The sequence below is a fragment of the Sceloporus occidentalis genome, unplaced genomic scaffold, assembly GCF_023333645.1.
Source record: "Sceloporus occidentalis isolate IW3139 unplaced genomic scaffold, rSceOcc1.0.p SCAF_1, whole genome shotgun sequence".
Taxonomy (NCBI): Eukaryota; Metazoa; Chordata; class Lepidosauria; order Squamata; family Phrynosomatidae; genus Sceloporus; species Sceloporus occidentalis.
In genome coordinates, this window is record NW_028316981.1 from 279930730 (window position 1) to 280074908 (window position 144179).

The window sequence follows — 144179 nt, forward strand, 5'->3', positions numbered from 1 at the left end:
GCCAGGGCGCCTAGTGCGCCCTTAGCGCGGACCAGGAAGGAGCTCCATTTCGGAGCTCCTTCCTGGTTTGCGGCACTGCTTTGCGTCGCTGGGCGCAGCCTTCAGACGGCTGCACCCAGCGAAGCAAGGGAGAAAGGGGCCAAGCAGCCCCTTTCTCTTCCCCGCCGCCACGGGGTGTCCTTGGGGCTTGAAGCCCCAAGGACACCCCTTTTCAGGCTGCGGGGAAGCGGCGTTTTGCCGCTTCCCCGCAGCCTGAAAAGCGGCAGATTGGGGCCTCAGCGGCTGTCGTTCTGGCAGCTGGGCCCCGATACACCGGGGAAAGGGGCGGGTACAGCCAATGTGGAGTTTACAATTTTTAGTTGTATCTGCTGGACCAATGCTTCTTAAGCTATTTCAGATGTGGGGAACCAGTACCATATTTGTTTCTATTGTGTACAATTGATTCTTTCTTTCCTGTACTTTCTTCATGGATTGGCACTAGTCCATGGACCACCACTTTGAATATCGTTCTGCTGGACAGTGGCGTGTTGCATTCAGCCATGATAATGTACAATAGTTTTCATATACCAAGTCTGCATATTGACAAGCACATGCACAGAAATTAAACTGAACTGCTGAGTAGCCAGGCTTCATGGTCCATTGGTAATGGAAGGCATATAGCAGTGATGTGAGGTACTGTGATCAAACTCTTCCCAGACTCATCAGAGCCATAGTACTGGAATGTAATAATATCAGGAAAATGACTAGGTGATCCAGGTGACTCCTAATTGCTGTTTGGGTACCGAGTTCACATGATGTAGTATTGTTTGCATTTCCTTAGAAATGTATATCTAGACAACTAACAGTCCTGTAAAGTACAGTGCATATGGCAAATTTTAAATCTAGTGTGCTAGAAAATTCAAATAGTGTGCTAAATCTGCTAACGTGAATTTCTGGAAGTTTAATTGCATAGTTCTGAAATGCTATAATTACTGTTGTAGCATGTATTGTAGCATGTACTATCTTTTTTCAGGATTTGCACAGAGACCTGGATACAGCCTGGAAGTTCTAGCTAGTTGCTGTGGTCTCCCTCATTTAGGGTTGCCATAATTCTCTACTATAAACCGGGACAAAATGTAGGACAAAATTTAGACCAAAATTTAGGACAATTACAGGATAAAATTTAGACCAAAATGTAGGACATTGAAAGTCCTCAATTTTTCTTAAATGTCCTACATTTGGGGCTAAATTTTATCCTACAATTGTCCTAAAGTTTGGTCTAAATTTTGTCCTACATTTTGTCCCGATTTATAGTAGAGAATTATGGGAACCCTATCCTCATTGGTCTTAGCTTTGCATGAAGAAAAGACTAGAAACTAAAAAGAATTGTAGGTGGAGGAGAAATCGGATATAGCTGATATAACAGTGGTGTTACCCAAAATGTTGGGGTCCCAGGAGGCACTCACAATTGTATTCAATGTGGGAATTAATTTAGCTCAATAGAAAACTGCAAGAGGTCTCAGATAGCTCTTAAAAGCTAAAATTCTAGCCCATGTAAACAGTTCCGAACCCAAGAACTCCAGAAGTAGGTTCCAAATTAGTTTAGTTTCATTTATGACAGCAAGGTTAAATAAAGTTTCAGTCAAAGGCACTCTCACATACATGAACTAATGATGTAAAAGTGGTATCTGATCTCAGTTTCAGCGGGTTTTAGCAGACTGAGGCAAGGAGCTCCAGTTGGGGGTGGGGGTGTAGTGGATGATGTCAAGATGTCACAGTAGCTTGATCTGATCTTAGAAAGCAAAAAGAAATCAGTTTACTATTTGGACTGCTGGTGTGCTGTGTTTCAGGAAATTTTACTGGTGTCATGTGGTTAATTCTACAGTTACTGTTTTCTTAAGACATAAATAGTTGTCAGGAGTAGCTTTCCAAGATGATGGTGGAGAGAAGAGGCAAGATTTGCAATCTTCTCTGGTGAAGGTTTATTTTATTTTGTTGTTGTTCCTGTCATTTCCAGCTTATAGTGACCCTGAGGTGAACCTATCATGGCAAGATTTGGTCAGATGGGGTTGCCTTAGCCTTCCTCTGAGGCTGAAAGATTGTAACTTGACCCAGGTCACCCAGTGGGTTTCCATGGATGAGCAGGAAATCGAACCCTGGTCTCCAGAGTCTTAGTCCAGGGTTCAAACCATTACACCATGCTGCTGTATTTTAAGTGCTTTTGACTCTGCTCTGAACTGCATTGACTTGTGAAGACTATCCCTTTAGACGTTGAGCGTATAAGAATCTGAAGATGCCATTTAATTTTCCTCAAGAATACTAAGCCTGAAAAACTTTAGCTCCAACTTTTTTATTTGTTTAATTTATATTCCACTTTACTGTCATGGTTGGCACAAGACATGTGAAAATCTATCTTGATATACGTAGTTGATGTTTCTCTGTATTTTTGTCCTGTCGTCATGTTGTTTTTTTGCATATGGAAATTCAAACATGTTCTTTAAACACGTTTTTCCCAATACATGCATTTATTGACACATTTGACCTAACTTGTACATTTTCCCCAATGACAATGTTGTTGCATGCCTTCAAGTTTTTCCATCTTATTGTGACCGTAAACCGAGCCTATTGAAGGGATTTCTTGGCAAGATTTGTTCAGATGAGGGGTTGCCTTTGCCTTCCTCTGAGGTGAGTGACTTGCCCGCTGAGTGCCTTTTTAACTGTTCATATTTTAAAGTAAGCTTGTTTTATGTCCACCTGTGTCTAAAACATGCCATGATGTTTTGTGTATATGCCTTGCAGATTTTAAAATGAGATGCATTTCTTCTTGCAATCACTGTCAAACCCAACAAAAATTATTTCTTATCCTTACAAAGGACTCACGACCACTTATGATAAAGTAGAAGCAAAACAAGAAACAGAAGCCTAATTTTTTGAAATCTCATTTTTAAAAAAACACAATAGTAAAAAAAATTGGTTCATGCAAGTCCCTCCCGTAGCAACCTGGTCAAATGTAATAGGCTTGTTTTGAGTAAAAACATCTGGCTGCTGATGGAAAAATGGAGAGAGCCAGCCTAGTTTCCCTACATAGAGCGCTCCAGATCCTGGATTAGTCCTCATTCCTCACTCAACACAGTAATCTATACAAGAAGAGCTAAAGTAGAGAAATTGCATGCATTGAGTTGTTAATGAACAGTAAAACTTACATGTATGTGAGAATGAGAGTGAAATGAGAGTAGCCCAAAGAATGTTGGGCTTAGAGGAAGGACAAGGTAATAATTTTTCTTACTTAGAAGTAGACTGGTAGTGAAAGCAGGCAGCACCCTCATCATCACTGCCCTCCAGCATCTTCTAGCTTGACCTGCCTAATGGTAGGGCTGGCCCTGACAAGTGAGTAAGAAGGAGTGTACTCAAATTGTTTGTGTGAAGGAAGATATACATGATGAGCCAACAAGAACTGTACTATTCTTTGAAGCCCTGTTAAACTGGGTGGATGTTTCAAGGACAACACATCTGGCTAAATTGTTATGTGTGACATGGGGCCTGTGCTTATAGCTGTTGGGTGAGTACTGGTAACCTCTGGGACCATCCCTTGCTTCTCAAGGTCCTGCTGTTGACTCTGTTGGCCCTAGAAACAAGGTGGTGTTAGGACCCAGCAGCAAGAACAAGGTGGCAGCAGCAATTTGATGTTTCAACTTTCCGTCATTCTATTTAAAGGCTTTCCTGAGTCAGGAGAGCTGAGCTGCTGTTGATGACAGTTTGCTTCAGGCAACCCTGGAGACTATTGAGTAGAGGGGAGACAACACAGCAAGAGGACAAAATGGACACTGATTGCAACTCCGAGTATGAGGATGGATCACCTGATGTCTCTGTAGAAGAAGAGGAGGAAGATGAGGCCCCAGAAGAGCGGCTCACTAGCAGGTATTCTGTCTTCCAAAGGGAGCAAACTCTGGCACCTGCTGGCTTTCACAAAGCTTTGGAAAACTAAGCTGGGGGACGTGGCTTTGTGCAAATCCAGTGTGTGGCATCAAAGCAAATGAAAGCTGTATGAATGCAGGGGAGTTTTCTGATGAAAATGCAGCTGGTTGTGATTCTGAAAAGTGGCTGGTCTGTGTTCTGAAGGCATTTTCTATTTAAAGACCTTGCACTGTGCCAGTTGGATTGGCATCTCCTCCTGCTCCTCTCTTCCTAGCTGGCTTGTCGTCATTACATATCAATCTCAGTTACTCTAGGGGCATGGGAGGGGGAGAAGTGGAGTAAAGTCACAGAATCCGAAAAGCAGGCATTTCATGTCTTCTTTTAGAAAATAATAGATGGAGAAATTCAATCTCAGAGTTTGCTTTTAGGCAATAAGAAGGGGCATGTTGAAGACTTGAATTTAGAGACTATAAACCCGTTCACTTACATATATGTTTTGACTCCATACTCCTGCTGAATGGAGTAGATCTCAAGATAAGACAACCTCTGTATCTGTGGAAGGACAAAATTTTGCAATGGGGAAAATGGCAGGGTCTCTCTCTCTAAGAATTTGGACTAAAAAATATTCCAACCACAAATCAACTCTGTAATGCTTATAATACAAGATGAGGGAGAGGACTTCACCCTGTTGATTCCCTGTTGGATTTGTCTGCAAACTTATAAGTTTCAACTTAATTTAAGAATCAACAGGGCGAAGTCTTCTCCTCCATCTCATAAGCATTACAGAGTACATTTGTGGTGGTGTTAGTTGGTGTTAGTGTTAAATTAACACTGAAATCAGTGTGGCTTGATTTGCTGAAAGTGGAGGCTAGTAGTATAGAACCAATGAGTTTGAAAGTATCTTGAGGGTCATCTTAGTCCAAACCTTTGCTCAACTGGAAGGCAGGACACATCTACATCACTCCTAGCAGATGGCCACCCAGCCTCTCAAATATTTCTGTTTTAGCTCATAATTTTCTCCTGCAGATATAGAGACTATCCTCTGATGTGTAGTTGTTGTTGTGTGCCTTCAAGTTATTTTCAACTTAGGGTGACTCTGTCGTGGTTTTCTTGGCAAGATTTGTTCAGGGAACATTTGTCATTGCCTTCTTCTAAGTCTGAGACAGTGGGACTTACACAAGGTGAGCCAGTGGGTTTCCATGGCTGAGGGATTTGAATACTGGTCTCTGGAGTTTTAGTCCAACACTCAAACTACTACAGGACAAAACTGCAAAACTGGGTTGTTGTTTTTGTTTTAATTTTGTTCTTAGTTATGCTTGCCCTACTGCCTCCTTTCTGCATGTTACTCATTGTATGTGTGAGCTCATTTAGCAGTAAACTGAAATGCCACAGGAATCTTTGTAAAGATTGCAGAGTGTTTTCTGGTTTTCACTATTATTATTTATTATTAACCTTTATTTATAAAGCGCTGTAAATTTACACAGCGCTGTACATACAATCTTTTTAATTGGACGGTTCCCTGCCCTCAGGCTTACAATCTAAAAAGACACTATACGGTGTGTGTATAACTCATGATTTCTGCAGAAGTCTACACAATTCATGATTCTTGCATCACATTGTGAATTATAATATTTACTCCTTCACAGCCTTTTAACTGATGGAAAGCTAAAAGCCATGGTAATTTGGACAATACAGTCAGCCCTTCCCTTACGTGGGGGGATCTGTTGTGGATCCCCCCATGTAAGGGAAAAAACATGTATGCTCAAGTCCCATTAGAAGTAATGGGGTTCATGCCTATGGCATGGCGTGAGGCATGCACACACCCCATTACTTCTTCTGGGGCGCATCAGCATTTTTTCTGGCGTGGCTTCCAGCGTATACTGGAATGCACTGTATAAGATTGTAAGAGCCTGCTGGGTTAGACCAAGGGCTTATGTAGTGTGGCATCCTGTTTTCCTCAGTGGCCAATCAGATACTTATGAAAAGCCCACAAAAAGGACTTCCCATTGGCCCTACCATTTTGAAAGTGAGACAATTATCTCAGGTGGTAGATGCTAAGGGGAAGCTTTGGTGGCAGGCCCCTTATGAATCCCTTAGCTATTTTCCCACTGGTAGAAGATGGAGTGGTGTATGCCTTGTCGCTTTCCAGCACCTCTTAAAGTAAGTTAGACATAACTCATGCTGTATGGGGCATCCATATTTTCATATTTTTATATCTGGAGCCAGATATGTTCTTAAGAGATCACAATGAGTTTTGGAACACCAGGGAAGGACACATAGTCCCAAACACATGTGAAGGACCCTGGTAATACCAGAATAAAAGCTAAACAAGTTTGCTGATCTCTCCATCCTCCTCACATAGAAACAAAGGCAAAGGCCAGTAACCTTGGACACAAGCCACTTCCTACCTCCCCGCCTCCATGTTCCCAGCCAACTTCCTTATCCATCTATTTTGGGGTTGTCCTAAACCCAATAGATGTTCTGTTACTCTGAAGTTAAAACCATCAGTCATTCCAGAATCCCACTGTCAATCTTCTAGGAAGATCATCAGGTCATTGTTAAATTGCAAGATAGCATCTAGCACTCTTCGAGCCTAGGATCAGAGATATAAATATCAGTCCCAAATCTAGTATCCTCACACACAGCTGGCATACAGTTTGTGCTCACGGTCTGTCCCTGACTATGCATGTACTGAGAGTCTCTTCTCACTGTGTCATCCTCATACACCACTTGAGTCACATCCTGCTTTCCATGGTTTCCTCTTCAGGACAGATAACTATTACCTCTCTACAACTCTAAGCTCTCACTATCCAATTTTCATAGCTCTGTATGGTGTTGCTGTTTGAATTACTATTGTTTGTCGGATTGCACTTCTGCATATTTTCCAAAGGGGGGGGGGATCTTTATTGACCAAATTTGGAGGCTTCCAGCAGTCAGTACTAGTATAAATAAGTGGAAATGATCCTCAAAGTTACCTCCTTGACCTATGCAATCCCCTAACATTCAAAGCAGACTCCGACACAATAGGTGGACACACACTTGGTGGAGATCCCAACAACCTGTATCTGCAGCTTGCCTCTAATTTTGGAAGTATCACTTATTTTTCATGCTTCGTAGCCACTGTTAAAGGAGCTCACACATGTAGTGGTTTTGAGTCTTGGGCAAGGATTTTGGGAGATGGTGTGAATTTCTGTTCAGCTATGGAACCCACTCTACATAATAAAACATATGATGAAAACCTTATGACAGGATCTTTCTAAATCAGAGTTGAAATGAAGACACATTACAATAACAGCGAAGCTACTGTAACATATCTATCCTCCAGGAATTAATCCTACATTTTAAAACTAAGTTGTTGGTATTCTTGTGTTAGCATAGCTGAAGTCTGAGGAATTTTGAATACCTCAGTATTAAGACCTCATAATCAGTTCTAGCTGGGATGGAAATGTAAGCTGCTCTACAATCAGGCAACTGATCAACATTAGTATTGCCTACATTGAGGTAGCCAATAGGTTTCCAATATCTCAGGGTGCCACCTGAAGTCACAGTGAATTGCTGAGGTTCTTGGGTTTCTGGACAGGAAGACAAATCTCAGTGTGACTATCAATAGGAAAAAAGGATGTTTTATTTTTGTTTGTGAAAAGAGATGGGCAACTGTGGAGGGCACAGGGCCATTTCCCACCATGCCCCTCCAGTGGGCCACATTGTCGTGCTTCAGTAAACTAGAAGTAACACTACGTCACTTCCATCCACCATTTTGACTTGTTTGGAGGCTATTCTGCCCCCCACACACACACACACACCAGATTTTGGGAAGGAGTGGAGGGAAAATGAGATTTTGGGTCAGTTTGATTGGTTTCAGGCAAAAGTAGATCACAGAATAAGCGGTATTATTTTAAAAAATGGATCTGGGGGCTTTGGAGGCTTCAGAAGCTATCCTTTGGGGTCCCAAGGGCCATATGTGGCCAATGGGCCACACTCTGCCCAACCTTGTTCTAAAGCCTTGGCACTCATTTCTGGCCATTCCTGGCTAGTGCTAGGGCTTTCGGGCTCAGTGTAAAAGTATTTGTTAATGTCTTGCATTTGTGCATTGTTAATGTATGAAAAGCCAAGAATAATAAGGGAGGGGAGAGGAAATATGGTGGATGTATGCACTTGAGTCCACTATACCATTTGGTGCAACATAGAGAGAAAAGTGCCACTGCTATGACTCATGTGCCTCTTTATACAAGCCCTGGCAATAGTAGCATAGGGCTTGGGGGAAAATATCAGAAATGTCAGTGTGCCTTGTAGAAGCCAGAGCCACAATGGAGGGCCTGAAAAAACCACCTCAGGTGTCTTGCTGTAGGTAAAGCTCTGTGGAACACGAGCCCTAGTAGGAATGGTGGCAACTTGTGTAGCTTCTATGCTCAATCTGTTGCCCGACTGGCCATTGAAAAATTGCTTCTTTCTCCCATGGTTTTGGATTGCCATGTTTCCTGATCAGGCAGGCCAAATTCTGGCCCCTTTGCCCTGAACAGCTGACTCAGAAGCATTTCTGGCCCCCATCTCAACCATCACACAAACCCTTCTTCTATGCCATCACAAAAACTCACCCTGTGATAACTCAAGGACTCGAGAAAGGAGTACAATTTCACATGCTGGTATTTCAGGATAGGAGCACTACAGACATGGTATTTGCCCTCAGACAACTGCAAGAGAAATGTAGAGAGCAGAACAAAGGACTCTATGTAACATTTGTCGACCTCACCAAAGCCTTCGACACTGTAAGTAGAAAAGGTCTGTGGCAGATCCTGGAATGACTAGGATGCCCCCCCAAAATTCCTCCAAATGATCATCCTGCTACATGAAGGCCAGCAAGGTCAAGTCAAATATGGTGATGCTCTCTCGGAGCCCTTTCTAATAACTAATGGTGTAAAACAAGGTTGTGTTCTTGCTCCAACTTTATTTACAATCTTCTTCAGCATGATGCTCCAAAGGGCTATGGCAGATCTCAAAGAAGAAGACAGCATTTATATACGCTACCGTACTGATGGTAGCCTGTTTAACTTAAGCTGCCTGAGGGCCCGCACTAAGACTCTAAACTATCTAGTCCGTGAGCTGCTTTTTGCTGATGATACTGCCCTTGTTGCCCATACAGAAGCAGCTCTGCAGCGCCTCACATCTTGTTTTGCAATAGCTACAGAACTCTTTGGGCTGGAAGTCAGTCTGAAGAAAACGGAAATTCTCTACCAGCCGGCACCACAGGAAGAACACTACCATCCCCACATCACCGTAGGCACATCTGTGCTTAAGTCCGTCCAGCAGTTCACCTACCTGGGAAGCATCATCTCCTCGGATGCCAAGATTGATAAAGAGATCGATCACAGACTGGCAAAGGCATATAGCGCATTCGGAAGGCTTCACAAAAGAGTCTGGAGTAACAAACACTTGAGGCGAAGCACAAAAATCAGTGTGTATAGAGCCATTGTACTGTCTGTTCTCCTCTATGGGTCTGAAACATGGGTCACCTATCGCCAACACCTATGACTCCTCGAACGCTTTCATCAGCGCTGTTTACGCACAATTCTAAATATACACTGGACTGACTATGTGAAAAATGTTGCTGTCCTCGAGCAAGCAGGGATTACCAGCATTGAGGCCATGCTATTGAGGACGCAGCTGCACTGGGCAGGACACGTTTCTAGGATGAAGGACCATCGCCTCCCCAAAATAGTATTCTACGGTGAACTCGCCACGGGTCAGCGTAAGAGGGGCGCCCCAAAGAAGAGATACAAGGACTCCCTGAAACAACATCTCAGGCTTGGCCAGATAGATCACCAACAATGGTCCTCCCTGGCCTCGCATCGGGAGGCATGGAGACGCACTATCCATGATGCTGCAGCCTTCTTCGAAAGCTCACGCCGAATGAGCCTCAAAGAGAAACGACAACACAGAAAGAACCGCAACCTGGAAACATCACCCAAGGAGACTTTCTGCTGTGCTTTCTGTAACCGGACCTGTTTATCCCGAATTGGCGGCCTTTTTAGTCACCAATGCGCTTGTACAAAGCGCGGGATGAGTCCTTCCTGAATCTTCGTTCACGAAGCAAAGCCAGAGAGAGAGAGAGAGAGAGAGAGAGAGAGAGATTTCAGGATTAAAAACCAAGGGACAACTCCTTAACGTCATAACTGGAGAATATCTTACCTTATTCTACTAGAATGGTAGTATTGGCAGGGAGCCCAAGGGTTCTCTAGTCTGATCCCCAGAAAATGCAGCTAAAAGATCCCAAACAGCTGGTCATCAAATCTTTGTTTAAAAATATTCAGCAACCTTTGTTTAAAAATATTCACCACTACCTTTTGAGGCAGTCTGCTCTACTCTACTTCTACATCAGAAGTTATTCCTAATGCTTAGTCAGAATATCCTTTCTTTTGATCCAAATATGTTGGTTCAGATCCTGTCCTCTGGAGCAGCAGAAAAAAAGTTAACTGCATCTTCTACATGACAGCCCTTCAGAGATTTGGAGATGGCAATCGTATCATCTCACAGTCTTCTGTGAGCTAAACCTGCCCAGCACTTTCAACAACTCCACACAGGCTTGGTTTTCACCATTTACTCTCTTGGTCACCCATATCTGGATATGTTCCAGCTTGCTTATTTCCTTCTTACAATGTAGTCCCCAGAACAGGACACAGTATTTCAGGTATCCAAAACAAAATAGAATGGTACAATTCCTTCCCTTTATTTGAATATTCTACTTATATTGATGCAGCCTGGAACGGTATTAAAAGTTCGTTTGTTTGTTTGCTTGCTTGTTTGTTTTGGCCATTGCACCATGCACCAGCAGCTTGCTGTCTGTTAAGACTTGTAGATCTTTTTTATAGCTCCTGCTTTCAAAAGCCAGGTGCCACCCTTAGAATATCTAAGTTAAGCATTGTACAACTTTAGATGAAGGCAGTACAGTGGGCCCTTGATATCCTCTGGGGTTTGGATCCAGAACCCCCTCATGAATATCAAAATCTGTGGATGCTTAAGTCCCATTAAATACAATGGCATAATAAAATGGTGTCCCTCATATAAAATAGTAAAAGGCTTGCTTTTGGGAATTTATATATATTTTTTAATATTTTCAAGCTGTGGACACTTGAATCTGGGATAAAAAATCCATGGCTACAGAGGGCTAACTATATTGGGGCCCAACATCTTCACAAACATGTTTGGTGAAGTCATGAGGAAGGGTCTTCTTGGTGGCTGTTCCCAGGCTATAGAAGTTCTCATGTTGGCTGATGATTGTTCCCTTTTTTGTTCTTCTGTCAGTAGCAAAATAACTTTTCATTTAAATAGGCTTTTGGCCATTTACTGGCTACTACATACGCGTGTATTCATGAAGGCACTCTACTTTTATACTCATGTATTACATTTTAAATGCTTGAATTGTGTTTAACTTAGTGTAGGTATACCTCAATTAACAAAGCAGATATGTTCCTGGGCTTTACTTCTTTAAAATAAACTTTGGTACCAGAGACAGAAATAATATGGAAAGGATAGAGAGAGGTTCGTGAAAAAAAGAAGAGCAGTTCAACACGTTATCAGCAAATGTTTATTCAAAACTAACTTTATGTACAAGTGAAATAAAACAAGCAGGTCAGGCAAGCCTTAGATAAATAAAAAAATATATTAATAATAATAATAAAATTGAATCTCCTGTATGAGACCACTTGAAAGCTCCTTCCAAAGTAAAGAAGTAAGAAAATATGTGTGAATGAAAGGAAGAGAGGAAATGTGAGAAAAGGGAGTTAGTGTTGAAAGAGTAAAGATGGATGGGTAGAAAATGAGATGGAAACGGTTGATGTTAAGGCTTTATTTAACTTTTGTCATGCAGAAATATGTAATAAGAATGTATATAATGTCACATAATATTTTAAAACTTAATAAAGATATGAAAGAACAACAGTAAAGAGACTATGGTGCTTTACAGACTGCCCAAAAAGGGCGGTCTGCCGGTGCCGTCATTTGCTGCGCGGAGGAGCCCCAGCGGCCAAATCACGCGACTCCTCCGCACAACAAAAAAGAAGCTTGCAGTGTCATAATGGCGCCGAGACGTGCGAACGCTAAGCGTCCGCTATGTCAAAATGGCGGCGCCCATGTAGAATGCCATTTTTGGATGCCCCTTTCTAACCCAGGTACGTGCTGTGCACGTACTTTCCGCCCGTGCGGAACGGGCCTATGGCACTGATTATTTCTAATAAAGTGCTTCGTGTCACTCCCACTCTCCTATGCAGGATCTCAGCTACTATTTGCAAATACAAATAGCAGCTGAGATCCTGCATAGGAGAGTTTTTAAAAAGTCCTTCTTCCAAAATGCATCTCATGATGATTTTTTTTTCTTCAACAGTCTCCACTTCTCCTGTGATTTCCATTTTGGTGGCAAAACTTACAGATCTATGTTTTTTCAACATGCAAGGGTAGCTGGTGAGGAAAGCTAATCTGCTTTCCCCATGCTCTTCATACATGCTCAGTAAGGGATTTTGGAGGCAGCTGTTTATCTTGCCTATTGTACATGAGCACGCGCAGTGACAGTAGGGTCACCAAGAGTAGAATCAGGTTTCTCAGGTCAAGTTTTATTGCATTGTTTACTGCAAACACACTGTTGCAACCCAACACCGAAAGTCTGTCTTTTTCAAGCCCTTCTTCACCATCTTCCCAGTGCCAATACAGTCAACCCTTCATATTTGTGGCTTTGACTTTTATGGATTTCATTATTCATGGATTTGATTGGTCTCTCTAGGAAACTCTAAGTCCTCCAGCACAACTTTGCCAGAAGCTGATCATAGAGTCACATTTAAAATTATAGAATTTTAGATGTATTCTATTTTAATCTACTTTATAACCTGCTTTGGATCCTTCATGGAAGAAAGGCCAGAAACAAAATTTTCCTCTAGTTTTTCCTGTCTAAATGCAGGACATTAATCGTTATTGGCATTCATTTTGTTAATAGTGGACCAGTTCTCCAATTTGGTAAGGTCATCTTGAATCCTAATTCTGTTTTGTGAGGTATTTCCTGCTCTTTAGATTTTGGTGTCATCTTAAAATTTGATGTATGTCCCTTCTTTCTTGGCATCCAGCTTATTTATAAAGATGTTGAACAACGTAGGAATGGTCTATTACCCAAAATGACGTGCATTAGCACTTTCTCAATTTGGTGTGTGCTGAATTTAGTTCAAGGGGTGATGGTGGTGACGTTTTGGTTCTCTATGAGGAAAAAAGTAGTCTAAATTCACCATCATATACAGGGTGAAGATAATTTGTTGTTGTCTTCAAATCAGTTCACACTTATGGCAATCTTATCATAGGTTTTCTTGGTAAGATTTATTCAGAGGAGATTTTCTACTGCTTTCCACACTAAGGCTGAGTGTGACTTGTCTAACTGGGTAGTGGGTTTCCAAAGCTGAGCAGGGAGTCAAACAATCCTGGTTGGGGATGCTAGGAATTATATTTCAACATATTTTGGAGAACTACCTAAGGAAGAGAGCAGCATTCTCCCCACTAATGTTAAACTGTTTCAGGCCTTTGATTGTCAAGTCATATTTTTGCTTTAGCATGTGAGGATATATGGCTTTCAATTTCTTACACACATTTTAATTAGTAAAATGGGTTCTCTGTGTGTGTGTGTGTGAGTGTGTATCTTACACAGACCAATGGAGATGTGATTAATGGAAATGACTAATGTGATTTGATAAATGTGTTGAATGTGTCTCTGGGAACTCACCCAAGTTTTGCCTATGCTTCTTTCTTATAACTTTTCACAAAATGTGGCCAGAAATTCATCTTCAGGATGAGATCAGATTGGATTATGGATGTGAGAGTGCAACACAGCCCTTTCTGCCATTAGAGACAGCCACCTCAGGCAGCAGATTTTGGATGTGTCATTAAAAGGCAGCAAATTATCATATATTGTTGTGATTGTTATTTACTAACAGCAAGTGGAAAGGGTGCTTGTGAGATTTGTTGCCACAGGTGCCAAAAATGTGGTGCTAGGGGACAGGGGAGGAGGCAACATTTGCTCCTTTGTTTCTGCCAGCAAAATGTCTTGGGCCAGCTCTGGAGAGCAAAAGACTCAAGTTGTCTTGCTGTTTGCTTCATACTGCTTAAAGTGTACTTATGACTCAGTACAACCCAGAGGTTGAAGCAGGCACTACAGTCAACCCTATGCATCTGCAGGGTTCCATTCCTGATCTCCCCATGGATGCCAAAAAACCATGGGACCTCAAGTCCCATTGGATTTAATGGCTGTGTGGCCATGCGCACATGCCACTATTTGGGAAATTGGGACAGTCATTCATGGAGACTCCAATCCACAGATGGCAAGTCCACAGTTGGGGTGGACAAACTATACATTAGGGATGTAAAGAATGCTCACAAATTTTCAAGTCATGTTGAGAAAATGGCAAACCTCCATGAAATTTATTTATTTTGTATTTTGGGAAGTTTTTGAGGAAAAAAATCAGGTAAACAAACCTATGTGTGTGTAGAAGAGTATTACACATGGTGTGTGTGTGTGTGTGTGTGTAAATTGATTTTTTGCAGAAAAATGTTCTGAAAAAAAATCACAGAAAAATTAGCAAAACCTTTTCGTAGAACCATTTATTCTCACATGTGAGAATGAAATATTGTGTATATTCATGTACAAGTCTAGAATGTTTAGTCAAAAAAGTGACCCAAAAACCTTCAGTTGACCTATCCTCTGGTAAATGATAATTCAGTACTTTAACTCTTATCGAAAGAAGAACCATTCCCTTCTCTGATTAGAGTGGCAAAAGGTGAGAGCTTAGTCCATCCCAGGCATACCTAAAAGATGCACCAACTCCCTTCTACCAGCAACCTCTGCCTCTTTGCTAGCTTTTTTGAATGCCTGGGTGGGAAAATGGCAGCGGTGGCAGCTCTTTGTGCTTCCCCTCAAAGGAATGCTGAAAGGAACTGAGATTTGAAGGATCTGAACAAGGCATTTGTGTATGTCCAGCATTTACTACTAAACCAATGGTTTTCTGAGAGAGCATTTGACAAGATGAATCATAGGTCTGTCAGCACGCTCTGGCTCTATGATCTCGTATTCCAACTTGATGTTCAGTCACAGACCTGAGTGCAATCCTGATTTAGAAGGAAATTGCTCTACTGTTTTGTTGGAACTTGCTTCTGTCTTGACTGTCTGCCAGAGCTAAGACTGGCTGCCCAGCCTCATATCATCCTACAATGGGAAATTTGGTTCATTCAAAATAAAACTCAGAAGACATGCTAGTGAAGCATGAGACACTGATAGATTGCAGTAAGCCTGGACAATCTGTTTTCCACTGTACAATAGGTTAAAGAAGTGTGAATGTTTGTTGCTGCTACTGTATCTGGTCAATATTTCTTCTAATTGAGCCAGAGTTCTTATACTCTGTACTGTTTTGTGGGCGTAGAATAGAGGCAGTGTTTGAAAAGGATGTTTATGCATATAATCCAGCATAATAATTATTCCAAAACAAAAATAATGACCACACATGGCTGACATAATTTTAAAGTCAGTGATGAAGACATGAAAATAGAGATTTTCTATACTTTGGCTCAGTCATAAATTAAAATGGAGACTACAGTCAAGAAATCAGAAGACTAGGACTTGAAAAGGCAGCTATGAGTAAACAGGACAAGATCCTTAAGTTCAAAAAATAGATAATTTAAATTCTCAAGTCAGAATCATGCACACCATTTCTACACACTGCTGTGAAAGCTGGATAGTGAAGAAAGCTAGCAGGAAAAAAATAAACTCATTTGAAATGTGATGCTGGCACAGAATTCTACAAAAACCTTGGACTGCCAATAAAGACAAATTACTGAACCATAGATCATAGAATCTGTCAATGCAGGGATATACAAGTAAAGCACTCCTGAAATCAGCCCATCTAGTTCCTCCAAAGATAAGAGGATCTTTTTTGTATTTTATGTGTACTTTTTCCAGCATGCTTGTAATGGGCTTTTAGTCTTTTAATAATGAGATAATAATACTAATAAATACTAATAATACTAATAAATTTGTTAGAAAAGTAAAAAAGAATTGTTCTCTCTCTCTCTCTCTCTCTCTCTCTGTGTGTGTGTGTGTGTGTGTGTGTGTGTGTGTGTGTGTGTGTGTGAAAATAACATCCCAAACACTGGGAAACATGTTAGGAAATAAATTATGGGGTCAATTGTTCCAGATCTTACATCAGGTGTGAGAATCATGTGATCCTTTAGATATTTTTGGACTGCACCTCCCAACAGTGTTAGCCAATATAGCCAATGGGAGTGCTGATTGTTGCAGTTCAATGTTTTTTGGAGGGTTTCACAATTCCCACTTCTCTCTTCAGTACATCTAGACTGGCATTTTGTCTCACTTCAGCACATGGCATCCTTAAGCATATGCTGAAGCCCCAGTGCTTAACGAGGATCAGTACTGATGCCAGGCATCCTGGAACGGTTTTTAAGATGTGTGGACTCACCACTTTGGGCAGGTCATTGTTAATATGGACTAATTGCAGATACATTTTTACAAAACAATTAAGACATTATACACTACTTTAATAATTACAAGTACTACAGCAAACAAGTTGAGATTTCTACAAACTGAGATTCAGCATTTCTGAAAAAGAAAACACTTGCAGTTCCAGTTGTCCTAGGTGCTCTAGGAGAAATTCCAAAATGACTGACAAATATCTGAATCAAAACAGGGGCCATGATTCTGCATTAGATACGTAACCATGGTGTTGTAGCTACCATCCATCTCCAAATCCAACCCACCCAAACCCACCTTAATATCCAACTAGCTGCACCAAAGGATGGAATTCTTTGGTACTGGTGAGTAGGGCACTGAAGGATGATGTATCCAGCCTCCTCCTACCAGCAAGCTACAATGCAAGAAGCAGAAGCAGGGTGTCTTGTCACAACTCTTCAGCACACCACAGGTGTACCACAGCCATCCTGTCACAACTCCTCAGCATATCACAGCTCACTAGCAGGAAAAGGCTAGGCAGATCCTTCATCCTTCAGTGCCCCAATTACCAGTGCTGCAGAACTCTGTCCCTCAGTGCAACTGCCTGGAAGGTTTTGGAGTCATTATCATGGCAATGGTATCAAGAATGTAAATATGTACAGGATAAACTTATAAGGGCACAAGTCTAATTTAAAGCATCATAACTGACTACAGATACCAACTAAGATCATATTAGCACAATTACAAAAAGTGACACTGCTTAGAATGTGCCACAATGTCCAATGATACCTCACTGATTCTAAGATTCTTGGATAGAATCTGAATTATTGACCAACTTCAGTTGGTAACACCTGGTGGACTGTACAGCTGGTATAATAATAAATTACAAAATTAAGTAAATAATATTTAACTAGTGTGCTATAGTGGTTTGAGTGCTGGACTATGATTCTAGAGACCTGGGTTTGATTCCCTGCCTGGCCATTAAACTGACTAGGTGACCTTGGGCAAGTCATATGCTTTCAGCCTCAGGGGAAGGAAATGCCAAACCTCTTCTGAACAAATCTTGCCAAGAAAACCCCATGATAGGGCCTTAGAGTTGCCATAAGTGAGAACTGACTGAAAACCACATATGCAGCAAGATGAGGTGGCAAAAGCTAACTGATAAATCTGGAGTCATGGTTCATATTTCTATGAAAATCTGTGTGTGTGGATGTTGTTTTAAAAAGGCAAGTTTCAAGTTGGGTATAATTATAAGACACGTCTGAAATAATGTTTTCATATTCACACCGCCCTCATGGTGTGACCACATCTGAAATACTTTATATACTTTGGATCACTGCACTTGAAAAGGATATTTTCAAGATGAAAAAGATAATTAAAAAAATGGCCAGAGACCTGGATCAGCTAAACTGTGATAGCAGATTGTATGAGTTGGTTTAATGTAGGGAAAGTAGCATCTAATATCCTGTCTGATTTTGGAAGCTAAGCAGAGTCAGCCCCAGTTAGTACTTAGATGGGAAACCACCAATGCAGGGGTAGGCAACCTTTTTGAGCCGGGGGCCGGGTTGCTGTCCCTCAGGCGACTGGGGGGGCCGAAGCCGGGGGTGGAGCCCCAGAGGCCCCCTGCCACCCTCGGAGCCATCCTGGAGGGCCCCAGAGACGGCAGCGGGCCTCCTAGAGGCCCGCTGCCTCCGTGGCCGCCCATCGCAGCTTTTCGCCGCTCTGGGCATCACCATTTTGGGCAAAAAATGGCGGTGAAGTCTCGCGCGACCTCGGGGAAGGTTGCGCGAGACTTCGCCACCATTTTGCCACCCAAAATGGCGGCGCCCAGAGCGGCGAAAAGCTGTGATGGGTGGCAGCGGCGGCGGCAACAGCAGCCAGGGCCGGTCGGCAGGCCTCCGCGGGCCGCATCCGGCCCGCGGGCCGGAGGTTGCCGACCCCTGCTCCAATGGATACCAGGTGCTGTGGACTATATTTCAGAGAATGGAACTGGCAAAACCACCTCTGAGTACTCCTTGCCTAAGAAAACCGTATGAAATTCATGGAATTGCCATAAGTTGACAAGTAACTTGAAGGCATATACTTACAATGTAGGGAAAAAAAGTATGTCAAAGTAGACATGATAGAGATGTATAAAATTATACATAACTCATAATCCTAAAACCCAAGGTTCTACTGAAACATTGGTAGAAGATTCAGGACAGAAAAAAGTAAATACACAGAGTACAATTAAATTGTGTCCAATGCTCAAGCCACTACACCACACTGGCTCTGAATTGTACTTGATCAGTGTTGCCATTGCCTAGTCTTAGGGAAGAATCAAGTCCCTCTTTCCCCCCACCCGACTAATTACTATCCTATTATATTTATATTTTTTCTAGTCATTTGAGGAATGCCTGATTCATTGGTTCCGTCCATTTAAATCTGCACAAAAGCCCTGACTTAAGGATGCTATGCAGGTCATTTAAATGGGCACTCCCAATTCACCTACTTGGCAAAGACAGGAGCACCTGTCATGGTCAATTAATGGTTGACATTAAGTCAACCATTCAGTCCATAAGCTTCAGTGTTTGGACATACTAGGGATGCACTGCAACACTCAAAATACTCAAGCCTGCATAACCACTAGCTGTGCTGTCTGGGGATTCTGAGACTTATAGTAAAAAACCCAAAACCCAACACTCCCTTTTCTAAGCGTTGCACTGATGAAGGTAAGGGCTTACCAAAAGGTACTTTACTGAGGGCCTCCTCCAGTTTGTAGCTGGTCTTGGTCATCACTTATTTCCAGAGAAGACAAATCCCCCTCTGAATTGTAAATTTGTTTTCTCCTCCTAAGCAGCACAAGTTTTTCTCCTCCAACACACCCACACATAGTCCCTAAATAAATTGATGCACTGTGATTAAAAAGTTGTTGGCTGAGGAGGCATCTTGAGATAGCAGCATGACGTAGCCGACTTCCTGTGTTGCATGAAGGGTCTAAGTTCACCTTCTGTTGAAAGAAATATAATGAATGGGAGTACGCTGAAGAAAATGGTGAACGGCAGGCACATGGAGGGCCACTGTAGATTCCAGATAAATATAAGATAAAAAGAGAATGAAGTAGGTCAGGGTGGATGGAACAGTAGTCAGAAGGAAAGACAGCATGAGACTTTTGTGTAAGCCAATTAAATGAAGTAGAAACTTAATGAAGCACAAGATTTCAAGCAAAGAATAGAAGCTGAGCTCTAACCAGTGACAGATTATGGAATGTGGTTCATCACAACTGTTTTGAGACTATCATTAATTGTGCTGTTTAGCTATATCCCTAATAGGCATTAAAGGAAGGAATGTGTATGTTGAAACTGAAGTTCAACATTTATATGAAGTGAAATAAGGTAATTATGAGCAAAAATGGCTATATTTGGACCTTTATGTGATTATACAACATTTAAAGAAAAATATCAGGCATCAATAGCATCATGGTCACAGTGCAAGATGCAAAGGAAATCTATAGCTAATCTAGCTGAAGATGCCTGCTGCAGAGGATTTACCTGTGACTTGAAGTGTGAGAAATTGTATAGACATAGGAAAGTGCATATATACCCAGAAACAATATACACTACTGACAGAGAGTGGTGGCCAGCTGGGTCCTTTCATAATACATGCTACAGTGCCAATGAGCATTGGATAGGTTGTTGCATCTGCCTCTGCATTCACATGAGGTTTCAAAAAGTGAGTCGCTTTTCCTCGAATGCAGAATTCTGAACTTTTGAGAGTGGTCAGCTTATAGTTTATTTTTAAAAAATTCTACATGATCAAGAAAACCTCCTTGAAAATGTCTTTATAGTCTCTATACTACTGCTAATAATGAATAAATAGGTCTGCTGTAAGTGGTAACAAACAATACTTCATGCCACTTGAAGTCCAGCCCTCTCCCTCCCCGGCGTTCCGGCAGGTATGGTAACTAAAACAAAATAGTAAGTCTGTATCCCTTGTCTCAAGATAGGAGACAAAATGTGGAGACGTTCTTCCGTCAAATTATTCTGTGAGAAGTAAGTCCACCTGGGAAATTCAGGCATGAGGAAAGAAACAGCAAGTAGAGTTATACAATCCCTCCATATCTGTGGGTGATAGAAATAATAGAACTTATCAGTTCAGCTCTTTTCTAACAACACCAGCAATGCTGCTCCTCTTTAAGGTCCCTTTCAAGGTACAGTGTTCTGATCCCACTTTAATTGATATGGCTCAATCCTATGGAATCCTAGGATTTGTAGTTTGGTGAAGCACTAGAGCTCTCTGATTGATAACTTTAAATACCTCATGAATTCCAGAAATCCATAGGATAGAGTCATGGTAACTAAAGTGGTTCCAAAGTGCAGTGTGAGATACAAACACACGATACACACTTATTTTTCATTTCATATGTGAAACTACTGACAAACAACAGTCTGTGTCAATAATTTCTCAACTCAAGTTCACCCTTTTAAATATTGTATATATTTTACAAAATAATAAATCAGCCTTCCACAGTTCTGCCACTCTTCAGATGTATTGGGTAACCATCATCCCAGCAAATACTGCTGAGCTGGTTGTGGATTTTGAAATTTGTAGTACAGCACATCGGGAGGCAGTGACAGATTGGGGAAGGTGGTAAAATGTAGAAAACAGATTCGTTTGGGCCTAAGAAGTATCTGTGAAGAATTCATGACTGGATAAATTCAAATTGACCAAGAAGAAATAAGTCCAGCACTCAAACCACTGCATCATGCTGGATCTTTCTGCCACCTTATCCTGCAGCATATGTAGATAAGGACTGGGGAATTTGCTTACAGTGGGTTGATTTGTAATGCTTTTCTATTTGTTAGCGGTTTGGACTCAGTGGCCCCAAAGGCACCTTTCAACTCTAAAATTCTATGATTCTATGAATTTTGTCCCCTGTCATTACACAAGCACACATGCTCAGCTCCTTGAGTTGGAGGGCAAAAAGGATTTTTTTCCCTGACGTCAAATTCTCCTGTAATCCTAGTACAATAATACTGATACCCATGGTATTTTAGTATGAACCTAGACATTAATGGAAATATGTATTCCCATATTGTCTCCCAGATATATGCAACTCAGAAATCAGACTTGCAAATTAAGCCCATGTTTACTCTTCAGTGACCAATTACAAAACAAAACCTGCTACTTTCAAGGTATGCAGGCGAGGAATATTTCTGCTCTGCAGCAAACAAATATCCTTCACCATGGAGTGAGGGAGAAAGTGCTCTGAAATGTAATGATAAATACATTGTCCAATTTGACTCTTAATATGACCACGTGATATATATTGCATCCACTGAACTTTTTATTTTTTAATTAAAAACATTTATAATATTGGGAAGCAATCTGCAGTGCTATATAAATAAAACATAATAATAATAATAGTAATAATAATAATAATAGTATATTTCAATCTATGATTTTAAAAAATAAGATTATAGCTTCTTAATATTTGTTTTTTTAGCAGTTTAAAAAAGCTTAACCAGAATGAAGAAATGAAATCAAAATCTGATGCTATGGACACCAATCAAAGTGAAGCTAGTGGACTGACGTGGGAGACCAGTTCAAGTAGATGCTCCACATCCCAAGCCTCAGAAACCAGTGCTACATCTGGGGTTTATAGTATAGAAAACTCATATGTGGATTCCTCTCCAGGGAAAGCTAAATGTCTGATGGATGAGGGAAAGACTGCTCAGAAAAGAACAAGCAACTCACCTGAACAGGTACCATTGTCTCCAAATGAGACAATAGGACCAGATGGTAAAGGATATGACTTTCCTGCGGGATCAGTGCATATAAAAGCTCAGGAAAGAGAATTAGATCCTGCTGATCCCCAGTCATGGCCTTTGCAAGTACAACCTTCAAAGATTAAAGACTATTTGGTACAAATCACACAGGAAGTGGTAACTTCAGTGCCAGAAGAAAAAGAAAATGCTTTGATGAAAAAGGGAGAGCTGCCCCTTAAAGGAACGGTTAGAGCCAGGATTCAGCAGATCACTGCAGTGCTGGAAGAAAGAAATAAAAAGATTTTCCGGAGAATAAACCAAAAAGATGTGCCCCCACCTTCTGAAGTAATCAGGAAACCCAGAGAACCCCCCAAAATATTCTCTAGGCAAGGCATCTCTGTATCTTTAAGGCACATTGAGCGAGATGCCCCAGATAAGAAGAACAAGAAGGAAATTCTTTCTTATAATCTCAGGCAAGTGCAGACCAATATTTCAAAGTCTGGTGCATCTGTTCCATACAACAGAGATGAAAAGCGAGCACAAAAGTATTTTCTGTCGGAAACCATAAATAACTCTAACCAAAAGCTACCACCACTACGCTCATCTGACCAAGCAAAAAAGCTGGATACCAAAATACATTCACCTGTAAGGCAAACTACAATCCCGGAACAGGCGAGCTTTTCTCTGTCAGACTGTAGTGAAAAAACAGGGCAAAGAGACAAGCCAACTCTGCTTCCTGGTACTGTAACAATCACTACAGAGAAGTTATCCAACCATTTTGTTGAAACAGAGGAACAGAAAATGCAGGATCATTCATCACCGACCACAAAGGGGACTGGAATAGCAGAAGAATCAAAGACTCTGCCAACGCAGGAGGCAACTCAGTTTCATTCCCCTATTGCTGCTGAGCCCCTTTCTTATCCTGCAAATGACATAAATAATCATTCTGATTCAACTGTAACTGTACTATCTGAACCAGCAACTCCCGGTATGCTGTATCCAGATAGTACTGGGGACATGCAGCCTATACATGAAAAATCAATTTCACCTGATGCTAGAAACCAAGATGTTGAGTCCACTATTCCTACACAAATGGAAGTGAAAAATGCAGCCTTGTTGCATCCCACTGAAGAAACAGGGAAGCAAGGGATTCCTCATTACTCACCTGAAGCTTCAGAGTCTGTGACTGAACTGGCAGAATCACTACTTTCTATTAGTGATACCAAAAAGGAAGAGCTGGAGGTGGGTTATTCAAAAAAGGAAGAGACCCAGGAGCAACTGGCCATGCTTTTCCAAGCAGATTCAAAGCCTCTGCACTCATTGCATCTCGTGAAAGAAGCTGATGCTGGTGACTCTGAAACTGTACCTGATTTAACTATACTGAGTGGAACAGAAAAACAGGAGCAATCCAGGACTGATTTGTATAAAATGGCAGAAGAATACTCTGATCTTCCACAGCCCTTATATTTTACAGGTCAAGAAGCTGAGCAAAAAGAAGAGCATCTGCGATCAGATTTGGCAGAACAAGTTGCTCAGGCACAGATATCTGTGATCACATCAGTGGAACCGGAGCAGCCAAACATGTCACAGCCAAGAGGCAATGCAGAGAATGAGACTGCACTGCTGGAGGCTTCAGAATCATTTCTCCCAACTCATGATGCAGAGAAAGAAGAAACTTACCAACTCTCTGCAGCAGTAGCACGATCAGAGAATGAGCATCCTGTTATCTCTGAACATATAAAGGCACCACAGGGATTAGAACCCTTAGGGCTCTCACATATTGGAGGTAAGGAAGTAAGTCTGGGCTCCATGGTGGAAGCATTCAACTCATCTGAACAGCTGCCATCTGTTTCATCTCATCTCACTGAGACTTCAGAAAAACAGGAAGCCCAGCCATCCCCACTAATAATTGCAAGGCCACTACTGGAGCAGCCAGACTCAGGTCTACCATGCCCAGAAAAGCAAAGGGAGGAGCAAAACAACCTGTCCTTTGTTCTTGAGACAGTTACTGTGATGCCAGAAGCCTCTCCTCTACCCACTCTGGCTGTTCAAAATGCTGAAGTTGCAGAATCAGAAATCCAGTCTTTGTCTCCCACAGACATTCCCTCAGAAGATATAGTGCATCTTTCAAGAGAATCAGATCTTGTCAAAGACGGGAAAGCAACCCAGCTCATTTCACCTTTGTCTACAGAATCTTGGAATGAAGCATCTGCTCCATCTCAAGGAGAAGAAACGTTAGAAGAACATCTCCATCCATGTATAAATGAAAAACTATCTCTGGCAGATAAACGTGAAATCCATCCCACCATAAGTGAAGGTGAGCAAGAAGGAAAGATTTCTTTGCCTGCAACTATGCAATCTGATCTGGATCATTTGGTAAAATCTGAATCAAGAAAGCAGAGTATGGAACAGAATTCCTCTTTGGTAGAAAAAATTCCACTGCCTCCTGCTGATCAACTGGATAACAAAGACTTTCATCCTGACAAACCCATCACCAGTCTGTTGCATCCAGATTCAGTGCCGTCTGTTCCTGTTTTGGAAAAACAAGAAAAACAACAAGCCAAAGCTGAGCAAACTTTTCAGCAGCTATCAGATACAGTTCTATCAGAACAATCAGGTATATTGCAGTCAGTAGATGAAACAAAAATAAAGGGGACCCCAATTCATTTGCCTGAAACAGTTCAAGATTCATCACAGTCAGCTTATTTAATGGAAACACAAGAAGATCAGTGTGTTTCAACAGACAGACCAGCCCTAGATTCTGGATATTTAAGTATACCATACAATATGGCTGAAGCAGAGAAATATGACACAACAGAAACAGAAACAAAACATACTGTAAAACAAGCTATTCAGGCTGTAACAGCAGATTTAGAAGCAGACTACCAAGAAACAGAGTTAAAAGGAGAATTAGAAGAAAAGGTTCCTGCACTTGGATCAGGAAAACATTTAGATGTATCCTCTCCAATTCCAAGCACAGAGGAAGACCTTCAGTCACACAGGCCTGTGCTTCCAGAACTGAAAGAAGAACAGCCTGTTTCATTAAAAAGAGAAAAAGAAGACACCAAACTTCATTCACTCAAAACTCCGGCATCAAAACTGGAACAGCCTATTGCTGGTCCAGAAACCCTCAGAAATGAAAACTATTCATGTGATATTTTGAACAAAGTACCTAACACATCTCCAATAATTTCACCATTGGTTCCTGATAAAATAAAAGATCAGGAAATTCTCACAAACCCCACAGTAAGTTTAGCACCGACCACAGAGCAGCCGAACTTTATTTCACCACTTCTTGAGGACAGAGCCAAGATAGAAGAAAATGAGTTCCATCAGTTTCCTGAGACTTCACAAATGGTGCCAAAGGAAACACGGCCTTTGAGAACTGCCCTGCATGGTGAAGCCAGGGAAGAGCTACTGAATTCCTTCCCAACCACAGAGACTGAGCTAGAGATACAAAGTTCTATTCTAGAAGATATGATTTCCGAAAAGGTAAATGAAATAACTCCTCCTTCCTCAGTGTTGACAGAAGGACAGGTTTCTAGCAATGTTGAGTTATTGTATACTCTTGCTGAAGGAGAGGAAGATCATCCTCCTTCACTCCTGGAGGAGTCAAAGCATATAGTTGTTGGAGAGCTAGATATGAAAGATGTTCAACCTCATTTGTTTGTTACTGGGCAATCAGAAATGACCAACCAAGAAAACAAGCCACAGCACACTGTGACATCAGAGCTAGAAGATGTGTTCTTAAGTTCCAATGAGGAGGTCAGGAAACAAGACACTCCTTTATCTTTACCTTCTGCGGAACCATCAGCACCCATACATCTGGAATTATTGTACCACAAGGGAGAAAACCAGGAAAGGATAACATTAGAGGTTGAACATTCAAAGGAGCACAATGCTCCTTTGAGATTATCTATTCTGCAACAGGAATCAGAGCATCTACATTTACTCCAATCAGCAAATGAACCACATATGCATGGAATTCAGCCTTACTCTTCTACAGTTAGTCAAGATTCATCCACAGTAACTGATATGACAGGAACGCTGGAACATCAGGGCCATCCATCTAAAACCACAGAAGGTGATTCTGAAGTTCCTGCGTTCTGCTCACTTGGGATAGAAAATCAGAACTCAAACCAGATACCACCTTTTATCACCAAAAAGGAGGAGCATGAAATGAGTTCACAAATATCAGCACTCTCAATGTCACCTGCATCTGCTGAAGATAAACAGCAAGGAACCCAGATGTATCCTTCTGAGGTAGCAAATGGGATCCCAGAAGAGCCCCTGTCTCTTGCTGCATTTCTCCTTTCTGAGGCAAATGAAATACATTCCTCTTTCCCTCAGACTTCAAAAAAAGAGACACTAGAAACTCAATCTTCTTTTGAGGAAGCTGGTTTATTAACTGAAGAAGTAGGAAGTGCTACGAGAGAACCTGAACATTCAACAATACATTTTAAATCAGAGTTCCTTTCTGGAAAACTTCAAGAAGATATTACTAACAGAAGCTGCATTCAAGAGAGAACAGAAGACATCTCTGATATTCCTGCACTTCCTAATTCCATTCCAAATGAGCTTTCTAGTGCTGTGATACCAGAAACCATGGATGACACTCACATATACAAGCAACGTTCAACAGTAAATTCAGTCCCAGAACTGCCAACAGACTCAGCTGCCAACAAGGCTATAGGGATTAGTGCAGGAGACCTTTCAAAAACAGAAGGACAAAAATGTTTGTTTAATTCAGAGGGAATTTTGAGAGAGTCTAAAAATGATTCAGAGGGAACTTTGGAAGATCCTGACTTACAAAAAGAAAGGGAATTAAAAGATCCTAGGAAAGTGAGAGAAGAATCTATACTTGTTCCTGAACCTGATCAAAGAAAAGATACTTCTGATATTTCTGAAAGCAATGAGGTAGTGAATATTTATGCTTCTCTGCTCAGTCCTTTGAATGATAAAAAGGAAGATACTCATGTGTTAAAGAGTTTAGAATACTTGGAAACAGTTTCATCTCTGAAAACAAGACCATTGAGTGATTCTGCAGATGTGGCAGTTGACCATGAACCTTCAGTGTGTAAGCGAAGTGGAAAAAGCTTAAAAGCAGACAAGCTTGAAAACAGGGGAAATGAATCAAAGGAACTTGTTGAAGAAAAAGGTGTCAAAGAAAATGCAGAAGACAAGGAAGAAATTTCCATTCTTCCAAAAATCAAGGGTATTCTAAAAAATATTGGTAAAGAATACATTGAAAATTATGCCTTGATTGATGATACATCCTTCACCCAGACAGGAAAAGAGAAGTCTGTTAAGGAAGTGCAGAGGCAATTTGATGTTACAAAGAAAAATTTGGAGGAAGAGACATGTCTGGCTGCAAGCTCAGAAAATATATTAGACTTCTCTTTATTACAAAGGAACTTGGATGAAGCATCTCATGCAATAGGAAAGAAAGAAAACATCATGGCCACCCAGGAAGGCACCTTTAAATTATCAAATGAAAACAAAGTAATTGGTGTTATTAAGGAAACTGACAAGGACACAGAGGGTGAACTGAATCAAGTGGGGGCTCATTCAGAAAAAGATATATTATCTCAGTCCTCATTAATTCCCTTGCCTGACACTGCAGTCAGCCCTACTCTATCATTTTTATATTGTGACCTCCATAAAGAAGTAGTGGAGGCATCTAAAGAAGACAGCCATGAATGTTCAACTAGTGAAGAAAGTGGGAGCACTGATGTTCCTCTTCCTGCCAGACATCATGCTCCAGATGATGGGACTGGAATATTTTTGGAAAAGGACATTCCTGAAGACTACACTCCAAATAATTTGGAAGAATCCCAGAAGGAACATGTTCTGAAAGATCAGCCTGTTGATGAATTAGCTGTAAACCAAACAAACATCTCAGGAACAGTATGTGAAATAAATAAAGAGCATAATGAGTTTGTTCACATTCTAACTGAATCATATGGACAGACAGAAATTTTAGCACCAAGAGAAATGGTGGAGAATCTGGGTGACAAATTAACAGAAGGGCCAGTTGAGGTTGTGAGTGATATAAAAGTTGGGATTTGTCAGCCAACACATGCAATCCCCTTTGGAGGTAGACTGTATGGATCAGGTGCAAGCAATGATGATGACAGTCAAAGAGAAGAATCTATACCTGAAGAAAGAGGCCAGGTGTTACCAGAAGAAACAAGTGATGAGGAGTCTAGTCCAATACTTGATTATGCAGCGACTGTTTATCAAAATGAAACACCTGTGCAACAGGATCCAAAAGATATTTGTTTTGCTGTTGGCCAAAATCAGCAACCTGAAAAAACAATGCACAAAATGGATAGTGGTGACATCAAAAAATCTTCTGAAATAAGCCATCAGTCTCTTGAAGCATCCTGCCATGTTAACACTCACTGGCAAACTGAGGAGCAACAACCAGAAGACAAGTTAATACCATCCCTTGAACCTGTGTCACAAAACACAATTGCTTTAGAGCATGAACATGTTTCATACTGGGACACTGAGCAGCAAACATTTGGAGAAAATATCAACCATGATCTAGATGAGCTTGACACAGAAATAGCAGACCAACTAACACCAGAAGCAAAAACTGAGAAACCATTTGGGGAAATTGATTTTTCTCTTTTGTCACATGATTTTGACACCCACCCTTTATACTCAATAAAAGAGGAAGAGTACAGTGACATTGAGGAAGATCTAGCTGAACTCATGGACTATGAAATGGTTACCCAAGATGACGTTTTTCAGGCAGAAACATCCTCAGAAATGACTGGTGAAGAGCTGCTGTTTGATGACAGGAAAACTTCAGACCGCATTAGTAATACATATGAATTTGTGAATGAAGAGGAAGTAAGCACATATGCTGAAGAAGATAATTTTGAGTTGATGGATCCTGATAAGCTACTAAGAAATATTCCAAAGGATGAGATCCTACAGAAAGAAATAGATGAGGCACAGTTTGATACCTATTGCCATCAATGTAAATGTCCCATCTCGGCTGATGACAAACTTTCCGGGGAGCATAAACAGCATGAGGTGACAGACTTGGATACAGCTGTAACTGTACTGAAGGTAAGCAATTAACATTCTGGACTTATTGCCTTAAGTTATCATTGACACTGATTAAGGAAGTATCAATGAAATATATAGCATACATCACAGGGTCAAGAGAGCAGATAATTGTTAGTGACTTAACAAAGGTAGATTATGTTGTGTGTTTTGAGAAAGACCAATTCTTCCTAAAATGCATCAGGTGCAATGGTAACTGGAATGTCTTCAGAATTTTTTTTCTGCACCTTGGGGTTCACTTCTCTTTTTCTGGCTGTAAAAAAAGTACCCATTGGGAAACACCTCTGACCAGTACTAATGATCTGATCAAAAGTATAGTCTACCTTTGACTATAAGAATCTATAGAGCCAGTAACAGATCTATGTTGTATCTGTTCTGGCTCTCAGTTTGTAATTTTGAAGCCAATTTATTTATTTATTGTAAACAAATCTTTGTGTCCTTCCTGGTAACCTAATTTTCTTTGACCTATCAGTACACATAATTAAATGCACCACCATAAAGACAGTGAAGAAACCTGGAGTAAATCTTTCTAATAGATAGTGCAAGTGTATTCCACAAGTTCATTTAGGATATGTGTTCCATATTGTATCTAGATCCAGAGCTCAGAAAAATTACTTTTCAGACTATAACTTGTAGAATTCCCCCACCCAGGATGGCAAGTGTTGTGAGACAAATAATTTTTCCAAGTTCTGTCCAAGGAAAACACCAATGCTTTGAAATACGCTCAAAAATAGATTGAGAGAGAATTATGATTTTTAAGTGCATAAGGTATGCACTCTTCCTGCTCTTCTTTCATTTTTATTTATTTATTATTTATGATACTATATGCCACCCAAAAACTGGGCCAGCCAATAAAAATTAAAAGTAAATTAATACGAAAACCACTATAAAACCACACCAAAAATAACATAAGACCATCAAGGTGGTGGAAGGCTCCTGTGCCACCAATGTTGGCTGTGCCTTCAGGTGACAAAGTTATGCCCATATGCATTTAATTCTGGAAGGAATATTTACTCTCCCTCTATCTTTCTATAGATACACACACATACTTCTGAATGTAATGCCGACACAACTTAGTAAGGCATATCAATATTAAGGCAATGGAAGGAGGATGAGAGCATAGTGCCATGGTAGAGAACCTGTGGCTGTGCAGTTGTTGAACTGTGACTCACATCAGCCTTAGAAAGTATGGGTAACTTATTTTGTTGATTAATACTTTATTTTATGTATGAAACCCAAGGTGGCTTACAAACATGCAGCATCTAAAAGCCCATGGAATAGTGGCTTACCTAATGCCATTAAGGCTGAGATGAAGTTTGAACTGATGGCTCCTCACTTGAGGATCCTATCCAAAGTCTTTAAAAGTTACTTTTTATTTGGACAGCAGCTCCTCAAATCCCTCCACCAGCATGGCCAGGGGCTTTACTGGCTGAAAGATTTTTAAAGTTGTATTTCAAAAAAAGTTACTTTTCCAAGCTCTGCATTTTTCCAAATTCTGCTCCTATTTCTGCACTGCACCAGATTTCTACCATGCCCTTCCATGGTTTGTTTTTCCAGGGAACTTGCCCTATTATACCATTCAAGGGTAAAATTAACTGATAACCATTGCAAAACTTTCATTGATTTTTAATTGTGGTTGATCCCTACTCAGCATATTGAGATTCCATACTATAACAGTGAATGCTAAGCAGTTACTAAGAATACCAAAAATCACATGCTGTCCCTAGACTGGTTTCTTGAAAGTCAAAGGACTTGAGCATACAGTATCCCCTGTCATCACTCCTTGGCTCTGTGACTTGAAGACGGAGCCAAAAATGAAATCTAGCTCTGAGCTGCATCCATGAGCCTTTTTCCACCAGGAAAAGATTGCTTTTGTCCTTCTGCCTCATATGTCTGGTTTCTGCTAGTCGCATATTATTTCTTCATAGTATTTCTGAAGGAGGTACTTGGAAAACAGGGTGCTCACCACTTCAGTATTCCTCAGAACTGCAATGTGCTAAGTTTGATAAGTTCTTAATAGGGACTATTTTTAAAAATTGAACATTGCTCCATCGAAACACCCACTCACCTTCAAAGCACAGAATGTGCTGAGTATGTACATGCATTTATATACATACTCAGTGCAAATGTCACAAACTGTATTTTATAATTTATAAAAGTCACACATGCTAATTTCCAGCCTTGCTTTACCCTTCCTAGTAGTTATGCAGTGGAATCTGATTAATATTAAAGCCATTTATGAAACACAAACTGCTTTTGAACAGATGGCCCAACATTCCAAAGGAAGGTCAAGGAGGGCTTGCAGTTCTTGACTGTTGTCCTCCATTTGTTGAAGAAACAAGCACCCATAAGAGAGAAACAGCTTCTGAAGCTAAGGAAAAGAGGGACAAATAAAATATGAGGGTGTTAATTGAATTTAATAAACTATTTTGTTCAACATACTGCCTGAAATTGAAATATTTTTAAGCAACAGCAGGATCTCCCAAACCACTTCCTCTCCCCCCTGCCCCACAGCCTCTACAAACTCATTGCTGAAGGACAGGGCATCCTCCAAAATGGTCTTCAATGTGGCTATGAATAGAATAAAAAAATTATCTGCTCCCAGGTAGGTATGCATGCAGACAGTTGTGTACTGGTAAAAGTTGTGATACATGTTGATATCAGTGCCCTTTGCCAGACTCCAAGGAGTTGTTGGGAAACGTGAAAGATAGTACTGAAATTTTTGAGCACAGCAATCATGTCATATGCTGTGGCTTCATCTCTAGATTGGTTTCTTGAAAATCAAAGAACTTGAGCATATCAGTTTACTGAGGCAGAGCTGAACAACACCCCCATACACCCCACCCACAGGTTCTAGCAGGGAAAAGATACAAGCATAAATCTTCTTCATGAAAAATATATAAATAGCGTTATTTACAAATATACACATATGTCCAAGAACAGAGGTTTATTTGAAGGGTTCTCTTCTGCACCTCAAGAGTCATGGCAATGCATTGTGGGACTAGCCTTTTCTGATGTGGCATGCCTAGTTATGGAAATTCAACTGGTGCCAATATTAATGTCTCTCTGGTACCAAGTGAAAACATAGTTGTTCACTAAAACATTTGAACCTGATTTGTTTTACGATCCACCGAATTAATCAGGTGGACTTTATTGTGAACTCTCCTGTGATCTACAGATAGAGGGCAGGATAGAAATATTTAAATAAATAAATACTAGTGCCTAATCAAACACATAGTTTAATGAAGGGGAACAAGAGAAGAGAGAAAGTATGGCTGCAGGTTACAAGTGATGCAGGAAGAGAGTAGATGTGGAAAAGCAAACAAACAGGAAATCTGTAAACATGCAAACTAGCAATTAATGTGTATAGGCATGAAAAGGTTTCTAACTAAAAGAAGTGTCAATATGCAGATAGATATGTAGAACCAAACCTATAAATATGTATGTGTAGTGTGTGTGTGTGTGTGTGTGTGTGTGTGTGTGTGTGTTTACACTGATATAGAGCAGGGGTGGGAATAATGTAGTCCAAGTCCACAGGCCACATGTGACCTACAGGATGTGGCCCCCTGAGCTCCTCTTAATTTTTTTTAAAAAAGGAATCATACCTCTGGAAGCCTCTGAAGGTGTGGGGAGAATAAAGTTTTTCAGTTAAAAAGACCACCTAGCAGCTTTTTGAAAATATCCCCTGAACATTTAGAACTGGACATTTGTCCTGTTGGGGCCTGGGGACTGGAAAATGAATTGGGTGCAAATCCTGGGCTTTCCAGCCTGCCTAACTTTTATATATATATGCATGCATAACCATCTGTGGTTGCTGATGGACACATAGCCTCTTCCCCTCTCTGCTGTTATGGTGAAGATTAGTTATGAGCTCACAGAAAAGAGAAAAGTATTAGGAGATGGCAAGGAATGCCACTACAAAAAAAAGCTAGAGGTCCTTCAGTGTTGCAAGCAATGCCTCCGCTCTGGCACTGCATATAGATGTGATTTGAAGGCAGGCATATGTCACAACACCTGTGACAAACATATCAGTGGATTAATTCTATCTAATTACACGGGTTTGTTTTTGTTCTGTGCCTTCAAGTCATTTTCAACATATGGCAACCCTAAGGTGAATCTATCACAGAGTTTTCTTGCCAAGATTTGTTCAGAGGGGTTTGCCGTTGCCTGCCTCTGAAATTGAGAAAATATGACTTGCCTGAAATCACCTGGTTTACATGATCTAGCAGGGATTTGAACCCTGGTCTCCAGAGTTGTCGTCCAACACTCAAACCATGATGCCATGCTAGCTTTAATTGTACATGACCAAAACTTTAATTGTACTACCCTTTTGACGCAGTATAAGTGATTGAATTGAAAAGCAATAGGAAAAAAAGGAAGACTACATTATACGATAGATTGACTCAGTCAAAGAAGGCATGGACCTAAGTGAACAGAGCTGTTGATAACAGGGTCTCCTGAAGGTCTCTCATTCCTAGGGTCACCACAATATGAAGCCAACTTGATAGAATGTAGTAACAACAACAACAACACACTTTTTGAGGGTATTACTTTATCATATAATAAATAAAAATATGTAGTTTCTCCTTGTCTCAGGATCTGAGCCCCCTCAAACTCAACCCAAAAGCCAGGGTTGAGGAATTCTGTAGTGCTGGTGAATTTGGGGGGGGGGGGGGGGGGCGACACTTGCTGGCAGCCTTGCTACCAGAAAGTTGTGGTATGATGAGCAGAAACAGGGACCACTGCAGGATCCTGCTGCAACTCCTTATTTCAATCCCATGCATCTGAGGAAATAGACTCAAGTCTACAAAAGCTCATGCTACCAGCTTCTTTCTCTTGATCAGTCTCAAAGATGCTAAATGATCCCTTTGCATACTGATTTTCTAGAGTAACACAACCATGTCTTTTTTCTTATTTCTGTAATTCTTATTTCACTGTGGCTCATGGGTAAGAATGAGCGGCATGCATCATCCTTCAGCACCCCACTTACCAATGCTGCAGAGCTCCTTTAAGTACAGGTGCCAGGCTTATAATGTGGGTTTTAGGGGCATTAGTGGTCATAGCAATAGTGCTGCAACTATAAATGTTAATTTATAACAGGGGTAGGCAACCTTTTTGAGCCGGGGGCCGGGTTGCTGTCCCTCAGGCGACTGGGGGGCCGAAGCCGGGGGTGGAGCTTCAACCCTCCGGAGAGGGGCCGTGTGCCGGGGGTGGAGCTTCCACCCTCCAGGGAGGGGCCGCGTGCCCGGGGTGGAGCTTCCACCCTCCAGGGCGGGGCCGCGTGCCAGGGGTTGAGCTTCCACCCTCCAGGGGCGGGGCCACTTGCCGGGGGCGGAGCTTCCACCCTCCGGTGGCCAGGCCTCCCCATATTTGCTGGCCCCTGACAGGGCCCCAGGCCCCGTCAGAGACCGGCAAAAAAGCTGGTGGGGGCCGCCAGCGCTGGAGGGCCCCCTGGAGGGCCCCAGTGACGGCATCGAGCCTCCCAGAGGCCCCCTGCCGCCATCGGAGCCCTCATGGAGGGCCCCAGCGATGGCAGCGGGCCCCCCAGAGGCCCCCTGCCGCCCGCGGAGCCCTCCTGGAGGGCCCCAGACTCGGCAGCGGGCCCCCCAGAGGTCCCCTGCCGCCCTCGGAGCCCTCCTGGAGTGCCCCAGAGATGGCAGCGGGCCCCCCAGAGGCCCCCTGCTGCCCTCGGAGCCCTCCTGGAGGGCCCCAGAGACGGCAGCGGGCCTCCCAGAGGCCCCCTGCCGCCCTCGGAGCCCTCCTGGAGGGCCCCAGAGACAGCAAAGGGCCCTCCAGAGGCCCCCTGCCGCCCTCGGAGCCCTCCTGAAGGGCCCCAGAGACGGCAAAGGGCCCCCCAGAGGCCCCCTGCCGCCCTCGGAGCCCTCCTGGAGGGCCCCAGAGACGGCAAAGGGCCCCCCAGAGGCCCCCTGCCGGCCTCGGAGCCCTCCTGGAGGGCCCCAGAGACGGCAGCGGGCCTCCTAGAGGCCCGCCGCCGCTGCTGCCGCGGCCGCCCATCACGGCTTTTCGCCGCTCTGGGCGCCACCATTTTGGGCGGCAAAATGGCGGCGCCCATAGCCCCAGAGGCCGCTATGGGCGCCACGATTTTTTCACCCAAAATGGCGGCGAAGTCTCGCGCGACCTCGGGGGAGGTCGCGTGAGACTTTGCCGCCATTTTGCCACCCAAAATGGCGGCGTCCAGAGCAGCGAAAAGCCGTGACAGGTGGCCGCGGCGGCGGCAACAGAAGCCAGGGGCCAGGCGGCAGGCCTCTGCAGGCCACATCCGGCCTGCGGGCCGGAGGTTGCCGACCCCTGATTTATAAGTTACGAAGCCAATACATTTTTTAAAAAGTCTAGATTTTATTCCCCTATCAAAAACAAGCAAACAAAAAACAAACCCATAAATTAAAAACCTGTTAGTAGATTGATCTGTTACTTACACCAGCTTTGTTCTCACAACAAACACATTAGCGAAGCAAATGGAAACATGCCGTTTAAAAATGCTTAGTATTACACCCCTCTGCAATTGCGTGAGTATGCTGCTTTTGTAATCCAGAGTCCTTACCACACTGTCTTTCAGTGCCTTTGCCATTGCTGTTTTTACCCTATTCCTTTCAGGTTTTAATTTTTATTTTTGTTGTAATTATGCATTCACAGCAAAAAATAAAAAATAATCCTCTCCCCAAAGGCACAGAGTAAAAACAATCTCAGCCTGTTTGGAAATAGCAAATGGGAGGGGAAAACAGAAGAGAATCACCCCTCTGTTCTATATGACTGCTGTCAATCACTACTGCCACTGAAGGGACCTATGGCACCAAGGATCTAGTTGAATAGGAGCAATATTAGGAACCTATTGATGAGTTTTCCTCATCAATGAAAAGGTGCATTACAGAAAGGAATGAAATACAAAACAGCAATGAATAGACACAATGTCATGTGATAAGTACTGGCCAAATATGCTAATATCTTGGTTTAATTCTGCTTTACTAACTTGTGTGATAATTTCCCAAATCTATAAAAAAAATTCAGTTCCATAAAGAAATGGAAAATGTAGAAAAAGTCCACAGTACCTCTCATTATTTGTAATGCTTTATGGGCCTCATTACTGATCTTAGTTTCCTCAAAACCAGGGGTAGGCAACCTACGGCCCATGGGATGGATCCGGCCCGGCGAGGCCTTGGGACCGGCCCCAGCCTGGTCCCGCCACCAATTGCCGCCGGGGCCTTTGGCCTCTCGCGTGAGGGCGCGGGGCCTTTGGCCTATCAGGAGGAGGCAGGCAGGGGGGCAAGGGGGGCAAGCGGCAGGCAAGGGGGAGCAAGCGGGGGCAAGTGGGGGCAAGTGGGGGCAAGCGGCGGGCAAGGGGGAGCAAGCGGGGGCAAGCGGCAGGCAAGGGGGAGCAAGCAAGGGCAAGGGGGGCAATTGTCTATAGAAGCCTCAGAAACATGCATTTATATTAACATTTTTTAAAAAATCAGCAAAATTTTTCGCGTGTCCTCCATTTTTTTAAAAAGTGTCCTCCATTTGAAAATTTTGTCCTACATTTGTCCCGGTTTATTTATTTGTATACATTTTTTAAATTTTTTAATTATTTATTTTTTGGCTTCGGCCCCCCCAGTTGTCTGAGGGACAGCAACCCGGCCCCCGGGTCAAAAAGGTTGCCTACCCCTGCTCAAAACTATTTGTACCATATTAATGAATCTGCTTTGTATTCTATTAAATACTTCTCCAAGTATTTAGGCAGTGCCTGCTGATCTGGAAGTAACCTCTCCTGAACTCAAAGGGACCTATCTCTGAGTAGACAGTTTCATATATTGTAAAATCCTATTAAATACAGTCTATCCAACAGCAATTTCCAAAAATGGGAATTTCAGGATCTCTAGTGATGGGATGTTACTGGTACAATAGGCCTGATCCTTAAAATTGAAGCAATGGGGCACCGTACCATTCGTTTGCATTTTGAGAGATTTTTTTCGTAGCTAATCCTGTTACAAATATAAAACATTTTGTTCTTTCTCATCACACTATTTTGATGGCTGTGAAAACTTTTATTTCAGGGTCAATTGGACAGTTACCTAGATGTTTTACAAGAGAGGTCTTTGAAGATTGAGGGGTTTGTCAGTGAGATAGAGGCTTTGTTCAATTCTCTTGAGGTAAGTGTTGTGTGGCCCCTATATGCCTTCAGCTCTTTCAAGAATTTGCCTTTTGAAGATCCACGCTATTGTAGCAATTGGGATGGAAAGCTTTTTGCACAAGAGATAACTTTGGATTGTGGGTATGCACAGCTGGTTACAGTGCTATGTAATGGGTCAATGTTGTCTTGCATCAGTTACTGAAGGGAGAATTAAACTCATAAAAAACTATTCAAGATTTGAAGTGATCCTCCTTTTTAGCATGCTTTTATACAATATCTGTAACAGTATTCTCAGTTACCTTTTAAGGAGGCTTTTAAAGAGAACTAAGAGGCTGTCTCCCAGGAAAAGTGCAAGTCAATTAATGACTGACAAGAAAATCATCTTTAACATACTGTGTAAGTCTGTTTTACATAAGTTTATAATGCAGCATTGTCCTTCAGAGAGTGCATCATTTTTCCAGTTTGAGAATCTTAAAATTGATAGGACCTGGCTATTTTGAACATATGAAGCTGCCTTACACAGAGTCAACTACTGCTTCACCAACTCAGTCCTTCTCTAGTGTATGTATACATGGAATATTGTTTTTCCCCCTTCTCCTAGGAAAACTGTAAGGAAAAGGAGAAGCTTTTAGAAGAGCAAAATGAAAGCATTGTCAAGATGGTGATAGGGCACCATGACAGAAAGGCACAGAGCTTTGAAGGAAGAAAGAACACAAAAATGGAATATCTCTATGAACAGATGGTTAATTTTCAAGAATATGTTGATACAGCAAAGGAGAGACTGGAGGCAATTATCAAGGAAGTGGAAGACATGGAAGATTTTGTCTTCCTAAGGGTAGGTCCAAAACTGCATTATTGCTGAAATGTCTCATAATTTTCATTAAGCTGGAGATTGGAGCCTCCAATACAGGAAGGTGGAAGGTGCAAACAATTTTGCAAGTCTAGCTGGCAATAAACCTATAAAGTAAAGATCCAAAGTTTGAGTCATTACTTTATTAGAACTGTTGAAAGGAAAGAACAGAATAATGGATCTCAGGCTGAGTTCATGTGGACAGAGAAAAGATGAGCAAGTGAGCAGGTGCTGGGGGGAGGGAATGCATGGGTCTGACCATTGCAGCTAGAATTTGAAATTTAGCAGTTTAGACCATAATACTCTGTACATAAATCTATTTAAAAAAAAATTAAAACAGTAAAATAGCTAAAGCAGGATGAAAACTATAAATACAACAAAAGTGAAAAACAACTTAAAATACATTTTAACAATTAAAAACCATGTACATGTAAAATTCAAATAAATTAAACCCTGACATCTTTAATAAAAAGCATTTCTTAGCTTAGTGGGCAAAAACACCCCAATGTTGGTGCCAATGAGACCTTCAAGGGAAGGATGTTCCATACTTTACATATGAATCTGCATGTATGAAGTTATTGCCTCTTCAGCAAATCTTGCAAATTTAACCCTTTCTGGGGAGACTACAGCTCCCAAAATCAACCAGCCAACATAAAAATGGCCATACTGGCTGGAGATACTGAATACCACAGTCTAAATAAGTTTCACAAGCTTTATCTTTGGAAGTCACATGGTTGGCACAGAAGTTCAAGGCTGTAATCCTGTACACACATATCTAGGAATAAAAGGCTACATCCAGACAAATGCTTCCAAGTAGTACAAGTCAAAGGGCACAGGGCAGCTATTCTGTCTTTTCCTTCAGAAGATTTTTTTTCCTGCAAAGGAAAAAAAATGGAAGAAATGCTTTGTGCAAAATTCCATGGTTGACGCAAAGCGACTGAATACCCTTTCTGGTTTTGGGGGGCCATTTTTAAATGAATACTGCAAACACAATGATAATTTAAACCCAATTTAATAAAAAGAAAACAGAAAATAACTACACAAATTATATACTAAATTGAACATTCATGTCCCAATGTCCTAAAGTTCTATGCATCTTAAGATATGCTGGAACAGGGCTGGAATGTATTATATTTTATTTATATCCTGTCTTTCTCCCAGTAATGGGACTCAAGAAGGCTTACAGATTGAGAAGGCCTTCTCACTTGTTCCCACAAAAACAAGCCTGAGAAAATAGTGGGACAGAGAGAAAGGCCCCTCCTTTAGAGATGATATTATCTTATCTCAGAGCTCTAACAGGCTCATATAGGGAAAAGCAACCCTGCAAACTAGCCTAGAGCCAAGCCATGTAGGGGTTTATAGGTCATCACCAGCACTTTGAATTGTGCCCGGAAATGGACTGGCAGCCAGTAGAGCTGTTACAACTAAGTTATCAAATCAGGTAAGTTTTGTATAATGTTGTGAGGCCTCTCTGAGTCTCAACTTTGGGGAAAGTGCAGGATACAAATAAATAAATAAACAAATAAATAAATATAGGTAAAGGTAGCCTTTTATGGTTACCAAGTCAGGAAAGTGTTGTCAGGTGAGCTTTGCATAAGTAAGCTAAAACATCTTTGTAGTGACCAAATCAGAGTCTTGCTTATGTAAACAAAAACATTTTAACCTTCTAGAAACTACATGGTAGCTTTCCCAAAATGGATCCAGGAATGATTTCTTCTTTCACTAGCAACCACTTTTCTTACGCTTTCTATTTTGATGGCCAAATTTATAGATCTATGATATTATTATTATTTTAATTTTAGGAAGTAGCTGGTGAGCCAGGTTGATTAGCTTGACTCTCTGTTTTGCTGTTTATGCAGACTCAGTAAGGGATTCTGGTGGCAGCTGTAGGCAAGCACATACAGCTACAGGAGGATCAGCTGAGGCAGAATCCCACTTTCCTCCAGCTAAAGCTTTATTTCATTGTTTGCTGCAGATATGCTGCTGCAACCTGACACCAAACATCTCTCTTTTTTGGTCCTCCTCCCAATACCATGCCACTTTTTTCCAGCTGGACAAAAGACAATGATAAGAGGTGGACTTAGCTGGCATAATTTTTATATATATATAAAAGGAGGGTTCCCCCCCCCCCCCCATATATTCTTTTAGTTGAAATAGGCCATATCGCCTCCATATTTTTGTTTCGTATTAATTATTACTTGAGTTTTTAAAAGCAGTTTGCTTGATGACAATAGAGGCTTAATCTGCAGTCTTTAGCACCCTTTGGTAGGAGTAAACCGAGTAAACTGAGGCTTAATCCTGAGTAAACATACAACAGTTCGCATCCTGACAGTTAGTTGCAGTTAGAATAGACACATTCAATCAGTTGCTGAATGGTGAATCAACATGTAGATAATGGATCTAATCTAATCAAGACCAAAATAGGATTTAGACCATGCAGTGTCACCACTAGTCCAGGACCACCAGGCATCACTTCAAAACCCTGCAGAACAGAGGGCCCCAAATATTGTTCCTATGCTGGTTTATTAATGTTTATGGAAAGATAGAGCTTCCTGCAGAGCTAAGCAGCAACTGCAGCAAGTATCTTCATTTTTCCAGGAGTCTTTGAAGCCCTACCTAGGTCCAAAGAGAGTCTGCAAAAATTAACAGTGGCCCTGCTGACTGGAGAATCCTAACTAGTGGCTATTAGATTTATAATCTGAAACAGTAACATTTCAAAGATCTGCAAGTGAATGTACTAGGCAAATTAATACTTGTGCTTTATGGCATACCTAAATTCTGTTATATTTTTTAAAATGAATATGAGATAGGCTGTGTCATTGTTTACAAAGGGGGAGCATAACAGAGTGAAAGAGAGGCGTGTATAGAGAGATAACAAAGACAGGGAGGACACTGAGCAGAGTAGAGGTGGTTGGTGGTGGCTTCTGTATTAGTGCGGAAATTAATCCAAACTTCAAAGGTGCTATCCGAGGTGCTGAACCTTCTCCCTAAAACATTTCCAGTAGCTTGAACAGCTCATTTAAAGATCAGACCCAAACTTGGAGCAAATTCATTGGATCAATGAAATGGAAACCACTGGGTGCCAATGGATTTAAGAACAGGAGAACTAGAGACACATCTTGCCTAAGGCCCCTTGAACATTGGCACTGGATGGTCTGGTTGTCATTGTGTATACATGTAATTTTTCAGTAAAACTTTAAGGAGCACGATGGGAAATGCAGTCAGGTTGTGGCATTTGTAGGTGGGATTTCAAGTGCTTGAAGGTGCCTGGGAAATTTCAGCTGCTCCTGATAATGTGCAAAGGACACTAGAAGAGTTTGGAGGGGAGAATGCCAAAAGTTTTATTTTTCACAGACAGGAAAATTCCACTTTGGGAGTCCACAACTGCCATACTGGCTAGGGATAATGGGAGTAATAGTCCAAAAATCAATCTTCACAAGGCTCTGTTGTTGTTGTTTTTGTTTTACACATGGTACTATTCTGAAGAAGACAAGGGAGGGGTAAATTCAATTTGTGTAAGTGATTTTTCTGTGAAATTTGGAAAGTTTTGTCTGCTGCTACTGGTACAGTAATTTGGCCTGGGTGGGGATAGTCAGGTAATAAAATATTATAGATGTGATGTCTGGCATGTTTTGTAATATGAATTAATCCATTCCTTCCCTCCCTTTCCCTCCCTCAGTCATCAGAAGAAATAAACAAAAGGTATAGAAAAGCCTTGGTGCGCTGTGGTGTGTATTAGGATCAGCATGTTTGAATGCTATAATATTTTCAAGCTCCATTGGAAGCATGCTGCTACAATAAACACCTTATTTCAGAAATGCATAGATATTAAGGAGGTAATGGTGTGCTTGATAATGTTGCTGCAAATTGTTTGGAATATTTTGCATGCATTTTGTTATTCGCAATTTAAATACTAATACATATGGCATTATTAAATTTTCCCTCTCTCTTGCAAGGGGATCTATATAGCTCTTCTTCAATAGGTGTTTATCATGGCTGCACAAAACGATTTAAAAATTGCAGTTGTATTCTGTAATATGCCACTGTTTTGCGAGAGTTCATGTTTTACTGATTTAATTTCCCTATTAGCTGAAATGTTAATGAGCAGCAGTGTGTTAGGCAGAAATATATTTAGTCTTTGGTATGTAAGTGAAGGCTTTAGCCCCAATGAAATTTGAGTTTGTCCTGTTATTTTCACCTCCTCCACCAGAAAGATTATATTGAAGCTGAATGTCACCTGGGATTCATTTTAGAAGGACTCTTCCTAAGGACAAAATTAATACCAACCCAGGCACCACTTTATCTAGCTCTAGGAAGGATCACCAGCAAGAATATAAACAATAGCTTTTCCAGAGAGTTGAAAGTGATTCTGAATAACATAGCATAGTCCATGATGTGTATACTAACTATATTGCTACTGTTTAGCAAACCTTTTTAAACACTGCAAAGACCAGATATAGCAGAGAAACTGGAGAGAAGGAATGCCTACACCAGAAGCAGGAAAATGTTGATGCTCTATGTTTGGAATTCCATCTCCCAGAAGCCTAAGACACCATAGCCAATGGAGAAGGAGTATGAGAGCTGTAGTACAAAACATCTGGAAGGCCAAATATTCCCCAGATTTGTGTGCACCACCATAGGCGGTAATACTTTTATTATATCATTTTCAAAGCCCTTTCAACATGTATCCCAAAGTATAGAGGCCATTTTTTTGAGCGGAGTGAGTGGTGCCATGTCTGTTAGCTAATCTGTTAGCATTGTGCTTGTGACACAGTCCATGCATCAAATTCCATATAATGTCTGCAAAAGATGTTACATATAGACTTTGTACAGACCTTGGAATGTTACCTTTTTGAAGGAATTAGTTACTTGTTACAGTTGGCTCTCCTTATCCACAGAGTTTTTATACCTGATTCAAGCATCCACGGCTTGAAAATATCCAAAAAAGTATAAATTCCAAGTATTAAATCTTGATTTTCCCATTTGATGTAAGGGGCACCATTTTATTATGCCATTATATTTAATGGGACTTGAGCATCCACGGATTTTGCTATTCATGGGGGTTTCTGGAACCAAACCCCAGCGGATAACAAGGGCCCACTGTACTATACACCCAGTCATTGTTTATTACTGTTACTATGTCCCAGAAAAGTAACATGTGGAGTTACTCATTGCTAACTAATTACAGTTACTGGTATTATTTTGCCAATGAAATATATAGGAAATAAAGGAAACTGCTTTCTGGCTTACATAATGAATAGCAACAATAAGGTACGCACATTAGGGACAGATGTAATGTGTAATGTGGAAAATATGAATGAATTCTAGGTTGCATAACCCTTTTTTCTTTAAAAAAAATACCAGTGCATGTGGAATATGCAGAGTTTGGGAAAGCTTGTTTGCTGGAGGATTATGGAAGCTGTAGTCCCCAAAAGTCACTTTCCCAACCTTTGGATCTGTGATATGACGCACATCTTTGTATGCCATGAAAAGGACCTCAAAGTGATATGTTTGGCCCCGGAAACTAAACAGAAATCAGACTTGCTTAAACATCTGTGAATTTAGAAAAAAATGGGGCTACCTACAAATAAGCAAAACCAGGAGAAGTTACCTATTTGGACTACAGTCCCCGTGGTCAGCATGGGCAAGTTTTCTTTGAATTGTAGTCCAAAAAACGTAAATTTGTGTAGATAGTGGTTTCAACATATATGTGGTCTACCCCAGGATGAAGACATAGATAAGTCTATGAATTTCAAAAGGACCCCCCCCCCATCCCCATCACCTCATATTCAAAGAAAAACTGGGCATATCTTCTGGCCTTCAAAAAGATGTGGAGTGTTGAGTGTCAGTGGGAAGCCCCTTTCACACTACACAGTTATAGCACTATGATTCTATTTTAATTGCAGTGGCAACATCCTATGACATCCTGAGGATTTTAGTTTGAGGTTTGTAGTGAGGCACTAGGGCTTTTGTTAGAGAATTCTAACTAACCTACTTAATCTGCAAATCCCAGGATTCCCTAGGATGGAAAGATTTATTTATTTATTTATTTATTTATTTATTTATTTAATATGCCACTTTTCTCATCAAGTGGCACACAAGGCATCTCACAGAAGGAAATCAGTTAAAATCAAGCAATGCAATTTTAGAAATAATTAAGACAATTAAAACAGTCACAATTCAAACAATTAAAAGAAGGAATTAAAAGATTCCAGATTAACAGAAGGAAATCAATTAAATTCTACCAATGCAATTTTATAAACAATTAAAACAGTCACAATGCAAACATTATTTAAAAACATAAAAAGTTTTTAAGAAATAAAACACCCACCCCAATTTTTTAAATTAAAAAAGCCTCCCCTGGCTCAATTACATATCAAAAGCTTGCTTAATAAGATCTCTCTCTCTCTCTCTCTCTCTCTCTCTCTCTCTCTCTCTCTCATTTCTTCACCAAACAGGCCTGTGATTGTGGTGGGACAAAGAGAAAGCCTTCTCTTGAAGATCTTAGCATTCTTACAGGTTCATATGAGGAAATATGGTTTTGCAGATAGACTGGGCCTAAGCCATATAGGGATTTAACATGGCAGCTACAGTTAAATCATAGCACTATAAATGTGCAATGTGAAAGGGCACCAGGAGAGGGGCCACAAAAATCAGAAATCTGGTAGTACCATATTCAGCAATTTTGGGGGCAGCTCAGTATTTATCCGTGCCAACCATTCCCTTCTGCTGGGCCATGGTGCTAGCCATAGTTTGAAAATTTTGAGAGAAGGAGCTGAAAAAGTAACCAGGGAGCTCTGAAGAATCAATGCATCAATACAGCTTCCAGCAGCACACAGTTTTAAAAGGTATTTTATTTTCTGGGTAGAGCTCTTACTTCCACACTCCTTCACTTAACCTGAGACATGGGAGGAAGGAGTTAGGCCTCTGAGATCCAGGAACAGAGAGTCTGTGAACATCTAGAAGGCAATTCCATAATCACAAAAAGTCAACATGGGTTCAGGGATGTAGCCAAGGGGGGGGGGGTTCTTGGGGTCCGGACCCCCCCCTTCCATTAGAAAAATTAATGGTGTGTGCTGCTGTGCCGCTGCACCCAAGCCCCATTATAATGGTGGCACTTAGTCTGGACTCCCCACCCCCCCACCCTTTACTAAAATCCTAGCTACGTCCCTGATGGGTTTCAGAGAAACAAGTCATGCCAGACAAATCTAATCTCTCTCTCTCTTTTTTTTAATAAACTACCTGCTTTGTAGATGAAAGGAATGCTGTGGATATAGTATATCTTGATTTCAGTAAGGCCTTTGACAAGATTCCCCATGACATTCTTGTAAACAAGCTTGTAGAATGTGGGCTAGACAACGTAACTGTTACATGGGGTTGACTGGCTGAACCCAAAGGGTGCTTTTCATCTTGTAGAGAAGTGACCAGTGGGGTCCCACAGGGCTCTGTCCTGGGGCCAGTGCTATTCAACATCTTTATCAATGACTTGGAGGACAGAATTGGGTGTACACTTATCACATTTGCAGATGACACCAAATTAGGAGGAGTAGCAAATACCCCAGAGGACAGGATCAAAATTCAAAATGACCTGAATAGACTAGAAAACTGGGCCAAAGCCAACAAAATGAATTTCAACACAGAGAAATGTAAGGTACTGCACTGGGGGGGGGGGGGGGGTGATGAACTGCACAGATATAGGATGGGGACACCTGGCTGAAAGAAACTACATGTGAAAGGGATCTAGGAGTCCAAGTAGACCACAAGCTGAACATGAGTCAACAGTGTGATGCGGCATCTAAAAAGGCCAATACAATTTTACGTTGCATCAATAAAAGTATAGTGTCTAGATCAAGGGAAGTAATAGTGCCACTCTATTCTGCTTTGGTCAGGCCCCACCTGGAATATTGTGTCCAGTTTTGGGCACCATAATTTAAAAAGGATGTTGAGAAACTGGAGCATGTCCAAAGGAGGGTGACTAAAATGAAGGGTCTAGAAACCATGCCCTATGAGGAAAGACTCAGGGAGCTGGGGATGTTTAGCCTGGAGAAGAGAAGGTTAAGAGGCAATTGATAGCCTTGTTTAAATCTTTGAAGGGATGTCATATTGAGGAGGGAGCAAGCTTGTTTTCTGCTGCTCCAGAGAACATAACCTGGAACAATGGATGTAAGCTACAGGAAAAGAGATTCCACCTCAACATTAGGAGGAACTTCCTGACAGTAAGGGCTGTTCGACAGTGGAACAAACTCCCTCAGAGTGAAGTGGAATCTCCTTCCTTAGAGGTTTTTAAACAGAGGCTGGACGGCCATCTGTTGGGGATGCTTTGATTGAGAGTTCCTGCATGGCCGGGGGTTGGACTGGATGGTCCTTGTGGTCTCTTCCAACTCTATGATTCTATGATTCTAACCCTAGTCAAGTAGTATCATAGTGTTATAACTGTGGAGTGCAAAGGGATCCAGGGCAGAGAGGAAGGTTCTGAGCTTACCCACCTGAGTGTCTTGTAGTTTACAGAGCCATTCCCAATGGATTATGCTGTACTGTGAGTCCCATCATTTTCAGACATACAAGTTGTGGCTGGGATGCCATGGATTACAAATCCTATCATCCATGGCTGGGGAGGATGACAGAGTTGGGAAGGCTGCCTAGTGGTTTCTTGGAAGAAAGTGTGACTGGCAGGAACTTGGAGCAGAGGTGTTTCTGTTGAGGTGGATATACTACAACATTTTGCTGAAAGTCCCACTTGTGTGGGTTGTTGTTTTTTTTAAATGAAGTCTATGATCATCCCATTTAAATAATAGTTCATCTGCTTATATATAAATATATTCTAAAAATGATGCATCATTCTTTTACATAAATGTCTCTTTTACATCCTTGGATACTTGTTCTGTCTCAGAGTTTAAAATGTATTATTTTCTCTCTCTGTAATGAGTTCTGCAAACAAGAGCTAATTACTTCTAATCCATTTTGCTTTCATTTTTCCATCATCTCTTTTTGGGGTTGTTAACGCCTCATCACCAGCTGTTTTACATTATATCTTTGGAATCAATCAGCTTCCTCAACTATAGTTCATTTTCTATCACATGTAAAAATACTTCAGAGGATATTGTTCATCCATTTGAATTCTTGTTTTTTACTTTAAACATAAGCCCCAAATGTCCTTTTGCTTCACAACTGGGCAGATATGTCTAATACCCTTTCCATCTGGGGTTTCCAGATATTACTCTAGAGATTTTGTCTTTCTTTTAAATCGGGTTGGGAACTTTTGACCTCCAGTTGTTGTTGGACTTCAATTGCCAGAAGCTCTAGTCAATGTGACTAAAGTAAAGGGACTGGGGAACTGTAGTCCAAAACATCTTGAGGGACAAGGTTTCACCACCATGTCTAAAACTGTATGGCTTAAAGTCTCAGAGCCAGCCCTTCTGTGAAGTGTTACCACATTCTTGAGAAGAATGATTGAACGACTGACAAATAATCTGACAATTTCTTCAAGGGATTAGCTAAAAGGGGAGAGCATAAAATTATTTCAGATATCCTTTGATGATATTCAGAAGGCTCTCATGTAACACCTTATTGATGGTTTGCAAAACCAAACAGTTGGCTGACATCCTATTTGGGAATTTATGATGGTGTACACCAATTAATAATGGGATGTGGTGCTTAGCTTATGCATGCATGCATGTGTATTGGATTCTCATCGCCCATAAGAGGTGGAGGTAAAGTCTCTTCAGAGTCAGAGATTTAAAAAAAAGTACAAGTTAAATCCCAGAGTAACTCCCACCAGTGGCATCCCTAGCGTTGGTGTCACCCAGTGCAGTAACTCATGGTGTCACCCCACCCATTGACCTCCCCCCATTTCACCCCATACAGAATCCTTAGGAATGCTTTTTGCACAAATGATACTCATAAATCCTAATTCCCGTATGCCACATACTAATAGCTGTGATATAAACAACTAGCAAAATTAAAATTATGCCTTCAAATTACAATATCATACATACAGCCTAAATGTATTTACATATACATAGTGAAGATTTGGTTAAAATGTGATGTTTTTAAAGAAAAGTTTAAAAGAATATTTTTTTTAAAAAAATTCAAAAAAATTAACATTTTGAAATTTGAAGTTTTAATTTTGAAAAATTCTGGGACCTCACCTTTCTCCTCCCACTGAGCTTCACCCCACTCCCACCATCTCTTAAAGCATTTTAAAGAGAAGCAGGTGAATGTCACAACCCATTTCTGCCAAAAGGTAGGTGTTTGAGAATCAGCGGTGTCACACACACCCCTTAGGGTGTCACCTGATGTGGATTGCACACACACACACACACACACACACCAGTGATACCACTGACTCCCACTAGGTTGCTGAGTCATGTGGGGTGAATTAGTGTATGGTGGCCTCTAGACAGATTTGGGTGGGTCCCCTCTTCTATCCAAGAATAGGAGATGGGGCCAGAGAGCCTATTACATATGCTTTTGTTCCTTTCCTTCTGTGCCACAAGCTGATGGACATCACCATTTATTCTTTCTTCCCAGGCAAGTAATAATAACAAAAATGTTATTTCTGACGAGCTTGTTATACAAGTTAGTAAGTCTGTTTTTCAGATCGTGACTTCACAATTTTTTCAGGCCTAATATAGGATACAACAGATTGTTTTGCAAGACCGATTGTTTTGCAGGACTGACCTTGACAAGAAGATACTACTAGAATGCTTTCAAATAGCTGTATATGTTTTGCTTCCCATAGATTGCTTTCTGCTGTGGAGAATATTCTGACTTTGGAAAAGGTACCAGAAGCATTTTCACAATTTGAACATTATGCAACTGGTACAGCAAATGGTGACCAGACCTTAAAACACATGCCTGGTAAGAACAGTTTGGTGCTGGGCTTGAAAATGTATCAGAACCTAAAAAAGAAATGTGCTTGGGAAAGAAAATTGGTGTTGTTAGCTGGTGCATAGAATTAGTAATCAGCTCAGTTTGAAGTGATGCCTGATTGTGCCAAAGTGTTTGAATTATGGGGGAGAAAGCAGCAACTAATGCTTCTTGTTCATACTGAAAAGGGAATTCACCTGTAGGTTGGGAGTGGGCATTATGTTAAGTAATCAATAAAGAGTATCTTCTTATGTTAACAAGGACTGCTGCCACACTGCAGAAATAAAAGGTTGACTCCACTTTAACTGTCATGACTCAGTTCTACAAAACTCTGGGCTCTGTAGTTTTGTGAGAAAGTTGGCCTTCACTGTTGGAGAGCTCTGGTTTTCCACCAAACTGTAAATCCCAGAATTCCATAGTATTGAGCCATGGAAGTTAAAGTGGTGTTAAACTGCTTTATTTGTGCAGTGTGGCAGCTGCCTCAATCAAGGATGTCACAGGCCTGAATTTGCCAGACATGAGCAGAGATGTTCATAAAGGATGACTTGGAGGTCCCTCATGCATACGATCATCATGAGTGAAATTCAACTTGATGGCAATTAACAACAGCAACAACGTATTACCATATTTTCCAGCGTACAAGACGACTTTTTGGCCATCTAAACTTGGGTCAAAAGTCGGGAGCCATCTTGTAAGTTGGGTGTGCGCTCTGTGGCCGCCGGCTTCTCAGGCCTCCGGAGGCCTAGGGAGCCTGCAGCCCCATGCCAGCTTCTAAGGGGCCTTCGGAGGCCCTTTAGAAGCTGGCGCGCGCGCTCTGGGCCACTGGCTTCTCAGGCCTCTGGAGGCCTGGGAAGCCTGCAGCCCCATGCTGGCTTCTAAGGGGCCTTCGGAAGCCCCTTAGAAGCTGTCACGCGCTCTCTGGGCTGCCGGCTTCTCAGGCCTCCGAAGGCCTGGGAAGCCTGGAGCCCCGCACCGGCTTCTAAGGGGCCTTCGGAGGCCCCTTTAAGCCGGTGCACACTCTCTGGGCCACCGGCTTCTCAGGCCTCCGGAGGCCTGGGAAGGTGGCGGCCCCTTCGGAGGCCCTTAGAAGCCGGTGCGCGCTCTCTGGGCTGCCGGCTTCTCAGGCCTCCGGAGGCCTGGGAAGCCTGCAGCCCTGTGCCAGCTTCTAAGGGGCCTTTGGAGGCCCTTTAGAAGCTGGTGCGCGCTCTCTGGGCCGCCGGCTTCTCAGGCCTCCGGAGGCCTGGGAAGGTGGCAGCCCCGTGCCGGCTTCTAAGGGGCCTTCGGAGGCCCCTTAGAAGCCGGCGCGCACGTGCACGGCCAGCTGCCGGCTTCCAAGAAATAGGGGTAGCCTTGTACAGTGAGTATATCCTAAACTCTATTTTTTTATATTAAAAATTGGGGGTTGTCTTATACGCCCGGTCGTCTTATATGCTGGAAAATATGGTAGTAACATATTAGTAGCATGCCTCTAATTAACGAGTTGCTTGTAGGAGTCATTTAGGGAAAACTTGGGCCATTTTTGTATTCCTTAGATGTACTTTTAAAATACACCACAACCACAATGATAATGTAAATAAAAAGCAAAGCATGAGCAACATGCTATTTTTTTTAATAATGAATAACAAATGACACCAGTTTGGTAGTTCAAAAAAGCAAAGCACAACAAGGGACAACTTAGTTTAAACATAACCTTCCAAGTTCTGTTTGTAACCTTCTGTAGAACAAGAGGGAGTGGATATGTGCAACAGTATAGTTGCCTGGTGTGCTTTATTTATCAGTTGAAATTTATATCCAGCCTCATCCCAGTGACAGAGACAGGTAGCAATGCAGTTGCAATGTAAATACAAAGTGCCCCATTATATTCAATCTTGCAAAAGTGAAGCAATTAATTAGAGACTAGAAAGACATGTAAGTACCCAGAAAAATGTAAATAACAGAGGCTATCTATGTTCTTCCAACCATTCTGGATCACCTTGCACTGTTCGTAGCACTTTCAATGGGAATAATTCTATTTACTGACTATTGCTAATTACTTCAACTAGTCTGTGACCATCATCTATATCAAGTGTATGGCTGACAGGCTGCATGCAGCCCAAGGAGTTCTTTTGCAGTTCTTGGGCCCACCAGATCTCCCCTCCAAAAAACTGAGCTGAGAAATATTTCTCACCTTTAAAACATCATCACTTATATTTGTCATGGCAAAAAAGGCATAATTTGGAAGATAGAGATACCTATGGGACCTGTGTTAGAATCATAGAAGCATAGAGTTGGAAGAGACCACAAGGGCCATCCAGTCCAACCCCCTGCCATGCAGGAAATCTAAATCAAAGAATCCCTGACAGATGGCCATCCAGCCTCTGTTTAAAAACCTCTAAGGAAGGAGATTCTACTACACTCCAAGGGAGTTTGTTCCACTGTCGAACAGCCCTTACTGTCAGGAAGTTCCTCCTAATGTTGAGATGGAATCTCTTTTCCTGTAGCTTGCATCCATTGCTCCGGGTCCTAGTCTCTGGAGCAGCAGAAAACAAGATAGCTCCCTCCTCAATATGACATCACTTCAAGTATTTAAACAGGGCTATCATATCACCTCTTAACCTTCTCTTCTCCAGGCTAAACATGTAAGTATTATGTTGTTGTTGTTTTGCTCCACCATTACAAGCATCAAACAGTCTTTGTAGGCTTTAAAAATTCTATAACATCTGTTAGCTCCATGCCGCAGTCACCTGCAACTCTTGTGGGATGTTTCTCTTCTTGCCTACAGAAGTGGAGAACTTCACATGCACCAAGTGCAAGTTGGTAGCACTCTTGGAGGAGAAAGTGCAGCAGCTGGAGTCCAGAGTAGCTACACTTCAGCATATTAGGGAACAAGAGGATTTCCTGGACTCAATAGAACTATCCATCTTGGATGAGTACCACGCAGAGGAAGATGCTAGGGTGGAAGAGGTCACTTGCCAAACAGAGGAGGCAGACAGCTGGAGGAATGTCACAAAGAGAAGTAAGCCAAGAAGGAATTGTTCGGGGAGCTTGCAGCTAGAGAATCGATTCGAAGCTCTTTCCCTTATCAAGGAGGATGAAGAAGAGCAGCATGGACAGACTTCTGGGACAGAGCAGAGGAGCCTGAGAGTCCCACCCGAGGGAACAGTCGCTGCTAAGCCTCGGAGGAGGCGTGTGGTCGTAGTGGGGGACTCCTTGCTGAGGGGTACAGAAGCAGTGATTTGTAGGCCTGACAAGATGTCTCGAGAGGTGTGTTGTCTTCCAGGTGCAAAGATCCGTGATGTGACAGAGAGGCTGACAAGACTGGTCAAGCCTACTGACCAATACCCCTTCCTTTTGGTCCACGTGGGAACTAATGATACTGCAAGACACAGCATTCAGAACATCAAAAGGGATTACGAGGCGCTTGGTAGGAAGCTGAAAGGAATGGATGTACAGGTTGTCATCTCGTCTCTTCTGCCAGTTGAAGGGAATGGTCCAGGAAGGGAGAGGAAAATAGCAGATGTGAACAACTGGCTTCGCAGATGGTGCCGCCGAGAAGGATTTGGATTCTTCGATCATGGGCTGCGGTTCCATGAGGAGGGACTTCTTGCAACAGACGGGTTGCATCTCACGCCAGTTGGAAGAAATGTTTTTGCCAACAGTCTCAAGAACTTGATCAGGAGAGCTTTAAACTGAGTTCCGAGGGGAAGGGAGACGATATTAAGGAAGGCGAAAGGGATGGCGAAAATACTCAAACTGACATAGAGGAAACAAGGCAAACAGTGCAAGGACCCAGCAGTGGGAGGCAAAAAAACTTGCACAGGCAGCAAGTAAAAGGGAACCATGGTCTGCGATGTCTCTACACTAATGCACAGAGCATGGGAAATAAGCAAGATGAACTCGAACTCCTAGTACAACAAAGCAAATATGATATAATAGGCATCACTGAAACCTGGTGGGATGAGTCTCATGATTGGAATGTGGAAATAGAGGGGTATAACCTTATTAAGAGAAATAGGCCAAACAGGAAAGGAGGAGGAATAGCACTATATGTGAGAGATATTTACACCAGTGAGGAGATCCTGAACATCAATCATGGAAGCCAGGTGGAGAGCATCTGGATAAAAATCAAAGGGGAGGGAAACAACAAGGGTGTTACGGTGGGAGTCTACTACAGACCCCCAAGTCAGACTGAGGAATTGGATGATATCTTTCTAGAACAGATGACCACACAGTCAGAAAAGAGAGATGTAGTAGTGATGGACGACTTCAACTATCCTGATATTTGCTGGAAGTCAAACTCAGCAAAATCCTCAAGGTCTAGCAAATTCCTCACTTGCCTGGAAGACAATTTCATGGTCCAAAAGGTGGAAGAGGCAACAAGGGGGTCAGCTATTTTAGATCTGATCCTAACCAACAAGGATGACTTGGTTAATGGGGTGCAAGTGGTGGGATCCTTAGGTGGAAGCGACCATGTTCTCCTGGAGTTTGTTATACAATGGAGAGGAGAAGCCAGGCAGAGTCAGACATGCATCCTAGACTTTAGGAGAGCGGATTTCAGTAAACTTAGAGAAGTACTGAGGGCGATTCCATGGTCAGAAATACTAAAAGATAAAGGAGTTCAGGACGGATGGGACTTTCTCAAAAGGGAGATACTGAAGGCACAATTTCAAACAGTTCCAGTGAGCAAGAAAAACGGGAGGTGTCTCAAGAAACCAGGATGGATGACTAAGGAACTTTCAACCGAGCTAAGTTTGAAACGGAACATGTATAAGAAATGGAAAAAGGGGGAAATCACGAAAAAGGAATTCAAAGAAATAGCAGGCATGTGTAGGGGTAAAGTCAGAAAAGCTAAAGCGCAGAATGAACTCAGGCTTGCTAGAGAGGTTAAGAACAATAAAAAGGGCTTTTTTGGATATGTCCGCAGCAAGAGGAAGAAGAAGGAAACGGTAGGGCCACTGCGTGGAGAAGATGGCAAAATGCTAACAGGAGATAGAGAAAAGGCAGAATTACTCAACACCTTCTTTGCCTCAGTCTTCTCAGAAAAGGCAAAGGGTGCTCAACCTGAGGATAATGGAGCAGAGGACAGAATAGGGGAATTTCAGCACAGAATAAGTAAAGAGATAGTAGAGGAACACCTTGTTAATCTAAATGAATTTAAGTCTCCAGGACCAGATGAACTCCATCCAAGGGTATTAAAAGAACTGGCAAAAGTAATATCGGAGCCATTGGCAATCATATTTGAAAACTCCTGGAGAACAGGAGAGATCCCAGCAGACTGGAGGAGGGCAAACGTTGTCCCCATCTTCAAAAAGGGGAAAAAAGAGGATCCCAACAATTATCGTCCAGTTAGTCTGACATCAGTTCTAGGAAAGATTCTGGAGCAGATCATTAAACAGAGAGTCTGTGAACATCTAGAAGGCAATGCCATAATCACAAAAAGTCAACATGGGTTTCAGAGAAACAAGTCATGCCAGACAAATCTAATCTCTTTCTTTGACAAAATTACCAGCTTGGTAGATGAAGGGAATGCTGTGGATATAGTATATCTTGATTTCAGTAAGGCCTTTGACAAGGTTTCCCATGACATTCTTGCAAACAAGCTTGTAAAATGTGGGCTAGACAAAGGAACTGTTAAATGGATCTGTAATTGGTTGACCGGCCGAACCCAAAGGGTGCTCAACAATGGCTCCTTTTCATCCTGGAGAGAAGTGACCAGTGGGGTCCCACAGGGCTCTGTCCTGGGCCCAGTGCTATTCAACATCTTTATCAATGACCTGGATGACAGAATTGGGAGCATACTTATCAAATTTGCAGATGACACCAAATTAGGGGGAATAGCTAATACCCCAGAGGACAGGATCAAGATTCAAAATGACCTGAATAGACTAGAAAGCTGGGCCAAAGCTAACAAAATGAAATTCAACACAGAGAAATGTAAGGTATTGCACTTAGGGCGGAAAAATAAAATGCACAGATATAGGATGGGTGACACCTGGCTGAATGAAACTACGTGTGAAAGGGATCTAGGAGTCCAAGTAGACCACAAGTTGAACATGAGTGAACAGTGTGATGCGGCAGCTAAAAAGGCCAATGCTATTTTAGGCTGCATCAATAGAAGTATAGTGTCTAGATCAAGAGAAGTAATAGTGCCACTGTATTCTGCTTTGGTCAGGCCCCACCTAGAATATTGTGTCCAGTTCTGGGCGCCACAATTCAAAAAGGACATTGAAAAACTGGAGCGTGTCCAAAGGAGGGCGACAAAAATGGTGAAGGGTCTGGAGACCATGCCCTATGAGGAACGACTTAGGGAGCTGGGGATGTTTAGCCTGGAGAAAAGAAGGTTAAGAGGTGATATGATAGCCCTGTTTAAATATTTGAAAGGATGTCATATTGAGGAGGGAGCAAGCTTGTTTTCTGCTGCTCCAGAGAACAGGACCCGGAACAATGGATGCAAGCTACAGGAAAAGAGATTCCACCTGAACATTAGGAGGAACTTCCTGACAGTAAGGGCTGTTCGGCAGTGGAATGCACTTCCTCGGAAGGTGATAGAGTCTCCTTCCTTGGAGGTCTTTAAACAGAGGCTGGATGGCCATCTGTCAGGGATGCTTTGATTTGGATTTCCTGCATGGCAGGGGGTTGGACTGGATGGCCCTAGTGGTCTCTTCCAACTCTACGATTCTATGATTCTATAAGAAATGGAACAGGGATTCTACTAGATCTGACAGCATGACTGTAAAGTTGCAAGAGACACCAAAAATTATGGAATGGGGTATTAGTAGAATTTGATCTTTGCCAGCCAAAAGATCTTCTTTGTAGATGCCAGTCCCAGCTGTTCGCAAAACATCAGGAATAAACTCTTCTAGAACACAGCCTTATAGCCCGAAAAACCCACAAAAACTATGGATGCAGGCCATGAAAGTCTTTGACTTTACATTTGATCTTCCTGTCACTTTGCTGTCACTTTACTCTTACAGGAATGAATGTCTTAAGTTCTGTCCTCATCCTGTCTGAGTAGTTTGTATTATTTATATAATGATCATCTTCTAAGCTTTTTGTATGTCGTATTTTGATTTTATGCATGATTACATTTAGTGAGTGTGGAATCAATTGTCCTATGCTTGTAGGGAGCCCTGCTGTCACAGTGATTAAATGTTGGTGCTGCAGCCATTCACAGCCACAAGGTTGTGAATTCGATCCCAAGGGCTGCAAGGTCCACTCAGCCTTGCATCCTTCCGTAGGTCACTAAATTAGTACCCAGCTTGTTGAGGGCAACTAGCTTACACATTGTAAACCACTTAGGAAATGCTTAGTTCACTGATAAACAGTATAGAAATGTACTTGTTATTGCTATTGCTATTTATTTATCAGTTGAAATTTATATCCAGCCTCATCCCAACGACAGAGACAGGTAGCAATGCAGAAAATTTCATCTGAGAGTGGGAAGAATTCTTATTGGAAGCTCAATGCCTAGCAATTCCAAGAGGGGACTTTTGCTGGAAATACTGTGGACCTGACTGTTTTTTTCCCTCTCTGCTATTAAGTCTTTAAAGTTACAATGGGAGATCAAATCAAAAATTCCTTGTTTGTCATCTTGTGGTGCTTCCATTCCATTATCGTTTGAGAACAAACAGGGTTTTATACTTCCTGAAACAATTACTGTGTTTCCATTCTCAGTAAAGAAATAGTCTAATTTGTGTTTGATGAAGGGGAGGAAGAATATTTTGAATGACAGGCAGCTCTTTTCCTTAACCACAAGAAATGTGCCAGTGTCAGCATTTGCTTTCTTTGTGCCACAGGAATTCACAATTGCTTCAGAAATTAAATGAAAAGAGGTGGGGTGAGAAAGAGAGATTTTCTAAGTGGATCATAATACATCAAATAGAAATTCAGCCAAGGAGGATCTGAAAAGGGGAAGATTTTGTTGTTGCTTTACCAAATAATTTAACCCTGAGATGTGCTGTTTTGTTGTTCATCCTTTCAAATAATTCACTTCTCATTAGTCCTCATTGTTGACATGCCTAACTATTGATCACATACTGATGCTTTCACATCCCATAAAGCTTTTGTGTGGAGCTCATTCCTCAGCAGTGAGGAATGGAGTCTACAAATCATACCTACGCACCCCCACTGCGGAGCAAGAATTTTCAGTACTCTCGCTGGGGCCTAAGCTGTACAGCACAAATAAGGCAGTTTGACACCACTTTAACAGCCATGACTTGATGCTATGAAATTCTGGGATTTATAGTTTTGTGAAATATTTAGCCTTCCCTCTCAGAGAAGTAACTCTGGTGCCGCAACAAACTACAAATCCAAAGATTCCATAGGATGGAGCCATGGCAGTTAAAATGAAATGTCAAACTGCATTATTTAAGGAATGAAGATTAGTCCTGCATTACAGTTCCTAGGATCCTTTGGGTCTATGCAAGTGCTTGCTTTCAGCACAAGTAGGCCAGGAACAGAAGGAGATATGAGCATGCATGCAAATCCCACTGCTGAATCCCAGTGTACCTACATGTTTAGTTGCTGTGGAGATTTAGTGTGAAGCTCTTTAAAAACGTTGACAGAATGCACCTACAAAGCTCTCAGGATCTTTTTCTGTCTCATCAGGGTCCCTGATCTTGGGAACTATTTAAATTCAACGGAAGTTTCTTTTAATGCCAATTTATTTTCAGATTTCTGGGCTAAATGGTCAGAGATCTCCAGGGCAACAAGATGGGCTGTGATGTTGACGATGAGGCTTGCATGGGCTCCCACATACTTTCCCCCACCCCATTTTGCCCTATTCATGTTGCAGGTGAAGATGTATGTTGGATTTAAGACTGATGGAGGGCAAACTGATGTTTGAAGTGTACATATGGTATGAAAGTCAAACTACATGTTTCACTTAACCATTTTAAAAACTATTCTTAAACTGGTCATTTTGATTCTGAATGGGAGAAGAGGGGAAATGAGCCATGCGTCCAGGAGCCAGAACACATTCATTGTTTGGACTGGAGCTACACACCTGTTTTGTTATGAAAATTATTTCAGAATGGAATGATTTGGAGATAGATACAAGCAATCTCCCAGGTAGCTTCACTCACAGTACTTTGCCCAGAGGATCCTTCAGCACCAGGTATTTGGAGCCTGTTTATTTATGGCCAGTGAGGCTCTCTGGAGCAACAGTGACAGTGGCTTTTCTGGAGTAGACTGGGTTATAGCAGAATTTGATCTTCCTGGCACTTTGTCATCACTTTAATATTCCAGGAATGGACATCTTCAATTCTGTCCTCATCCTGAATAGTTTGTATAATTTATGTAATTATTGCCTTCTGAGCTTTTTATATATCATATCTGGACTCTATGCATGATTACATTTAATGGGTATGGAATCAATTGTCCTATGTATGTAAGTGCATAGCCATATTGTGTGTTGTTTGTCTTTTTGGTGACATCAACTGTAAGTCATTTTTGAAGTGTCTATAAATTGCTTTGATTATTGTGCAGTCACATATTTAGGTATACTTTATAATCAATACATATATTTACAGCATATTCCTTGATCTGAAAGTTTCAGTGTTTAGTCTGTCAGAAGGGTGAGTGCTGGGATTTTATTCATGTATTGTTGTTTGTAGTTATGCTTATGATGTGAGTCTTTGACTGTGAAAACACTTTCAGAAAGCAGAGTTTGCAAATTTGATTAGAACAGTGGCCAGTTTGTGTACTGTTCACTACTGGCCATGGAATCAGTGAAATATTAGATGATGGCTTCAAGGATAACTTGCATGCCAGTACAAGCTATGCTCGAGAGTAACAACGTATGAATAATGGTTTGTCTTTTCTTCCAGTCCCACAGACACCAAAATTACAGCCTCAAGATCCAAACTCAGCTACAAGCACATCGATCACAGTGTACTGGACTGTGAATGAAGACGATGTCATTGATTTCTTTCAAGTTTATTGTATGGAGGAATATCCAGGCAGCAAAGAACAAAGCGGTGTGTGAATGATTTGGCCTCTGAGCCAGAGGCAGGGTGATTGAGAGTGCAGGAACAGATGGCAAAGAGTGCCACATGGGTTGCACATTCATAAAATGTTTTTAAATGAAATATAGGAAAATCATACGAAATGAAAGGCAGTGTATTTTCTGATAATAAGACATAACTATATTAAATACGGCAATTATGTAGCAATTCAGATGGGAGGATTTTTTCTTTCATACAAAAAATCCACATAACATTCTGTAATCGATTCCTGTTTGTACTCCAGTTCCTGTAATGATTGGCACAACATTTAATGGCAGCTAGTAATTTCTGCATCAGTGTGGGTGGTGAAACTAGCCTGTAGTCCAAATTTTAAAGGAGCTATTCAGTGCGAGCAGAAAGGGTTCATCTCCATAAACAAGGATTTTTGGAAGTATGGTCTAAAACCCAGAGCAGACCTTCTGTCCCACTGATATTGGGGCCACTAACCACTACTTACATAAATAAATATTTTATTATTTTAGTCAAATGTCTCAGAGTGCATCATGCCCTGCTCATTGTCTTAATCATCCTCCTTAGTTGCCAGAAAGGATTTCAACTTGCAATCTATCTGTGCCTGCATTTCTCATAGGTGCTTTTTAATTACATTTTTCTAGAAACTAACATGACTATGTCACAATCTGGTTTCAAAGAGGACAAAGAAAGTCCTTAGTGTGAAATCCTGTAGAGTCATCTGTAGCCAGTGTAGATAGCACTGAGCTAGAGGGACGCATAGCAGAGCTTGGGAATCTTTCTTTTTAAACTACATCTTCTAGAATCCCACAGCCAAAATGGCCACTGGGTGAAGGAATCTGGAAATTAGAAGCCATAAAATGTATCTTTTCAAAGCTCTGTTCAGTGATCCATGTCAGTATAAGACAGTTCCATATTTCTCTATCTTCACAGTTGTAAGATCTGTTCATTTCCTCTAAATGGCTTGCTGAAAATGAGAAAATGTGTGCAGCCTATAGGGAGGACATTATCATATTAGTGACAGGGTCTGCCCACATAATAAAACCCATCTTCTACTGTTTGACTTCTAAACTTAGTTCCAGCAAATTTGCCTCAGCACAGTAAATGAGATTAGGTGGGGATTGGATAAATGGCAATGTGACCACTTCTTTCATGCTTTCTGAATTATGTACTGGCTGACATAGGCAGCTTCCTAGGGGACAAAGTCCACTCCCATATCCACCACCTCCTTCATATACATTCAAATATTTGGGTCCTGTTGTAAAGATTCCCATTTCCTTTAGTACACAGGCATCTGGAAAACATGTTATGAAAAAAGATTTAACTGGTGTAATAATGACAGAGCTTGGAAATGTTGCTCTTTGGACTACAACTTCCATAATCCTTCAACCAGGCTGGCCACTACTGGGGAATTCTAGGAGTTATAGCCCCCCAAAGTAACTTTTCTAAGCTCTAAATACTTTTCCATGCTCTAGCTCTCCTTACTTCTCCAACTCCCTCCCCCCCAACACTAATTGTGTTTAAATATTTTATATTTTTCAGCTAAGTATTTTAAAACTTTTTTTGGAAAGCTTGTAGAAAGAAATTAGACTGTTGATTTGACCTTTTCTGGCTTGCTGTTTATTGGTTAGAGATGGCACATTATTCAACTGGTTTCCATGATTATTATTGTAAAAGTTGTTATTTTGTTTATCTTTGATTTATATTCTTCCCAAGAGTGCTCAGGGTAACACACAGCAGAAATGCAAAATTTGTCATTCATCCATAATTAAATGACAATAGAACTGAAGTAAAATGTAAAGAAAAAATTGTTTTGAAGCATTTCTCATTATGTCTTTCATGTGTGCCTTGTTTTTGCTTATTCTAGGTTTGGTTGAAGAATATCGTGTTACTGTAAAGGAGAGCAACTGCATTTTGGAAGACTTGGAACCTGGTCACAGCTACAGTGTGTGGGTTATGGCTGTGAACTACACAGGATGTAGCTTTCCTAGTCATAAATCCACTTTTAGAACTGGTAAGCAGCTTGGACTTATGGAAGCATTCCCTCCTCCTCCGCTTTTTACACTGTGGGTGGATGTGCAAAAGAGATGTAATAAAAGGAACGGAGGCAATTAATTCCATTAGCTTATGCATTATGGTTGCATTCATGTTGTCCAAGAACTGGATAGCATTATGAATTGCTTGTAGAGTTGTTTCACATATGCTTGTACATCTAAGGCATTGGGATGTGGAACTTCACTGACAGGTTTTTCCTTTTCTGTAAGAATGGGTGATTTCAAAGTTCTGTATGTCTTTTTCATCTGCCTGTTGCATATGCTCATTTGTATGTGGAAGCCATAATTTCAGCACCTTTCACACCATCTCAAATTATGCACTGCACACACATAGGCCTTTTACAGACTGGCCTGAAATGCTGACATGGGGACAGAGTTGAGGCATAGTGTCTTCACAACGCATGCCTGATTCCACCTCCCAGGGCATCCTAATGCTGCACACCATTCCACATGGTATACAACATCATGGCGCGCCTCCAGCACTGCGTCCAGATGACGCAGCACCAAAGGAGTGCCATATAAAACTGTGCCTCCGCATATATGGTGCCCTCAAAAGGCCAGATTGGGGCTGCAGTATGAGGTTGCTGTGGCCCTGATCTGGCATGAAAAGGCTGGCTGCAGACTACCCCTTCGGGGGGATATGTAAGCTTGTGGTAACAGTATGTGCCCTTGAGCATTTCTGCATATATTGTATGTAGATGGTCTGCATAGTTCCAATATGAGTAAAAACAAAGAGAGGATTTTTACATCTCACTGAGGGGCTTTACAGAAAGTCACAGTCATCAATAATGTGAATAGTCTGTACTTCCTTAGGGGTTCATAGAATTATAGAGTTGGAAGAGACCACAAGGGTTATACAAGTGGTCATGTGGAAGTGTGTACTTTAATGGTCAGGGCTTACCACTGTGAGCCTGCTACTCCCCAACAATTTATTGCTAAGTAGCATTGCCAGTGTTGTAGCGGTTTGAGCATTGTACTACAACTCCGGAGACCAGGGTTCAAATCCCAGCTCAGCTGCAGAATCCCACTGGGTGACCCTGGGCAAGTCACATACTCTCTACCTCAGAGGAAAGCAAGGTTAAACCCCCTCTGAACAAATCTTGCTAAGAATACTCTGTGAAGAGTTCGCCTTAAAGTTGCCACGAGTCAGGAATGACTGGAAGGCACACAACATCAAATTGCAGTTTGTGCAATGATTGTGTATATGTCATCAAGTCCAGTCATCAAATGATATTGCATATATGAACATGAATGTATGAATAGTGCAGTGATTCCAATGCACATTACAGCTGAACAAATGGCAAAGTCATCTGCTGGTCCATTCCACAATTGGTTTGACTTTTACATTTTCATGCTAACCCTGTTAGGCAAGTAGAATATTGAATGAGCTGGTTTTGATGGATTGGAATAAAACACTGGAACAGTGGAGACATATAGCGTCAGTAATAGTGTCAGTGGAGTGGTGAATCTACTCCTGCTTTAGTCCAAACTTTAGAGCTGTCCAAAGTGTAAGAATGGAACATAACAGAAAACAATACAAAGGAATAAAAACAAACAACCTGAGCCCTTTTAAAAAAAGAAACACATCTCAAGTGCATCACAGTAATATTCAAAGTAGATATGAAGAGACACAAACTCTTCTGCAAACACATTTGTTGCACCTGTATGGATTTGCAATTCAGTTCAAATTTATTAACACACCATAAACCTTCCAGAAACAAATATTTGACTCCCTGCAACAAAGGAAGGAAGAATCCAAGACAGTGCACTAACAATACTTCTATTTTTCATTATTAAAAATTAAACAAGGACAAAGGTAAAACCAGTTACCCTTCCCAATTCTGCTTGTGAATCTTTGTAGCTTGGAATACAAATGCCACAGCTAATTCGGTTATATAAGATTATGTCTCCATGTCTTGTCTGGCCATCTGCCATTCTAAAGACCTTCTTTAAGGAAGGGAGCAATGTAAGGACAAATAAGTTTGGTTCTTTTCGGAGCCTAGAAAAGTTACTTTTTGTACTACAGCGGCTAGATTCCCTCAGTCAACATGGTTACTAGAGGCCATAATATGCTACTTGGTATGGCTGGGGGCCTGACTGGCTGGGGGATTATGGGAGTTGTTGTCCAAAAAGCATTTTTTCCAAAGTTTTCTTTTATCCCTACAATAATTACATGAATGCTGGTGAACCTGAAGCCTACAGGCCCATCTGGTCCACTAGAGATTGACAAGTTGACAGATTTTTTAAAAAAAGAGATTCACCTGCTTCTGTTTTGATTGAGAGTTCCTGCATGGCAGGGGTTGGACTGGAAGGCCCTTGAGTCTCTTCCAACTCTGTGATTCTATGTTTTGGTCATGCCCACTTTGTCCCATTTTACCCACCTCATCCTCTCCCATCCTCTCCCAAAATCATTGACTCATAGGATTGTGATCCTATCATGAGATTTTCTTGTTCCGAGGGAGGTTGCTCTTGTCTTCCTCTGAGACTGAGATAGTGTGACTTGCTCAAGGACTCTGGGAGACCAGGATTCAAATTCCCACTCAGCCTTGAAAACCCACTGGGTGACCCTGGCAAATCGCACTCAGTCAACCTCAGGGGAAGGCAAAGGCAAACCTCCTCTGAAAAAATCTTGGCAAGAAAGCCCAGTGATAGGTTTGCCTTAGGGTCACCATAACAGTAAGAAATGACTTGAAGGGACACAAGAAAAAAAAACAAGGGAAAAGAAGAAAAAACATTGGTTTCTAACTAAAAGGCTATTGATAAGGATGTCTGGATGCCCTGTACAATTGTTGTAATGGCCCATGCCAGTGCACACTAAAAGGTCTGGAAGCAGCATTATCTCAGGCTAGTGCTGCACAGTCATTATCTTGTTATTATCACATAGATATTTTCATTCATTCCAGCATGTACATACTAAAGACATTAGCATTTTCTTTTATCATTTTCTTCGTGGTGTAGCTAATGTGCCATTGTATTTGCAGCTCCCCCAACACCAGTCTTAAAGGCAGAGGAATGCACTGTCTGTTGGGATACAGCCATCATTCGATGGAGAAGCAGCAATCCAGAAGCAACTGATTCTTTCACTCTGGAGTATTGTAGGCAGTATTCCCCTGAAGGAGAAGGTCTCAGGTCAGTTCCCTATGTGTTGGTACACAGATCAGCTGGAATGAAAGCTAAAATGAGTTTTCCTGAGTTGGAATTATTTCGAGGAAAGATTATTCTGTTTGTCTTGATCTTCCTAAGGAAGAAATCAGCTTTGCCATAGTGATTAACATTTGTGCCAGATGTTAATCTCTGAGACTATACTTGGTGGGGGGAGGGCAGAAATATCTTTAATTTGTTCTAGTAAATACACATGCACACCCTAAGTTGAGGTGAAACCCCCAAGCCTTACTTGCATGCCTTCCAAACCATCCAGAGCTGGATTAAATGTATGGGGCCTTAGACTAATCATTCCACATCAATGTCCTATGAACTCAGTCTTCTCTCTAGCTTCATTTGTACACAACATTGGCAAGCTTAAATGCAGCAGTTCTGCTCTCTGCTGCCTGTCCTGGTGTATATTCCAAGTGTGCACCTAGACCAGAGATGCCTAAGTTCAGACCATTGAACAATATTTTCATCCCGATGTAATTTTCAGAACTGGTGTTATGATACACTGCACTCAAGCTGTTTGGTGAAAATGCAGGGCATAAATGTAATAAATGCACCTCAGTTTTATGATAGACAGATACCTATTTATTTATGCATTTTTGTAATTTATAAGCAGCTTTTACATCAATTATTTTCAGCACCTCCTCCCCCTCCTTCTTCTTGTTAGGTGCCCCCCAGTTGAAGGGGGGGGAACAGTCAGAGGAAGTTTGTTGTTACATTCCTCTTAGGCTAAGTGTCTAAATCACCCAGTGGATTTCCATGGCTGAGTGTATATTTGAATCCTGCTCTCCCAGAGTCCTAGACCAACAGTCAAATTACTATACTACACTGGTTTTCAGTGGAACCAATGTTGTTGCTGTTTTATGGATTTTAGATGTTGTTGTGCTTTGCTGTATGGGCAACACTGCTATCCCTGGATATGTTTTATTAGTAAAACAGTAACCGGAATATATAGATCAGGGAATGGTTATATAAAAAGAAAAGTAATCAACAAAGACCCACTAGATAGTATGTGTCAGTGGATTTCTATTCTCAGATGGAAGGCCATTCCACAAGATAAAAGCTAACATACTTGAAGATACATTCAAGCATATCTCTAGACCATATGGAACCATGTGGCATGCCTCTTCAGACATACTCAGCTATTGGAGAGGTTGACAAGGGAGAAACTGTGCCTTTAGGTATCCTAGGAGCCAAGGTCTCCTCCAGCACAGGATGCAGTTGCCTAACTTGTGATGAAGAAGGCTCTACTACAGGGGTGGGAAACATATTGCCTAGATGATGCTAAATTGCAAGTCCCAGCAGCCATAGTAAGGATAGCCATTGGTGATGGATGCTGAGAGATGCAGATGAACAAAATAGAATAACAGAATCACAGAGTTGGAAGAGACCGCAAGGGCCATCAAGTTCAATCCCCTGCCATGCAGGAATACATAATCAAAGTACCCCTGACAGGTGGCCACCCAGCCTCTGTTTAAAGACGTGCAAAGAAGGAGACTCTGCCACATTTCAAGGCAGCATATTTCACTATCGAACAGCTGTCAGAAAGTTCTTCCTAATATTTATGTGGAACCTCTTTTACTGTATCTTGCATCCATTGCTCCGGGTCCTGTTCTATGGAGCAGCAGAAAACAAGTTTGCTCCATCATTGGTATGACATCTCTTCAAATATTTAAACAGGGCTATCACATCACCTCTTAACCTTCTCTTCTCTAGGCTAAACACGTTCAGCTCCCTCAGTAACTCCTCATAGGGCATGGTTTCCAGAACTTTCACCATTTTGGTCGCCCTCCTCTGGTTGCACTACAACTTAACATCCGTTTTGAATTGTGATGTCCAGAACTGGATGTTGTATTCCAGGTGAACCCCGATCAAAGCAGAATAGATAGTACTATTACTTCCCTTGATCTAGACATTATATGTCTGTTGATGCAGCCTAGAATCCCATTGGCTTTTTAAACTTCTGCATCACACTCTTGAATCATGTTCAATTTGTGGTCTACTAGGACTCCTAAATCTGTTTCACGTGTACTGTTGTTAATTCAGGTGTCACCCAGTTTATATCTGTGCATTTCATTTTTTGTATCTAAACATAATAGTATCATACCTTTCTCCCTGCTGAAATTCATTTTGTTAGTTTTGGCCCAGCTTTCTATTCTATTAAGATTGTTTTGAATTTTGATCCTCTTCTCTGGGTATCAGCTACTCCTCCTAGTTTGGTGTCATCTGCAGATTTGATAAGCATGCCCTCTATTCTTCATCCAAATAACTGATAAATATATTGAATAGCCTGGTCCCAGGTCAGAACCCTTTGGCACGTGACTGGTCACTTTTCTTTAGGAAGAAGATGAGCCGTTTGTGAGCACAATTTGGATTTGGCCAATCAAGCAATTATAAATCCACCTAACAGTCACATTGTCTAGCCCACATTTTAATAGCTTGTTTGCCAGAATATCATGGGGGACCTTGTTCAGGGCCTTACTGAAATCAATATATGCTACATCCACAGCATTCCCTTTATCTACCAAGTTGGTAATTGTATCAACAAATAAGATAAGATTAGTCTGGCTTGACTTGTTTTGGGGAAACTCATGTTGACTTTTTGTGATTATGGCATTCCTTTCTTAATTCTTACAGACTCTTTGTTTAATGATTTGTTCTAGAATCTCTCCTAGTATAGATGGCAGGCTAACCAGATGATAATTCTTTGGGTCTGCTTTTTTCCCCTTTTTGAGGATGGGGACAACATTTGCCCTCATCCTGTATGCTGGGATATCTCCTGTTCTCCAGGAATTCTCAAAGATATTAACAGTGGCTCTGAGATTACTTTTGCCAGTTCTTTTAACACCCTTGGATGTACAGGTGGATGTTTATATCTGTGGGGGATCCATTCCGGATCCCTCTGCCCATTGATACAAAAAAAAAAAAAAAATGGGACCTCAAGTCCTGTTGTCCCTAGTGGCAGCACGCAGCCATGTGCACACACTGCCATTGGGAACAATGGGCTGGCCATCTGTAAATGATCAAATCTGTGGATAGCAAGCCTGTGGATCACAAGGTCCCACTGTAGTCCATCTGGCCTTGGAGACTTGAATTTATTTAGATTAACCAGATATCCCTGTACTAATCTGGAGGAGCACAAGATACCCACTCCTGACTGAGATATGTGTCAGCTAATATGCCAGCTGCACTCCTTCCTGGAGCTGGGAGACCTTGAAACAGTAATACATGCACTGGTAACTTCTCGGCTTGACTTCTGTGACACGCTCTACATGGGGCTACACTTGTGCCAAGTTTGGAAACTTCAAGTGGTACAAAATATGGTAGCCAGGTTGGTGGCGGGTACATCCAGAATTGCCCACAATACACCCATTTTGAAATCTCTCCACTGGCTGCCTATTAGTTTCTGGGCAAGGTACAAGGTGTTGGTTATAACCTTTAAAGCTCTACATGGCTTGGGTCCAGATTACTTGCGGGAGCACCTTCTTCCACCTAATCCACCTTGCACACTTCAGTCCTCTGGGAAGAACCTGCTACAGCTTAAGAAGACTAGATTGTCTGTGGTGACCCAGAGGACCTTCTTATCTGCTGCTCCCAGGCTCTGGAATGACCTGCCGGATGAGATCCGTCATATTACCACATTGGAAGCCTTTAAAAAGGCTATTAAGATGGATCTCTTCCAGCAGGCCTTTCCAGATCAGACTTGCTAGACTAGCCCCCCTCCCCTTAACTGATATCGTCGGCCCCATCCCGTTCCATCCCCCAGATAAAGACACTTTTTCGCCCAAATCTACCCACAATTTTAGTGAATTCACATTGGAATGTTTTACTCTTTCTTGTTGTTTAATCTCTTTTTAAGGGTTTTTTATGCTTGGGGGTGGATGGAATATGGGATTGTTCTTTTTAACTGTAATTTTTTAACTGTACGGTGTTTTATTCTTTTACTGTTGTAATCCACTTTGATTCCTCTGTGAAAAAGCAGATTATTATTATTAATATTATAATTAGCACCACTGTTTTGGGGGAAGGATGGTGATGCTCTTCCCTGTATAGGTTTCCTAGGAGGAAAAGTGGACAAGGCGGGTAGTTTCTATTTTGCAAAAAACTACTCTGGTATTTTGTGGAGCCAGCAAGGTGGAGTGGTTTGAGTGTTGAACTCTGGAGGCAAGGATTCGAATCCCCACTCAGCCATGGAAACCCACTGGGTAACATTAGACAGGTCACACTCAGCCTCAGAGGAAAGCAAAGGTGTTCCTCTTTGAGCAAATCTTGCCAAGAAACCCTCGTAATAGGTTCATGTTATGTGTGGGGTGGGTGGGTAGGTGGGTGGGTGCCTTCAAGTCATCTGCTGACTTATGGTAACCCCATGACTTATGGTTTTCTTAAGTGTTAGGGTTTGATAAACCCCTCTCTCTCTCTCTCGCTGCTCTTCCTTTGGCTGGGTTGCCCCCCTCTTCTACTCTTTACTTTCTCTCCCCACCTTCCCCTTTCTGAGTTTTGGCACGATGACAGTGCACCTGCAGAGTCAAGGCCAAGCTGACCCAGACAGGGAGGGAGATAAATCAGTCTTCGGTGATAAGACATAGAGTTTCATCCTCATTAAATGTTAAGAACACACTTTTTTTAATTTGGGTTATTGAAAGTTCAGGAGGAGGGTGCCCGAAGTTTAAGCACTGTCTTCTGTATAAAAGGCTGCTCTATACTTTGTCCGGGGACACAGTTTGGTAGAAATGATTCCCCTGTGTTCATTTGCATGCAAAATAAAAAGCCATCTTGGATCATGGACTTAGTTTGTTTGTTTCTCCTGATTGGTACCTTTACATAAGCAAGGCATACTCAAAGGTGGTTTTGCCAATTTCTTCCTGCAATATATAGCCTACAGTACTTGGCATTAATTGGCAGTCTCCCAAACCAAGTACTAACCAGGGCTGACCCTATTTAGCTTCTAAGATCAGATGAGATCTGGTGCCTTTAGGGCATTGATGGTGAACCTTTTATAGGCTGAGTGCCCGAACTGCAACCCAGACCCCATTTATTTATTGCAAAGTGCCACGTCCCTCTGGCTTTCTAGTAAGAGACTCTGGCAAACTCTGTGCTAGGGTGACAGCATGTGTGCCCACAGAGAGGGCTCTGAGTGACACCTATGGCACGCGTGCCATAGGTTTGCCATCACTGTTTTAGGGTATTAGGCCCTAGGGTTGCCTTAAAGTCACCATAAATCAGAAACAATTTGAAAGATATGACAAAAACAACTCTGTAGTTTGCTCAGCTTTATGGTTTATTTGGACCTGAGTACAACTTGCTTCTCCTGTTTCTCTAATGTATTTTTGGTTTCTTTGTGTTTTCTTTTGTTGGCAAATGCATGTTGTTAAAGGGACAAAGGGTAATGCATATTGGCATCCCTCCCAGCCTTTCTACCACTCTTGGAAGAGGAAAAATGTGGTAGCTAAAAGACTGAGCTAATTCATTAGCTGCAGGCCAGGAGAGAACAATGCTGTGGTTCAAAAGCCCTTTTCTGAAACTACACTGATGGCTGTATATTTAATCTTGCAAACACTTCAGTTTTTAAAAGCATTTTTGCAATTGGTTTGTAAGATGAAAAAGTTCTACTTCTGCTTCTATGGAGAACTGCCATGCAAAGACACTAATGGCAGGCTTCCCCAATTGTATGCCTCAGATGTATTCAGATGTATTGGACTACATCTCCCATTATGCTCAGCTATATGGGGATGATGGTTGTTGCAGACTGATATGCTTTGGGGGCACCTGTTTGGGGAAGGCTGAAACAATATTTTCCCTGACAGATGAATTGCTAATGTGACTAATTTATTTCAGGCAAGCTGCTGAGTGACTCATGCAGTTGGTTCCCCATGTGTTTGCAGAATCTGCAAAAACGAAAATAAATGATGCCTGCCTTTTGATCCTATGAATCCACCTTAAAAGAAAGAGAGAGTCTTTCATCTTTTTTTTACTGATATAAGGAAAAGGTGCATGCATGATTCTAATCCCCCAGTCCTAGACCTTATTCAGTGCTACGTTTCTGTCTCCCTCCTTTCAGCTCCACATCTTTTAAAATTCATTTCTATTGGAGAAAGGTAATACTGAACAGGGAAGGAGCTCTTAGCTGAGCTGTGGCTGGAAATAAGAGCTGTTTTTGTATTCAATTGTGGGAAAAGGCTCTCTAGTACTAAGTAGAAAAAACAGATTGGAGAACCTGGGAAATGTGTGCATATTTTTATGACATTCTTGGCTTCTAGAAAACCAACTATAAATGACTAGTGTAAACATAATAACAATGCTTTAAAGCATTTGCAAATTTAGATATTTTTTTTAAGAAAGTGGAAAAACTGCAAATAAAAAACACTTTTTTAAAAACCTGAGAGAACATCTCTCTATGAATCTCTAGGTCCTCCAGGGCAATTCTGTGGCCAAGATCTGCTATAGGCTGACCATGAAATTGCGTTGGAGGACCTATAAATGCCTAGAGAAGTGTTCTCTCTAGGAATCTCTAGGTCCTCCAGCATGACTTCTGGCAGAGGTTGACTCTTAATGGAGCCACCCTGGAGAACCTAGAGATTCATAGAGAAAGCATATTAATAAAATCAGTGAATAACAAATCCACAAAAATCAAAGCCGCAAACGTGGAGAATCAACTATAGATTCCTCATTCTTGCATCATATTTCTAGGGGACATTCAGCCTCACACAAATGGTTAATAACCTCCAAATTGAGTCCTGACTGTGGGATATGCTATCACAAACCTCACAGAAATGGTTCCTAACTTCCAAACTGAAGTTCTAACAGACTGCAGAACTTCAAAACTGCAGGCTGGATGCATTTTCCTTCTTTTCATCCAAACTTGAGTGGGTAGCTCCATCTCTAAACAATATGTTTAGCAAGTTTTTTTTTTTAGTTCTACTGGCTAAATCAGTTTGGCACTCCATGTATTACTACAATCAATGCCTTCCTCGAAGAGGACCAGTCCTCCCTTCAGCCACCATCTGGAAGGGGAGAGAGAGGCAGGCGAGCTCCAACTGCCTTCCTCAAGGAAGACCAGCCCTCCCTTCAGCCACCATCTTGAAGAGGAGAGAGGCAGGCGAGCTCCAACAGGCCTGCCTGGAAGAAGCAGAGGCCTCCCTCCGGTCCATCTGCCTTGGTCCAGGCCTCAGAGGGAGAGAAGAATGCTGGACCTGATCCCCTCCCCCCTCACCATTCCCTTCTCCTTTTGTGTCGTGTCTTTTAGATTGTAAGCCTGCGAGCAGGGAACTGTCTGGTTAAAATAATAATAATAATAATAATAATAATAATAATAATAATAATAAATGTAAGCCGCCCTGAGAGCCATTAGGGCTGAAGAGCGGGATATAAATACCTAAATAATAAATAAATAAATAAATAAATAAATAAATAAATAATGAGAGAAGAGTCTTTAAAAGCCATTTCATCCAAATCCCATCTTAGTATGTTAGAGAGGAGAAGAGAGGGTTATTGATAAATTATAATCAAAGGCAAGAATTCCTGTGTCACTGAAAAACTTAAATTAAGAGAATGTGTCTGAGACATTCCTGTTTAGGAGGAGAGAACCGTTTTTTAAAACATCATGTCCCTTTTGTTGCTTTCATTCATATGCGCTCTGCATTCTATCAAAAGCACTTGTAACAAGCAAGAGTGTAAAATCTAAAGGAAACGTATTGAAACACAGCCAGGATCTGCCACGTTTTTCTAGTACAATGGAGCTGTTCTGTTTCCAGCAGTATTGGAAGCGTGTCACTGTATTTTATAGAGTCCACTATGTAGATCATCCATAACACTCAGCATATTTTTTTAAAGATTGATTTTCCTCCTCTTTCTTCTAAGATGGGAATGACATGGTTCAACAGTTTGTGATAGTTTAAGAAATATTACACACCCAAGCAGATCAGAGGGAGAGAGGAATGAATCAACCATTTGTGCTCTTTGCCATGATCAATATTTTAGCACCACATGATCGAAACTCTTTTCTTACTGTTGTTATAGCTACCCTAGCTAAAAAGCCCAGCAAATGTGAAGACTAGAGGAATGAGAAGAGGGGGAGGTGTTAGGTTATTTTTCCATCCGCATCCTCCTTATGTAGACTATTTCTGCTCCCTAACATTCTGGCAATTAAGGATGTTGCCATGCCATTAACAGAGTGAAAGAGAAATCATGCCTTTTAATTTTAAGGAGACAGTCTTATCTGTCCATTGTGCAAAAAACAATGGGGCCTCCCCGAAGTTACCTTTTCACAGTTATGGTACTATAATCCTACTTTAATTGCCATAGATTAATCCTATAGAATGATGGGGTTTGTAGTTTGGTGAGTCACTAGGGGTCACTGGCAGAGAATTTTAAATGCCCTATCCCAAACTGCAAATCCCAGGCTCCATAGGATGTTGCCATACAATATAGTATGACAAGAGTACTGCCATATCACACTAGCTACAGATTCTGAATGCTGTTCAAGAGCAGCCCCATGGAGACCATATAATGTACCGTAACTGGGAACTTTGGTCAGACCCATACTTTCCACCAAAACGTACAGATGGAATATCAGCCAAACCTGAGCTTCATGGCTCAGTTTGCCATCTGGTCATCAGGAGCAATCCAGGATTGGGTGCTAGTTTTACTTTGTTTTTATGATGACCAGTATTGTTTCTATACCTTGCTACTGTTTTTATCCTGGGTTTATTATATTCCATTTAATTATCATTGCTTATTATTATTTTGCATTTTATGTTTTCATTTACCTGTCCATGGCCTAGAAAACTTTGGTTACTGGGTAGTCTCAAAGTGTAAGAAATACAAACAATGATAGTACTGTAACAACAGCAGCAGCAGGATGGGATGGGATGTTTTGGGGTCTTTTCCTGTTCCTCTATGACTACAAACTATAGAGGCTTGGGTTGTCAACACTCAGGACACTGGATGAGGTCTTTGGGAATTGTTATGCTTCCCTGGGTATCTGGGAGGAAAGACTTTGGAGAGTTTACTCTACCAGCTTCTATACACCAACCTTAATTTAAACATACTTCTTTGTACCTTAGTTTGGAGTGGCTTCATTTCACTTATAGTACTAGAAGCCATCAGAATGATTTATTTGTTGTTATTGTTTGCTGCCAAGTCAGTTTTGACTTATGGTGACCCTCTGAATGAGAGACCCCCAAGAGATCTTGTCATCAACAACCCTGCTCAGGTCTTGCACATTCAGAGTTGAGGTTTCCCTGCTTGAATCTATCCATGGCGAGGTCTTCCTCTTATACTATTGCCTTCCACTTTGCCAAGCGTTATTCTCTTTTTCAGTCAGCCATGTTGTCTCATCATATATCCAAAGTATGTAATTTTGGCTTCCATCAAGAGTTTGATTTGCTCTTGGACTCATTTATAGACAGAATGAATTATAGATATTCTAATCAATCAATTTAATTGATTAATTATAGGTAACTAGGTAGCCACTAATTAGATATGTAGTTTTGTATTGTGCTCTCCTGAGATCTTTATTCACTATGTGACTATATGGGCTTTCCCCCCATCATTGAGTATTTTTTTATTTTTTTAAATAAATCTTTATTAAATTATTATAACATATATACAATGTTGCATATGTCCCATTCCCTACTCCCCCCCCCCCACATGGCTTGAAAGAGTTTAGGATCAATATACTGTTTACAATTAATACCTAACATTCAATATGTGGGATTTAATTACATTATTGACTTCATTGTACTCCGTATTGCCTTTAACTTTCTCCAGCAGGATTTCCCAACCCAAATTCCAAGCTTCTACTTTCCTTTCTCCAATATATTTTAATCTTCTATCTCTAATAATATCAAATAACAGGTTATCTGCCAAATACTTATCAACCTTGGTGAAGTTCCAATTTTTACTTTCTTTCCATCCTGATCCTATCACAGCCTGTGTTGTTTTTAATATATTTTTATTGCTTTCTCTTCATTGTTCTTCAGTCCCTTATTCTTCAAATTTAAACTTAGACAATTCTCTTTGCTCAAATGAACATCCTTGCCTATAATGTTATTACTCTCTCTTATCACTTCACCCCAAAACTTCTGAACACACGGACAGTCCCCCCACATATGCATGTAAAAACCCTTGGACCCACCGCAGTGCCATCATTTAGCTGATAGATTTTTATTGAAAAGTGCTAATTGAGAAGAGGTCCTGTACCATCGCCCTATTAATTTCATCTGTTGCTCTTTTATTCTAGTGTGCTTGTTTCTCTTAACCTCATGTACCCACAATTGTATATCTCCATCATTGAGTAAATGACAATCAGTCATCACATATCTGTGATGCCCTTGCTAACGAGTATAGGTAGATTTCCTCCACTGCTACATCCCATCCAAAAGAAAGGAAGGTTTTCAGTGACATAGTATATAAGTTACTTCTACTGTGTAGGAGCTACTTCCCTAAAGTTATTATTCCTATAAAGCACTTATACCCCACCTGTTCCCTTTAGGAGAAATAAGGCATCCAGGGTGGTTATAATGATCTGTCCATGTAGAATTGAATGCAGACAGTTTTGCTGTAAGTTGCTTTGATGTGAAAGAGTAGGCAGCATTGTGCTGTTTCTGTTCATAATGAGTACCAATGTGTTTTCCAGCCCTCACTGCATGTGCTGGCACTGCCTTTGAGATCTGGAGGAACCAGAATTTGTTATGGGAAAATATTGTGTATGTGTGAATGATGTGTGGGAGGGCACTGATATCAGAGAACTAGACCCTAGACACACATACTGCTCTAGTCCTTATTAAGGCTGCAGTGAGTATTTCTGCAGTTTGGATAGGTGCCTCAGAATTTGTATTTGTTCTGTGCCATCATGCTGACTCCAACTTAGGAGGAGTCTGTCATAGGGGTTTCCTTGGCAAGATTTATTTAGAGGAGGTTTGCCATAAACTTCCTCTTAGGGGCAGTACAGATGGGTGGGAAAACGCTGCCCCTTTTTGCTGCGTAGCGTTGCCACGGCAACCAAACGATGAGGCACCACTGTGCAGCAAAAAAGGAACTACCTAGAGCAGCTCCTTTTTGCAACGTTGTAAGAGCTGCATCTCAGCCCTTACGACACCACTTCCTGGAAGAGACGAGTGGGTGCTAAGACGCCCACACATCATCAACATGCCCCCCTTGTGGGCGGTGCCATGCAATAGTGGCACCACCCACACATAGGAGGGCTCAGGAATGTGTGGTTGGTATGCACTCTCGAGCCCTACTATCACCGCCAGGACACCGCCTCCTGGCGGTGTGTACTGAGCCAATGGCTAAGAAAGTGTGACTTGCCCAAGTTCACCCAATGGGTTTCCATGAGCTGAGTGAGTGTCTCCCAGAGTCCAACTCTCAAACTGCTACATCACACTGGCTCTCAACAGATAAATAAATGATAACGCTAAATTTGCCAAAACGTTTGAATTATTTCAGTCTTGTTTGCTACTAATTTGTTTCCCTGGTTGCTGCTATTGTCATCATTGCCATTTTTCTGCCCTTGCTGTCCTTGGCCCCATTTGCCTGCTCTGCTGTTTACTACAATTGGCTGCAGTGATTTTATTTACGGACTTCTGTAATATCCTTATGGCAGACATAGTGTTATGATGACTTTGAGAAAAGACTTGGGTCACCTCAAACAGAATAAATGGCAGTTGGGGGAGGGAGATTAGGATGAAGACAGTGAGGATCAGGAAGAATAAACAAAATAATACAGACAGCATGACTATGGGAATATGAATGCATTCAAAATCAGTGAATTGCAAAGGGGGAGATGGGCAGTTTTCCAACCCTGGCCAAACTCTTGTGCATCTTAGATAAAGTCTGAGGCAGAAGAGAGTGAATCCTATTTTCTTTCTTGGCCAAACCCTCCTCTAGTTCTCTCTCCCAACATGGTCATCTTTCCCTTCCAAGTGGGGTGTCAAGAGAAGCATTGGGAGTACTTTGAAGAAAGTTGAGGAAGGAAGATTTCCCCTTTTTCCTCTCCTTCTCCTGGAAGAGGTGATTAGCAGCTCTTGAAAAACAAAGAATGTTGGCTGGTGAGAAATAAAGTTCTTCATTAAAGTTCTTCATTATGAACAGAGGTTGTAGCAGCAGGGTTGAGCATCCTGAACCCTTTGTGGCCTGGTGAAATTATTCAGGTTCTCTTGAGTTTCCCTTATTTTCAAGAGAGGGAAGAAAAGAACTCTTATAAATTTTAGATTAAAAGCTAGAGAGCCTGATGAGTATCTTCCATTTCTAAAACAAAGGCATGGTACAGATGGCCACTAAGTGCCGTCCTGGCGGCGATACTAGGGTTAGGGACCATGCACCAACCGCACGGTCCCTAACCCTAGCATAGGACTGCGCCGGCCTCATGGCGGCCTCCCGTCCACATGGGGACCGTCATGACACTGGCAGCGCCATGCAGCGACTGTACATCATGTACAGGAAATGGCATCATAATGGTGCCACTTCCTGGTTGCGGCACCACAAAGAAGGAGCTGCTCTAGACAGCTCCTTTTGGGCACATGCATTGTTCCCGCAGCAACCAAATGGCCGCAGAAACAATGCTGAGGAGAAAGGGGCCAGGCAGATCCCCTGCGAAAACGGAGGACTGACTGTATTTCTCTTTACAACCCTCCTCTGTAGTTTTGTTTTCTTTTGTTTGTTTGTTTGTTTGTTTGTTGAAAGATGTGTTCTGAAGTCTGAGATGGAATGTCCAGGAAGATTGAAATGTGGTGAGAACAGGGCTCATGTGATAAACTCCTTGGTCTCCTATGGTCCCATCTAGAATGATGCCCTTGGTAGTTTGTAGTCCATCCTTTTGTGTCATGTTGGTATAGGGATTTCACATCCATAGTGGCTAAGATGATGTTCCCTTGGAGGTTGTGGACAGACGATAATTTCTACAAGTCACTAGTGTCCTTCACATAGCTGGGAGTGTTGTGACATATAGTTTAAGGATATTGTCCATACATCCAGAAGTACGAACAGTGAGTGTTCCAATGCAGTTTTGCTTAGTTTTTCTGGTGTATCCTGGGCTTTGAGAGTTTTTCAAAAGTTAGCATGAAAACTTCTCTGAAATGTGTGCACATTTGTATTAATACATGCATTCTATGCAATTTTCCCTGATTTATTTTGCCTACTATATTCATATATTGATATACCAGGAACATTAAAAAACATACATTTTTGTTACAGATAAGCACAAATGTCCTTGAAATTCATGTATCTTATCTGCACTTTTTGACTGGAGACCTCCAGTCAAACCCTTGGGGAAATACAAACTTAAGTCAGGTTCAATAACTCTTGTTCAATTTGTGCCTTTCTTCAAAAGTACAAAATTCACCAAGTTTGCATTAGATTGTGAATCAAACAAATTTCTCCCTCTAGTTTTTTGTCAGTGATGTGAGGTCACATTGTATATTGACATGCTGCTAGTGCCTCTCTTAAGCTGGGTTACATCTGATTATGCAGTTATTGTACTGATGCTAGGATAAGAGTGATTGAAACTATAAAGAAGTTCAGCTCAGTTCAGATTATAGGAGAATCTGAGAGTCTTTGAAATCCACTCTGGCTAAAAATGCTTGGCTTTGAAGCTAGAATATGTTTCAACCTTTTTCATTTCTTTTCTTGAATGACAAGAGGACATAATAAAAGACATATTATGAATAAATGAGACATCTATTTATGTAGCAGACAATCCTCCAAAGCTCTGTGATGCAGAACTATGTTGACATTAACTTGTGATTGTTCAGCACAAGGAATGCAAAAGAAGTAAGAGATTTTGAACAAGGTGTAATTCTTTTTTTTAAAAAAAATGGAAAAGCATAACAGGTCCTCATTCTCCAGTTTCTAGTGCTACCTGGTGGAACACTGCTGAAAGAACAGCTTCTAAGGCTTGAGCAAGGCAATGTTATTTTTAAGTGTACTGAGGTGACATGAATGAACTTTGGTTAGGCTTGTTGTGGACACACATTTCTTTTTTTCTTGATATTTCCCTGAGATCAAGTGGGTTTATAGGCTTTTGAAGCATTACAAAACAGAGCTCAAAGCAAAAGTTTGCATACATCATGGGAAGCCATCCCTATTTCAAACTGCCAGCAACTATATGGAATAATCATTTTATCATCAATCTCTTCATGATGTTTGATGAAATTAGTGCCAGTCTCTCATAATGCAAGGTCATAATGGCTGAAGGGAAAGATTAAGTAGACCACAGTCCACTCCACTGCAGTGCCTGTGGTTCCATGTACATTGGATGATCAAAGTTCCAGATCATTGACAGCTTAACTAGTATGGATGTAAATGCAAAGTCTCCCTCCATACAGGAAAGAGCTGCACAGATTGTATGACATTGGTGTGGGACTAGTTGGTGCACCCATGCTCCTCCACTGGTGCAGTACATCAGTCCCACTTCCTATAATGGTACAGAGATAAACAAGGAATTTGTGTATCATATATGGTGGTCTTGCATAGGGTTCTCATAGCATCTTTGAGGCTGTGTGGACTGTACCTGTCAACTGTACACAACAGTGTACAAGAGCTTAAGAGCAAAATCCAAACCCTTTTGAGCTACAATATAAGTAGTGAAGGTCATGCCTGTACAATACTGTATTTGCAAGACTGGAGAGAGATGCAGCTGGAGAAAGATGCGATAAACAAGGAATGTGTGTATCACACATGGTAGTCTTCCACAGAGATCTCATTGCTCCCTTTGAGATTAACTGAATGAAAAATGCCGTAGCATAAGATTTCATAAACTTGGTCTACTGCCTCAGATGCATGGAGACCAGTGGTAAGGGCTTGTAAGGGCAAAAGTGTTGTGAATCACTTCCGTCATAACATAACAAATCATACCCCTAATTAATCTCCAGGACCACTGTTGATATTTAATATGACTCAGAAACAGCTTATCTATTAGGACATTTCTTTCATCTTGTCAGCAGCAAATGAGAAATAGCAAGGACTGGGAAATGATATCCTCTACAGTGATGACTAGTGGTTTCCATGTGAGTGGAGCACTGAATCTGCTGCAGGTTTTCTATCAAACGTTAAAGCAGTGATACAAGATTCTGAATCTTATCCTCAAAATAGTTTCCATACCTTGGACAGCTGCTTTAAACTTAAGAGTAAAAGTCACCACTCTACTCCCATGGGCAATTAGCTGCCACTGTAACCAGTTCATTTAGGACTGATTTTTAAGGATTAGCACTTGGTGTTTTCTGAAATGATGATGCACTGAAGCAGGTTGGCATGGGGAGTAGTTAAGCAAGGTCTCATCTTGGGAGGATTGTTGAGAGTCTCCATATTTCATATCACCACTTCCTTGCAGAATGCCTGTCCTTGTGGAAATAATCCCTTACTTGGTGTAGATTACTTTAAAGAATTACACTCTGGGTGGTTACATCTGTTGTACATGGAAATGTTCTACAGCAATGTTTCTTAGGCCTTCTGATGGGAGGACTGGCGGCTATCTCCTCCCTGCCCCAACATGCCAGGGATTGGCACCATATTCATAACCATTGGCTACAACTGTGGTTTTCTATTTGTTTGTTTTGTTTTTCCTTTCCTAAAAACTCAATATCAGCCCAGGGACTATCATTCTGAGTAACACCAGTACAGATTTTTTTCCCATCTTGTGTTTTGTTTTTTGCTATGTTGGATGACAAGTCTCTAAAATAAAAGCTTCTTCTTTAATACTATGAAGCCCTTTATCTGTTCCTCTGTAAGAAGAAAAGCAGCATGAGAAACAGGGTGATTATTTCAATGGAATGATGATCCATATATCATTGCCTTTTCAGATCTCTAGCTGGCATTAAACGACCTGAAATGAAAGTTCACCTAGAATCCAATGTAAATTATTTTTTCTACGTGAGAGCAGTTAATGTCTTTGGAACGAGCGAGCAGAGTGAAGCTTCTCTCATCTCAACAAAAGGTACATAAATGCTCTCTAAACAGCGTGAGCATTGGAGGGGGGAGGTATACACAAATGGAATATGTTTCCTGTATTTGACCTCATCAATGTACAGTGTATTTGGGCATTTGCAGAAGACCCAACTATGATATGACCAACAGATGCATACATTTTTTCTAATTTAATAAACATAAGAAATAATAGACTGCATTGAACATGGTATTTGTTACCATGTCTTCACAATGTAGTATGCAGAGATCAGAAGCGACAGCACCTTGAAGACAGATGTGTGGACTGTACACAACATTGAACAACTGGTCACATTTATGGCACAGTAAAGCAACTATGCAGAAAAGTCTGCCACCCTGAAAAATTCAAGGGAAAAATTACACAAATCAAATCAAATATTAATACAGGTTGAATATCCTTCATCCATAATTCTGTAATCTGAAGTACTGCAAAATCCAAAACCTTTAGAGCTACAATGTAAGTAGTATAGTATTGACCTGTACTGTATTTACAAGGCTAGAGAGAGGCATGACTGGAGAAAGATGCAAGGATTAATGAAATGGTTCGAATCCATACCTCCTACCATTTCACAGAACCTTAGGGCTGAAATAGATGGCCCTGCAGGGGTAGCATCAAGCCACCCCTGAGGAAGCCAGATTGGGGCCATAACAGCCACATGATGCAGCCCCAATCTGGCTTTTTGCTGGCCAAAATGAATTGGCAAAATGTTGCTCCTTTTTGAGCCCACAAAAAGCTGGCTTTGCTGCCGCTGCTGAGACTTTCCAGAGCTTCTACAGTGTGTGGCATATAAATACTATGCTGCTGGAGCACCACAGAGCTGCCCACCATGTGGCTGGGCAGGAGATTTCATAGGGGCTTCCTGTTGGTTTGGGGACATTCATCGTCTAAATGACATGCCTCCAAGCCGCCAGGAAGGTGCTGCAAAAGGGCAGTCTGTTTTGCCCAATATCTCTCTCCAGCTTCATTATGTCTCTCATATATGTGTGTGTGTGTGCGCACGCGTGCGTGCGCACACACACATAAATTTCCAAATTATGCACATTGTATTGTGTATAATGCACATTGCTGTGGATTTTCATACATTCACATTGATGGTCAATTGTCTTCACTTCCCTGTGCATATTTGCATCTGTTCACATCTGTTCACCCTCCTGCTGATGAAAATGTTTAGTCATCTGAATGCATTCATAGTAGCCGAATGGCCACACATGTGACTGTGCATTTTTGTGGATTTCCATGGATAGTCCAGCAAAAACCATGAAGGCTTTTTCTAGAGTTTAAGGAGTTTTTTGGCCCCTCACAAAAAGGCCAAACTCCTGCAAATTACATGTAGCCGAATTGCTTCTATTCAACTGAGATGAGTAGTATAATGTAGCCCCTAGATGCTGTTGGACTGCAGTTCCTATCTCACAACTGGCTATGCTGGGTAGGACTCATGGGAGTTGCAGTCTATCAACATCAGAAATAACAACAATATTTGCATATCCTCATGGATTGAGGTGGGGAACAACAACAAATCAACAATGATCAGCACCAGTAAAAAACACATTAATTAAAACATGCAACAGTTTAAAAAGACAAATAAGACACACACATTTTAAACAGTCCACATTTAAAATTTGACATCTAAATTCACAACTTAAAAATTTCTGGATAAACCTGCCAGAACAGATTGATCTTCAATGCTGTTTTAAAGTCAGAGAGCATATTTAGCTGTCTGAATTTAAAGCTTTCCAAATTCAGGAAGGCTACATTTTGTCCACAACTGTCTAGAGAAAAAGGAAACTTTACAAAGGCCCAGGACAGATCACCAAGAAATGGCAGCCTGCTGGTATTTCCGGGTTCTTTCTGCGGCACCATGCAGATGCTGTGTGGTGCTTACATCACAATGGTGGCACCCATGTACACTGGACTCTGCCACTGTAACGGCGCCAGTACGTACTAGGGTTAGGGACCGTGCAGTTGCTGCATGGTCCCTAACCCTAGTATTGGCCCTGGTATGGTACTTATTGGCGGTATGTACCGGGCCAAAGAAAGCCATTGGATAAGTCTCATAAGGAGCAAGAGTACAGTAGCCTAAAAGCCTCTCTCCCCTTACTCTTCTTGTGCCATGTGTCCAGACAGGAGTGTTCCCTTGCCTACAAATATTTGAAATGGAATATTGTTAAATGCAAACAATGCTGTTCTGCTTATCTCGGAAGGAAATGTGAGTGCTTTCAAGTCAATTGTAAAGTGCATTGTTTCAGTGACTGGGATTTTAAGATTTGTATGATTCACGACAAGTGAACATTGCAATCATCCCTGAAGTGGTGTTTATTTTTTTTTCCCCTGTGAATCACAATAGGAACTAGATTTCACATAATGAAAGGAACAGCAGACCCTACATTGCAAGTATCTCCAAATGGAACCATGATATGCCTTCCTGAGGACAAAAAAGGCTCTAGGTAAGGATTGCTCATATTTACACTCCTGATTATCAAACATTATTCTTGACAGGATGTGAGGAGCAATACATCTTGATTATAAAATGGTAATTACAGGTTTTGATATAAGGAGGACAGAGATTGGGGGAACGTGGGTTTTCTTTTCTTTTTAGTTCAAAGTACTTTGTTAATTTTTCCTGTACAGTTTTGAGATTATTCTTCTTTCATGTCATCTCTGCTTATCAAAATAAGGCCAAAAGGCTCCCTGTTTGTTTGTTTTTTGTTGTTGTTGTTGTTGCTTAATTGGTTGGGTTTAAAGGGAAACACACACCTATAAATGAGTTTGGGTTCATTTAGGGCAAGTGACATGATTTGCATCTTTCTGGATCCTGTTACATTTGATTCCACTCACACATCTGTATAAACATGCTTTAAAGCTTGAGGCTTTAATATCACTCTGAAGAAGCAGATTTATATCTATGAAAGCTCATGCTAAAACAAAAACCAGTTAGTCTTAAAGGGAGGGTCTAAATACCCTAAAATAATAATAACAATTATTATTATTATTATTATTATTATTAATTTCTATCCCATCTGTTCAATAAGATTGAAGGAACTTACATCAATAAAAAACCATATAAAACAATAAAATAATCCCAATATCCCCATCCTCCTTAAAACATGTCCACAATACAACAAAAACTATAACAATAATAATAATAATTAATAATAATAATTTATTTCTATTCCGCTTTTTCACAGGGAATCAAAGTGGATCACAACAGTAAAATGACACAGCATACAATTAAAATTGCAATTAAAGACAGATCCAAAAAACCCAGCCCTCCCCGCAATTGTAAAAGCATAAGTCCAAGCCATAAAATAGGATTAAACAGCAGAAAGTATAAAACTTGCCAATACAAGTATAATAAAAAAGAAAAGAAAAAACTTGTGGGTGAATTGTGCAGGAGAGGTTATGCTATAGGAGAGAGGGGACAGAGATGGTGATATCAGTACCAATGTCAATATCAATGTTAGGAGCAGTAGAAATAACAGCAGCAGTAATAGTAGTAGCAGGGAGAGGCAGGTCAAGGAGGATGATCTGGGAAAGCCTGCCAGAAGAGATCCCTCTCGATTGCCTTTTTGAAGGCTTCCAAGGTGGTAAGATGATGGATCTCGTCTGGCAGGTCATTCCAGAGCCTGGGAGCAGCAGAGGAAAAGGTCCTCTGGGTCACCACAGACAACCTAGTCTTCTTAGGTTGTAGCAGATTCTTCCCAGAAGACCGCAGTGTGCGGGGTGGATTATATGGAAGGAGGTGGTCCCGCATGTAGCCTGGACCCAAGCCATGTAGGGCTTTAAAGGTTAAAACCAACACATTTTATCTTGCCCAGAAACTGATCGGAAGCCAGTGGAGAGATTTTAAAACAGGTGTAATATGGGCAGTTCTAGGTGCAATAAAATACAGTTAAAATCATTAAAACAGTAGCAGCAAGAACAGGACATCATAGGGCAATCATTAGGACAGTCCATATCAGTGAAGGCAACTGGGTCAATCATTCAGGGAAGGCCTATCAGAAAATATCTGTCTAAAGAGATAAAACCTATCTATTCTTGGAATCTAAACAGGGTCAGTTCTGGTTTCTACCTGGATGGGAGATTACCAACAAATACCAGGTGCTGTAGACTATATTTTAGAGGAAACAACTGGCAAAAGCATCTCTAAGTATTTCTTGCCTGAGAACAGCCTATGACATTGTTAGGGATCCCCTTAACAGGCAACCTGATGGCACATACACACATAGTCTTAAAGGTGTTGCCACATTCCTTTTTTTTTTACCTCCCCCTCACTTCCTCCTTTTTATGCTGCAAGAGACACAGGAAATTACTACACATGGCTTTTAAACCATGGAGATTACCGCACTGCGTTCTGAGAACGTTCTCATCATGTGATGAGAACGGAACACATTTGAGTATACCGCACGTATGTGTTCCAATCGGGTTCTCAGAACGTTTAAATGTGTTCCACATGTGTTCCAGGAGGGTACAGATTGAATGTGTTCCCAGCGAACTGAAACGTGATGAAAACGTTCCAACAGAGGTGTGTGCGGTATTCTTATCCGTTCTCAAATCCGTTCTCTCATTCCTCCGTCTCCTGATTGGCTGAAAGAATGACAGGCAGGGAGACAGGGAGGCAGGTAGGCGAGCGACTGCAGTGAGGGAAGGTGTGTGTGTGTGTGTGTGTGAGAGAGAGAGAGAGAGAGAGAGAGAGAGAGGGGGGGGAAGAAGGAGGGAGGGAAGGAAGGAAAAAGGGAGGAAAGGTGGGACAAGGAAGAGAAGAGGAAAGCAGGGAAAGAGAGAGAAAGAGAGAGGGAAAGAAGAGACCAGAGCAGAGAGCAAGAGGGGGAGGGTCTGGCTGCTTCTGCGGGGGGCCTCTAGTGTCATGTCCAGTGGGGCTCCTGTGCTTCACAATGCAGGAGGCAGGGATGCCCAGGACCTTCTCCTCCTTCCCTCCAGGAGGGAACCCACAAAAGCTCCTCTGTTTGGAGCACCACACAAAAGCAAGCAAACAACTCCCAGAATTCCATAACAAAGAGCCAGACAAGAGTTAAAGCGGGGAGGGAAGCTCACAACCTGAAGGCACACATTACATGCACACACACAGGAGCAAAAGGGTGTCAAGGTGCCAAAAAGGGGAAATGGGATGACAGCAGAGGACTCTTCTTTTCTAACCGGTTTAAAGAGCTGCAATGGCTGCCGGGGCTCTGCCCTTGGTCCAGTCCCCTCCCTTTCCCTCCGCTTGAAGGGACCTCTGTGGAGCTCCCTTAAAACCCAGGCTGCCAAGGAGGGGACTCTGCCCTTGGCCCATCAAGTTACATAGGTTTTATCCTATTTTCTTCAAACATATGCCAGCATATGAAGCCCCAACGTTTTATAGGGACTTGCCTTCCTCCCCTCCCAAGAGAATCCTCGGACTCCCTTCGGAGGGAAGACAAGCTGGGGGGGGGGGGGCGGCCAGAGTCCCTAGGCTTACTGAAATCCCCCACCTCCCTTCCCCTTTGGGTCTGCATCTGGGAGAGATTTTAAACTCCGTTTTTGGATTGATTTCTATGGGGAAAGAGGGGAGAGAGAGAGATGGCAGGACATCCCCATAGCCAAGCAACCTCTGCCTCCCCAGATGAAGACCCATAGGGCTCTCTGCTCCTTTAAAACTCCGTTTTTGGATTGATTCCTATGGGGAAAGAGGGGAGAGAGAGAGATGGCAGGACATCCCCATAGCCAAGCAACCTCTGCCTCCCCAGATGAAGACCCATAGGGCTCTCTGCTCCTTTAAAACTCCGTTTTTGGATTGATTCCTATGGAGAAAGAGGGGAGAGAGAGAGATGGCAGGACATCCCCATAGCCAAGCAACCTCTGCCTCCCCAGATGAAGACCCATAGGGCTCTCTGCTCCTTTAAAACTCCGTTTTTGGATTGATTCCTATGGGGAAAGAGGGGGGAGAGAGAGAGAGATGGCAGGACATCCCCATAGCCAAGCAACCTCTGCCTCCCCAGATGAAGACCCATAGGGCTCGCTGCTCCTTTTAAACTCCGTTTTTGGATTGATTCCTATGGGGAAGGGAGGTGAGGGATTTCAGTAAGCCGAGAGACTCAGGAGAGGCGAGCTCCATGGCCCAAGCCTCCCTTTTTCCTCTTTCCTGGGAGCAGCGCCTCTCCCGAGCCGTCCAACCACTGAGTGGCGACGTCATCAGAACACAGCCCACAAAACGTAATACAGCAAACCATTCTGAGAACAGTTTCAAGAAAAAGGAAGTGCTGTGCGGTAAAATGCGTTCCAATCACGTTCTGATCCCGTTCCAGTTTACTCAATGCGGTAATATCCGTTCCAGGAACGTTCTCATCACGTTACGTGCAGAACGTTCTGAGAACGATATGCAGTAATCTCCCATGATTAGACCTGGAAAAAAGCAACTTTGATGATCTCTATGACACATCACCTCTGACCTGTAGCTGCTGTGTTCTCCAAGTGCAATTAGGGCATCCCTTTTCATTGATGAGGGAAACCCATTAATGAGCTCACAATCATGCTAGTCCCCACATGTGAAATGTTACTGTGGGAACAGTTGTGGTAATGGCAGTTACATGGTGTCAGTGTCCCCTCCTCTTCTCCCTGTCCCCCTTCCCCTCGCTTTCCCAAACAGCCTAATTGCCTTAATTTTTTCCCCTATTTCTTTATCTTTTCAAAAAATTGAAATCACAGTAGCAGAGCTCTGGATTTACATGAAAAAGTGAAAATAAAAATAAAAAATTTAAAAATGTAAGGCATGCTGGGTAGGGCTTAGGGCAGATAGTCAGGGTTAAGGGAGAGTCAGGAAAAGAGCTTGGTGGTGACAGTGTGCAATCGTGAAGATGTGTGGTGATTTGGTGAATACAAACAGGTATAATTCCATTTCCATTGATAAGCATGATTGTGGTAAGAATGAGCCTTGTTCAGTAACACAGCTACTTCTTTGAAAAGACTCTAAATGTAAAGGAATGCCAACATCTTTTGAAAGGGATGAAATCTCTAACTTATATCATCAGGTTTTTTTTGTACCTGTGCTTTATGGTTTTCTTTGACTTTGACCAATATACTGAAATTCTACCCTTGCTTCTCTCATCTCTGTGTGCAGCATCTCACCTGTATTAGGCGAGCTTTTGCCTGCTCAAGGATGGCATTACTGGGAAATAACTGTGAGCGCTTGTGCAGCTTTCAAGGTGGGAATCTGTTATTCTTCTCTACCACAAGACAACATCCTGGGACAGAACAATACTTCCTGGTGCTTGCATCGTTCTAGCATAGAAAGGTAAGAAAAGGAAGCCCATTCTATTATATATACATAGGAGAGAGTCTAGTTTTCTTTCTGCTCCTTATTCCATTTTCTTTTGCAATTTGTTTTCACCTTGTAGACCACTAGATTGTGATTGTCATTTAGGAGGAAGAAAGATATTCATGGGCAGTGGTTATACAAGACAGAGTTCTCCAGATACACTGGAAACATCATTTGGTTTGTGGGGGAACTATTTTTCCTACAAAGCAATTGACATGGGGCCACTCAAGTTTAGCATCACAGTTAAGGATAATAATAAATAGTGACACCTTGGAGGACAGGTTAGACATTAAGAGAAATGGCAAACAGCTGGTGTTAACAAGGTACATATAACTCCAGAAGCACCAAAATAAAAAACAAAGGGAATTGCAGGTATATGAATATAACAAATATATATATATATACACACACACACACACACACACACACACACACACATGCATACATATATATATACATATACATACATACATACATACATACATACAGAGATATAGCTGGAACAAGAAGCCAGTGTACAAGTAACGGGGATAACTCAAGACCAGAATAACAAGGATGTCAACAAAAGGCAATAGTGACGACAAACAACAATAATCAAAAGAAGATTAGGCAATTTAGATATCATCATCGTCGTCGTCATCATCTATATCCTGTTCTTTTCTCAGAACTGGGACCCAAAGCAGCTCACAACATTAAAAGAATAATACAGTTTAAAACATAGAAAAGTGATAAATTAAAACAATATTAAATGGTTACAATATTTAAAAAGATTATTTATTAAAAGAATAAAAATACAGTTAAAAAGATAAAAATTTTAAAAAACACAACATGATGCAACACCCTAAGCCGGTCCTTTAAGAAATTCTGTTTTAAAAAGTCTGCCTTCATAAGAAAATCTTAGCCTGCCAGTGGAAGGCCAACAAGGAGGGGGCCATTCTGGTCTCCAGAGTCTAGGGTCAGCCATGGAAAAGGCCCTCTCTCATGTCCCAACCAACCATGCTTGTGTTGGTGGTGGGATGGAGAGAAGAGTCTCTCCAGAGGATCTCAGGGCCTGGGCTGGCTCATAGAGGGTATGCCTGGGCTTGAGCCGTATAGGGCTTTATAGGTCATAACCAGCATTTTGAATTTTGCCCAGAAACAAGCTGGCAGCCAGTGGAGCTGTTTCAATGAGGGCATTATGTGGTCTCTGTAACCTGCCCCTGTTAACAATCTGGCTGCAACTCTTTGAACCAGCTGAAGTTTCCAAACACTCTTCAAAGGGAGCCCCAAGTAGAGTGTGTCACAGCAGTCCAAATGGGATGTAACCAAGGCATGTACCACTGGTGTTTCAAGGAACAGGTGTAGCTGGCGCACAAGTTTTAAATGTGCAAAAACACTCCTGGTCATTGCAGAGACCTGGGCTTCCAGGTTCAGAGCTGAGTACAGGAGTACCCCCAAACTGCAAACCTGTGTTTTCAGAGGGAGTGCAAATCCAATAACACAGGCTGTATTCACTGATCTGCCTTCCATCTGACCAGGAGCACCTCTGTCTTCTTAATTTTCAATTTGTTTGCCCTCATCCAGTCCATTACTGATGACAGACACTGGTTTAGGACCAGGACAGCCTCCTTGGATTGAAGAGGAAAGGGATAATAGAGTAGGATGTTATCCGCATATTGATGACATCTCACCCCAAAATTCCAGGTGACCTCTCCCTGTGGTTTCATGCATATGTTAAATAGCATAGGGAACAACACAGAACCCCGAGGGACCCCACAGGCCAATGCCAGGGGGTCGAGTAGGAGTCCCCCAGCACCACCTTCTGGATTTGCCCCTCCAGGAAGGAATGGAGACATTGTAAAACAGTACCTCCAAGTCCCTTCCCAGATAGGCAGCCGAAAAGGATGCCATTGTGAGAGATCCAGCAAAACTAACAGGGACATGTTCCCCCCGTCCAGTTCCCTGCATATGTCATCCACCATAGCCAGGCCTGAAACCAGATTGAAATGGATCTTGATAATCTGTTTCATCCAGAAACCCCTGGAGTTGGGAAGCCACCACACGTTCCAGTACCTTGCCCAAAAATGGTAGATTGGGCACCGGTAGATAATTATTCATTATTGAGGGATTCAGAGATGGCTTTTTTAGCAAAGGCCTCACAACTGTCTCCTTTCAGCAAGATGGAACTCTGCCTTGTTGTAAGGCATTGACTACCACCTTCACCCACTCAGCCAGTTCCTCCTCTGACCTGTTTAATCAGCCAAAAAGGACAAAGGTTTAAGACACATGTGGTGGCTTTCACTTCTCCAAGGATCCTGTCCACATCATCAGGCTGCACAAATTGAAAATTATCCATTAACACTGGATAGACAGATGCCAAGATTGCATCCCCATGCACTGTATCAACTACAACATCTAAGCCGGAACAGATCTGAGCAACTTTATCTGCAAAGTGCCATGCAACTTCTTTGCAGTGGGCCACCAAGTGGTCTGCAATTTCTACTTGAGGGGGAATGACCACTCAGAACAGCTCTGCTGGGGAAATCTGTGCAGATGCAGTGGTGGCAACAAAAATAAATTTTTATTGCCCACACTGCCACAGATTAGGTCTTCAATGTAGGCCCATGTTCGGTCAGATTCACTTTAAGTCTTCTGCCAACATTGCTCTAGTCTCCATCTCACTCACTTCATAACCATCAACTCCCTGCTAAACCAGGATGCTGGTTTGGTTCAACTCAGTAAGAGGGGTGCTCAAGAGCAATTGTTTCCACTGCCCTGGCCATTTGCCTATTTCAAGGGTTGGCTAGAGCTTCAACAGAATCACCTGCAGAGGTGACAGGAAACTCCCCAAGAGTCCTCAGGAATCCATCTGAATCTATCAACTTCCAGGGGCTGACCATCCTAATCTGCCCCCCACCCCTGCAGAGGATCCGAGTCCCAGTGAGTCTAAACCTGACCAGATTATGATCTGTCCATAAATGGGTAATGACAAACCACATTCATAAAACAGATTTCCCGATAACATCCATTTCAATTTCAAGGTCTTCTTCAGATTACAATGAGTATATACAAAAAACAGTCTAAGAACAAGGTTGTATCCCTAAGATATGAAAAACGCCCTTATTTATTCCTCAAAAGCAAATATTTCACAAGCAGAGCTATTACAGATTGACAATATTGTCACTGAATGGTGAGAAAATGTGTGTATGTATGTGCCTTCAAGTCGCCTGTCAACCCCATGAATGTCATAAGGCTTTCTTAGGCAAGAAATATTCAGAAGTGATTTTGCCAGTTCCTTCCTCTGAAATATAGCCTACAGCAACTTGGATGGGGGACTGCCAATGGTATTCATTGGCAGTCCCCCCATCCAAGCATTTACCAGGGCTGACCCTGCTTAGCTTCCAAGATTGGATGGGATCTGGTGCCTTTAGGGTATTTAAGCTAGAGAGAAGAGAGGAAAGTGACAAAGAGCAAACAATATGACTCATATGCACAAATAATAATACAAAAAGGAACAATACTGACCACTGACAGTAAATAAACTCTAGTTGCATATAGCCCAGCATTCAGTCAACCTACTAGCTCATCTCATAGAGAGAGCATACAAACAAGGATATATAGTCTTTACTTTAAATACCATATAGTAATCTCAAAGAAACAAGCCACAGCGGAATAGATAGCATAGATCTCTAATTCTCCACAGCCATGATAGATTTGATCTACACAAAAAAGCTAAGGTTACCAGGCAATATAAGGAACAGGACTATTCTCCTTTTAATGGTTGTACACAAGACGAAATTGTAGCAGATGTTGCATGCACAGCAACAAATACCTGCTGAGATTTCCTCTTCTATACAGCCATTAATGGACAGGAGACCTTGTTGTTGCTAACTGCGCTCAAGTCAACTTTGACTCATAGTGACCCTGTAGATGAGACATCTCCAAGACCCCTTCTCCTCAACCTGTCTGCTCAGCTGAGGGGGTGTTCTCACTAGGGGTGATAGCAGAGAAAGGGAAGGGCCATGCAGGGCCATCCAGTCTGCCAGGGGCTGCCATGGAGTTTCTTGGAAACTCCACAGCAAATCTCAAGTCATTTTGACCAGCACTAAGGCACCTTTGAACCAGGATTGGGCTGGGACCATCACACTGGTGTCTGGTCTGCCTGATCTCAGCCTGGGCGTATTGGTCTGCTTCATCTGAACAAGACGATGCAAGGCTGGGGGTAACATGGGCCTTGGGCCTGTGGGCAGCTCCTGTGATGCTGTTTGCAAAAGAAAAGAAGGGAAAGGCATACTGGAATTGTAGAACAGAAAAAGTGTACACAAAAATGTGCATATTTGAAATGGCTTACAAAAAGGTATGCATTTGTGATAATGCATACAAAAATGCTTTACTCAGTAGACAAGATGTATATCTGTGAAGTTGAAGGCTTTCATGGCTGGCATCCATAGTTTTTTGTGGGTTTTTCAGGCTATGTGACCGTGATCTAGAAGAGTTTATTCCTGAGGTTTCGCCAGCATCTGTGGCTGGCATCTTCAAAGAAAGTGAAGATGCCAGCCACAGATGCTGGCAAAACATCAGGAATAAACTTTTCTAGAACATGGCCACATAGCCCGAAAAACCCACAAAAAACTAAAAATGTGTATATTCCATTGTGCACAAAATGTGAACATTTGCAAATCATCCATGACAATACAAATGAAGTTTGGTTTGCATTTAAAAACGCACACATAGTTACAATCCCATGAGTAACTGGAACTGAACAACTGAGCTATGGAAAATGCAAACCAAGGGTAAAACTGAGAGCCATAGATTTGCCCATCTCTATCCACAACAAGATTCTACTCCTCCTTTTCTGTCTAGTACAACTTTCATTAACTCAAATGGGAGCAGAAATTTGAGCTTCTGGAATCTGTAGTTGTAATTAATACTCAAGCCACAAGACCCACCTGCCTTTTCCCTCATCTGATTTCACTCTAAAGAGGACATCTTTCTGCCATAGTTTCTTCACTTGAGGTCATCCTGATGATTTAGTTGGTGACAGTGTTGGGGAGAGGCATGCTCTTTTGGAGTTAATCCAGAGCTCAGGAACTCTGAATGATTGGTGGCTGGAAACAGTGCTCTACTGATATACTCTTTGTCCTTTCCTTTGGCAGATAAGGTTACACAGTAGTGCTTTTCAGTCTTCCGCTCCCCATAATCTGATTAGGACATTTAGTATAACAGTCACAATCATCAATGGCAGTAGGTTGTTAATGGCTTGCCAAGTTGTGTTTCAGGGTGCCTGCTTCATGAAATATAGTGGTAATAGCTCTTTTGTAACATATTTCAAGTTTTCAAAGTGCATTGCATACATTATCTCACTAATGCTTTCAGCAGCCCTGTAGGAGATGTCAGCATAATGAATCTTGCAAAATTATTTACATGCAGAATTGTGTGTGTGTGTGTGTGTGTGTGTGTGTGTGTGTGTACAGGATTGTTTCTTCTGGCCCAGTCCCAGTCTTCATTCATTCAAGTTCTTAAAGAGGCCACTGAAATAGCTATACCAGATAGAAGTCAATTTCTGTCTCCCAACCAATCCATCCAAAACACCCTGTAAATAGCTAAATTTTCAAAGGAATATAGATTTGCATTGAGATAACGTGAACCCCACCAAATTGCCTGTTATGGCAATGAGACAAGTTTCCAGTTGGCCATAACAGTTTCATTGTGACAAGGACAGAATATTTCCTAGATCAGTGGGTGGGTGACAGTGAGGGGTGTGGGAAGAAAGAGACATATAATGGGCATCTCTGAAAAGGAAAAAGAGCAGTACATGAAGGAAGGGTTAATCCAGTAATAAAAGAAGGTAATTGCAAGTCTAATGATATCATCTTCCAGTCTCATTTTTCTTTTTGTTGTTGTAGTGTGCCTTCAAGTCATTTCCGACATATGGAAACCTTATCACAGGGTGTTGGGGTTTTTTGGCAAGATTTGTTCAGAGAGGTTTGCCTTTCCTATCCTCTGAGGCTGAGAAAATGTGACTTGGCCAAGGCGCCTAATGGGATTCCATGGCCAAGTGACTCATTTCACTACACAATGGTGGTTCTCCCTCTTTAGTTTCGCCTATTTAACCCCACAAACAAAACATCAACCCAAACACAGTTGTATAGCAACCTGACCATGATGTGACTTGTGCCAAGTCTAGGAATTTGTTTTCAGAAGAAGAGTCCTGTAATATTTGAAGGAATATAACCCTGAGCAAAATCATATGCTGTGCATTTCCTTTCTCAAACTTTTATTGCCAGTTTCTTTTTGAGCACAATTCAAAGTACTGGTCAGAACCTATAAAGCCCTTATGGCTTAGGTCCAGACTAACTGAAAGACTGTTGCTGCATCTACCCTGCAAAATTAATGCAGTTTGACACTGCTTTAACTGCCATGACTCTGTGCCATGGAATTCTGGGGTTTGCATTATCTCCCCACATCAACCTGCAGAGTTTTTTGATCTACAGGAGAAGGCTTTCTTTCGACCCCACCACCCTCACAGTCTCATTTGTGAGGACATGCAAAACAGCTTTTTCTGTGGCTGTTCTCACCCTCTGGACCTCCCCACAGGAGGCTAGGCTGCCCCCTCCCTTCAGTAAGCAAAAGACCTTTTTGTTTAAGTAGACTCTTAATGTATAAGTTGGGAAGGTTTTATTACCGGGATGTCTTATTTTTATTTTAAAACTTCATATGTCTTTTAAATATTGTTATATTATTTCATGTGATGACTTTAAGTGCTTTTTTAAAAAAGTGATATTTTTTTTAGTGATCTTTTCTAGGAATTGCTTTTGGCCCTACTTTTGGAGAAAGGTGGCATACTAAATAAACAAATAAATAAATGAAGCAAAAGAAACTAGAGTAAGGAAACATACTTTTGGATGGTAGATCTTACCCTCCAACATTTCACTGTTGAAAACTGGGATGCATGGCCAAGCAACCTCAGAATATGGCTAAAATGGCCAAAAGTTATTAATGAGGAAGAACACACAAACTAGGATATGCTCCAGCAGTTTCCTTTTGTCTTGAGTCTACTGCAAAGGCCAGGATTCTTTCCTCTCCTCTCCTCTCCTCTCCTCTCCTCTCCTCTCCTCTCCTCTCCTCTCCTCTCCTCCTTCTGAGTTAATTGAATGCAAACTACTCTACTCAGTTTGCAGCAACTGAAGTAAGTTGAAGACAAAAGTGATATGGAAGCAACAGAAAGAAACTGGAACATTTTAAAGGAAGCTGAAAAAGTAGGATGGTAGCGGATTAATCGGGACTGTCTGTGCCAAATTTGAAGAGCTGGAGTTTGCACAAGACTGAATGAGAAAAGCAGTGCTAATATGGTGGCTTGTACATAGTACCCAACAGAATATGGTTAATGTCACGATGTTGTCAGTGATCAATAACTAAAAGAAGCACCCTTGTGTGTACAAATGGTATCTGTTAAAGGTTTCCATTTTCTGGCAAAGAAAATGCTGTAAAACAACATCTATGATGGGCCATGGTATGTATTCTTATTTGCTTTCTCTTTTCTGCTGTTTTCAGTTTCATATATGAAGTCCTACACAGTGGTGAAATGAGCAATGTCATTGTGACAGAACAGCCAGCCCGGATTGGCATTCTGCTGGACTATAATGCTGGAAGACTTTCATTTTTCAATGCAGAAAGAGGACAAGTCCTATCTACCATCAGGCACAGATTCAGCCATCCAGCTCACCCAGCTTTTGTATTGGAACAGCCAGGAGTTCTTAACCTGCACACTGGCATGGAACTACCAGAGTTCGTGAAGCAAAGCTAAACATTCTCTTTGAAACCAACTTTTTCTTTGGTTATTGCCCTCCCTGCTCCACACACACTTAAAATACTAAAGGCTAATAACATGGTTTGGGATTGTCTTTTTCCATCTAACCATGTTAATTTATAATGGCTGTGATTCAGATCAATGCTGAGAGAGCTCAAAGATGTCAGTCAAGACCTCCAGAATCCTTTGTCATACACACACACACACAGATATGTTAATTTTCCTACACCACTTTGCAGAGTACTTTTCATACTTGGGGAAGATGTTTGACAAGCCAATCAAGAAAGCTCCCCTTAGGAGCAAAGAAATGAAAAGGCATGCAGGGCAGATGTAACCAGTCTAAACACCTCTAAGGAGTCACTGGATGGTGGCCAAATATTTTTCTCCTTAGCTATTTCTGTCCACTGAGTCATGTGCCTGAGGCAAAAGTGTAAACAAGAACATGAGAGCAGTGCTGGAGAAAAGCAAAGGGCCCACCTACTTTACCAACCAGATGTCCATGAGTAGCCCACAAAGCAGGAGATGAATTCAGTTGCACTTCTTCTCTGCTTTTTCCAGTCATGTTTTGTGCCTTGAAGTCATTTCTGACATGCGGCACCTCTAAGGTGAACCTATCACAGGGTTTTCTTGGCAATATTGGTTCAGAAGGGGTTTGCCTTTACCTTCCTCTGAGGTTGAGGGAATGTGACTTGCCCAAGGTCACCCCAGTGTGTTTCCATGGCTGAGCAGGGATTTGAACCCTGGCCTCCAGACTCCTAGTCCATCACTCAAACTGCTACACCACATTGGCTCTACTGTGTCTTCTATTGGCAGGAATATCAGGGCTAGCAACCGCTGATAGACCTGTTTTCTGTGGGAGTTTTCATATACTATTTCATATGCGCTATGTAATGTAGATCAAACTATGCTCTGTTCCAGAGTGGTCTAAAGAAACCTGTGTTCTCACAATATACATAGTTCCTCCAGCTTTGCGAGGCTGTTACCTCTGTGTCTATTTGTCCCATTCTTTTTAAGGGGCTGTTTGAAGCAATTTCTTAGACCTCTTCTAATAGTTTTTTTTTTTTTAAATGAGGCACAGTTTGCTGAGGTGGTTCTGTGTTTTAAAGGGAAAACTTTCTCTCTCTGATTTTTAATTCCCCTTCCCCTTACAGGTATAGTGACATAATGCTATTTCACAAATGTACCAATGTACTATAGCAGTATAATTTTAACAAGATTTTTTAAAGTTTTTTAGAAGAGGGAGAGGAGGAGATGGGAAAGAGACATTTTTGTTCTCGGAGTTAAAGAGTGAGAATAAAATGTTACAGCTGGTGCCAAGAATTTCGAGAAAATAGTCTGCAGAACAGATATGTCATCTGGCTGGTTTAAAAAACCCCGAGAGCTACAGCAACAAATACTGCAGCTTCCCAACACCAGGAGCCCTGGTGGCACAGTGGTTAAATGCCTGCAGTGCAGCCAGTCACTCACAAACCACAAGGTTGTGAGTTCAATACCAGCCAGCAGTTCAGGGTCAACTCAGCCTGGCATCCTTCCGAGGCTGCTAAAAAGAGTACCCAGCTTGTGGGGGGCAATTAGCTTACACACATTGTAAGCCACTTAGGGAGTGCTTAAGTGCACTGATAAGTGATATAGAAGTGTATTTGCTATTGCTATTGTATTGTAAGGCTACAGGAGCCTTACATTCTGAAGGAAAAGTTTTAGATTAATCCTGCGGATGAGCATGAAGGAAACATCTGTTTGTGTTATACTGACTAGATGGGGGGCCCTGGAGGTTTCTGTTGCATAAGGCTTCTTCAACTAAACAAAAGTCTCACAACAGTATACGTGGTCAGTCCAAGCCATTTTTCTGCCTGAGGCAAAGGATAAGATGGCACCCCCTTCATTCCATGTAGAGAAGCTGATTGAGCCAGATGAGGTCCTTTACTTCATCTGCAGCCAGCAGGTTTAGGGAGTGTCTTGGGATGGAATCTCTGCAATCCTCAGAAGGATAATTGGGAGTGCTGCCCCCCCCCCCCCACCAAACACTTCTGCCTGAGACAGTTGCTTTACTCTTTCCAATGGTAGGGCCAACCCTGTGTTCTCACACAATTCCTACACATTTTATTAAGACTTATTGAGGGGTAAATGAATGGTAGGAGAACACACCTACAGACACCTGTCCAGCTAGTCTGATTTTCATAGGCTTGCCTATGACTGAGATGCTGCTGCTAGAATTTATTTTATTTTTAAAAGAAGAACAGGGGCTACATTCATCACCCACACACCATCAGGTTATCACTTTTGTTGGCACTAAAACACACACCCTCACTTTCAGTGATGCTAATTATTCTTGAACTGCATCCACAGCCTGTAAATATCACATGTTAGCAGAACCTGGAAAAGTTTTGGACCATACCTCCCCCAGCTGGCACAGCCATTGGTCATCCTGGGTAGGAGAGTCTGGAAGCTATAGTCCAAAAAAAGTATTCCCTCCCCCCCCCCAAAAAAAACACAACCCTTCTGCACATTACCAGACAGAGTTCTCAGTCCCTGGGAGGGTGTGTTCTGAGAAAAAAATACCTTACTTAACTGCACTGCTCTAACTGCATCAGGGCTGTTATTGCTATGAAAATAACTCCAGTACTATTTTAACCATTTTACATGGGATTTTAAAAATGAAAACCCAGAATGTATTTTCAGTGTCATCGCCCTGAAAGACAATAATCATATCAAAAGAGTACTTTTTAAGCAAGCAAGAAACGTTTCTTCTTTGTGAACATTTCTTCTGAAATTCCTTTTGCTGTTGGGAAAAAAAACCCATAAATAGGTAAGTCCAACTAGTTCATTGGATCTGGTCTTGTCAGGGTTGTCAATAGGGCTTATGGCTTACTGTTTGACACTACTGTTGACTCTTGTTGTTGACCTGTTCATACATAATGTTCTGCCAAGTAACAAAAGCATTTCACACAGCTAATGAAGTGAACTGTATTACATGAAAACATCTATACCATTAAAAATCTGATTTTCATTAACCTTCATGACCTAGGGTTTTTTAATTTAAAAAAAAAACCTGCAGTAAGTTTGTTCTGACCCACTGAGAATTCCAGTGTACTGAAGGTTAGGTTTAGAGTTTCATGTACACTTCTTGGATTTCCAACCCCAGTGAGAATTCCAATATCCCCCTGTATGATGTCAAAGTAGTGATAATGTCACCTTCAGTACTGTGAATCCAGCTACAAGAACAGAGCTGGCCTAGAGTTACCAGTTCAGGAAATCCCAGGCTCTGAAATATCAGTACTTAAAACTGAGTTTTAAGGATCTGTGATATCACAGGAAACCTGTGGTGTTACAAGGTTGATGTTACAAGGTGGAACCCCTGGTAATGCCATTAAGCAAGATAACTGCATATATATATAATCAACTGCAGTTACTCAGAGAATGCCAAGAACATAATGTATGACAAATGAGGAAAATACATAGTCACACACTTTTCAGTGCAGTGCTCTTGCACTGCAATACATTCCCATTGCCTGGTGACTGGAGAAGAGGGGCCAGGCATCACTAAACTGGATGCCCCCCCCTCACTCTCCACTTGCCAAAAACAGCTGCAAAAAAAGTGGATTTGGGGAGTGAGGATATGTGCTATAGTTCTACCTGATGGAAATAATCCAAAATTTATTAATAATTAAAGCTACATGAGCCCCATCCCATATTCAGACCAGGCTGAGTACTCACCAAACCACATATCCCATGCTTCCACAGGATGGAGTCACAATAGTTAAACTGCTTAAACAGTGTCCAACTGCTTTAATTCTGCAGTATGGATACATACAACTTTCTCACAGAGTGATTCCTTCACTCTTCTCTTATTTGAACCTGCAACTCAATTATCATAAGCAATGAGCAATAGGCAGAAAACTCTAGTCATTCATCCATTTTGAATTGGGTAAGGTCTCCTTTCATGACCATCTAGTTCAGTAAATCACACTGAAAAACACAAGCAAAGTCAGTCTAAGCAGAACCTGACAATTTGTGGCCAATGGACTCATGTGACTCCCAAAATCGTTTTTCAGGTGGACCAGGTCTGTTTTAGAGCTGAAAGGGACTTGCCATCCAAATGGGATTGAAGGTCAATTGGGACTGGAGGAACTGATGTCCTGTCTGTCCATCTATCTACTGCTCTTGGAATGGCATATAGCAATGGCAAGTACAGTCCACCCTCCCTTTATGCAGGGATCTGTTCTGGCCCCCTCCCCTGTGTAAAGAAAATTCCGCCTATGCTCGAGCCCCATTTAAATGAATGGGGCTTGTGTATGCGGTGACAGCAACAGCAGCATGCACACTTCATGGGCATGCGCACCATTACCCCTTATGGTGGGCGCTGCCCCTTTTCCCAGCGCAGCTTTCAGCATGTGTTGAAAGCTACATAAGGCATGCCTGCGTATGACTTGGGCACACTGTACATTTCTATACCGCTTATCAATGCACTTAAGCACTCCCTAAGCGGTTTACAAAGTGCAAGCTAATTGTTCCCAACAATCGGTACTCATTTTAGCGACCTTGGAAGGATGCAAGCCTGAGTCCAGCTTGAGCCCTTTTGCTGGTACAGTGCACCCTTTGTTTACACGGGGATCCGTTCCGGACTCCCCCGCGTAAAACAAAAAAACACCTATGCTCGAGCCCCATTTAAATGAATGGGGGTTGTGCATGTGGTGGTGCAGTGGTGCGCGCGTGCCACAGGTGCACGCACCATTCATCTCTATGGGATGTGTCGCCCCTTCCCACGTGGCTTTCAGCATATGCTGAAAGCCGCATAAAGCGTGTGCATATGATGCGGGTGCACTGTATTGAACTCACAACCTTATGGTTTGTGAGCAAGTGGCTGCAGTACAGGCATTTAACCGCTGCTCCACCAGGGCACATACACTTCATTTCATCTGTTTTATCATCACAACAATCCTTTGAATCAAGTTGTGGAAGGATCATAGCTCAGTGGTGGAATGTTTGCTCTACATGTTGATTTAGAACATAGTGTTTCTTATTTTAAGAAGGATCTGGTAGTAGGTGATGGGAAGGACCTCCATGTTAGACCATGGAAAACCCAAGGCTTTAGTTTGACACAACTAAGTTACCTGCAAACATCTGGTCCCACAGAACCCAGCAAGCAGCCTTACATTGACTCAGACCACTGGCCCATTTAGCACAGTATGATCAACAAAGGTAAAGATACTACATCATGTTGTGTACATATAGGATGCTACAGAAGCTGCTCCTTATATCTAGCTTCTTCCCTTGGCAGAGCTCTATCTTCCCGGTCATTAACTGGGCAGGTGGTTCACCTGAGTTCACTGGAAAATTAGCATGCAAGTACCAAGTATTCAAGCTGTACCTTTTTTTTGTTATTAGTAGAAAGCATAGAAAGTACTAGGACAACTATGACAGAACTAGACAGGATCCTAAAGTGCAAAGATATACAATTGAACACTAAAATGAAGATTGTTCAAGTCATTGCATTTCCCATCACTATGTATAGATAGGAAAACAGGACAGAGAAGAAAGCTGATATAATCAACTCATTTGAAATGTGATGCTGAAGAACAGTTCTGTGGATACCATGGACAGCTAAAAAGACAAACAAATAGGTCCTGGTACAAATCAGTCCTGAACTCTCCGTAGAAGCCATGATGACTAAATTGATGTTGTCATATTTTGAGCACATAATGAGAAGACATGACTCATTAGAAATGATGATAAGGCTCGGAAAGACAGGAGGAAATAAGAAGAGAAGAAGACCATACACTGGATGGACAGACTCAATCAGAGACCACAACCCTTCCCCTAAGTCTGTAGGAACTGAGCAGAGTCGCTGACGATAAGAGGTCCTGGAGATGTCTCATTCACAGGGTCACTAGAAATCAAAGTCGACTTGTGGGCAGCTAACAACAGCAACAATTAACTAGTCAGTTATGGGTGGGGGGGGGGCGCTTCACACTACTCAAATATAGCATTGTAATTCTACATTGACAGCCATGGCTGCATCCTATGGAATCCTGGGATTTGCAGCTTAGGGGAGATGCTAGAGCTCTCTAGCCGAGAATTCTACATACACCTCCCTAAACTGAAAGAGCCAGGATTTTATAGGATGTTGCCAAAGTGGAATCATAGTGCTATGAATGTGTTGTATAAAAGGAACCTGGGTCAAAATGTTCTAGTAATGCTTAATTTGCTTTTCCTTGAGATTCTTAAGATTTTAATAACTCTGCAGCCTCTAATTTCTTCATTGATTCAGAACACCTTTTTCTTTAGCATGATTCTGCCTTACTTTGGCCTCATAGTCAGCCTCTGACCTTTCCCTTCACTTTCTATGATTTCAGACACAATTCTTACATAGCCTTTCTGGCCACTAACAATTCCCATGCAATGCATGTGCTCTGCCACTGAGCTATGACCTCTTCAATTAAATTACAGCCACTCACAGAGAAAGATTATCAAACGGGGAAAAGGACCTCCTTGTCCCATCTTTGTCCCATCCTTATGGATCACAAAAAGATTTTCATATGACGTCGCACTTATCCTGTCATTGTTCCATCACTGAAATAGAATTGTCATGCCATTTTGTATAAATGGCAGTTTGAGTTAATACATTTCCATTTCAGTGACACGATAATGACAGGAAAAGTGTGATGTCTATGAAATGCTTTCACACATTCGTGTTAAGGGTGGGATAAGGACAGGAAAGCGATCCTGTCCCCATCCCGTCCCCATCTGATAATCTCCAGACTGTAGAGTCCTTATATTCCACCCACCCCCTAAAAAGCCCCTTTAAAGGTGTAATTTTAAATTTCATTTTTTGCAATGTTCATAAATGTCTCTCTGTGTTACAAGCAGGCTAGCATGGTTAAATCTGAAGTCTATTGATGTTGATGGAAAGCCCAAATTTCAATAGGTGTGGATTGGCCTCAATAATCCGTAGGTCCTGGGATAGAAAATACACAACTGGCTAAAAGACAGAAGCATTAGTTTCTGCTGTCAAGACACTGTAGAACCAGGAACTTGGAAGTGTAGAGGTTATTGATCTGCACATCACATGTACTTGTCTCTGTTCCAAAAAAGGGAAGAGGTTAATGCTTCAGGTCAACATCAGTTTCACACACTGTATGTCAAGTGCCACCTGGTGGTCTGAATGGCATCTGAGGAAATGTGTGTACAGGTTTTTCTAGTTCATTACAGTCAGTTAGATGATAGATTTAAAGCAAAAGTATTACAGTTGTCCTTCTGTATGCATAGATTTTTTTATGCATTGATTCAACCATCCACAGTTTGAAAATATTTTTTTTTAAAAAAAACCCAAAAAGCAAACAATGATTTTACCATTTTATATAAAGGACAACATTTTACTATGCCATTGTGTATAATGGGACCTGAGCTTCAACAGATTTTGGTAACTATGAGAGGGAGGGATGGAACCAAACCCCAGCAAATACCAAGGCCCACTATAACCATCTATTGCTCTCACATTTAAATAAGATTCATTTAGACTCCATGTCAGTGACCACCCAGGCTGGGTGATTCAACATTTTTAGAGTGTGTTTTTAATATGGTTAATAGTATATTAATTTGGTTTTAATGTGGACTTTTTGTATGATTTTAATTGTAATCCTTTACTGTATAAGCCACTTTGCATCCCAGTCTTGGGGAAAGAGCAGGGTATAAATAAAGTTAATAATAATAGCCCCAAACGTTGTTGTTTTTTAAATGGTCTAAAAAGTAACTTTTCCAGGCTCTGCTGTAAAGACTTTCACACCTAGCTCATAAGGTACCACAATTGGATTAGCCCAGGGAATGCAAACATACTGGGTTGGGCACAGCTCTTTCAAACTGCCATGGTCCTGCTTCTATCCTAACCCTTGCCTTCCTCACACAGGCCTCCCTAGTTTACCAAAGCTCATGCTACCAGCTTTTTTCTTTCAGTTAGTCTCAAAGGTGCCACAAGACCCCTTTAGGCACAAGCTGTGTTCAAGGAGGCTATGTATGGTGCTGGTATTTATATCTAATTTCCTAGCTTTGAGGTATATTGGTGCTATCTGGCAGTGTAACAAAGTGTGTCCTTATTCACCTCTTCCTATCCCATCATCCAGAGGTTGTCTCAAATCCAATAAATATTTTGTTATTCTAAAGCTAAAGTCATCAGTTGTTCTGAAATCCTATTGTCAATTCCCTGAGAAGACCATCAGGTCTTTGCTACACTGCAAGGTAGCACCAAGTATCCCTCAAGGCTAGGAAATCAGATACAGTGGGTCCTTCCCTTATGCAGGGGGATCCGTTCTAGTTAGTAACTAACTAACTTTAAGACATCCAAGTCCCCCCACCTTTTGAGGTAACAGCACACAACCAACACAAATATACATATAAATGTGTGTGTTTGCATTAAAAAAAGACTATGCAGGCAGTTGATTTGGGCTGCAGCAATTTGGGGGTATGGAGAGGGGCTAAACAATCCACATGCCTCAGGAGGAGTCTGCTATCGAAAATACAAACAAATGCATCAAATACAACTATCCATTTCATATATGTAATTGGGCCTTTAGTCACTGGTTATAGTAGCAGCATCTGAAGTTGTGAGAAGTAGCAAGGCAGAAGATGAGCCTTGGGGGAAGATCCCTAGAGCCCCAGAGCCCTGGAGGGCTGAAGCCTCTGTGGACCTCTGTGGGCCTGGATATTGAAAAAATACATTGCAAAATAGAATTTAATAACAATAACAACAACAATGCCAATAAAATTTATTTATAACCCGCTTTCCACCAAAGAGTGGAACATCAAACATATATAATCAAAAGCAGATGATAAAACACAACACTATAACATGCTAAAATACTAAAAAAATAACATACAAATATATTAAAAACTAACCAATGTTTATTTACTTATAATTTTTTAGATTATTAAATATATCTTATTTATTTATTAAACTAAAATTTTTGGTATCTCAGGAAACCAGAAAGTGGTTATACAGTGGGCCCTTGGTATCTACTGGGCTTTGATTCCAGGACCACTTGTAGATACCAAAACCCATGGATGCTCATATCCCATTAAATACAATGGCATAGTGAAGTGGTATCCCTTATGTAAAATGGCAAAATCAAGATTTTTGGAATTTATGTACAGTAGTTTAAAATATTATCAAACCACGGATAGTTGAATCCGTGGATAAAGAATCTGTGGATAAAGAGGGCTGACTGTAATGGCCAGGATCCTAGATCAGCTACTTAGTGAAATATACTTAATTCAGTACATAATTAACTAGTACCTCCTGGTGCAACCCCATCAATCATGCTTTACCAGGTAGCAGCTATTGTGAGCAACAAAGGTCTGCAACCAGGGCACAGCATATCATTGTGTTTACCCCACTCCATCCAGTAATCTCCAGTATGACAATCAGAAGCAGGATTCCTGTCACAACTCCTCCTCACAATGGAGATTGCTGGAAGGAGGGTGTGTGTGGAAATGGCAGTATTTTGTGCTCTGATTGCTAGAACAGACTTCTCTTGTTCCCAACAGCTGCTGTCCGATAAAGCAGGACTGGGTAATTTTTATGATTGTGGCAATAATGCCACAAATAGGGACCATGAATACAAATCAGTTACAGGTGCATAACTATAGGTTACATATACATAAATGTGATAGTGTGTTGTTGTTGTTGTTGTTGTTGTTGTTGTTGTTATTATTATTATTTCTTACCCCCTCTCCCCATGGATTGAGTTGGGGGACAACAACAATTAACAAACAACATCAGTTAAAACACATTAGTTAAACACACATTAATTTAAAAGGACAAATAAAATGTACACATATAAAAACAATTCACATATAAATTCATCATTTAAAATCCACAATTTAAAAAATCATCTGGATAAGCCAGAAGAGACTGGTTTTCAAAGCTCTTTGAAATTCAGACAGCTATTATTATTATTATTATTATTATTATTATTATTATTATTGATATTCTATCTTTTCCTGAGGGAATCTAGGTGGATTAAAGCAAATTTACAATAAAATACAATATAATATAAAATTCACGTTTATAAATAATAGCCTTCCCCAACCCACCTCCCAATCATAGATATAACAGCTAAAAAAACAAAAAAGGAAAACAATAACAGTAAAAAAATTAAGTAACAATACTGATCTAAAAAATTTAGAGTAAAAGATTAACTAAAATTAAAGGTAGATTTGAGGCGAGAGAAGTATCTTTTTCTTGGGGCGGACGAGGATCATCAATATCAATAGGGGGAAGGCTAATCTGGAAAGGCCTGCCAGAAGAGATCCATCTTAACAGCCTTTTTTAAGCTTCTAGAGTGGTAATGTGACGGATCTCCTCCGGCAGGTCATTCCATAACCTAGGAGCGGCAGGTGAGAAGGCCTTCTGGGTTACCACAGCCAATCTGGGGGTTGTTCTCACTAGGGGAAACCTCGCGTTCTGAATCGAATCCTAGGAGTGGCGTTCCTACTAGGATCCGATTTAAACCTAGAACGGTTCTAGAGCAACCCGCAATCGTCCCCACTACAATTCGAATCGTAGAGCGGTTTAAAATTTTGAATAGTGTTTTCGTCATTTAACGCGCGTTAAAAAAGTACTAGGGTCGAACCTACATTTTTCCCTTGAATCGGGATAGGAACTGGAGCATTTAAATAGGAACAACAGCCTTTGAAATTGGGTTAGCTGGATGGGAGGAGTGGAGTGCGATGGGGCTGGCCTTGGGGGAGTTGCCCTTTCTGTCCCTATCCGTCGTGGCTGTCACCATTTTTGCTACCCTCACCCCTTTGTCCGCTGGTCTTTCAATAAGAGATAAGGATTTTTTTTTATTTTTTATTTTAATGGTTTACAGGCGCTTAATCTCTTCAGCGCTTTAAGCGCCTGAAGTCCCGGCTGCTCAAGCGCCTGCATCTGCCAAAGGACTACAAGGCTTCCCCCGGTGGATTGCAACCTCCCCTCTGTGTGGGGAGAGCCCATTTCTAACGGAGGAGAGGCAGGAAGGGAAGCCTCCTCTCGAAGAGGCATTCCCTGCCCGCTTGGGCTCTGATCTTGCCCAGGCAAGGAAGGGAAGGCTTCTCACGAGGAGGCATCTGATCTCGCCCAGGCAGGGAAGGGAAGCCTCCTTGCGAGGAGGCATCTGATCTCGCCCAGGCAGGGAAGGGAAGGGTCCTCACGAGGAGGCATCTGATCTCGCCCAGGCAGGGAAGGGCTCTGATCAATGGGGGGGGGGGAATAGAGCCTTTCTCCCTCTCTTTCTCAAACGGAATCTGCCTTCTCCTCCAACCCTGGAAAGAGAATCTTTGGGAAGAGTGCTCCCTCCCTGCTTTTCCAGCAGCCTCCTTCATTGATCTCTGGGCTCTCTGAAGGGATTCTCCCTGGCTGTCTTGGGACGTCTCTTGCTCTTGCTTTATTTGGCTTTCACTCTCTCCTCTCTCTTAGGTCTTTACCCCACGCTCTGTTTTCTCTCCTGCTTTCTCACCCTTGCTCTTGTCCCTTTATCTATTTTTTGACTGTAGCCTCTTGCTGCTGGGATTGTTCTCTTTTCCCCTTTTCTGTCTTGTGTCTCTATCCCATTTAAACTGACTGCCTTCTCCTCCTTGATCTCATTTTCCAACCCTGGGCTTTGGATGCAGAACAGTCTCTACCCACTGAAACCCACTGCCTTCTCCTCCTTGATCCGATTTGGCAAACACACACACACACACACACACTACAGACAGACAGACAGACAGACAGACACACACACACGATTATATATGAATACTCACACACACACATGCATATATATATAAATGCATACACACACAAACATTTAGGTATATATACACATATATATTTGTGTGTGTGTTTGCACACATGTATATATATATATATATATATATGCATATGAGTGTGTGTGTGTGTGTGTGTATATATGTGTGTGTATATATATATATATATATATATATATATATATATATATAAGGTAATTATAAAGTAACAACTTTTTTAATTTATGAAAAAACCCTCATCTGTAGTTCCAAACCCACTGTAGAAATAATACAGTTTGAGACCCCTTAACCTGCCCTGGCTCAGTACTAAGGAATTATGGGAACTGTTGTGTTTGTGAGACATTTATCTTCCTCTGCCAGAGAGTGCTGGTGCCATAATAAACTACCATTCCCAGGATTCCCTAGCACTGAGTTATGGCAGGTAATATGGGGAGACGCAGAAGAGGATGTTTGAGCAATTAAGCGCCTTCATTGGTCCATTTGGAAAAAAAACCCGCCAAAAATACATCAATTCACAAACGTTCAATGAAATGGAAATGATGCCAAAAGATAAATCGCCTCCAAATATTCCGGATTAACATTACGTCATTCTGACATACTATTGATTGACAGCTCCAAATAAGGTATGGAGGAGAAAAATCGATTTATTTAAACACCGATTTCATGCCAAGTAAGAACGCTTGCAGGTAAAAACTTCGATTTAAAAAACCAGATAGGAACGAAGAATAAAGGCGATTCGGAACGCGGGATAAGACCAGGGTTATTTTGAATCGGTTTTATTAAAAATGTTGTATTTTAAATCATTTCAAATCTTAAGTGAGAACACCCCCCTGGTCTTCTTAGGCTGCAGTAAATTCTTTCCAGAAGAAGAGCTTATCCCATGGCATTTTAATTTAGCTTACCTCTATCCAGTTTAAACCTTAACTCAGGCAGCATCCTGATACACTGGTACCCCGGGATACGAAAGGACCGGGTTACGAATTTTTCGGGATACGAAAAATGCGGCTTGGAAAAAACTGTCCCGGGTTACGAAAGATTCTTCGGGTTACGCAATCCTTTTCGGCGCGAAATTCAAACGATGCAAAGTGCAGCGATAGGCTTTCCAGGGATTTAAAGGGCTAACGGCTAACCCAGGGGGCTGGGTTAGGGGTTAGCTTTGGCGCGATTTTTGAATTTCGTTAGCAGCAGTGATTGGCTTGCGAAATCAAGCCAATCAATTGCATTGGCTAACGAAATTGGGGGGGGGTGGCTTGCCTTGAGAAATAAAAGCCGGCTTCCATCGATCTGCCCCCTTTGTCTGGCCCTGCGGACTGGTGACAAAGAGTCTCTTTGGAGCTCTAGTCTTGGTTGCGGTTCAGACTTTTCCTAGCTTTCTGCCTTGGGACTTTTGGACTTTTTCTGGCTTTGCCATATCTTCGGATCAAGACCGGCCATCAGCAATTTCTCTACCGGTAGGTTGATGGATTTTTACCTTCTTCTTGTGGGGTGGGGTGGGCTGAGACAGTGTGACCATGCTTTTGCTCTGGGGTGCTGGGGTGCTGTTTATTTTTTTTAAATTTTTTTAATTTTTTTTTAATTTTTTTTTAATTTTTATTTTTTTTATTTTTATTTTTTTGGTGTTTTCAAAGTGTGGATTGTGGGTTTTGCTACTGGCATGTTCAGATTTGTGGATGATGGGCTAGAGCTGCTGGGTTGCATTTTTGGGGTTTTTTTGCTGTTTGGGTAACATGCTCTGATGTGTGGATGATGGGTTAGAGCTGCTGGGTTGCTTTTTTTGGGGTTTTTTGCTGTTAGTGTGGCATGCTCTGATGTGTGGATGATGGGTTAGAGCTGCTGGGTTGCTTTTTTTGGGGTTTCTTGCTGTTTGGGTAACATGCTCTGATGTGTGGATGATGGGTTAGAGCTGCTGGGTTGCTTTTTTGGGGTTTCTTGCTATTTGGGTAACATGCTCTGATGTGTGGATGATGGGCTAGAGCTGCTGGGTTGCATTTTTGGGGTTTTTTTGCTGTTTGGGTAACATGCTCTGATGTGTGGATGATGGGTTAGAGCTGCTGGGTTGCTTTTTTTGGGGTTTTTTGCTGTTTGGGTAACATGCTCTGATGTGTGGATGATGGGCTAGAGCTGCTGGGTTGCTTTTTTTGGGGTTTTTTGCTGTTAGTGTGGCATGCTCTGATGTGTGGATGATGGGTTAGAGCTGCTGGGTTGCTTTTTTTGGGGTTTTTTGCTGTTAGTGTGGCATGCTCTGATGTGTGGATGATGGGTTAGAGCTGCTGGGTTGCATTTTTGGGGTTTTTTTGCTGTTTGGGTAACATGCTCTGATGTGTGGATGATGGGCTTCATTTGCTGCTTTGATTTCTTCATGGCTGTGCTGTTTTCAAAGTGTGGTGTGAGACTTTTAACACTTTGGCTATGGTCACATGTGGCCAGAGACTCTCACCATAGGGTGGCATTTTCTTATTTGGGGTTTTTGGCCTTATGGGCTTGTGTTCTTGTGTGCTTTGGCCATGGCTGTGATGATTTGAGAGTGTGGGGTGGGACTTTTGCAAGTTTGGGCCAGAGAGTGTGACCATGGGGGTGGGGGTGGTTTCCAATTGTGGCTTTTGCTCAGTGCCTGTGCCTTTTGTCCTTTTTAGGCTTGAGCTATGGCTCCCAAGCCAAGCGGTGAGAAGAAGAAGAGGGCTCCCTTGTCCTTGGAGGACAAGAAGGACATCATTGCCAAGCACGAGAGGGGCGTGCGCTTGGTGGACATTGCCAAGGAGTATGGACGCAACCCATCGACGATTGGCACTGTCCTCAAGCAGAAGGAGGCCATCAGAGCTGTTGTGGCTCCAGCGAAAGGCGTGACGACCATCGCCAAGCAGAGGACACCGAAGCATGAGGAGATGGAGCGCCTGCTTCTCCTCTGGATCAAGGAAAAGGAGCGAGTCGGGGACACTGTGACCACCTCGGTCATCTGCGAGAAGGCCACCGCCATCTACGAAGACCTGGCCAGCAAGGAGGCAGGCGAAGGAACTTCTTCGCAGGAGGAGCCAGCCACCCCGGACTTCAAAGCATCACGTGGCTGGTTCGACAGGTTCAAGAGGAGGACCGGGATCCACTCTGTCGTCCGTCACGGCGAGGCGTCCAGCGCAGACCACCAGGCCGCTGAAGCATTCGTCGTCGCGTTCAAGGCCATGGTGGAGGAGGAAGGCTACGTCCCGCAGCAAGTCTTCAACTGCGACGAGACGGGCCTCTTCTGGAAGAAGATGCCTCGCCGCACCTACATCACCCAGGAGGAGAGGAGACAGCCAGGCCACAAGCCAATGAAGGACCGCTTCACACTTGCGTTGTGTGCCAATGCCAGCGGGGACTGTAAGGTCAAGCCCCTGTTGGTGTACCACTCCGAGAATCCCAGGGCGTTCAAGGCACACAACATCCAGAAGGACAGGTTGCCAGTGATGTGGCGCTCCAATGGCCGCGCATGGGTGACACGCCTCCTTTTCGTCGAGTGGATCAACAGTGTCTTCGCCCCGACAGTGAAGCGGTACCTGGAGGAAGAAGATTTGCCCCTGAAGTGCCTCCTCCTCTTGGACAATGCTCCTGCGCACCCGCATGGCCTGGAGAAGGACATCCTCGCGGAGTTCTCCTTCATCAAGGTCCAGTTTCTGCCACCCAACACGACCTCCCTCTTGCAACCCATGGACCAGCAGGTGATCGCCAACTTCAAGAAGCTGTACACCAAGCATCTCTTCAAGCGTTGCTTCGATGTGACCGAGAGCACACAGCTGACCCTTCGTGAGTTCTGGAAGCAGCATTTTGACATCGTGGTGTGCTTAAAGATGGTGGACTTGGCCTGGCAGGCGATCACCAGGCGCAACCTGATTGCTGCGTGGAGGAAGCTGTGGCCTGATGCTTCTTCCTTGGAAGGGTCACAGTCCGAGGGTGCTGAGCCAGGTGAAGAGGAAGAGGTGCACGAGATCGTCTCCATCGCGAGGTCCCTGGGACTCGACGTGGACAACGAGGACGTGGAGGAACTCATCGAGGAGCACAACGAGGACCTGACAACAGAGGACCTGAAGGCCTTGGCGGCGATGCAACACTCGGCCGTGGATGAAGACGTGCTCCATTTCGACAGGGGCCAGGAGGAGGAGGCTGCGGGGGCATCTCTGCCAACGGCAGAAATTAAAGACATTTTGCGGCAATTCCACAATGTGGCTTCCTTTGTGGAGAAGCACCACCCTGAGCAGGTGCTCACCAGCCATGCCATTGCCCATTTTGATAATGTCTGCCTTAGCCATTTTAAGAACCTGCTTAAGGGCCGGCAAAAGCAGACATCCTTGGACCAGTTCTTCCCTAGAGCGGGAGAACCGTCATCCAAGAAGGCAAAAGGTGACCCTTAAAAAAAAGGTGACCCTAAAAAAAAACACCAAATTCTTTTTTAAAAAATGGTTAACTTTGTTAAATTGGTGGCATTGGCTGAATTGGTTAAATTGCTTGAATTGGCTAAATTGGCTGAAGTGGTTAAATTGCTTGAATTGGATAAATTGGCTGAAGTGGTTAAATTGCTTGAATTGGCTGAAGTGGTTAAATTGCTTGAATTGGTTTAAATTTGGCTTTTTGGGCTGCCCCTCTCCTCCTCCTCCTCCTCCTGCCTCACTCCGAGATGCCAGGACCAGATGCCAAGACCAGCAAAGATAAGAAAAACACTTTTGTACTGTATGGTCATGGGTGTGATGATTTCAAAGTGTGAGATGTGTTTGGCCTTGATTTGATGTGGGCCAGAGAGTGTGACCATGGGGTTGCTTTTTTAGATTTGGGGTTGCTTTGGTCATGGCTATGATGATTTGAGAGCTCCTCCTCCTCCTTCTCCTGCCTCACTCTGATGCCAAGACCAGCAAAGATAAGAAAAACACTTTTTTTCTTTATCCTTTAGAATGGGCCTGACCATGGGGTGGCATGTTCAGATTTGGGGTTTCTGGCCTTTGAGTTTGGGTTCTGGGGTGGCATGGTCATGGGTGTGATGATTTCAAAGTGTGAGATGTGAGGTTTGCATGTTTGGCCTTGATTTGATGTGGGCCAGAGAGTGTGACCATGGGGTGGCATGTTCAGATTTGGGGTTTCTGGCCTTTGAGTTTGGGTTCTGGGGTGGCATGGTCATGGGTGTGATGATTTCAAAGTGTGAGATGTGAGGTTTGCATGTTTGGCCTTGATTTGATGTGGGCCAGAGAGTGTGACCATGGGGTGGCATGTTCAGATTTGGGGTTTCTGGCCTTTGAGTTTGGGTTCTGGGGTGGCATGGTCATGGGTGTGATGATTTCAAAGTGTGAGATGTGAGGTTTGCAAGTTTGGCCTTGATTTGATGTGGGCCAGAGAGTGTGACCATGGGGTGGCATGTTCAGATTTGGGGTTTCTGGCCTTTGAGTTTGGGTTCTGGGGTGGCATGGTCATGGGTGTGATGATTTCAAAGTGTGAGATGTGAGGTTTGCATGTTTGGCCTTGATTTGATGTGGGCCAGAGAGTGTGACCATGGGGTGGCATGTTCAGATTTGGGGTTTCTGGCCTTTGAGTTTGGGTTCTGGGGTGGCATGGTCATGGGTGTGATGATTTCAAAGTGTGAGATGTGAGGTTTGCAAGTTTGGCCTTGATTTGATGTGGGCCAGAGAGTGTGACCATGGGGTGGCATGTTCAGATTTGGGGTTTCTGGCCTTTGAGTTTGGGTTCTGGGGTGGCTTGGTCATGGCTGTGATGTTTTCAAAGTGTGGGCATCGATTTTTGCATGTTTGGCCTTGATTTGATGTGAGCCAGAGAGTGTGACCTTGGGGTGGCATGTTCAGATTTGGGGTTTCTGGCCTTTGAGTTTGGGTTCTGGGGTGGTTTGGTCATGGCTGTGATGTTTTCAAAGTGTGGGCATCGATTTTTGCATGTTTGGCCTTGATTTGATGTGGGCCAGAGAGTGTGACCTTGGGGTGGCATGTTCAGATTTGGGGTTTCTGGCCTTTGAGTTTGGGTTCTGGGGTGGCTTGGTCATGGCTGTGATGTTTTCAAAGTGTGGGCATCGATTTTTGCAAGTTTGGCCTTGATTTGATGTGGGCCAGAGAGTGTGACCTTGGGGTGGCATGTTCAGATTTGGGGTTTCTGGCCTTTGAGTTTGGGTTCTGGGGTGGTTTGGTCATGGCTGTGATGTTTTCAAAGTGTGGGCATCGATTTTTGCAAGTTTGGCCTTGATTTGATGTGGGCCAGAGAGTGTGACTTTGGGGTGGCATTTTCAGATTTTGGGTTTCTGGCCTATGGGCTTGAGTTCTTGTGTGCTTTGGCCATGGCTGTGATGATTTGAGAGTGTGGGGTGGGACTTTTGCAAGTTTGGGCCAGAGAGTGTGACCTTGGGGTTGCTTTTTTAGATTTGGGGTGCTTTGGTCATGGGTGTGATGATTTGAGAGCTCATCCTCCTCCTCCTGCCTGACTCTGAGATGCCAGAACCATCAAAGAGAGAAAAAAACTTTTTTTCTTTATCCTTTAGAAAGTTTAGAATGGACCTGTCAGTCATTGTTAAGATCATTAGAAAGTTTAGAATGGACCTGCCAGTCATTGTTAAGATCATTAGAAAGTTTAGAATGGACCTGCCAGTCATTGTTAAGCTCTTTAGTGCCTCAGGCAACTTTGTATTACATTGTATTGTAGGGTACTTAGCTTAATAGGCCTCTATTGTGACTTTGTTTTGACTTGCAGGTTCAGTCTGAGGTCATGGAACGCATTAGTTATTTTCAATGGGAAAAGCGCTTCGGGTTACGAAATTTTCGGCTTACGAAAGGAATAGCGGAACGAATTAATTTCGTAACCCGGGGTACCAGTGTATTATCAGATGGTTTTTGCCACCTAATTTGATGCCCAAATACACCCTGAGTCCATCCCTGCTTCCAAGAGCACTCCGACGGCCATTTTCTCAAGCCGGAAAACTCCCGGATCCTAAAAGAGCCAGGAGGATCAGCTCTAGAAGGGGGGATGGACCTGGGCAGCAAATTAGGCAGCAAAAACCATCTGATAAAATCAGGATGCTGCCCAAATTACGATTTAATCCAGACAGAGGTAAACTGAATTAAAATGCATGGGATAAACTCCATAGAGTGTCTTACAAAGAGAGTTTAGAAATATTATTTTTGTGGTGTCCAGTTGCCCTGATACTGCTGCCTTTCTCTCTAGGGCAACACTGTACCTTTTTCATTTCTGCCTGTACTGCAGGAGCCTATTAAACATATAGCTCCTTTGTCTTCAGCTTGGTGTGGGGAGTAACACTTATCTTTATATACTATTTCACAACTTTTCTTCTGCTTTGATATAAACTGATGGGAAGCAAAGTAACAGAAAGATTGTCGGCTGTTGTTTCTAGGAAGGTGTTGTTTGTCTGCAATTAATTGGGGAAGCCCAGAAAATTAGTACACCTCTCATTTAATGAATACTGTATTGATCTTGTGTTAAGTGGGTTGGTATGATCTTCTGCGGTTTAGAAAAGAAATAAACCTATCTCTTAGCAACTGAGCTGAGGACTGATTGCTGACAGGAGATTTATTTTATATTATTTTTTGTAGGAAAAGAAGCACAGTGATGCAAAACATCATAAAGCCCAACATCTCCGGATATTCTTTGTTGTATAGGTATACGTAGTATTCTGTAATATTACACATCTGTTAACTGGCGGAAAATAGTAAAATCCCACAATAAACATGGAGCAGACATAACCAGCTGTCTCAGTGTTAAAGATGGTGCCTGTCTTGTATGTGTGTGTGGCCAAACTTGCCTTCGGTAATGTGCTTCAAAGGGTTCTCATCTGCAGTGCAGGGGTAATGGACAGGATTAATGGCTGCAGTACAATAGGCTAACAGAAAGTCACTGCACAGAGAGCAAGGCTCCTTAATGAGATGTTAATGAGAAGGCCAGCAAATAAATAAGTAAAAAATAAATAAAGTCCTATGTTATACACTATATAAATATATAAAACAAGGCACATGGAAATGATGGAATACGAGTTTAATGGGGATGCAATCCTAATCATAAAGTGAAAAGTAAATAAAGATGTTAGTTTTCAATTTATTTACTTTAATCTTGAATGAGGATGAGTAATGTCGGTGGATTGCCAATAAACAAGACACGCATGAAATGCAAATGGTACAATCAAGTTCTGAATCCCTGTTGTTATTTTCCTAAAATGTTTTCACTAAGAAAAAAATGGCCTTCTCAGGGGGAAAAAATTGCTTTATGTCAATTCCTAAGAGAAGCTTCATTTCTCTATTTCTTGACTCCACCCTTTGTGTCATTTTCATTATAAAAGATTGGCATTGGAAGACATGAAAAATTCAGTGTAGCATGTTATAATTAGAAATGGGAGTGGGGGGAACAGATTCCTAAAATAATTCTTGTTCTCAGCTTATGTAAAGATGCTATATTTATAGATAAATTACTGGAAAGGCTCTTATCGCATTACAGATACAGAGCAGTATGTTTCATTTCTGTGCTTTGCAACCAAGCTTTCTTCAATTGTATTTGACAAAGACTGCTTGATTTTCGTGTTATTCTGGCGATGTTATTTTAAATAATTCCTTACAGTGACATATATATCTAAATAAAATGCATCAGAACTTGTGTCTTGGAATCCTTTCTCCCAGTCCCACATGTGAAGTTTAAAATTCATTTATGTTGTCAGCATTATTGTAAGGTATATGTATATTGTTGGAAAGAAGCAATGGAAGCCAATAAGCAAACATATGGTACTGGTCCCTAGAACATGCTGGGGGACTGGTCCCATGCATCAGATTGTCTCCCAGCATGTTCTAGGGACCAGTACCATACAGTTGACCCTCCATTTTTGTGGAGGGTCCGTTCAGGGCCCCTCCCCCCGCAAAAACGGAGACTCACATGTATGCAAGCCCCATAGGCTTGAATGGGGTGTGCCCCTGCAGAGTGAGCCCCATTGGGGTTAACAGAAGTCGCCCCTCCATATATAAGCAAGAATGCGGATCCCACGTCCACGAGAAAGGAGGGATGACTGTATTTTTGCTTATTGGCTTCCATTGCTTCTTTTCTGGAAATGCTTCATACTAGCAGCTGATGGCTCATGAACCAGCAGTGGTCCATGGACCACCAATTTGAGTACCACTTGTTTAGAGAACATGCTATTTTAACTTTTACAGACAATGTAATCTGCTTTTTAACCCCAACAACATACACTATATGTTATGCAGATATCCTGATTATGCAATATCCCTATATATACTTAAACCATGTGGTTTGTGGAAAACAGATTTTCTTCTATAATAAAGTAGATACTGTATGCAAAATTCAAAGTGATCCATCTGTCTTAAAGACATTTTCAGTAAACTACCAGCCCCATCTGCTGACAATTAGAGAAATAGCCATGAGACATGAGTATTTAGAACTGACTTGTTTTAAATCAATACAAAGTAAGGGTCCAGGCATGAATAAAGTGCCAGTTTCACACAACCAACACGTGTCATTTTGAATTTTAAAAGCATCTGAAGAAACTGATCTGCAACAACATTGTGTGTAAGACCTCAGTTATGGACTTCTGTTGACCTGGGAAAAAACCATTTTTTTCTTCCTATCAGAGACTTGGACCCGAGACAGACGAGCCAAAACGGGTGTGGTGGCGGTGATACTAGGGCTCTGGACCATACAGTAAAAGCACAGTCCAGAACCCTAGTATGTAACGGCGGCGGCCTGATGGCAGCAGCCCGTCCACACAGGCGCCACCATCTTGACATAAGGGACGCACAGCATCCACCCATCACTGTGCATCAGTTACATCACAAATGTGCAGTGGTGCACTCGCGATGTACCCCAGACGCCGCAAAAAGAACCTGGAAGAACTGGGTTCTTTTTACTCCAGAGGGATGTTGCGCTGTTTGGTGGCTGCGGCGTCCCTCCGGAGTTAAAATGGGCATCTGCAGACCGCCGTTTTTGGGTGGTCTGTCTAGGCCCTTGGTTAATTATATGTGTAACTGATACATTCACAAAAACTTGACATATTTTATGATTCAAAAGATTAAACAATAAAACTCAGAGTGAGCATATGCATGGATGTGAAGTTCTACATAGCTGATGCAGTCAGACTTAGTAAGAGTATATTTCTGTATACAAGGAGATCATTGCATTTTACTATAGTAGTGGAGGAGGAAGGTAAAATAAATGGTCTCTTATTACTGTAAAGGATCTTCACTTCTTTCCCATCACAGATATATCAACAGAAACCTGTGACATAACCCACAGTGCAATCAGAAACCTTCTTGGTTTAAAATCCACAAAAAAAGCTTTACTTTATTGGCCAACCAAATTGCTGAAAATGCATCATGCAAGCCTTTGAAGCTTCATCAGGCAAGGATGTTAACCATCATACAAGAGGACAAAAGTGACTGTGTTGGAATCACAGGCCTAAATTTTGTCTTATGTGGTTGTCTTTGAATTCTGTTTTCAAATCTGATGCAGAAAATTCCATAAGCCCCAGATCCTCATCTGAGCAACAACAAAATAGCTATTAGTTTGCTAGCTTTTGAAACACTTCAGATCAGCTACCTGAGGTGACATCTCCATTCTGCCTAATAGGAACATCAGTCCTTATTCTGGGTAGACATGTACAGTCAGCCATCCATAGTCACAGTTTCTGTATCCATGGATCCAACTATTTGTGGCTAGAAAATATTTTTTAAAATATATAAATTCCAAAAAGCAAACCTTGATTTTTCCATTTTATATAAGGGATACCACTTTTCTATGCCATTGTATATAATGTGATTTGAGCATCAACAGATTTTGGGATCCGGGGGGGGGGGGGGGGAGGGGGAGGTGTGTGTTCTGGAACCAAATCTCAGCAGATACCAAGGTTCTACTGTATAGGAATGTGCTGTTAATTCTACTTCTGTTCTAACCAGATCTCTACATTGTTGTTGTTATGTTCCTTTAAGTTGACTCTGATTTATGGCAATCTTATTGGCAAGATTTATTCAGCAGAATTTTGTCATTGGCTCCCTCTGAGGCTGAGAGAGGGTGACTTGCTGAAGGTCATCAAGTGGGTATCCTCCTGTCCCCCAGAATCCTAGACCAACATTCAAATCACTAAATCACACTGGCTTCTCAGTTTCTACATACCCTGATATAAACATCTGGTAGTTCTGGCATGTACGTTTATCATTGGTTTTAAATAGACTTGCCATTTGTCCCAGAAAACTGGGAAAATCCCAGACTGAAGAGTCTGAAAAATGTCCCAGCTGACTGGACCGATTGAAGCAGCAGATCCCAGATTCCTCAAGGCAGGAGTGAAACTAACAACAACTGAAATACTGTATGCTGTAAAACAATGTTAAATATCAAAAATTGGGGGTGTCAATAAACCCCCCAGTCCAGTTCGATATACTTTTGTTCTGGTTTTGTGGAAGAGATTTATGGCAACCCTAGTTTTGAACATCAGTCAATCAAAATGGTTGCTCTAGTAATTTCCACCCACAAAGCAGTTGTGTGGTATTTCTGGACTGGGATGTCAAAGTAAATGATATGATGCTGTGTGAGTCACACAGAAGATGTCACTCCTCTCCATATAGCCTCTGGTACTCTAAGTTAGTGCGATAGAGAATGCATCTGATTTTCTTCCAAGCCCTTTGCTTTGGGAATGAAGGATTAATTGGCCCCTTGCTGTGGAACAAAGCAGTCGTCTCCAGGTACAGTTCCCAAACAGATAACAATTCATTTCCTTGTATACAGTTTCTGTAAACTACAGTCGCCAAAAATCAAGCTGAACAATAAATGTGTTGTAATGTTTTTGGCAAAATCATACTCAGAAATTTTGCATATCTCTTGCCCACATAGTTCCTGTGCAGCCCACTTAGCAACCAAAATCTACTTCCAGAAACACAAAAAAGGCAGTTTCCGGTAACTTACCTTCATCTAGTAAAATGTGTGCAATAGGCATAATTTCAAATGGGTTATCCAAAAATTAATAATTAAATTAATAAAAATTAAAGAAAGGGAAAAGATCATTATTCTCTTTAGGTCTTTTCCCCCCAAACAAACAATTTATTGAAAGAGACACCCATATGATAAGTCTGTGACTGATCCAGATAAATTATACTTGGACAGTGAGTCCATATCATATGTGTGGTGACTGGGGTCCATATGAGACTCTGATCCTGCATTGTGACAATGCATTGGATTAGAAGGGCTTCACTATGTTATCTTAAGGAGATGAACTACCAAGTTTCTTGTACAAGTTACAAGAGTCCACCTGCCTTTAGTCAACCTATGCATAATTATGTAATTCTAAAGTTAGGAAACAAATCAGGCAAACATGTGATCAAAAAGTGTAATTGCAATAGATCTGACTACATATTCGAACTTCATATTATAGAAAACCTTTCTTTCTTTCTTTCTTTCTTTCTTTCTTTCTTTCTTTCTTTCTTCTTTTTGCTCACTCTCCCCCCCATCCGTTTTAAAGAGAGTGATAAGGAACACAACCTTGGCTGCAGCCACACTGCAGCAATATTCCAATTTGACACCAGTTTGACTGCCACTGCTCAGTGCTATGGAAACCTGCGAATTGTAGTTTGTAGTGACACCAGAGCACTCTGACAGAGAAGGCTGAATTCTCACAAAACTACAATTCCCAGAATTCCTTAGCATTGAACCATGGCAGTTAAACTGGTGCTAAACTGGATTATTGCTGCAGTTTGGATGCAGCACTTGTACTACTTAAGATCCTACATAATGTTCCTTCTCCAGAATTATTCATTCAACTGTTTCCGTTGGGCTAATTCCAATGTTAATCTCAACCAGACCAGATCCATTGGACTGAATAGGATTTTTGTCATCACTTCTGTGAGTCCTGTTCATTTGAACTGGACTACTATAGCTAGGGCTAACATTGGCTTTAGCCCACTCTTTCCTGTACTCTGTTGTCTAGCAATTCTGTACCAAGTTGTCATGTCTTCTCCCAAAGAATCTTGGATAGTGTTTGATTAAATGTTGAGACTTTTATGTTAGCAATTCTCCTTCACAGAAGCAATATTCACAATGCTTCTAGGGATGAGGGATATATTAAATCTCTAATATGGATATATACGAAATGGTTTTACAGCAGAATTTTTCTATGCATAATTTAATTTAATTTAATGCATTTAATTCAATGAAGCTTACTCTTTAATAAGTGTGCAATGAACTGGAGTCAGAGAGTGCAGTCCTGTGCATGTTTATACAGAAGTAAGTTTCTTGAAATTTAGTGGGACTGGTAACTTTTTTAGCTTATTCAATAAAGAACTCATCCAGACAAGTGATTTGTGCCAAATAATGGCATACCATTTAATGTTTTCTTGAGCCTATTTCTCACTTGCTTACCCATCCAAATGCCACCTTAATTTTGTGATATTGTGCTATTGTGTCAACTCAATTAAAAGATGGCACATTTGGTAGTGTCTGGTGGCGTCTGATGCAAGTTGTAACACTTGATGTGCCACTTTGAGTTGCTATGTTGGGAGAAAGGCGGGATATAAGAAAATAATAATAATTAAAAAATTAAAAAATAAGTGTCCAACTCCTTTGGACACCTTCTCAGTTTGCTTGCAGAACTATTATAGTCTTCATGGGGATCTCTATTCTCCTCAAAGTCTTCTTACGATTATCATCTTGTTGGTGAATTACAATAGTATAAATCAGACTTTCATAATCACAACTCACTTCTTTGGTTTTGTAGAGATCAGAATTCACTTCTAGCCATTACTTATTCAGTGGAGATTGGAGGAGCAGCAGAAAAGTGTCCACCTGTTTTCTATAGCTGGAGCAATAACACCATCTACATTGAGATCCCTTCAGAACAACTGAACTGCAACAGAAACAATACCTGATACAAAATGTGAGTCTGTGACTCTGCTGTCAACACCTTTCTTCTCCTGTATGATTTATAAATTTCTTTTGTCTGATGAAGAAGCCAATTTGCGGATTTTGTTGTATCTTTCAATGCAGAATGGTAGCCTTTAGAAAATCTTTCTCATTCTGTAGCACTGTTGCTGTAAACTGCTGTGGTAGTATTGTTTGTTTGTTTTTCCTTTATGGAAGATCAGCCTCTCTCATCACCCACACACTTCCACAGAGGGAATGCAAGGATAAAGCACAGTGAGGGCCAATTCAGATGGTGAATATAATCCAGGATGAATCCAGGTTGGATCTTTGTTGTTCACATGCATCCCAAATGCACCTGATCAAGTTTGGGGAAGGCTGACAAAAGAACCCACTTAAAGCGAGATAATTGATACTGGGGTTTTTCTCAAGTTGTTAAAAAAGATTGACATCATCATCAGTGTGAATAATTGATGCAAATAGACACAGGATTAAACTCTGTATGCCTTAAACACATTTTGAATACATTCACATTGTTGACTCCATGTTTATTCAAGTGCTGGCATGTGTAAAAACTTGGAGAGATGCACAAAGATGCGATTCCATAATGTGAATAAGAAACCAAGAATACATGAGTGAGGTTATTTGCATCGTTCGGCATCTGAATGACTCCTGATACCACCTTACCAATTTATAGCGGTAGCGCTAAAGTTCTAGAGGTGTGTTTTTTTAAATAGCTCTCTCTGTGGGAGGCTGACCTCTTTCCGTGTAGACATATTTGGACAAGGGGGGAACGAAGTGGGAGCAAGCAGCTGGCTTCCAAAGCATGAGGAAAAAAACACCCACACTGCGTGTCTTAATTAACTGATGGATTAATATCCCACCTTCCTCTCAATATAGGCAGCTAATAAAATAAGTTAAAACAAAATACAGTTAAAAATATGGGTAGTTTAAAAAATTAAAAAATTACAATTACATCAACAATCATATTAAAAACATTAAATAAAATGCTTTAAAAGGCAAAATTTTACTTTAGTTTTAGTTTTATATTTTTAAATTATTTTAAGCCACCTCAAGTCCCATTTTGGGAGATAGGTGGGATATAAAAGCCGTCAGTCAACTAACCAGTCAATCAATAAAAATACGGCACAAAATACCTTCAGCAACAGCCAGTTAGCAATCAAATGTCTGGATAAACCAAAGGGTCTCTGCCTGCCAGCAGAAAGAGAGCAGAGAAGGGGCCAGCAGAGACTCACATGGGAGTGAATTCCATATCCAGGGAGCAGGAACCAAGAAGGCTCCTCCTGTGTCCTCGTCATATGTGAGGTGATGGGACTGAGACAAAGCCCTTCTCCAAGGATTTTACAACACTGGCAAGTTTACATGAGGAGACACAGTCTTTCAGCTATTATGGACATAAGCCATACCCAAAACAAAGGCACTCCCCTCAGGTGAATGACCTGCAAAAATGGGCTTGATGTTGATTTACAATTAAAAATGTACCCAAAATGTACTGTGACTGGGGAAAGTGCTGCATACACTTACAGACTAAAAAGTTGAAATAACTGGCAGGGATAACAATGGTGCAGTACAGACCAGTAGGGAAATGGTGTCCTTTTGTATTGTGCAGCATTGCCACGGCAACCAGACCGCATGGCACAGTTGTGGAGCAAAAAGAAGCAGTCTAGAGTGGCTTCTTTTTTGCGGCATTGTAAGGGTTGCATCGCAGCCCTTATGATGCCGCTTCCGCTAAAACATGTGTGGGTGCTCAGACGCCCACACATCATCCCTACACCCTCCATGTGGGCGGTGTCGCACGATAATGGTGTCGCCCACAAGTAATAGAGCTCGGGACCATGCGGTTGGTGCATGGTCCCAAGCCCTACTATCGCCGCCAGGACACTGCTTCCTGGCGGTGTGTATCGGGCCCAAGACAAGAAAAATCTTGTTTGGCTCTTAAAAATAAAAGCAGGAAGTGCAATGAAAACAGCCACATCCCAAAAACATTAGACTGGTCTGTGTGATCACAAAAAATCTTATAGGGAGAAAGCACAACAAAAGTATTGGAAGTATGTCCATCTTTATAGAGCAGGAGAAAAGTACATGATTTTATTGTAAACACTTTTAATTTGCTATTTTTGGGAGCTGTCTTGGCTCCCACTCTGGAAGAAAGGTGACATATCAGTGAAGTAAAAAAATAAATAGAACAAAGGGCCAGAACTTGGAACAGTTACTTTTTGGACTACATCACCCAAAATCCTCCTTCCAACATTAAAGGTATGGGTGATGGAGTCCCCAAAGTAACTTTTCCAAGCGCTGGTCATGATTTATTATTCTCCCATGAGCATTATGACTGATTCACTCACAATCTCATCCCACACACCTCTAGCTGAGTCAGCCACTAAGGAACAAGAGAAAGCATTCCAGTTCAGAGAAACAAGAATTCAAAGAGGATAATGATTCTGCGAAGGCTGTACCTGCAGAATGATTCAGAAAAGTGACGTTGAAAGAAAGCAAATACGGGAAATATGAAAGCGGAGGGGATATAAAAATAGAGAGGTAAAATTGGGGCATAAACCTCCATGAAGAATGAGAAACCAGGGGAATCCAAAGGTTATGGAACAAACAAGAAAAATGTGTGACAGGAAGAAATAAGTAAGTTTGCTTTGTCTCCAAACAAAACTGATTTTTCCTGTCGAAATGATGGCTGGTAATTACAAAACATTTTTTTTTTTGGGTACATGTAATTTCATTGGTTATTTTATGTAAATATTTTAAAAGCAATCATATACAGCTCAACTCACTGAGAAGCAAGCATCACTGAGCTGAATAAGGTCCTTAGTATTTAGCTCTATGGCTTCAGCCTCACAGTGTAATTCTGGCCATTCATGCAGGGAATATCTAGCAAAAGGTCCATTTTATCATTTTCCCAGAAGGGATAACCACAATGTCCTTAGAAAGAGGGGCTGACATCCTGTTGGTTCCTCTGAGTTAGAATAGACCCATTCAGTCAGTTGTTGAATGATGGATCAACATACAGGTAAATCCCAGTGATTCAATGGGTCTACTCTAGACAGGACTCACAACAGGATTAAGGCTGGAGTTTTTAAAGATGTGTTGTTTGTGGAGAATGGGAAGCTGTATGTGTAAAACCAATATGGGTGCATTGTCCCTGTATTTCATATATTTTACCAATCAGCTTGACTAAAACACTATGCCTCAAAATAAAAACCAGTGTGATTCAAGGGATTTGTACAGAAGGGATATACTGTAATTCCCTGATGTTTTAAATTCTGCTTTTCTGTTGGTAATAGATACATATGGGGCAAGAGGCGGGGGGGGGGGGATGAAATTTTATTGTGTGTCTTGCCCTGATTTCATAGTGGCACGATGACAGGAAATAATCTGTGTCCTTCCAGAAGCTAAGGGCCAGACCATATGAAATGCAATGAGAATTCCAGATACACAGAGAGGGAGAGGGAGACTGAGAGGGAAAAGCTGCTAGCCTCTTAAGACTGCAAGTAGCATTTTCAGCTCCTTTGATTTTATCAGCATAGCACTCAGCAGGAAAACAAAATACCTGAAGTGACCAGGGCTAGAATCATGAGGAGTTGTTGCTACAATTTATCCCATCCCCTGGTAGCAAGAACATAAGCCTGATCCTGAAACGTGCTCTGATTGTAAACATAGGTCTGCCATTAATTCTGTGGTGTTTATTCTATTTGCCCCAAAAGATTACAATGTCAATGATAGAGTAGCTGTATTTTAAAAGGCTGTCAGGGAAGCTGGCATCGACCACAGTCCTACATGTAGATCCCACTGCTTTTAAACAATGGCAAGATGAATAATGTGCTCAGTTAGAAAACTTATTGCCTTGTCATTTAGAAGAGACCACCGCAAGGCAAGGAGAGCGGCTGTTTTAATAAAAAATGATGTTTTATATGGGTTGAATTCAAGACAAGGGTTAGAGGATCTCATTCTGGTCTAACCTCAGAACGTGTTTGGATTTTAACAAATTATCCTCTCATCTCTGTGGTCATTTAGAAAAGCATTGTTGGAGCTGAAGAGAAAAGATTTAGTCATATTTCTCTTCCAAAATGAACCATGATGGTGTTTTTTTAGTTTAACAGATTAGCAGAGAAATAAATAACATTTTGCTCATTTTAATGCAATTAAGAATAAAACTCACACCTGTGAATGCAGACACACCCCAGTCCTAGATCACAATTGAGGGTGATGAGTTGTTATGAGGTTTTAAAAAATGATAACACTTGGGGAAATTTCAGGACAAGTTCCTTAAATTCCAGTACATTACCTTGGTTATAGAATGTGCTAAAGAGCTTGTCCTCTTTATCACAATACTGAAATCAGGGTGTGGGGAAGATAATGAGGGTAGGGAAGGAAAAACAGTGGCTGATATCCTGCATTGCACTAATGGAGCTTGGAAATATCCTCCTTCCTGTGTTCTCACAGAGGTTTATCACACTATACTCTTAACGAGCTATGATTCCAGTGTGACTCCTCTAGCTGCCTCCTGCTGCATTCTGGGATTGGCAGTTTTAAGGAGGGGTATTTAGAATTCTCAGGCAGCCTGAGAATTCTAAATACCCCTCCTTAAAACTTCCAATCCCAGAATGCAGCAGGAGGCAGCTAGAGGAGTCACACTGGAATCATAGCTCGTTAAGAGTATAGTGTGATAAACATCACAAACTACCTATCAAATGGCTAGGTGCCCCCTGCCATTCCATGGTGAGCAGAAGAGCTCTGGTGCTGCAACAAACAACAATTCCCAGAATACCATAGCATTGAGCCATGCCAGTTAAAGTGGTGTCAAACTGGATTATTTCTGCAGTGTGGATACAGCCAATAACATCCTCCTCCTGGAGCACCAGAGCACCCCTGGAAGGTCACAGAGGATGCCTGTTCCTATAGAAATACAGTTAATTGTTGCCTAGCTGCTCCCATGCTCCACTGGGCATTAAATGGCTGTGGTGTAGGGCATTTGACAGTGCACACCTAAGCTCTACCAGTGCAATGCAGCCACTGTTTTATTTTCCTGCTTCCTTAATGTAACAGGTAAGTGGCATAGAAAGGGGATCATTCCAGATGCAGGTGCTGAATAATTCCATCCACAGTGGCTTTTAAAAAGTACATATGCAAGCATAATTTGCAAATTAACCTGCCAATGTGATCAACAGAATTCCAGCCAGTATCATCTTCCTTTTCCTATAACTGCGCCTTTTTTGCAAGCCCAGAACGGCATCATAAGGCTCCTGTTGGGTCCTGTTAGGTGGCTGGGCCCATTCCCTCATAATATGACAGTTGGCAGAGGAGGTGGGTGGATGTGATGTCATTGCGGCAGTGAATCAGCTTCACATTTCAGTCACTTCTTTAAAGAAGCTATCCACTGAAAGTCTGTCACTAAAATAGATTTGGCACCCTGGATAGCTCATTTAAAGTTTGGATTGAAATCTCCCCAGGTGCATGATGGTTTCCCAGTTTTTGTGCAGGCTTTTTCTCATACAAAAAGGAAGTCATGAATCCAGCCCACATTTGTAAATGGGATTTGGCTAAAAACATATTACCCCAGTTCTGACCATAAAATCATTTTGAAACACAAACAATTTCATAAAAACCCTACTTCTAGTCAGATAATGCTGAGTATGAAATCCTCAGGCAACTAACACATACAATCCCCACTAATTATATCCACCTATTAATCTGAAAATAACTAGATATTGTTTCCCAGCCATCAAAAATGTATGTGGGATTATGGGATAGAAAGGTCAACTTAAAACAAAGTAGGAAGTAGTTTTTGTTGGTTTTTCGGGCTATGTGGCCATGTTCTAGAAGAGTTTATTCCTGACATTTTGCCAGCATCTGTGGCTGGCATCTTCAGAGAAATGAGAGCCAGCATGGTGTAATGGTTTGAATGGTAGACTACAACTCTAGGGACTAGGGTTCGATTTTCTTGGCCGTGGGTGGCCGAGGAAATCGAACCCACTAAATGACTTACCCTCTAGATGATGATGATAATAATAATAATAATAATAATAATAATAATAATAATAATGATTTATTTATAGCCCGCCCAATCACAAGGAATCCAGGCGGGTTACAACAGTAAAAATAAAGATAATAAAATAAAATACAATAAATAAATAAAATACAATAAAATTAAAGAGAGCGAAGTGAGTACATTCACAGTTAGGCCTGATGGAAGTTGGGCCTCTCTTTTTAATTTCCTCCCAGGTCTGATGGTGATGTCATGGAGGGAGGGCTCTTCTTCTTGAGGCAAGGATTTTATTTTAATTAATTTTAATTTAATTCTTCTCATTAAATTTAAGAGAAGAATTGGTGGACAGAGTGACATAAGTCACAGTAAATGGGGAGTAGAAATAGGTAGGGAAGGCCTGCTGGAAGAGATCCGTCTTAAGAGCCTTCTTAAAGGCTGTAAAAGTAGAAATGTCACGGATCTCCTTCGGCAGGTCATTCCATAGCTTTGGAGCTGCAATGGAAAAGGCCCTCTGGGTGACTGAAGTTAGCCTAGATTTTATTGGCTGAAGTAGATTCTTCCCCGAGGACCTTAGAGTGCGGGACGGACAGTATGGAAGGAGGCGATCTCTTAAGTATTCTGGACCCAAGCCATGTAGGGCTTTGAAGGTAATCACCAACACCTTGTACCTTGCCCGGAAACTAATTGGCAGCCAGTGAAGGGATTTCAAAACCGGTGTTATGTGATCGGTACGACGAGTACCTGTAATTAACCTGGCTGTTATATTTTGTACAAGTTGAAGTTTCTGAACTTGGCACAAGGGTAGCGCCATGTAGAGCGCATTACAGAAGTCCAATCGAGAGGTGACCAGCGCATGTACAACTGTTTCAAGGTCTCCCTGCTCCAGGAAGGGGCGCAGCTGGCGTATCAGCCGAAGCTGATAACAAGTGCTCCTGACTGTCGCATCTACCTGAGCTGTCAGGTGAAGCGATGAGTCAAGGAGCACCCCCAAGCTGCGGACAGAGTCTTTCAGGTGAAGTGTGACCCCATCCAGAACTGGCTGACCTAATTCCATACCTGGGCTTGGGCTTCCTATAACAAATACCTCCATCTTACCTGGATTCAGCTTGAGTCGGTTTTCCCTCATCCAGTCCATTACCGCCCCAAGACAGGCATTCAGAGGAGAGATGCCATCCATAGACACTGCATCAGTTTGAGACATAGAGAAATATATTTGGGTGTCATCAGCGTACTGATAACATCCTGCCCCATGTCTCTGGATGATTTTTCCCAGCGGCTTCATGTAAATGTTAAACAGCATAGGAGACAATATTGCGCCCTGGGGTACACCAAATTTTATCTCTCTTTTAGAAGAGCAACTGTCTCCTAGCGCCACCATCTGGAATCTGCCTGAGAGGTAGGACCGGAACCACTGTAGAACAGTGCCTCCGATACCTAACTCTCTCAGGCGTTCCAGAAGGATACCATGGTCAATGGTATCGAAGGCCGCTGAGAGGTCTAAGAGCACCAGCAGGGTCACACTTCCCCTGTCGATGCCTAGACGGAGATCATCAACTAAGGCGATCAAGGCCGTCTCAACTCCGTATCCTGCCCTGAATCCAGTTTGAAATGGGTCCAGATAATCAGCTTCATCCAAGACTGCCTGTAGTTGATTGGCAACCTCTCGATCACTTTGCTCAAGAATGGCAACAACGAGACTGGCCTATAGTTATTTCTATCCAGAGGGTCCAGGGAGGGCTTTTTTAAGAGTGGTCTGACCACTGCCTCCTTAAGACAAGAAGGCAGGGTACCCTCCCTGAAGGATGCATTGATTATATTTTTCAGCATCAGCTTGACTATATCACCCCCCTGGACAGCCAGCCAGGATGGGCAAGGATCAAGAGGGCAAGTCGTTTTTTTCAGACTACTAAGGAGCTTGTCCACGTCCTTAGTACTTACCGACTCAAATTGATCCAGTCTAACAGTAATGGCGGAGGCGTTGGATGCCTCTCTCATTGCTTCTGATTTAAAGTTGGCATCCAAATCAGCTCTTATCCGAGAGATTTTATCTGTGAAATAATCATTAAAAGCATTACAGTAAGCTATGGTTGACTCTAATAGAGGGTTCTGGGTGGGAGGCAGTTGTGTTAAACTCCTTCACACACTCAGAAAACCCTGTGATAGGCTCTCCTTAGAATCACAATAAATGGGAAACAAATTGAAGGCACATCACAACAATAAAATCAGCAATGCATTGCCATGTCTTAACTCCCCCATAATGTAATTTACAGCTGCATGTGGAAAAGGAGATCCATTTTGCATGGATGAATGACATTTCCTTCAGGTAGGAGGTGGAATCAAGTCAGGAGAGGTTACAAGCCGTTGCCTGTAATTTATCTCTCATAACCCTAGGCCACTGCCTGATGTAAGGATCTTCCTGAAGATTCACATAATCTGATTCAGATGATGTAAAGTGTAAGCTTGATTTATGCCTGTGTATGCCACTTACATATATCACAAATACAAATAGATAAATAAGTACCACTCAGGTGGAACAATAAACAGCGTTCTGTGCAATCATGCTGGCCGCATGGTCACAGAGTAGTCTCTGACAACACTGGCTCTTTGGCTTAGTAATGGAGATGAGCACCGCCGCCTATGGTCGGACACAACTTGACAGCCTTGTCAATGGGGAATACCTTTACATTTATGTCACTGACAGGAAGAGACCCATTCTTTCTGCTGAAAGTAGAGATCACTGCACTGACAGAACAGTGTACCATCAGGAAAGGATATTCCAGGATCACTTCCACAATTTCAGGAGGTACTGGGACACACATCTTGGATCACAGCGGTTTGTCATCTGGGAGTTGCAGGTCAGCATCTTTGGTGTGCACCTTTGCGGTGCAGATGCTTGGGCCAGCAAAAGAAGGATGTGGTTTGCTTTTGCATGAAATAAATTATTTTCAGAAATACTTTCAATTTGTTTAAAAAATGTCTCACGTACATACTGTTGTAAATATTTTTATCCATTGTATATCATCTCAGGAACCCTGTTGGGCAGGAAGGCAATATGTAAATGCCATACATACATTTATTTATTTATTTGGTGAGAAAGGCTTCCACAGCAAGTATAAATAAAACAGCAAAAGTTTAAAAGCGCCTCTAACAGTACAGTCGTAAGATTCTTTAAACATATTTTTAACGAAAGGAAAGTATTATATTTTAACTATAAAAATGAAAATGAGAATCAGCTGCAGGCTTTATAAAGCAATTCATTTAATTTCCTGTTTTCTGTGTTACTTCACTGTGTGTTAGCATGACTTTTTAAGGGAGCAAAAGCATTAAGTGCTTTGCTTTGAAGATGGTACAGAAAACATGGGGAACTTGCATTTTTAAACATGTGCAAGTTTATAGGGTGAATATGATTTGCAAAGCATGTGTCCATTCCAGAGTGAACTGGTTTTCACGAAAATGTATAGACAGATGTATTGCATGCAATCATATTTTTTTTAAAGTAGTTATTTGAGAACAAGTAAATCCAAAGTTTTGTGCAATGTATGAGTGATCTATAGCAAATGTGGGTGGAGGGGGGCAGCCATCTGCCTTTCTTGTCATATTTAGTTTCACAATATTTCAGCCTTTTCCTAAGGATGGCGGGATACAAACCGCCATATAGTACGTATAGGATACGTACTAGGGTTAGGAAGGGGCGGTGCTTCCGCACCCCCCTAACCCTAGTACGTATCCTATATGTACAAGATGGCGGCGCCCCTTCTACATGGGCGCCGCCATCTTTACGTACTGGACGCATAGCGTCCAGACGTGTCGCGGCGCCTATGACGTCGCGAGTCCGCGCCAGGCGCCTCGCGATGTCATAGAGGCGCCGCAAGAAGAAGCTCCGAAATGGAGCTTCTTTTTTGCTCCGTGCGGGAGCCGCGTGGTTTGACTGCTGCAGCTCCCGTGCGGAGCAAACGGCGGCAGCGGGGAAGCGCCGCAAAGTGGCGGTTTGTATCCCGCCCTTGTTTCTAAATCTATTACAGGTTGAGTCTCCCTTAACCAAAATGCTTGGAACAAGAAACATTTTGGATTTTGGAGTTTTCTGCAGTTTGGAATATTTGCCTATACACAATGAGATATCTTGGAGATGATGCCCAAACCTAAATATGAAATTCATCCATGTTTCATATACACCCTATACACATAGTCTGGAGGTATTTTAAACACAATATTGTGCATAAAACAAAATTTGTGTACACTGAAGTCTCAGAAAGCAAAGATGTCACTATCTCAGCCACTTCTGTGGACAATTTTGCATGTTGGAATATTTCAGATTTCAGAATTCTGGATAAGGGAGACTCAACCTGAATAAGACAACTATAGGTTTCACTCCTGCTATGCTCTTTGAGTAAATCATAATTTAATCTGTTCTACCCTAACCTTTGCCTTGTTTCAGATGAGCCCTTGGAAAGCTATCTGAACCAGGGTTATAGCTATGAGGGGGAAATGAGGAAACTGTTCCCTTAATAAGAACTCTGTGCCCACTCCGTGAAATTTTTCTTTAGTCTCCAAATTTCTAGTACTGCTGTAACTTAAAACTTCAGACAGGCATTTAGAAACAGAGTTTAGGCATCCAAAGAGAATAGACAGGGAAAGTTACCAAGGGTGTGTGGACCCAGTAAATATGAGAATTGTGAATGTGACCAAACTTATTTTATGACAGGAAACAAAGCTATTTTTTCACCTGACTGTAATTTAATAAATTGTTTGTCCTAAAAATGTTCATGCCTTGAAAATTCTGTACTGGATTAACATGGAGGCACGGGGGATTAATGAGCTTGTCCTTTTAAAAATAACAGGTTGGAAAAATGTCTCTGGAACTGTGGGTTGAAATCATAAGGTAGGAAATGGAAAGCCCAACCCTTTAAAGACAGAACACACACATAGCACTACACTATATTATACTGGGTATAGCCATTTATTTTGTATTGCACTTTTTCCTTCCTCTCCCTCGTTTCTTTTCAGCAATGCAAACCAGATCTAAAAGCTAACAGCACTTGGATATTTGGGTACCTTACAGATATCTGATGGCTATCAAGGGTCCCCACTTCAGTTAAGCCAGATCACAGCTGGATTAATTCTTAAGAAAGCAGGCTACCCCCCCCCCTCCCCAAATTACTGCTCTTGTTGAACTTGGAAGACAACTTGAAGTGGAAAGGTAGGTTCTCATTAAAATACTTGGCCTGATGTCTGTGTGTGGAGGAGGTATATCTGGTGAAATCAAAGAATTGTAACCAGAGAAAATTAATACTCAGAAAAGAAAGAGTATTCAAAAGAAAACAAGGAAGCCCAGCAAAAGTATGTGCCATACTAGACCAGTGGCTCCAGGGCTGCAGTCCATCTGAGCCTACCAGTGCTATGCTGCTACAGCCACTAGCACAGGATGCCCCTGACTGCCAACACTTGTCGACGATGCTGCAGCCAGCCAACTTCACTGCCTATTAGCAGTAAAGAATGGAGCTCCAAGCAGAGTAAAGAAAACCCTTAATGACCTGTGTAGATGCATCTCAAATTATTATAATCTTCTATTAAAACCTATCAGTAGCCATATGTGTGTCTCTTATGCAAATGTCATTAAAACCAGCAACATGCCCAGTTATCCTAGGGTACAATATATAATTCCAGGATGTTCCTTCATTCAAATTTATCCAACCTCAAATACTGTTCTCCTGCCAGCACAGGAATTCTTTGCTCTCCTCCTTCCTCAGATCTTTGTAAACCAGTTCTCTTAACCAGCTCCACGAGTTGACTTGAATATCCTTTCATCTGTTCAGTTTTTAATTTTGTACATTTGTTTATTTTTCTAGATTTTTCAAAGTGAATTGTTGTACACCATGTCTGAGATCACATGGTCAGCTCCAAAGATAGGCTGAACATCCATGGGCTGACTGCACCATGCAGCACCAAGTTGCAATACTTGGCTTTGGGGTTGTTGTTTTTTTGCCTCCCCACAATGCATGCATACCATCACAGCGACAACCTGCTCTTTATATGCACATGCAATGATGTATATTTTCCATTTTAAGGTGAAATATCAGAGCTTCTTTTTGCTCCAGTTTTTAGCCTCAGAGCATGACTTCATGTAGATTTCCACCTGGTTTTACCTCGTATGTCACCTGTATAGCTTGGCTTCAAGTCAGTTTGAAGCTGCTTTATTTTGCCACACAACCCTTGACTTCACAATGCAAAAGTAGTCCATAGTCAAATAACTCAATAGTGGGACAAGGCTGGGGAGGGGGAACCTTGCCTTTCCCAGTAGGTCTAGGCAAATGCAAACTGCTGCACTCTCTCCTAGCATTTGTTTGCTTCATTCTTTGGAACTTTTGCCAAGTTTTCATCTGTGAAATGTTGGATGATATGTTGTCTTTATGACCAAAAAGTTTTTTAAAAAATAAATATACTTACATTTCTGATCCCAGTGTTCCAAAAATGGCATGGCTGCATGCCACTATAACAAAAGTCTGTCTGTCTGTCTGTCTATCTCTACTCACTTACCTACCTACCAACCAATTAAATAAGGCTGGAATGCTGTTGGGCATTGCATCTTCATAGATGGACTTACATCCCAGTGAATTAGAGTTGTGCAATCATGCAATGTTCACATCCAGTAGAGAGATGAGGCTGCCCGCCTTGGCAGGACGGCCCAGTTGACGCTGGGGGAGGCCCCGCAACTGGCGCGAGCCTCTCCTGGCTTGAGCAGCCCCAGAAGCCTCGGCGCTGGGCTGCTCGAGCCACGATTGGCTCCTTCGAGGGGCGGGAGGCGGAACTTCCGCCCGCACCACTGGGACTACAGGTCCCAGCGGGCCCCGTGGGTGGAAGTGCCCGCTAGTTGGGCGGCGTCATCAGCTGGCGCCGCCCAGGATTGGTGGGGAGGCCGGGAGGCAGGCCTTGCCGCTCTTTCCCGGTCTCCCATTGGTCCGAGGGCCTACAAAAGGCCCACGAGGCGCTCGAGTCGGCGCCATTTCAGCTCTACTCACCCACCCACCCTCCCTCTGTGGGTCTGGGTTGTTGTCACAACTTTGTGTGGCGGTTGCATAGGTCTTGGATCTGGTGGGTGTGGTTTCCAGGGCTGCGTAGCACTGGATCGGGAGTCCATTTGGACACGGGGGTGCTGCGAGCGATGCGGTGTTGCCATTGCGGGGGCACCATCACAGCGTCCCCCGTTGACAAGGGATAGTTATGCGTTGATGCGCATTGCGGATATGCGATCAATCACTTGAGCGATCTATGGAGTGCAAGCGATAACTGATAATCCCTTGCCATCCCGAAGCTTGGTTGTGACCAAGCATTTTGGTTCATCCACTCAGTACTGGGCTGATGGATGACAGATCCAGACCTCATGCATTGGAGCCAACCCTACATTTCATGTTTTGCTCTACCTTTTGTTATGCTAATAAAGTTGTGGCCTTTACCTCCAAAAATGCTGTTATCATTGTGTCCGCGGCGGTGTCCCTCTTAGGCAATTGCTGTTACCTAACTATGTAGTAGAGCTATAAAAATGATCAATGTGCATTGGTATCTGATGCACAACAGAACCACTGCAGAATGGAGTCAATGTGCATCATTTCATTCCTGATACAGTATTGCTGAGCATCGAGCATCAGTACTCTTGCCCGTGCCCCATTACGCATCTTCACAATTCAGTAACTGGGTTTCTTCAGTGCCTCTGCTACTTAACTAAGTATAAGCAGAGATATGTTACATAAAAAAACATATAGGATTCTGGTGTCTATATTCCAACTTTCTAATCCCCAAAATTAAAGTGTCTAGCAACAGGAAAAGCAGAACCCATGTAGGCAACATGAGGGTGGCTTGCTTGTTGGGGCTGCCTGCATGCCCCATCCCCCTGCACACTGCTTGCAGAGTCTCTCGGTCAGCTTGGTGCCTATTTTTCCTTCTCAACTTGCTTTTTAAGCAGCAAGTGTATGTGTGGTTGATCCCAAGCAAACCTCCGTAGGCAAGAAGAACTGACTAAAGAGTGGACTCTTCATGGGATTAATGGAATTTGTCCTCAATTTGCAAGTGTCAAAAGAATGAGTTGTCAGATAAGAGGGCATCAAAAGGAAGAGATCTGCTGTACAATTAAAATGTTTAAAATACAATGTAACAGCAACAACAGCTCTGCTCAACAATAACTCTATTTAAATACTACAGGTTTTTGTTTGCCAACAGTAGGACAAAAGAGAGGAGACTTGCACAGTCTTGTAATTTGGCTTCAGACACCTTGAAGAACTTATAAACAAACATGTGCACATAAACTCATCATGGCTTGTTCTTATAATATGAAAACATTGGTTAGACTTACATCTAAACAGGGACAAAGAGGTAGACAAGGGTACAAAAAACTAACTGTAGTTAGTTGTTGTTGTTGTTTTAAAAAAATGGGTCTCATAACTAGTATCCAGCATGATGTACTGGAGAGATCATATTAATTATAACTTGGGAAACATATGATCATCAAAGGCATAATTAATGTTCTTTTAAGTTGTATCAGCCAAGCATTTCACTAAACAACAGTTTTCATTATAGCTAAGCTTCATGATAATTTTAAAAACATGTGTTTTCATCCTGTGTGTTCTAACCACTGCCCATATCCCACAACCCACTCACTTCAATTTAATTTAATATCTTAGAGCACAGCTGTGGAAAAGGTGCTTGGATTTTGGATATAAAAAGAAATTGAGGAGACATAGTTCAAAGCAGCAGCTTCACAAAGATTGTCCCTGGTATATTTTAAGAAAGAAAAGCATGGATGGAGATCTGCAAGAATGTGGACATAAGAAATGCTGAAATCCCAAACCTCTGATCAAACTAGTTTATAGTATATAACTCTGTGTCTATTAGACATGTGTCTTGATTTAATATTGTAATGCTTGAACACAGAAGCTTCTGCTGAATTGATTTTTTAAAAATATTTGAGGCCAGTGTTTTTTAAAGCAGTGTGTAAATCTGCTTTTCTACTGGAAAGGAAAAAAAAAAACTACCCTTTTAAAGCTGTAATTTGGCACAGGAGGGAAAGACTGTTGGTATTAAGGAAAACCACATATAGCTTATAATGCCCACAATGCAGCATTCCTGACCATTTCCTATGTATTCAGTAACTATTATAGGAAGACAGATGTTTGTATTTGTGTGCTTCTCACAGAGCAGAGAACGTATTATCAAGTTTTGGCATATTCATACAACCATTTGGTACCTGATGTGGCAGGGAGAAGAACTGAAAAATCAGCGTGTTGTGACTCTCAATCTGTGACAAACTGATCATATACATATGCCAATGGGTAGATTCAACACAACTAATTATCTTCAAATACCTCAGTACAATGAAGAAGACAGTCTAGAAGAGTGGAAGGAGGTGAACATAAAATTAATAGGTACATAAACACAGCAGGATAAATAAAACCCATCTGGCATATTGAATGTCAGTGTTGGAGAGATGGAGAGATGAAGTTAGATGGTGATAACAGCTTTTGTTGCTTCTAATAGCATATGTCAGTTAGAATATTTATAAAAAGCCCCGAGTCCTGAAATGGTTGCCTAAGAGTATAACAAAACACCTTCTTTTGCTAGAAACATGAGAAAATTTGTATTAGCAAGATACTAATATCAGCCACAAAAATAAAATCTTTAGAGATGCACATGTTTTTCCCCCTCAACTTTGGCAGGAGTGCAAACATGAAGCAGTATGTAACCCATAGAAATGCTTAGATTTGGAGCCTGAAGACTTGCTATAATAAATTATTGGAGTGACATAAAACTTGCTGAAATTGGTATCCTGACCCCAAACAGCTACATTTAGGATGAAATTTCCATCAGCTTCTTAAATTCCCCTATCAATTAGTAACAGTAAAGTGAATAAATTTTGCTGCAATGAGATGCAGCAATAGAATAAGAAAAATGTGTATCTTAAATCCCATGGGGAAAGCACTGGCTTATTAGAGGTATTCTGGTATACTTATAATCTTTAAGTGTAAGCAGACCGCTGAATTCAGTATAAGTATCAGGGGAGGATATATGTCATAGAAATGTGACTCAGACATGTAGTGTGGGAAGTGTAGTCCGTAGGAAGAGAGCAAGTCACAAGAATTATCATCCACAGAAAGTACCGGATCCTCTGTATAATATTGGGGGCTGGAGATGCTACTATGAACATGCCTAAAACTAGATCCAGTCCATTATTATTATTATTATTATTATTATTATTATTATTATTATTATTTAAATTACATTTTACAACAGCAACTATAACATAATTATGTGTACAAGAAGAACCAGGGTGATGTAGTAGTTTGAGTGTAGGACAAGTCCATGCTCAAACATGGAAACCTGCTGGCTGATCTTGGGAGAATCACACCCTCTCTGCCCTAGAAAACACTGTGATAGATTCACCTTCGGGTCACCATAAGTTGGAAATGACTTCTTGTTGTTGTGCACAAGACAAACCAATCAAACCAATCATACCCACACTACCAGAAAGTGGCTTGTCGATCTATATCTGAAGTAGCATGTAAGACTGAGATGTGTTGCTGAAAGAGGCTATGGAACATTGCTATTACTGATACATAAAATAAACAGTATAAAAAAGAACAGAGGCAGAAAGAATCTAATGGCACATTTAAGACTAAATGATTGATTTTAGCATGAGTTTTTGTAGATTTCAACCCACTTCTTCAGATATACCGGTGGAAGTCTTTTTATACTGAAACAGACTAACACGCCTAGCTCTATGAAAACCACTACAATTAAATAAACAAAAGATACATTTTGAAACATTTTTCATTTTAATCTTGATTTTATCTTATGCCCAGCATGTATTATGTTTAGCATAATTTAGCATAAAAAACCTTCTGCACACTAAGTCTTACTTAAAGGAAGCTCAATTATTTTAGCAGTTTAGAGACCTGTCAGTGACATTCAGCAGTTCACAGACCTGTGTCAGTGACAAAAGAATTTGGACTCATCATTACAGTGAAGTAATTTGGTACGCTGCCTGATTGAACTGTGAGGCTAGAGTCCAAAGAAGCATTAAGGGAAATGTGGTATAAGTATTCAGTTGAATTGGACCAAGTGCCAGAATGCTAAATATTAAAACAACATAGAGTTAACAGCTGGGATAGCAGGAATTCAGTATGTTTAGCCATCTGCATAGTCACATAGCACAAATAGAGGCTTTTAAAACCATACCTGTGAAAACCCATTGCCAGAAAAAGTTTAGAGAAATAGCTTGTAAGCCTGTGTCAATTCAGTGCCAAAAACAATATGGCATGAGTAATTGAAGACACATACCTGAATATATCTGGGAAACTACTTGAACTCTAAACGGTTCTCACAAAAATTCAAAGCAATTATTATTATTATTATTATTATTATTATTATTGACATTTATTTATAGATTGCTGTAAAGTTGATATATATGTATATATAATTAAAAAGCATGTAACATTTTTAAGATGTCAGGATCTCTCAACTGTCATCTTCTGGCCTGCAAGGGAGTGAAGAGGCTGGCCCATCTCCATCAGGGCTAGCTCAAGAAGAAGAGTGTATTTTTATTTTTATGTATTTTATATTTATGTATTTGTATTGCTGTAACCCACCCAGATTCCTTGTGATTGGGCGGGCTATAAAAATCATTTATTATTATTATTATTATTATTATTATTATTATTATTAAGTCTTTGTTTGTTATATTTCTGTATTGCCTCATAGCGCACAAGGGCTCCCAAGGCGATGAACAAATAAAAAGCAATAAAATAATTTTATTTTAAAATAATACAAAGATAAAAACATTTTTAAAACACACTGAAATACTTTTTAAAACTCCTAAAAACAATCCTAGAACCCATTTTTGAAACAGTTTAAAACTGCTGTTGAACGTCATGTGGAAGAGCAATAGCAATAGCAAGTACATTTCTATACCGCTTATCAGTGAACTTGTTAGAGAAAAAGGATCTTTGGGATGGCTGATGTCTCGTGCTGCCGGTGGTTTGAACTGGTACCAACTGGAACAGATGCAGTCTTCTCAGCTATTCAGGAACAAAGTAACTTCAACACAGATTTTCACTCAAATGAAGGTTTATTGACTTTGTTGCTATTTACACTTTACAGCAGGCTACTATACATCTATACTCTTTCAGCGTCCATGCTAGAAGCTTGAATGTGACATCAGTCTGTGTTCTCACACAAGATCAACCTTTCCCACCAAGTGGACACACCTCTTTCCCATGAAGTCACCATGCTACACAAGACCATAACAATAATACATTTTGTTTATATTATATCTCAGCACATGTCCTTGAAGACTTGTTCTTCCAGGCCTAGTCTTTCTGGCCTGCAACAGGAACCATTTTAAACCTTAGTTAACCATTGCCACATCTGGACATTTTCCATACAAATTAGAAATATATTTTAACATGCCCCTCCAAAATGTACAGATGTGCAATAACACAGTGTATTTACATTTTTTAACTTTGTGAAGTTAAGGAACCATATCAGTTGCACAAGAAAGTTGTTCATGTCTTTCGCTTTTGTCAAAACATCTGCCAGGTTATCCTTTGTGTCAATGTATTTTAGCTTTAGGATACCATTCTGAACTAACTCTCTTACATTCTGGTACCTTACTCCAATGTACTTAGTTCTGCACTTCAAATTCTCAGCCTCTGCCATCCCAATGCATGATTGTGAATCCTCATAAACCAAACTAGGCTCAGTGCAATTTTCTCCCAGATCACTCAACAACTGTCTAATCCAAACCACCTCTCCAGACAAATCAGACAATGCAGCAAATTCTGCTTCTGAAGTACTAAGTGCTCCACAATTCTGTTTTCTACTTCTCCAAACAACTGGACTACCTGCAAACTTAATCACAAGTCCTGTTATTGACTTCTTTTCTGCCTGTTCACTTGCAAAAGAACTATCTGCGTAACACACTAGATTCTCTTCACTCCCTTGAAACACAAGCTTCTTGTTCTTGCTTCCTTTCAAATACCTCAAAACATGCTTCACAGCCATCCAATCATCCACCTTTGGACTATTTGCACTTCTGCTCAATACACCAACTGCAAAAGAAATATCAGGCCGTGTATTGTTAGCAATGAACAACAAACTACCAATTACACTTCTGTACAACTCAGGACTATCAAACAATTCTGCAGACTCTGCACTGGCATAACCAGGAGTCATTGGGCTTTTCACAGGTTTTGTATCCTGCAATCCACACTTCTCAATCAGCCTCTCAATCTTTTTCTTCTGACTCAACAGACATCTGCCATCTTCTATCCACTCTACCTCTATCCCTAGGTAAGCTTTCAGATTTCCCAAGTCCTTCAATGCGAACTTCTGAGACAATTCCTTCTGTACCTCTTGCACTTCTTGTTCTGAATTAGCTGTTACACAAAGATCATCCACATAAATCACAAGAACTACCCCTCCTTTAGTGTAAACACAAGCATCTGCAACACTTCGTTTAAACCCAAGCCTTTCAAGCTCAGCATGAATACACTGATTCCAACAACGCGCACTTTGCTTCAAGCCATACAACGCTTTGTTCAACTTACACACTTTCGTCTCAGTATTACTACCAAAACCAGGAGGTTGTTCCATGTAAATTTCCTCCTCAAGCTTAGCATTCAGGTAAGCAGTCTGAAAATCAAAATGCCTTACCACCTTTCCTTGCCTCACAGCTAATGCAAGCACTAATCTCAAACTTTCTGGCTTTGCAGTAGGTGAAAAAATCTTGTCAAAATTCTCAAACCTTTGCTGTGTAAAGCCTTTAGCCACCAACCTGGCTTTGTACTTTTGACTATTATCAGGCATTTCCTTCTTCTTATAGACCCACTTGCAACCCACAACCTTGTGGTCTTTAGGCCTATCAGCAATATCAAAAACCTGCTTCTCAACTAGAGACAAGAACTCTTGGTCCATAGCAGAAAACCACTTCTCTTTCTCCTCCTTAGGAAAACTTTGCAATTCTTCAAAACTCTCAGGCTCATCAGCCACTGCACTACAAGCAGTTACACTTTGAACAACAAATCTCTCAGGAGGCTTTCTCACTCTCTGAATCCTCCTAGGAATCAACACCTTTGTTCTACCTCTCTCATCCTCACTTTCTGAACTAGTTTGCACCTCAGTGTCCCTCTTTGACACAACCTCAAACTGACTTGTAGTGATGGGTGTGTGTAGTGTTGGCTGTGTTTGAGTGTGTTGTGAAGTACTGGGTTTTTCCCCCTCTGGAGACATTGTGGACATTGTGGGCTGTCTTACCCCTCCATTTCCAGCACTTTGCCCCAGTCTCAGAAACACTTCCTGATTGGAATGCAATCTCTCCCAGCCAGAATGTTTCTCAAAATTGGCACTTCTGGACAACAAAATTCTCCCATGACCCTGGTAAAATTTATAACTGTTGCCAGAATAACCCACAAACATCAACCTTTTCCATTTACGTTCACCCTTCTTTCTGAATTTTGCTGGTATAAACACATTTGCAAATTGCCCAAACACCCTCAGGTATTTTAGGTTTGGTGGTCTACCATGTAGCATCTGATAAGGTGTTTGCTTTACAGCTGAATTCCACACCCTATTTGCTATATGGTTTGCTATTAAAACTGCTTCACCCCAAAATTTTTCAGACACATTTGCATCCAATAACATACAGTCTTTCATTTGTTTCAAAACACCAATATGTCTCTCTGCCAACCCATCTTCCTGCAGAACTGCAGGATTAGTGGTGTTGTGACGTATACCTTTCTTCTGCAACCAGTTCTTAAGGTCAGAAGACAAAAATTCGCCTCCTCTGTCAGTGACCAAAGAACCCACTTTGTAGTCAAATTGGTGCTCTATTTGGTTCACCCAGTCTTTGAAGACTTCAGCAACCTCACTTTTCTCCTTCAGGACATTCACATAGGAGTACCTTGTGTGCCTGTCTACAATTACAAGAAAATATTGACTTCCTCCAACAGTTTTAGTTAAAGGCCCAGCCAAATCAGCATGCACCACCTCAAACGGCCTTTTGGTGACACATTTTGTTTGCTTGGCCACAGGAAAAGCTTTCAATTTGATTTTACTGCAAACAGAACAATCAAGATTATTAGGACAAGAATTTATTTTGAACTCAGGACAAACCTTTCCTAGCTTTCCCAAACTTGAAAAACTTATATGACCAAACACTCTGTGAAAATAATGTGCACAATCTGCATGTAAAGGCACATTACTAACACTGGCACACTCAGCTTTGTCAAGCATAAAATACAATTTGTTTTTCTTTTGTGCTTTTGCACATATCTTATTCCCTTTGCTAATTATGCATTTATCCCCTTCAAATTTTAAAGCATACCCATCTGTTGTAAATGCAGACACACTAACAAGACAATTTTGCAATTTGGGAACACACAAAACATTTTCAAAATCTTCCCCAAAACTAGGAACATGTACAGTACCCATATGTTTTACCTCTCTGGGAACGCCATCAGCCATTGCAACAGACTGAACATTTGACACAGACTTAGTTTTCAGGAGATTATTATTGTTACACATATGGTTAGAAGCCCCAGAATCCAGCATCCAGACTGAACTTACTGTGGCTGCTTGATGGGCTTTGCAGTCATTGTCCCCAGCCACAACTGCCGCTCCACTCCTGGAACTAGCACCTTTTCCCTGCTTCTTCTTCGATGCTGCAAACTTCCAACATTTCTTTTGGACATGCCCTGGCTTCTTGCAATAAAAACAAGACTTGGACACTGCAGCCTTCTCCTGCTGGCAATTCTCCACAACCTCCGGTGGGTTGAAGACCTTTGGTATCTGTCGCTGCTGCCTCTGGAGCCCTCAGACTTCCGTCGCTGGCTCTCTTCCAAGACGTGCGCCGACACCAACTCAGCAGTCATCTGGTCTTCAGTCATCCCTTGAAAGCTATGCAGGATGTGCTCATAGTCTTGGGACAAACTCCCAAGCAAGATGTACGCCTTTTGCTCCTCTGGCAAGATGACACCTCTCAGCTGCACTTGTGCAAACAGGTCGTGCATTTCCTCTAAATGCTTCTCAGGATCCTGATTGCTTTGCATCTTGCAAGCATATAACCTTTTGCAACAGAGCATCCTGGACAAGGCAGTGCTGCTCTCATGCACATTCTTCAAAGTGTCCCAGACAGCTTTAGCACAAGTCTTAAGCCTCACATGATTAATCTGGTTAGGCTCAACAGTGAGTATAATTGTAGCTCGTGCCCTCGAATCATCAGCAACTGTAGCATCAGTAGGACCTTGTTCCACCACACGCCAGAGACCCTCACGGACCAACAGCGCTTCCGTATAAACAGCCCAAGAGCTGTAATTGTTGTTGTTTAGCTTGGGAAATCTTGCTGCCGCCTCCATGACTCAAAGCAAACAGCAAAACAGCCAAGAGCCCCAGCAGAATGCCCAACAAACACTGTTATCTTCCCATTTGCCTCCCGGCACAGGACAGATGAACAACACAGAACGAACTTACAGCTGGAAGAAAAACTCCACAGCAGATTCTCAGTGGAACAGGAACATCAGCAACAACAGACCCTCCAGAAGACCATCTCAGCACACCAGCTTGGCAACCATCCTGGGAACCATCCTCAGGCAAACCATCCTGGCAACCATCTCGGCAACCATCCTCTGCTACCACTTGTTAGAGAAAAAGGATCTTTGGGATGGTTGATGTCTCATGCTGCCGGTGGTTTGAACTGGTATCAACTGGAACAGATGCAGTCTTCTCAGCTACTCAGGAACAAAGTAACTTCAACACAGATTTTCACTCAAATGAGGGTTTATTGACTTTGTTGCTATTTACACTTTACAGCAGGCTACTATACATCTATACTCTTTCAGCGTCCATGCTAGAAGCTTGAATGTGACATCAGTCTGTGTTCTCACACAAGATCAACCTTTCCCACCAAGTGGACACACCTCTTTCCCATGAAGTCACCATACTACACAAGACCATAACAATAATACATTTTGTTTATATTATGTCTCAGCACATGTCCTTGAAGACTTGTTCTTCCAGGCCTAGTCTTTCTGGCCTGCAACAGGAACCATTTTAAACCTTAGTTAACCATTGCCACATCTGAACATTTTCCATACAAATTAGAAATATATTTTAACAGAACTAGCACTCCCTAAGTGGTTTACACTGTGTAAGCCAATTGCTCCCAACAAGTTGGGTACTCAGAGCACTCTTTTGAATGCCCACCGGAAACTTAAAAGAGAAGGGCCCAGTATAATTTCTT

The 144179-nt window shown here is 41.7% G+C and overlaps 2 protein-coding genes across 3 annotated transcripts in view; one reads left to right on the forward strand and one right to left on the reverse strand.

The window, feature by feature from the left end:
* The first annotated feature begins 3711 nt into the window (after positions 1 to 3711).
* CMYA5 (cardiomyopathy associated 5) lies at positions 3712 to 98243 on the forward strand. Of its 2 annotated transcripts, none has more exons than XM_089494774.1 (13): positions 3712 to 3897; positions 21864 to 29208; positions 37257 to 37352; positions 37935 to 38168; positions 41863 to 41885; positions 48925 to 49043; positions 58859 to 59008; positions 60873 to 61019; positions 64041 to 64188; positions 80010 to 80143; positions 82497 to 82596; positions 87246 to 87419; positions 94977 to 98243. In XM_089494774.1, exons 1-13 carry the CDS (start codon positions 3728 to 3730, stop codon positions 95227 to 95229), a joined length of 9093 nt encoding a protein of 3030 aa, XP_089350900.1. In that variant the 5' UTR covers positions 3712 to 3727; the 3' UTR covers positions 95230 to 98243. The 2 variants fall into 2 exon arrangements, with proteins under 2 accessions (XP_089350900.1, XP_089350904.1); XM_089494778.1 differs by having other exon boundaries at positions 21867 to 29208.
* Positions 98244 to 143728: 45485 nt separating this feature from the next.
* The window catches only part of MTX3 (metaxin 3), a 25935-nt gene continuing 25484 nt past the window's right edge, over positions 143729 to 144179 (reverse strand). The window contains exon 9 of the mRNA XM_089494786.1: positions 143729 to 144179. This exon is cut by the window's right edge and continues 6398 nt beyond it. The gene's annotated coding sequence lies outside the window, so the exon portion shown is untranslated.

Excerpts from the sequence above, each read along its gene's own strand:
- CMYA5 (XM_089494774.1), top strand. The coding sequence starts at position 3,728 with ATGACAGTTTGCTTCAGGCAACCCTGGAGACTATTGAGTAGAGGGGAG. Across the intron at positions 59,009-60,872 it reads AGGCAGCAAAGAACAAAGCG|GTTTGGTTGAAGAATATCGT; the intron begins GTGTGTGAATGA and ends TGCTTATTCTAG. Across the intron at positions 64,189-80,009 it reads CCTGAAGGAGAAGGTCTCAG|ATCTCTAGCTGGCATTAAAC; the intron begins GTCAGTTCCCTA and ends TTGCCTTTTCAG.